At 38.7% G+C, this 110,033-nt stretch overlaps 2 protein-coding genes across 2 annotated transcripts; one reads left to right on the top strand and one right to left on the bottom strand.

Moving 5' to 3' along the window:
- Window positions 1-2,586: 2,586 nt before the first annotated feature.
- ASTE1 (asteroid structure-specific endonuclease 1) lies at window positions 2,587-7,896 on the bottom strand. The gene is made up of 4 exons (XM_086468116.1): window positions 6,589-7,896; window positions 4,430-4,640; window positions 3,301-3,496; window positions 2,587-3,013 (listed from the first exon to the last, which is right to left on the bottom strand). The coding sequence occupies exons 1-4, from the start codon at window positions 7,894-7,896 to the stop codon at window positions 2,719-2,721; spliced, it is 2,010 nt and encodes a 669-aa protein (XP_086324242.1). The 3' UTR covers window positions 2,587-2,718.
- Window positions 7,897-12,145: 4,249 nt separating this feature from the next.
- On the top strand, window positions 12,146-100,375 carry NEK11 (NIMA related kinase 11). Its single transcript, XM_086468534.1, has 16 exons — window positions 12,146-12,162; window positions 12,346-12,519; window positions 30,770-30,935; window positions 36,031-36,149; window positions 42,368-42,432; window positions 42,927-43,053; window positions 50,869-51,018; window positions 51,101-51,179; window positions 51,847-51,932; window positions 55,497-55,616; window positions 57,720-57,813; window positions 58,662-58,797; window positions 75,419-75,543; window positions 81,267-81,327; window positions 86,075-86,171; window positions 100,129-100,375. Exons 1-16 carry the CDS (start codon window positions 12,146-12,148, stop codon window positions 100,373-100,375), a joined length of 1,863 nt encoding a protein of 620 aa, XP_086324660.1.
- Window positions 100,376-110,033: the final 9,658 nt, after the last annotated feature.

Here is a 110,033-nt window from a genome sequence, read left to right on the forward strand (position 1 = left end):
CTGACTGTGAATGTTTCCAGGTATGGGGCTTCTACCACCTCTCTGGGCAGCCTGTGCTAGTGTTTCACCACCCTCATTGTAAAAAATATTTCTTCCGTGGGATTTGACTGCTTTGTGCTCTGCACTTGGTCATGAAGTCCCAGAAATCAGGTAAGTACAGAAGTGCAGGTGAACGCAAATCTGTTGTCTTAGCTTGGAAGTGTTACTGCCTAGTCCTTAAACAAATTTGAAGTACTCCTTTCCCACCAAAAGTCTCACTTGCTGTACAAGGTATGGCAGTCTAGACAAGAAATAAAATGTCAGTCTCTTTAGAACAATTTTGCTGTCTTACAGGGTCAACTCAGTTGAATGCAGTTCACTTTAAATATGTCAAACTAAGTTCTGTGTTTTCCAGTGGAAGATGAAACAGTAACAAGTAATGCATCTACCTCAGTCTCGTTATGTATAAAAAGTGCATGGACTAAATTCCATTGCCATGTTTTTGGCTCCACTCTTGATGATTACCACTATCAAGCAGCAATTTTGAGAGATTTTTCTCCAGAGCAATTGAATCAATAGTGAGATCTTTCAAAAGGGAAAAAAAGAGGCGGCATTTCACATGGGGTGAAAATAGACAGCAACCAAGGAATTCAATTGCTCTGCTAAAGCATGGAACGAAGAACTTTTCAGTTTTAGTAAGTAAAGGCCCTTCATTTCTTATTTTTTCTACAAAGAAGATTGTAAACCTATAATGACTCAAAAAGGCAAATGGGAGTGCATAGTAACCCTAGAATCAGTAATTATTTTCTTCAGCATACAGGATTGGTGTTTGCAATGAGGTGTGTTTCATTATATCAGCAACAAAGGGCAGCTGAATTCTGCATTGAGAATGCAGTTCCAGTAGAGTAATTCTTAATGGAGCCAGCACTTCCAAAGGTGTTCTCAAAATGCCATGTGATCATAGCAGTGTTTTTATCAGAAAGTAGAATATTTGAGTTTATGCCAGTCTTCCAAACTATCTAATTGAAGCTCAGCAAGTCTCAAGAATTTCTGTTTTCCAGCAGTTTTCCAATGTGAGATTCAGAGTAAAGTAAGATCTCTCACAGCACTAACAAGGTGGAATCAAACAGGCCTGTATCTTTATATTTAAGAGTTATTTTAAATGTGACTGTTTCTGGTTATTAAAAACTCAGACTTGATAAAATGAAACACATGGGATCATAACGGATCAGATGATTTGGATGATTAAGGATTTAAGTTGTAGTTACTAAAATCAGGAACTTTAACCACTTTCAACTTTAAATAAAGCTGCCTCATGGAAATGTGACTTTGTAGACTGCTGCAAATAAAAGTATTTAGAAATGGGTTGTGAAGTTCTAGTCACTTGCTGTATGGTTGAGCATAGGTGCCATTGCTGGTAGTTTAATAAGTAGCAGGTTTTGCACTGGAAAAAATGTTAAATACTACCCCAGACTGCATCTCAAAAATAGTTTTCTCATGAATGTAATAGATGTTATAAATCTGTTCTTTTCTCATTGAATATATTATGGCAGTATCAAGACACAAGCTGTGTATTGGAGATCCTTCCTGTAAGTCCCAAGATCTAGTGTGTTACTTCCATGTGGATAGCTGTCAGATAGGAGACAGGACTGGAAACTGAGCACACAATGTGGGAATCAAGCTTGAATTCTGGTAAGTAATGGGCAAAATTTAATGATTAAAGGTGGAAATCATTACTTTCCTAAATGTAATAAAAGGTATATGGATTCTTGAGGAGAAAAACCAGAAATGTAGTAATTTGATTTCTCATGGGGAAGACATGGGAAAACCAACAGTTTTCTAAGAAAAGCATTTATGTAAATTGACTAATTTTGCTGGAAAGTTAGCTAATACAAAGCACTGAGAAACACTGATGATGTAGGAGTTTTTTAAAGTACAAATTGTTTTTCATTACCATGTTGATAGGGTTTGTCAAGTAACTTAGTGTCCACAGGTTTGTAAGTTTAGCTATTAGAGGAAAGTTAACTTGAGTGACAACAGTTTAATGGCAGAAGGTTGCACACAACTACTCTGCATTAGCAAACTTGTGAAACTTGGTACCTTGTGATAGCTTTGTGTGTGCATGCAGGCATTTAGCTCTTACTTCAAACAGCGTGGGGGGCGCAGAAGCTGAAGTTTCTCCTGGAGTATATTTCAATACTATAATACTGCAAGGACAGCTTACTTGTCACTGAGTAAAGCTAGCTCTCCGCAAAAGTACTGATACTCCACCTGTAAAGCCTGATTCTACAATATTTTTAGACTTGTCAATTTCCATTTTAATCTGATCTGTGAGACTGCAATCACTGTGTTCCTCTAACATAAACTTAAAAATCAGATTTTTTTTTTTTTTAATTAGAACTGTTCAAGGAGATGGAGGGATAGCCAACTGTAAATGTTCAGGAAAAGAATTCCTCTAGAACAGTCCAGTTCTGAAATGCTGAATGACTTTGCTCTCACTTTCAATTAGACTGAAAACCTTTAAAGAAAAACAGAACACAAGTTTTATACAGCACCTCTTTATAAAAAGTATTAATTACAAAAAAAGTAAATAAAAGATTCCCCAAAGCAAGAATTGCTGGTAAAGGTAGAATCAGGAACTTGTGTGAAAACAGCTGAGCAAATTCCAATACAGTCACATATTTTAACGTAGCTTCTTCCATCTGTATGGCATTAAAAGCTATTCCAGGAATAATGCTTTCAGTCATCCACCCCAAGTGATGCAAACCGATTAACACTGCATAAATGCTGAGTTTCTGATATAGCACACCTGATGGGTTTTTTTCTCTTATTAGATGCTTTCTTCTTTTTGCAGGACTCTGATGAGGTCTTGGTCATCTTCTGAAAGAAATCTGGAGATACAGTCGACTCCACTGTATTTAACAAAACCTGACAGAGCTGAGTCATTTTTGGAGATAAACTAAACAGATTTTCCACTGAAGGTGTTGATTTAAGCTCTTGATATAGTCTGTGCACAAGGGTCCCACTGTAAAGCCTGCTCAAAGGAAGGAGAGAATCCTCATTTAGAATCACACCTCAGCAGGACAGGTACAGAAACATGCTGCTTCATGAAAAACCACATCTTAACTACATACAGTATTGAGCAGTGGGCTCCTAAGGGATACCTATTCTACTCAGTATTTTTCTTCATATTAATGTCTTTAAAGAAAGGAGTTCAAATGCAGTAAAACTGGCCAAAGGAGTTTGACACAGAAAATAAAAACATGTGAACACATTGCATCAGGGGCTTGTGTGGAAAGGAGACATCTGAAACATACTTACCTGCTTAGGTCTGGCTCAGAGAGAGGAGTGCAAAGTAGCTGGTTGAGATACAATCCCATCTGAAGACAGCACTGCCACTGGCAAAAACTGTGTGCAGCATCTAAATCAAAGTCTTTATTTTGCAATTTCTTTTCCTTCCATTTTAGAAATTCGTTATATGCGATACTGTCATCTTCAGCATGTAAAATTGTGGGATCTAGGTTACAAATAAAAAAGGCATGCAAATAAATGTTCTGCTGTGAACAGCACAAAAGGTATCTGCAATGTACAGGATCTTCAAACCTCCAGTTCTATTTCAGGAAACATTAATAATGTTTTCAAATGTCTCAAACTGAACTTTAAGACATAAAATTGAGTAAAAATTCAAGTATGAATATCCATGAGAATCTGAAATTGTGAAATCGGGAATTCTATTTGCTAGGCGATCTGCTATGCTGCTCTGTGAGTGGGCTGATTACAAACAAGACTTCAGTCTCACTCCCACCCACCTGGGACACAGATGGCAACCATGTCAGTCTTATGTATAGAATATATACACTAGAACCCAAAACTGTATAACCCTGGCATGCGAAATTTTTGCCATCGAATGAAGGACTCTAGAGGAAATGCTGCCATAACTCTAATCAGTATAGATATTACTGAAACAATTTCTGTGATCATTTAGTGTTTTCACATTTTCACAATGCACAGGCAGGTAAAGGGTGCCTATGCAACTCGGCATTTTTAAGTACAGATGATTTTTCTCTCTTGAGTTTTTCTAAAAAAAAACCCGCAATCTGAATGCATCAACAGTAGTTATTCTCTTGTGATGCATGAGTATGTTACACTTACTGTTTTCTAACTGTTATAGCTAAATTAATCTTAATCTTAAAGAAAGCATTTATAAATGCAATTTAATGTTTTAAAAGATGGCAAAGTACTGTTTTACCTATGTAAAATGTTAAATTGATGGCTAGCACTGTTTCTCTGCTCTGTATCAATGCAAAGATTATGATACCTGAGGATATAGTTTAAGTCAATGCTAATTCACCTGAATTTAGACTACTCGCCATGAATGAGGAAAAATGAATTACGGTATAGATTCTTCATAGCATACAATACAAAAAAATTGTATTCTTTGGAGACATACCTGGATCATGTGTTATCCTGTGCAGTTCTCCAGATATTATCATTAGAAGTAAAGCCTTTAGTTGATGCAACTTAACTTTTGGTTCTGAACAACGTACCCAGTAACACGTTACAGCAACAGGGAGTTGTAAGTGACTGGGGATAGGTTCTAGGAAACTCATTTTCACTCCTAGAGTCTCCAGCAAAATCATCTGACGGCATGACATGGGCACCTGAAAATAAATTTAAAAATTGGAGTGGAAAAATAAAGGTAAGAGATTTTATTTGCTGTGAAAAATTTCCAAAAGGCAAATAAGGTTGTGTTTAAACTAGCTAGTACTTCATGGTTTTGATAAATAATTTTCAGAGATATTCTGAACAGGTCATTATTTTTTTTAAGTACTACTTAAGCTTTAAAAACTACACAGTTAAATGTTACGTAGAAGGATAAAAGTAGTTTTTTACGACTGCCTGAGGTTAGATTTTTTTTTTAAGAGGTTTGAGTCTTCTTCAAATGAGGTTACTTAATATAAACTCCTGTGTAAAAAAAAAAAAACCAAAACAAAACAAAAAAAAAACCAACCAAAAAACCCAAAAACCACAAAAAACCACCACGAACAAAAAAACCAAACCACACCTTCATTTTGTGCCTCTTAAAAGTTACCCTTGCTTTGTGAGATGTAATGGTGATGTCTGTTCTTGATACGTTGAAAACATGCTTACCACAATGAAACCTTAAGTGTGAAGCTTGCATTTTTTACTTGCAACATATTAATTCCTAGCACATTCTCTCTTTGTGCTATTTAACTTCTAAAAGCTGGTGTTATAACCTTTGTCCATAATTTCATGCATGCAGCAGAATCACAGCAGGCTGTTCAACTGTAATTCAAGTGCCTTGTGAACCTTGATAAGGATGGTTTTGCCTGTTCCTAGGCACATGTGCGCACAGTGGAAGACAAACTGAAATCAGTTTTGCCTAGAGTACTTTAAATGCAGAATGACCTTTCTTCTTCTTTCTGTTGAGTCGGTAATTCCCACAAGGCCAGTTGTTACAATAGTGGAAGCTCAAATTCATTAAAGAGCATACATACCAAGACTAAATTAAGGTGTCATTAATGTTTCTTAAAATCCCCAAACATGATTTTTCAAACTCTTTTCAGTGTTTGCATACTGCTTGTTTAAAAGGCCTGTAACAATAACCTGTCTTGTAGGCCTTTGGATCCATAGCTATCTGTAGCATTTAATGGTCATAGTAGGGATAGACTTGGTTCTTACATGAAATAGCCACCAAGTGATAAAAACATACAGCACAGCCCACACCTGGAGATGTGTCAACAGTTGAAAATGCCAAAAGGGACAGAGCATGTGGCTTAAATATGCAGCATTAAAAGGCACAGATTGTATTTCCAGATGTTTCAGAAATTACTGCACACAAAACCTCGGTTATGCAGCTTTAGGAATGGGAGATGACTTCCCATTCACAGCAAGAGTTACCGTCTTAATCTTTAGAATTTAAATGTACAGAATTGCTAATGGTGACTGGAACTAACCTAGTACAACTTTCCTTTGTTTACAAGCTGTTTTTCAGGTGCTGTTCTGTCTGGCAAGCAGCAGGGGTCCATGTTAGCAGGACACATACTTGCGGCAGGTAAAATTGCTGGGCAGCTGCAAGATTCACACATGAAATGATGGTGATTTTTAGTAGAAAAGCATGGGTCAGATTTTTTTCAGAACATTGCTCTGAAACATCCATAGCTTGATCAAATATAAATTAAATTTTGTAGTATTAAACTGCATTTTTCTAAACTTCATGAAACTGAGTTCCTTCCTGTAATTACAGAAGCAAGTATTAGTGTAACAGAATACACAGGATGAAAGAGGGGCTTAGAATGTAAAATGTAGGCAAGACTACATAGACACTCAACCAACTGTTCATGTAATTTGTCTTGGTACGCTTGTGGGGTGGCGGAAAGGGAAGATGACAAAGGCAATCTATGTAGCTTCTCCGGTATCACAGGCCAAGCTCAGAGCCCTGTAAGTACCTCTGTATTAAGTAGTTACTTACTGAAGTGGCTTAGTTCAGGCATCACATTTAGCGACCAGTTGGCAAACACAAGTCCCAACTATTTTTTGTCACTCGTGAAACACTGTTAACTGTGCTCTGTTGTGACAACCATTTACCTCCGCTAACTTGTCCAAAGGAAAATGATCATCACAAAAATCTGTGGGTAGGCTTGCTGCTTCAACAAATGTTTTTTTAAGTGTCTTTTGGAGTCTGTCAAATTCACATACAACTGGCAGCTTGCTGGTCTGCTTGCCTGGAGAAGCAGCTTCTGTGTTTTGCGATCCTTTCAGCAGCAGTCCATAGATAACTTGTCGAATGGGCAAAGCTGTGCTATGTGCGCTGGGTCTCTGCATATTCTCTACCTGAACATGGAGGAAGGTACTTCTCAGCATCAGGGCGTCGCTGATGAATGGAGCCAGCTTACCTTTTGCCAAAGCATCGAGTACCCACTGCGGTAAGCTTGCTTTCCTGGCAGCCTCACATTCATACTTTCCCTTCTGAAAAAAGTCCTCAAGATTCACATCAGACGGAGCATAATCCTCCACTGAAGTGCACAGAAGCTCCTTGATTTCTTCTCTCTGGTGTTTCTTAAGGTATTTCAGCACATTGTCGACAGCCTCGGTGGGCTCAGCAAACTGCGACAGCCACTTCAGAAGCCCCTGAAGGCGGACGTGCTTCCCCCGCTTCCCCCCTGCGCACCCCCTCGGCAAGCGCACCTTGCTGAAGAACACCTCGAGGGCGGCCAGGTCGATGTAGTCGTTCCCGCTCATGACGGCAAAGAGGGGGAGCAGCCTCGTGTTCGGGTGACCGAAGTACCTGCAGAATTTCTCAGCGGAAAAGCAGCGAGCGGGGACGTAGCAGCCCCGCGCCCCCGCGCCCAGGCTCTGCCACTGGAAGTGGGTCAGCGGGCAGTAGCCGCCCGCCAGGTCGAAGACGAAGAAGTCGCTGTCGAGGGAGAGGACGGGGCAGCCCCAGCGGTTGGCCAGGCCGGCGATCTCCCGGTCGGCCTCGGCGAAGCACTGCACGAAGGGCACGCCGAGCCGGCCCAGCGCCTGCACGAAGGCCTCACGGGTCAGCAGCGGCACCAGGCAGCCGCCGTCACCGCGGGAGAGGCCGTGGGCCGCCCGCAGCCGCTCGGCGGCGCGGCCCCGCAGCGTCGGCAGCTTCCTGTCCTCGGCGCCGCGCCCGCCGTCCAGAACCACGAAGGGGGCGACGCAGCAGGCCCGCAGGCTGCCGAAAAAGTCGCGCACGGCCGCCGCGAAGGGGCCGTAGTCACCGCCGCGGCGGAAGTCGACGGCGGAGGCGAAGCACAGCCGGTGGTAGAGGCTGCTCCCGTCGATGACCAGCTTGGTGTCCCTCACCCGCAGCTCGGTGAAGAACGCCCCGCGCTCCTCCACGAAGCCCGTCAGCCCCTGGATGCCCATAGCGGCAGCTGCCGCCCCCTCTTCCCCGGGAACGGCGCCACGCCGCCGGAAGTGGCACTAGAGTGACAGCCGAACTCCTCCAGTGAGGGCTCCGTTTCCTCTTCCCGCCTGCCGGCTCTCGGTGCGCGTGCGCGGCGTCTCCTAGCGACGGAGCCGCGGGCGCAGCGGGCGGGCGGGCAGCCCCCGGCGCGGCTCCCGAGGCCGGGCGAGGTAGGACGCTGTGGCCGCTCCCTCCTTCGCCTGGGGCTGGTAGCGCCTTGCCTCAGGCTGTCCGAGGGGCCCCGGAGGGCCCTGAGTGACGGTGATCCCCGCCGTCAGACGGCCCTCTCGCCCTGGTGGCCCTATGGGGTCGGGCGCTGGAGGGGGAGAAGCCCGTGGGGAGATGGCGCACCGCGAAGCATACCGGCCAGGGGCGTCCTCGGCAGCACCGCCTTCTCCGGGGAGGTGGGGAAGGGGGCCTGAGTGGAGGCACGCTGCCCTCGCCCCTCTGTGTGAGGGGAGCTGGGCGGGGAAGCGGGGACGCTTCATACGTGTGTGTGTGCCCCCAGGCCCTCGGAGCGTGAATTTTGAGTCTTACACAGTCTGTTAAGAAGGTGGTGACATCTCTGAGGTTATCCTGGGGGATCTCGGCTTCCTGAACGTGCGTCAGGGAGATATTAGTTGGCCGGTTTGATAGTCGAGTACATTTGACCCTGGTTTACTATCACCTGCAAGCTCCTTTGCTGCCGACGCTACTAATAAAATCTCGGTTATCCTTTCTCTGGGAGCAGTAAAAAGCTGAGCCAACTGAGATCGTGTTACTTTAGACTTGGCTAGGTTTATAAAAATGTTGCAGAAAATAACAATGGAGCCAGTGTTCAGGAGGTTGTGTGGGGTTTTTTGTTTGTTTGTTTGTTTTTTAATGAAGGAAAGAAAACCAGGAATACTTAATTTTTTTATTTTCAAAAAGTTTAAAGGAGCATGCCAGTGGAGTCATTGGCGGGAAAAAAAAAATCAAGGTAGTAAATACTGAGTTTAAATATAAAACCTGGAATTTGTAAGGGGTAGGGAGGGGCAAATGTTGGTGTAGCATAGAGGTTCTTAAGGGATGGAAAGAAAACCTGATAGAATTGGAAAATGATCTTAATCGGCAAAGAAGGGTTTCTCTTGGAGGCAGAAAGTGTCAGAGTACGTTAGCTGTCGCTAAAGAAACCTGAAGGTTACATAAAGGAACTGAAAAACAGTGTCTTATGTAAGCAAAGGAAGGTCAGGGGAAGAAGTAGAGGTGCTGTGCACTTAGCATGTGTAGATGGAACTATGAAACTCTAAACAACAACTTTGCTTTAGCTTACAACAAAAAAGAGGAAGGAGATTTAACTCTAGCCAAGGAAGAAGGAAAAATAAAAAAAGTGATCCAGGCAATGTAATTGCAGTGGTTTGGCATCAGCAGTCAGCCAGGCTCTGGAACAGGGCGAGGGGAGAAAATTAAGAACATTTTAAATTAAAAATTAAGAATGTGTTTACCAGAGTGTTACTGGATAGGGTATACTGGGATTTTGAGGAAAACGGGGCTGGAGAGTTGATTTCATTGAGTTATCTCTAGTTGTTCTGAACTTAAATGAAGCGATTGACATACTGCTGCTTGGGAAATACCTGCTCAGTGGGAGAATACGGATGCTGGTGAAAAATACAAGGAAGGTCGGGCTAGAAGTTTGAGTGAGGTGGGAAAGGCTGCCAGTTTGTACACTTCTCGAAGAATCCGTCAGTCTTATGACTTGATTGACTTTTACAGAGTATTTCTTTTAAAAGCAGTGGCTCAGCAATTCGTCTCTTCTGCGCTATCAAAATGTGCCTGTGACACCACAATGGCAGTCACTGGCCCCCGCCTTATGACACTGTTCAGCAGTGGATATCAAAGCATTTGACAAAGTTATATGATAGTTATTACTATTATTATAGGGAGAAGGAAATTGAAGCATAGAGAGTAGTAGGTAAGAGACAGGGTTGGAAATAAAGCACAACAATTAGACTCAATGGGCTACTTAAGATATTCCTAGGGCCCAAGTAAGTATGAAAATTTGAAGGTGAGCTGTGTTAAGTGACTCTTCTCCAGAAAAAAAAGGGAACAGATAGCAGGTTTTGTAAGTGTAGTTATTTCTAAAGGTTACGTATTTGAAAGCTATTCTATTTGGAATTTATGAAGGCATCCATAAACCAGCACCTTCCTAGGAGAATAGAATAGTAAATGAAAAATATGTGAACTTTCCAGAACTGGCAATGTAATATTTTATGGAGTTCATCTTCATAAATTGACATGATCCATTTGTGCTTCTTCAGACAGATTTGGAGTTACAGAAGTAATTTTCTAGTGTCTGACATTCTTTGCTTAGCATTTGCATTTCAAAATTGTTGTCGCTGTTGCTATCTGAAAGAGAATACAGAAACAATCTCAGGAGTGTTTTTGTTTAAAAAACATAAAGGATTTGTATTATTGTTAGGATGGCTTGCAGTAATTAAAATCTGTCTGTGTTTTATAATATAGTGACACTGCAATGTCAGGCTCTTTGGTACAGTGTGGCAGCAGCTCAGCAGATGGGTATGAAAACAGGGTCGTGCACAGGCACTCACACACACGCTGTTGTTGTCAGATACAAATTTGTAATCTTCATTTAGGCTCGGCGTTTGTTAGGAAGCAAAGACAGTGACCTGGAAACAGCACATATACAGCTTTTAAAGTTAAGCAGTTTGTCTTTTCCAAAACAAAAAGCATTTTGATGAGCTTGCACTGGTGTTAAAATGCCATGGTGAATAAACCCAGTGTGGGCACGCTGCACTGCGGCAGGCAGTGCTGATAGACAGCAGTATTGGTTGCAGCAGTTGTAGAATCTTGCAACATCTTTATTTGTTCCAAAGGATCCTCAGGCATGAATGATGCAGGTAGCGTTATATAAAGGCAAGGTAATGAAAGCAGTTGTGGTTTGTTTTGTGCAGTGAAACACGCCTACCCTTTATCATTTGGAATGAGGAAGGTCAAGTGTGATAAATAATTTTGTCCCAAACCAGGTTTTTAAACAAAGTTTCCAATTTATTAAGTGAATAGAGATAAGCAAACAGCGCTGGATGCACCGGGAGTCTCTGCTCTACCAGGATGCACACCGAGTTCTAAAGGCAGCGTCTTTTATATTCTTACACCAGCGTCTTGACCAATCCCCTTTTCTGTTGGGTCTTTTGAAAGTCTCGAGGTCTTTGTTTCTTGGTGCACTTTTCTCCTATTGGATCCTTTGAAAGTCTCATGGTCCCATCTTTTGGCGGGCTTTTCTAAGCAGCTCATCAGCTCTAAGCGGGGGTTTTTAAGAAGCGGTTACATTGTTCCAAGCGAGAAGCACACTTGTCTATATTTTACTCTTACAAATTCTCAATTTGATTCAAACATTCATCACAATTATGATATAGGTTATAGTGATTACAAATTACTTCAGATCCACACAGGGTACAACAATTACATTTATCACACCATATTCTATTTTGACACGAATCATGCCTATATTTTCCACATCGAGTAAACAAAGTTATTCTAAACTCATGTTCAGTTACTGAAAACTGTAGAAGCACTAGAGGTTTGCCTTTTCAGTCCCTATGTTTGCAGAATTAGGACCTCAATTAGATAAGAATTCTGTATCAAAGCTAACTGTTAGAAAGGTGGATCAAGAAAGAATTGTTACGGCAAAGGAGAAATAAAGACCTTTTGGAAGAATTGAGTTTTATTGAAAGTCTTGTAGACTTATGGGTAGCCATGACGCTCTAATTTGCAGATGATATTAGCAGTGAATCGCACAGAGTCTGTGAGGTCAGCACTGAAATAGATGGTGAAATCTGAGGGGCAAATGAAAGAGCAGAGAAGACAGTTTTGTAGTTATTGATGGGAGCGAACTCAAATTACGGATAGAGATTGTGCTTTGGTATATACAAAAATCATGAAACTTGTATCCTGAAATGTAAATTTTGGTGTCATGTACCATGGTGGCCTAAAGACAAGTGGCGAGGAAGAGTGCTCTCTCTAGGGGAACTGTCAGGTGAAATACAAGTGTTGTCCTTGCAAAAAGCACTTGAACTTTTAAATGAATTAATGTATAAGGACCTGTGTTTTATTTTTCCTGTGTTATCAGCTCAGTGAATCCATTTAAGATGACATAGTCAGCCTTCCTCTAAATCAACATCTACATTATCTGGAGTTTCTTTATCAAGTCTGCTGCCCACAGCTTAGCAACTAATGATTCCACTTAATTTGTGTTAGCTGCAAGCTAAGCACTATAAACACTGCTATAGAATTAAATTAAGATTTTAATAAGAATAATACATTGCCAAGTCACACTTTTGTCTGCTTCAGGTGTTTCCTGTGAACATCCATGGAGGAGTAAAAGGATTTGAAAGCTACATTCTAGAGGAATTTGTGTAGTTTCTGTTACACAGAGAAATGCTGAAATTTCGAGAAACTGCTAAGCATGTCACTGTTGCCAGATTTAATTCTGCTTGCTCAGATGCTATGATCGCAAGAAGATACACTATTCAGAGGAAACTTGGGAACGGAAGCTTTGGAAGTGTGTATCTGGTTTCTGACAGAAAAGCAAAACATGGAGAAGAATTGTAAGTAAACCCATCACCTACTTTAAATAAAAATGTTTGGAACATATTTCTTGCATTGTAGATGTTTTCTCTGTATTTTGTGTCTCATCTCTCAATTTTGGTGTTACGTTGCAGCCTTAACTGTGTAACTTTAGTGAGGACATAAGATAGGAGCAGACTTTGTGCTGACTCGGCATTCCAACTGAGCTGTTTTTGTTTCAAACGCTTTATCTGATGCGTCTAACTTATTGTGCTTTTATCTAAGTCCTTTTTAATTTACTTGTGCAAGACAGTGGAAGTAGATAGAAAGTCTCAGACCCTCATCTCCATAGTGATGTACACCTCTGAATCTTTGTAACAAATAATGAAAATAGTAAAAATATAAATAGCTTACCTATTTGCCAGTGTCATACCTTGGACAAGTTGCTAATGTAAGGGAGGTGCTGTGGAAAAGACCCTTGTATTTACTCAGAAGGGAGGTAAATTTTGGCATTGTCCTGACAAGAAGCAGGGCAAGCTATTTGCCAGATTTCACAAATTTGCTCCTCTTCTTTGTAATAAAATTGTTTGTTGAAAGCTTAAAGCTTTATAATTTATAAGCTATCATTCCATAAGTATATCAGTATATAATGTGTGTGTACAATATAATTGTATAGTTTATTTTTGAGGTCTTTGTATTTTATAAATAAACTCACTTCTTGGGTTTCTTTCTTCAGGACACTTATTAAAGTGCTGGGCATTTGCCTTCCATTCCATGCTTATCCATCTTCATGAGCATGATGTTTTCGTTTTAGAAAATGTGGAAAAAGAGAATCCTTAGTTTAATTGGGTGCAGCTACTGCAATATCTATATTGTTTCATTCAGTTACACATGCCCATTAAAGCATGGAACATTTAAAGGGAGCATGAAAATGTCAGAATTTCTGAATGTATTTTAATGGACTTCCCTCTACATTTCTGATGATTTCTTATTTATTTACTGTAGGTAAATCTTTTGATAACACTTAATTGGATGCTTTCAGGAAGTGCTTCTGTGTCATTGTAAGGACTCAGATTTTTGGAGGGATCTCAAAAGAAACTGTACTATATTGATGTCCTGGGTTTTTATAATTGAGTTGTCTAAATGAAACCTAAAGTTCAGAAATTCCAGTAAACACCTTTCCATTTGCTGTGTGGCTAACAGATAGTGCTTTTTAAAAAGTGCCAGCAGATCTTAAATTTTTTTTTTTTTTTACCTACCTGAATTTGGACGGGTCTCATCAGTTTGCCTTTCCTTTAGGATTCTGAAGCCACAAAGAGAAAAGAACATTTTCAGAGTGTTGTCATTTCTGTATGTGAGTTTGAAGTTGAGTGCCTGGATAATGCATTACTGGCTGGACTTCCTGTTGTGTAGAGCTGTGTTTGTCTATCAGTTTGATACTTAGACAATGTGATATTTAACTGTGAGTATTTTCAGGTTTATCCAATAAAATTTCTAAGGCTTTTTGTTTAAAGTCTGAGACATCTAATCAATGTGCTTTTCAGCCAGAAATACATTCTTTAAATAGGGAGGTCTATTGGTCATTATTGATGGACCTATTAATGAGCAACTATATGATAAAAGAGCTTTTTCTGATTCATTTGTGCCCCACTTTTGCTATTTATGACAATGCATTCTTGGCAATTTTACTTTAATAAACATGCAGTCAAGACATAATTCTTTCACTTGTTTTCCTTCTACATCAGTTTACAGCTTCTCAGATCCTTGGATTAGGGTTAGAGGCTACTAAACTCCTAGGTTTTTTTAGCTGGCTTACAAGAATTTTGGTTCACGCTTAGCCTTAGCTATGGTTTTCTACAAAATGTTCTTTAATGAAAACTTTAATTAAAAACAATAGAAAGTGTTTTTTGTGTTTTTTTTTTTTTCTGTTAAAATAATTCATCATGCAAATAGGGTGACAGGAACTACCTGAGCTTATAAGATCCTTCAGAATTCATCTATTACTGAATCCATTCTTAGAATATTGACAGTGTAGTGAAATGTGTGTCTTCACACATTTGCTGCTGTAGCACAAGCTGTCAAACCAAGAAATATGCTTTGCCTTTAAGTAGTTATTATCTGGGTGTTTTTTTTTTTTTTTTTTTCCTTAGGAATATTTATTTGAAAACTTTGATTCTGGGTGACTGTGTTTTTGAACAAGCATTCACTGCCTGCAGCATTTCATGCCTGTGTTTTGTTAGGGATGAGGCTGAGTGTGTCCTCTGCCATCTTCAGGACAGAAGCCGAGTGTCAAATGGCATATTCTTTTTTGTTTTATCGGTCTCTTTTTGTGACTGCAACAATATTTAAACAAGCCAAAGTGCTAATGTAATACTGTAGTTCATCCTTTCATCACTAGGGGGTACTTGTGTATCACAGTTATTCATTCATTTTGGGCCTCAAATGTAGGTTGACATTCAGATTCCCCCGACTTTCTATCACTTATGTGCTAATGGATGACAAAAGTACCGGCCCCTGTGAACGCGAAAGCTCAGGTAGCATAATGAGATAAAGTGTAGACACTTTCTTCTATTTAAAAACACTGGTTTCTTAAGGTGGTAAAGTAGAAGTCACATTCTCAACACTACTTTCAAATCAGAAAATAATCTCTTATGCAACTGTACTGGTTACTGCTTCTGTTATATTTTCCATTGGGAAGTATATATATGCCTTTAAATGAAAATGTAAGGTGTTTATGATTCTTTTTAACGAGAATAATCTTGATACAGCTCTGAAAGTACTTTGGCAGAAAAAAAAAGCAACTGAGATATTTAGGTCCCATATCATCTCAGCAGAATTAAAGTCTATTTTTATTGTTTCAGAGATGATCTAGAACATGCTGACAAATGTTATATACAGTGGGAACTCAGCCACAGATAGTTTCCTGAAAATTGCTATAGTCTAAAGCACTGTGAAAGAGCATAGGAAAAAATCGTAAGAATACAAATTCCCAAGAAGAGTGACATCTTGGATTTTGGTACAGAAGCCATTCAGGGATATCTTTTTCAATTTTCCATTAGTGCAATGTCTCCAGAATGGGTTCGTGCAGAGACTAACAATGGTTATCGTGTAATTTCGTATATGCTCAGTGAAGATTTTGAATTATTTTAGAAATAGGTTTGGGGCGTGTATTGTACTTTGTTACCCCTCAGGGATCTTAGCTGTGGTGAGTGAAGTGTTATGCACAGAGTTGCTTCAGCTGGGAGAGAGAGAAGGCTGATTATTTGGGTCATGTCTAAAGTTAATGGACTTGCTTCATGTAAAACTCTCCATATAGAGCCGCTGAGGCCGGTAATGCCTACCACTCTTAGAAGTACAGGCTAGCTTCATGCTGATCTCCGGTTCTGTGGATGGGGTCAGGATTACTGACTTTCTGAGATCATACTAGATCAGAGACATCCCGTGTGATATGGTTGTGTACTCTGTAATTAATCAGGTTATGAAGCTCTACAAGTATAGTAGCATATGTAGGTCTCTTACTATATGTTCCTCTTAAGTGTTGCATTGTACAACACATTCCTTGCCTGTTGCTTTAACTTCCTAATTTGTATTTTTTGTAAATTGTATTTTCTGATTTTTTTTATATTCATGTTCCTGTGTGAGTTCTGTAATTTAGTCTTTTTTATCAGATGACTCTGAAAATATTTTTCATTTTAATTTTACATTCCACCCTGTCTCAATTAGAAATTTATGTGCTACTGTAAACAGCTGTCAGTTACAGACATAGCTAAACATCTGAGCCAGTAAAATCCCTAGTCATACAACACGTCGCCTTGTGTCGATGAACTGTTTTCCTTTAGAAAATAATAGTTATAAGTCATTGTACATTTTTAAATATGCTTTCATAGGTTCTGTTCACATTTAAGTTTACTGAGCAATAGCTTCTCTACTTGTATTGCTTGTGTTTTATGTTTTTCCAAGGTATGTTATTCACAGTGGAGAGGGAGAAAACCAAACCAGTCATTAGTATTCTGGAGTGAAATGGTGCCACCATGGGGTTATTTCAAACTGGCTGTTAGACTTAAGGATCACACTTACCTCATTCTGAGATTTCTGCTTTGTGCAGACATGTGTTGAATAACTTCTCTGAGTTTCATAATGATTTCCCAAAAAAAAAATAGTGCAAGTTCTTAGTTCTAGATTTATGACTAGGCAAGGTGACTTTTGTCTTCCCTGTGGAAGTTACTCCATCCACTGTACATCTTCTACAAGAGCTTTTGATCCTGTTGGATGATTCTTGACAAGTATGACAGAGGGTTAAACATCTCAAAGATACACATTCCTGCAACTTATGTGAAAACAGACAACAGAGTAGAGAACAAAATGAATGCTTTCATAAAAAGAAAGGCCAGAACCTGTGAGACTTTTCATGATGAAAGAAGTTTATGTCCTAAACAATCCACACAGGAGAGAGATCATGAATTTCCCCTGGGTTGGGAAGAAACTATGATCGGAATTTGTATCATCTTAGACCCTAAAGTCAGTTAGACACAAGAGACATACTTGTACGAAAACAAGCTTCTTAGTCCCAGTTTACACAGGATGGCTTTATTTGTGTATTATTTGATATTTTCCCTGTTAGATGTTTGAAAATCTTCTTGTTTTGAGCCAGGTACTGTACATTCACTAAAAATGCACTTTTTCCGTTCTGGGGCCTGAAAGTACTTTTTGGAGCTGTGAAGTATTTTTATCCAGTTTGCAAATGGGCCATAAACAGGGAGGTTAAACAGTTTGCCTATGTTCATGGTGCAAGGCAGTGGAAAATAACTGGGCCACTACTTGAGAAATCATCCCTTGATATCTTGCTAATTATTAGCAGAATGTCTAGTTACACTGTAGATGCTTGATCCTCATTTAGAGGCTGATGTCATGGAGGTCAGTCCTACAGTTTGGAAACATGCTGTTTTGTGCGTGACAGGAAAGAAGCCTAGTTTGCTGTAGAGTTGCATCCTCTGTTCCCTTAACCTACCACAAAAGGCCCTGCTTTATCACCACACATGTTATGACAACATTCCTTTTTCTGGAATGTCCCCTGTTCTTTTACTTCCTCTAATTGTAGCTCCAGCCTCTCCCTTCTGTCTTGTATCCCTCCAATATTTGTATTTTCTTTCTGTATTCCCTAATTAGTAGTTGGAAAAGAGACAAGTCAAGTCATGGTGGGCCCCAAGCATACGCATAGGTGAGATAATTGGTATATGTACATGGGCCATTTGGTAGCTCAAACAATGTATAACTTCTGGGATCCAAGGCTCTTGCTACTTTAAATAAGATCATCTTAAGATCCTTGAAATTGCTGCCCTTCTGCAAGATTTAGTTGCAACTGGATGATAACTCCCTATGTTGAGTAGTGATTGCTAGGCAGACTGTTTTTTCCTTGGTAGACAAGGCTACTAAACTTAGGACAGTTGGAAGAATTTGGAAATGCTGGTGGGACAATTATGTGATGAATTCTTCTGCAACTTTCCAGTGTACTTAATATTTACTTTCAGTTCTTTGCCCACATATAATATATAAATGTTTTGAAGCTTATTAGATCTTCTTTGATAGGAAATTCAAGTCACACCAATATGTGAATACAATGCCACTTCCGTTGTCAAAGTATCAGCATCTCAGTAGTTATCAAGCCAGTACTGTCTTATAAAGCTACCATCTTGATCTGCTCAAATGCAATCTCTAATGACAAAGGAAAGCATTTCAATGTTGTGTCTAGGAAACAGTTGATATGAATTTTTTTTGTCATGGGTTGAGGCTGGGCGGGCCACTAATGAATGACAGACGCTCCCTATTAACGCCTCTCCCCTCCCAAAAGGGAAAAGGAGAGAGAACAAGGGAGAGAGACTTTACGGTATGGAAAAGAAAACTAAAACAGCTTTAATGGGATAGTAACAATAAAAGAAAAGATAAGAATAAGGAACTAATGAAATATATACAATATGTACAAATATATACAAAACCAACACCTAACCCAACTCCCCCACCCTCATGACGATACGTCACCACCACACTGCAGGGCTGGCACTGGGGCAGCCCCAGGCTGGACTCGGCAGCAGACAGGGACAGGATGCAGGAGCTGGACTCAGGCACTGGATTCAGGGATGGATGGATCAGGATCAACGACAGAAGAACAGACAGAGTCCTCCTTAGATGTCGGCCATCGAAAAAGAGAGAGAGACCCTCGTGATCTCTCAGCTTTATACTGGATATGACGTCTATGGGATGGAATACTCTGTTGGTCAGGTTTGGGTCACCTGTCCAGTTCGCTCCTCCCTGTAGGTGTGACCCTTTCACTCCTGGCACCCCAACTCGGAGTACAAGATTTAGCAGTGACCTTGGTCGCTATAAGAACAAGTATAAGCAAAGGCCTCTCTGCATCCCATTCCTTGGTACGAACTATAAACATCAGGCCTTATCACTGCTAGAGGCAGTCACTGTCTGGAAAAACACGCTGCTGTTTCAGAAAGTGCCGTTAGTTAGAGGAGACTTAACTGAAAAGTTAAAGCACTAAACAAGAGTTAGTTCTGGTTTAGCCCAAACCAGGACATTTGTAAATGAAGTGTCAGTATAGATTCTAATTTACTGGTACATTCAGAGAAAATTTACTTAAATTTACAAATCATCTTCAAAATGCAGGACATCTGCAGGTGTTTGTTTTTGGTTTTTTTTTTTTTCCAGATTATTGACTCACATATGATTTTGCAAAAGTCTGCCTCAATTTTTGAGGAGTTTGCTTTTGGTTCTGGATGTCATGGACCTAGACCTACCCAAAATAATTACATAACTCGGGTTTTATAAAGAGAGTAGCAGGATTGTACCAGCATTTTTACAGCAAATCTTAATATCCCTGCAGTTGCTTCTACCCCAGTCCCCCTGAGCAGATTATCAGTTAATTATAGCAGGTAATTATGGTTAAAGACAAAGTCTTTTATGGCAGAGATTTACGTTCAGTAGTAGTCTTGAAGGACAGTGCTATCACTTATAGATAATGAATGTCCTAATCAACTGTGCCAAGTCCAGCTCTGGGTTAAGTTTCGCTAATTCATACCCATGCATGGGCAAGCAGCTGAAGTACACAGTAGGCAATAGGGACTTCCAGCTCATAAATATTCACAAGGTACTTATATGTCCCCGTGGTGGAAAGCACACGCTGGGAAGCGCCAGACTCCTTGGACTGCTCCTGTGTGTGATAATTGTGGCATGTCGGCTCAACTGCGACTGACTTGCATTATACCATTAATCCAGACTCATGCTATGATTCCTTGGAAACTGTGCGCTTAGCTGAATAATTTATCACATGACTTTCAATTATTTATGACTTCTTATAACAAATGAAATAAAATCTAAAGGTGGAAGAGTTTTGTAACTTACAAATATCCAAAGACAGTCAGCAGACTGCTGTGTTGTTAAATCCCTGTGTTTGCCTATCTGAAAGTATTCCAAGGGAATGGTCATTTGACACTGGATTGATAAAACAGGAACAAATGACTCCTTGCCTTGCGAGTTGTCGTGTCTGTGTTCATCTAATCATGAGTTTTCCTTTTTTTTCCTCCCCTATTTAATAATAAAAACTAGAAATGAAAACTAGAATCCATCAGTGTCACGGAGGCACCCACACAATGGACAGAGCAGTCACTCAGAAGACAAACCGCAGACCTGGATGCCAGGCAGAGGCACTCACAAAACAGACAGAGCAGCTACTCACAATGGTTATTTATTCCAACCAAACCAAAGCAAAGTTTGGATGTCGGTTGGGAATATACCACTACACAGCTGACTTAAGAATTCCTAAGATTTTTTAAGATTTTTTAAACAGGCCTCTCAGAAAAATGATCCAAAATGTGCACTCATCCACTAAAGGAGGGAAAAAATCTCTCACCTAAGGGTACCCGAAACTATAATCACTCATCCCTCAAGGATATATCCAGAATTATTCACTCACCAAAGGTGGTGGGTGAGAGCACTCAACCCCAGGGAATTTCCTCAGGTGGGTCCTGACCCCAGGAGAGCCCTGCTGCTCCGAGGAGGACTGGCTCAAATCGGGTCCCTGGTGGGGCCCCATTTATACCTGAGTTGAGTCTGACCCATGGTCATTTCTAATAGTTGGTGCCAGCAGGAGAAGACAGGGTAAATACAGTGCCCGGGTTTTCGATGGCTGGACAGCCCCGTCTTTGTGTGCTTTGTTCGGTCTCCTGAAGGACCTGATCTTCATCGTGTCTTTAGCAAGACCTGCTTGTTTTCAGGTCCAGGCAGGTGCACCTGCCACAATCAGGTCATTTTAGATTTGTGCACAGGTACGCACGATCTTCTTGGAAACTCTACAAAGGTGCATTTCATGTGGGACCTTCCTCGTTGCTGCTTGTTTTCAAATAAGCTTTTCTTAGTGAACAATCTTTTGTTTGGTTCAGTCAGGTGTGCTCCTGCTTCTTCATGTAAGGCTCAGTTTACTGTGTATTAGTTGAGATGCTGTTGCTACTAAGGTGTACAGTCATCCTTGGCCCTAAATTAGAGATAATAAGAACATTGACAGAAGGGTCTTGCTGATTTAGCTAGAGCAGTTTAAGAAGTTAGCCTTCATGTGTTTCCCCTGAGTGGCTGAGTGTGAGCTTCATATTCTGTGAACAAAGCTACGGAAGTTAAGATATAGCAAAGCGTTGAAGTCCTTGCTGAAACCTCTGTAACAGTGGCTGATGCTCTTGTGCCTTAGTAAATGTTTATTTTCAGTGTTGGTAGGCAGTTGCAGCTGTGGCCACAATTGTTTCAGATCATTTCTGGTGCAGGCCAATACTAGTTCAAAGACCAGTTTGATAACCCTGGACTCATTCAAAGCAGTTCTCACTGGAGACAATGTGGGAGGATGCTCTAGTCTCTACCTGCTGCATCCCTGTCAGTGCCCAGCTTTTCCTGCAGCCCAGCATGGCACTGTAGGGCTCCTCCTGGCTTTCGGCACATGGAGTTAAGGACCTGCAGACCTCCCTTGCAGAGGGAACGTGACAGTGCCAAAGTACAACATGGGTACAGAAGACAGCCGCTGCCGTTAAAGCCTGCTGCAGCTCTGTATTCCTCTCTTGAGTAAAGCTATGCTTTTACGCAGCTACCACAGAGCTATGGGAACAGATGCACACATGTATCTTCACAGAGGGATGCTCTGATAAAATTGGTAGAACAACAGAATTGATTGTTGCGATACCCAGGAATCCAAGAAATGAACCATCTTGCACTAAAACAATTTATTTAGAGTCAGTGTAAGGAAGCTTGGAAAGTCCCTGTGCTGGATAAATCCCTAGTGGGGGCTGCAGGACAGCTTGGCATTGGAGCACAGATGTGAGATTTTATACTCACCATCACATTGGTGATGGATTTGGCAATTTAAAGCCACAGCCATGCTACAGGCCTTTGCACAAGCAATTTCTTTGTTAAATTTCTAGTTCCCTCATTTTCTGAAAGTATATAACCTGGTATTCTGTCATCTTTGAGATCAAAGGGTGAGTACTCAGAATATGTTTGGAATCTACATTCAGCTTGTGTAACACAGGTCCCTGTAAAAATCCTCTGCAGCAATGTCTGATACAACTTTCATACCTGCTCAGTCATCTTTGTGAGCTTTAGTGGTATTATTACTGCGGGTTTTTTGTGGGGCTTTTTATTTGTTTGTTTTTGTTTTTGTTTTTGTTTTTTTGGTTGGGTTTTTTTGGGTTTTTTTTATGCCAATCCTTTTGGTGTATCTTTCTTTGACTAAGTAGCCTATTTCTTTGTTTTTAGTGGGATTTGCCCATTTGACTGGGTTGCATTCTAACTATTTAGAATTTATGTGAATGAGAGACGTAGTTCCTTAAAATATTAATTGGGTTTACTCTAAATATCATCCCCCACAGAGCTGAGCTCCCGGGAGCTCAGAGCTGCAGCATTTGCCACGTTCTGAACTTGTGTGCAGGCAGTAAGTGGTACTGATGGTTGAGTTCATTGTTTTTCAGATTGTTTACAAGTAGCATTGTTGGTGAATTACTGGTTCTTTGAGGTACATGGCAGAGAATTTAATGATTTTGTAATTAAGGAAATACCTCAACATCACTTCTGTCTCATTCATTTTCTTGAAACTGATGTTTGGCTTTTGTGTATTTACAAGCCAGCCTTAGTAAGCAAATGGAGGTGTACAGAATTATTACTTTAGGTTGAACTGTGACCACTTGCCTCAAAGATACAATATGTTTTTGCAATATTTGAATATGCTCATCTAATGTATCTTGTGGCACTTTACCCTTGTTGGCAAGGTGTTTTCTCTTAAGTCTACATCAAGGATGTTATAATTTCTTCCATGCAGAAAGAGTCTCCATCTCTAACTCCACTCATTCAGTAAGTTGTAATGAGAAAACTGCTGCAGTGAGTGGAATAAATTCTGGATTTGCTAGACAGTCAGTGTATTTTTCCTTCTTTTTTTCTGTTGGGTTTTTTTTTCCTTTGGTTGTGCTTATGGGACACATTAGTAAACGTAATTCCTAGTTCACTGTTTCTCTTACGTGCATGATGTGCCCTCCATGTGTTCTAAAATAACTTTTCGATGTTGCTGGGTAGTTACTTCATTTTTGAATTGGACGTGTTTCACTGATTTCTAAGACCACAGTGTCACGCTCGGAAGGACTAGAAAGTATTAAAAGATTTTTATCTAACAATAGATATTATACACAATTTGTTTCCTCAGCATTGCTTGATTCCCTTTGCCTTTGATTTTAGACTATGTAGTAATATGCTTTTGTAAAGCTGTAAACTGTGCTTTTATCTCTTTCTCCTCTCCCCTGCTTTTTTTTGTGTACCATAGATAATTCAATGCATATCAGAAATAAACATTGAAGGAGATGCCTGCTGGAAAGAGACATGCAGGAACAGTGAGTTTTCTCATTAAAGTTGCAGCAATTAGTATTTAAATTACTTAAGGGAATTAGTTCCACTGAAGGGACAATACTGTTGATATAAATATCCTCGCAACATTGAAAGGAACATAATTCTGCTTACAAATAGATTTACATTCAGGAAAGAATCAATTAAGTTTTACATTAGGAAATGTTTTAGTTGGATTTCTAAGGAATGCATTCTTATAGCGATTATTAGTGTGTCTGATTTCCTTTCACAAATACTGTTCTTCAAAATTGTCTGTTTTCTGTACACTGATGCATATAGATCAGGTGATCTGAGGGTCTTCAGAGTTTCTTATGGAGGTTAATTTCAAAATTCGAACTAATTCTTATACAAGGAAAATTCTTTTTGGCAGATGCTGTAGCACAATGCTGCAAGTTGAAGAAATGCAACATGGCAACTGTGAGATGTTTAATCATATTATAATGCTTGAAAACAAAATACTGCATCCAAGCTTTAGTTCTGTTAGTAGTGTCTCCTTTTTCTGAAAGGGAACGTTATTTAGCAGAGAGCAGTTAATAGTGAAATGTATCAAGTATGTGTAATGAAATTGCAATGGAGAAATGTCTGGTTTAGATGATTTGATGTTCAACGGAATGAAGTCTTCAAAGATACAGAGAATAAACAAATTATTTAGTCCTTGTCACATTTCTCTCTAAATTTCCATTTGGGTTAGTGGCAGCATGGTATTTAATTACATTCTTAAATAAGACCAGGCTGTAGAAAAAAGGATGAATGAACAGTAGATGGTGATAATGCAACATGTAGAGATAAAGCATTGCTAAAAAAAAAAAGTACATTTAGAGGTATGTAGTCTGCACTCCATAATAATTTATTATTATTAATGATTTTCCTGAGTAGACACCAATTTCCTCAGTTCAATCACAGTCTTCTAGTATTTGATTTAGAGATGAAATGTATGAATAGAATATAAATGTAATTACATTTTATTTTTTCATTTTGAAATGTGGTTTCAAAAATGTGACTTTAAAGGAAAAATCTTCCTTTATTAATCGATGTCCTCTTTTGTTTTGCAATTTTTAATCGTGAGAACACCAAATGTCCCAAAGAATTATTCAAAATAAATACATTCTTATATCTAAATAAATAATGTTAATGGATGCTTTTGTGCATTAGTAATATGGCTTGTTCAGTTCTGTGGAGGATAACACAAGTACTCTGCTTTGCTTTCTAATAATTGAATTTTTTCCAATGTTGGCACATATGGTTGATCAAAAATAATTTGAAGTATGCCCTTTTGTATATATGAGATTTTACTCAGTGCAGAAGAAAATGATATAAGCTGTATTCCTTGAAGCTAACTTATTTCAACAGTGTTCTCTTTCATGTTCCATAAAATATATTCTACGTTTCTTTGGGATACTAATTAGGAGTTGTTAATTTTCAAATAACCGTAAACTGTTACATCATGAGCTGAACTGTTCAGTGTTAATTCATATATTAGAAAATTAGGCATCTCGAAAAATGTTTGTAGGTGCTATAATTGTGACTTGCTGATGGAAGTGAAAAGTGAATCATCCATTTCACTTGTAAATTTGTGAAATCTCACCACCGTTCAAAGATAGTTAAGCATGGTTAAATTCTTTAAGATGCTTATTCGGAAAGTAAAATTATATTTAAGCCATCGACAGATATTACAGTGCTCATACAGTGATTGAATTCTTAGTGGTTAACTCCGGGATTAGTTCTCGACATTTATGAATGTTCGTGAACAGCATGAATAGGCTATTTTGGAGGACAGCAAAAGACAGTCATTGATGACTGTTATGGCTAAAACTCAGCCCTAAATCAATAGCATTCATGGGGATGACAAAAGAAGCTCAGCATTTGATTTAAGGAGTTGTGCAGCGATACTTAGCGTTGAAATGGGTTTACAGCTTGACTAATAAATCAGTAATGGCCATGGGAATGACAAAAGGAACCCAAGATTTGATTTAAGAAGTTGTGTAGTAATACTTAGGCTTGAAATGTTTTGGTTAATGAGCAAACATACATGTGTAAGTAGCAATAGCAAACGGCACTTGTTTGTTTTTCATTGGAAGTGTGGTAATCTTTTTGATTTTCCCACAGAAATCAAGTGCTCTTAATTTACTGTGAGTGTTTCTTCCCTTAACTAAACCTAAGTATTTGTTCTAGGTAGGACTGATCGGTGTATGCTGACTTTTTGCATTTCGTGGTTTCACCAGCTCCTTCTTTCCCGAACAGATAGGTGAATGTCTTTAAATTATCTGAGCACACAGACACTGATCCTCCAAATATAATGGGTAAAATATAAAGAATGATTATTTGAATTTTTGTTACTAAGCTGTAAACTGCAGGACAGCCAGGCACTGACACCAGGCAGAGAAATCTGGTAAGATTAGTAACAGGATAGCTGTATGTATGATGGGTAAGGATTAGAGGAAAATTACAATAGAACTAGAAGACCAGCCTAAGTGAGGGAAGTATATTCCAGGCAATGGGGTGCAACATAAAATCAGTAAAGTATCTTAATTGCAAATAAAAGCTGGTTGTGCAAAAGTGCAAACATGAGAGGTTTGAAAGGAAACCTAAGGAAGCTGTAACACCTGACAGCGGGCAAGTTACTTTACATGAGAACCTCATGTGCACAGTGGAATGTCAAATCAAAGGGATCCTGTAACATCCAGATGTAAACTGTACAGAAAGGACAGCTTAAGTTGGGGAAAGGCAGGACTATGTGTCAAAAATTAGATTCCAATAATATAATATTTTCAGTGTGAAAGTTAACAGAAATCTAAAATTACGATTTTGGAACTACGCTGTAGGCTGTAACATGCAAATTTTGTCAACTGTGCAGTATTCTAGAAAGCAACTGACTGTGAGAATCACAGAATGTTAAGGGCTGGAAGGGACCTCAAAAGATCATCTAGTCCAAGCAGTAATGATGGGTGACTTCATCTTGTCTGTATGCACATGGTGTCCCGGCACTGAATTTCCTACAGTTTTAATACCATGGAAGGTGTCGTGCAGACAAGACTTGTGCATGAGGGTTGTCACCTCTTCTTCATTTTGATCCCCTTTTGTAGTACTATGCCCTCTCTGTTTGCTGTTTGGTAAATAGAATTTAAGACATCATTAGTTTGACAGGCATTCCTTAATTTTATTGATTATGACCAATTTCAGATCCAATTACAGAGCCAGTACGAGGTTATATGTTTTTACAGAATTGCCTCTAGTCCTTGTACTGAGGAGTTACTAGGTGAAGAGGTAGCCCTACAAAGATCAGAGTGAATAGAAATACAATGCACAGTTATGGGTTATGCCACAACTCTCCGTATGTTCTACTCGGGCATATAAACTAAATGGAATGAGTTCCCAGCTTTGCACACTGATTACCTGCTAGCAGGTCTTGCTAAGCTCAGGCTGCAATTAACTGAACAACTACGTGTGTAAAATAAAGTTTCTGTTTAAATAAAAACTTCAAATTTTGATCATGTGTTCCTAGAGCATGCCTTCTCTATAGTATTTTATTAGACCTAGTTATTCTTGACATTGAAACAGTTATATTTCTTTTACTTCATTATCAGCAAGCAAATATACCTAGTCAATAATTCATGTTGCACTTTACTCAATAAACAGTGTGTTTTGAGAAAGGCTGTCTTCTTTTAAGAATTGCATCTGATCCAATAAATCAAATTATATAATAATAAAGTATGTCGTCGATGTAAACAAATACCAGATGGGTTGTAAAACATTTGATTTTTAGATCAGTGCAAATAGACTGAGATGAACACTGCTGTGGCATGTTGTCAGTTGCTAGTAAATCACAGAGCTCAAAAAGGGATTCCCACTGTGTGTCCCTATCTTGGAGGATTCCACCTTTGTGCTGGTTTTCTCTTGTTTTAAGTTTAGCTCCATTTATCCTCATTTGCTCTACGCTATTGTGCTTTTGGACCTGGTGTACTGGCCTGGCTACATTTCAAAGCGTGACAAAGCAAGCCAGCAAGGTTTTGCTGATGAAAGCCCGAAGGTGTTCCCAGGAAAGATCTGTGAGCCTGCTGAGGTGCAGGCACTGCAGAGGCAGGGCAACTGCTTTCTGTATTTTGGGGAGTGGGCCTATCTCTCATGTTATTTTCCCACCCTGAAGGGATGGATGCTGTTACCTGTACCAGACCCAGCTTCCTCCGGGATGGGTGTAAATAGTGACAGCCAGTGCTTTTTACTCTTGTACTCACTACGAGACTCAGTTGTGGTCAGTTCAAGATCAAGTTCAAAGTGTCTTTGCACTATTAAATGGCAAGGCTAGGAGTTTTTTTCTGCACAGTTAAAATCCGGAGGCTTAAGCCATCTGCTAGCACGTCTGTAACAAAGTTTTCTAGTTGTATCCACTGACGTTATATCTTATCTCTAGCTACACGGTTTAGTGGTGCACTTGGCAGTGTTAGGTTTGCAGTTGGAGTCGATGATTTTAAAGGTCTTTTCCAGCCTAAAAGATTTTGTGATTCTATGATCTGCTTATGTGTCTGTATTCTAAATTAAGTTGAATTTATAATAATAAATAAATTTCAAATAGTACATCTCTTTTAGCATTATAACAAAAGGGGTAGTTTTAAGTATTATATTTGGAGGGCATCCACATTTTAGTCGTTTTACCTGTTCTTCCATATGTGTCACCTAAATCTATGATTTCTCAGTTGATGTAACAAATCTATGATTTCTTAGTTAATGCAAATAGTCTTGGACCTTTTAAATCCTGCTTAATACTTGAGACTAAGTAGCAGAAAATATAGGGGCAGGTTTTGTGGAAAAACTTGACTTTCAGATGGACCTGTATACTCCAGATGGAGTCTCGACAAAATCTTAACGGGAGAGTCTGTTATTCCCAATATCCATTATAAACATTCATGTCACATACTTCAAAAGGCTTGTTTAAAATACTTTGTGTTACCTAACTATGTTTCTAAACTGTTCCATGAATGCAGATTTTCAGCAGATGATACACAAGTACTATGCCTGAATTACGAGCAACAATAACTTACTCTTTATTGTAAGGCAAACTTAAAATGCAGGTTGGATCATACAAATAAAAGCACCTTGTCTCCTTTAAAAGTGTAGATCTAGCTGGATTCTCTTGGTAAAGGGGAAATGCAGTCAGGATTGTTTAGTTAAGAAAAGTTTGTTGTTTTCTTATGATTACTAACCTTTTTTTTTTTTTTTTTGATGGACAGAAAGACTATCAGCCTCTTTGACATCACCAGGGATGCCAAATTTGACTTAGGAGTACAGTGCCAAATTTAGCTGCCTGTTTGGGTAGAAGTTTCTTGTGTAAATACTGAAATGGGGTAGAGTGAATTTAAGCACTCTTGTTTAAGTGTTTTATGTATTGAAAATTATAGTTAATTTATATAGATGAATTTCTGACTGAAGAGTTTTAGCTTCGTTGGTTTTCTTCTGAAGTTATCAGAAAAGAGCCACTTTAAATCTGGAGACTTTTCATTTTCTCTATGAGTCTTCTGAGAGTCTGACATAACTTCTTTGCCAATACTTAATCAATATAGAGTTTTGTAAGTATGCATTTCAAATTTTTAAGTGTATTTACTAAAGTAGATATCAAAAGCTTTGCGGAAAGCATGTAGTCTAGTTATATTCTTTGTATTAAACGCAGTAAAAGCGAACCTTATCTACATGCGGAAACAGCGCACGCATATAGCAGCAGCATGCAGATATGCTCAATCTTGATTGCATGACAAAAGTTTTCTTTCTAGATGCAAATGACTTCCAACTCTGGATATGAATTAACATTGTGTAGCAGAAAACCAATACCTTATTTACAAAAAGTACGTTTTCCTGATTTCTTCTTATGGGAATTAATTTAAATAAGAAAAACACCTGTCTTCTTGTCTGACAACTTATGACAGCGTCAAAATAGCTGAATGACTAAGATGACAAGCTATCCCTACACATCAACACATCAGGCTTTTATTGCTGTCTTGGATATACAAGAAACTTGTATTACGTGGTGTTTAACAAGGACTCATTCTGTTTGTCAGTTCTGTGACATGATCTATGCGAAGGAAGGAGTAATGTCCCCATGTCAACTGAAGATGAGAAGATTGCAGTAGGTCTTACCTGTCTGCGAATATGAAGCTTGTCTGTAGAGATGCAGACGAATCAAATGACATGTTTTTTTCATCAAACAACCAGATGGGGATTAGGCAAGTTTATGTAAAAATTCATACATTGTTAGTCAGAAACTGATGGTTGAGGTTTAGGAATAACTTTTCTTATGAAGAAATAGAGCTTTTTTTCCTTATATCAAGTGAATTACTGTAGTTTTATCACTGTCATGTTTAATTTCTGTGACTTTACAACCATGCAGTATTGAACGGGGAAATTACTAAAAGCGCTGTGAAGACATCCCTTAAGAGTGGAACTTACCTTCCATGTATTCAAAAGTTATTGGAAATTCATCACTTTGTTTCAGTAAAATACCATGGTGTTCTGTAGTAGTCTCAGATGGCTCCTTCAGAGACCAATGATCCGTTCTTCAGCAGCTACTAAAGTAGATGGAAATGGTATGCCTTTGTGTGATGTATGCCTTTTTTAAGATCTCAGCAAAATATGCTTCCTTGTAGTGCCCTACAATAAGTTTTTTTTTCTCCAGGGCAAGTTGACAGAAGAATATGAAAAATCCCTTTATTTTTTCAGACTTTTTCAGGGGATTTAGGGCCTCCTGAAACAAATGTTAAACACTGAAAATTTAGAGTTCATTGAAACAGTAAAACTAGGTTTCAACCACAAATCTAGGTGTGCACTTTTCACTTAGGTATTCAGGTGAAGGGCAGGCTGATCTTCAGAAAAATAATCATCATCCTGAGTTTATCACCAGAAAAACAGTCACGGAAATACTGTCTTCTGTGTGATTTTTCTCATGCCTCCATGGAGAGACTTTGGCAGAAGCAGCAAAACCAGTTTCTTGCCACTCTTTATTTCTTATATGAATCTTGAGCATATGCTCTGAGTGGGTTTGAAATCACTTAGATTTGATTTTTTATTTATGTTTATTATTATGCACTAATCCATAGCACTGAAAACATGTCATAAAGAAAACAGTGCAGTAGGGAATTAGTGGGAAAAATACTTCAAAATAGTATTTTTTAAATGTTGCTTAATCACTGTGGTGACTAGCATATTTATTTGCATTTTAATGTATTCTGTTTGTTTATCCGTATTTGCGTCATCATTTCTTGTTGCCATATACTTGGTTAATGTTACTATTTTGCATTTTAAGAAATGATGATGGGGTTTTGAGCAGTATATGATTTTTATATTTTTATTAATATAAAGACTTCTTTTATCCTCTAGAAAGGTTCTAAAGGACATCTCTGTTGGAGACCTAAAGCCTAATGAAACAGTTGAAGCAAATCTGGAAGCACAACTACTCTCCAAATTAGACCATCCAGCCATTGTCAAATTTTATGCAAGCTTTGTGGAGCGAGATAGTTTCTGCATTATCACTGAATACTGTGAGGTGAGACTTGTAGATTGTTTTGACAGAATGTGTGCATTAAAACAGGGTCTTAAAAGAAGCCTAGTCCATTTTAAAAAATATTTTAGTTTGAATTTTACTCTTTATTTGTTACCTGTGGTATTACCTCCTACTTGTTAGGTGTATTTCAAATAAGCAATGTTACCTGCTTATATGAGACTCATAGCTCATAGACAAACAAACCAGAGGAAAGAAAATAGGTAATTTTAAAGGAAAGTTAATTTTGTTCACTATAATCAGTATTACAAAAAAGACTTAAATGCAGACACATTACCAGATCTGGGTGAACTCAGAAAGGTTGTATCACATATGTACTACTGACAGGTAAGAGGATGAGATTGGATGTGCAGGGGCACGGTATGAAATCTGATACAAGTGAGGAAGTGAAAACTCACTTGCGATTTAGAGGTGATTACAAGAAGATTAAGCCTGGTCATATGGATGATAAGTTTGGTAGCAGTATTGGCTTTACTAAGTGAAAAACAGTGTGAGTCAAAGACCAGAGTGTAGTGGGTTCAACAAATATTAAAGTGGCATATACTACAGTATGTTACCAGGCTTTTTTGTCTCCAGCATTTGATTTAAAAATATATTGCAGAAATCTCTCTCGAGGCTTTAAAATAAGAATTTAAACATATTTAAGCCAGTCTTTTAGGAGTTTTTATAAAACAAGTACCTACTTTTTATTAAATATAAATATACTCTTTTAAAAAATAGTTTGTTGTACATACAGTGGTCTTTTTTTGAAACTGTGAAGCAGACTTTTCAGTTGTGCTCTGCTAGACATTTGAAATGCTGTGGAAGCTAATGACCTTGGACTACTGGGTTGCCTGACCACAAATCAGGCTTGTGTTAACTAATCACATTTCTTCAAGGATTTGGCTTTGGTGTGAATAATTAAAGAAGTACCATTCCTGCCAGTCATTGCTTCCTCAGAAGCTTTCTTTGATGAGAGTTAAGTGCCTGTTTATTGCTGGGATTTTTAAAAATTAAATCTGAAAAGTTCAATTCTGTTGTACAATGTGAATATTTATTCACGTGCTATTTTAACACCCGTGCAGAAGCTGTTTATGTCATTCCCTAGATGTCTGACAGCTAGGGCATGATGGAAATTCAGTATTGCCAACTTCGGTGGAAATCCAGAGCTCATAACTGAAGGATTATTCTAACTGCCCAGATATTCCCATACGCTAAGATTCATATTCTACTAGTGGTAGAAAGTGGCCCAACACCAGATCAGTTAAACCTATGGGAAAAAAGGAGCCTCTTTCAGCAGCGTTATAGAGCTGGACTAGTGGCTTTGGTCCACTGTTTTTTTCTCTCTCTTTTTTTTTTTTTCCTTCCCCCCTTTAATCTGGAATAAAATTATAGGTGAATAAAAAAGAACATGATAGCAACCACCAGAGTAATCACAAGCTGCTATAGCACCCTTCAGAAATTTTTTTATTCAGGCAATGTAAACTACCCTGTATGAAAACACTTCAGTGCAGAGTTATCTTAGGATCTGGGAGTCTTGTACTCAAACTCATGAGAACATATTAGAGGAAGGCAAATGAAAGAGGAGGAAATGGATGTGTTGGCTATGCAGTGAATCTTTTCCGTTTTGAGTCTGCTAGGTCAGGCCAGAATGACAGTTGGTCCACTAGGATGTGCTTCTGATTTTTTCTGAAAGGACACACTATGTAGTGTCATTGCATTTAAGCAATTACAATGTATTTAATCAAATGTTCAGACAAGGAAAGTACAAAGCAAGGTTTCACATAGTGCTGTAAAGTTTCTTTTCTACTTTGGTGGGATTGCTTCCTGAAGGTATACTTTTGTATTTAGTTATGTATAACCCGCCTTTGTATGTGGTGGGTTTTGGATCTTTTTACCGAAGAGATACCTGCTTAAATAGTGCAAAAATTGACAAAAATGTATTGCTACCTGATCCATATTTGGAAGTCTAGTACATTCGGTTTCTCATGCATAGAATAATTACCAGATTGGCAGTAATTGGTACTCTTGAGCAGACTCAAAACAAAGAATAAACATTAAGTTGGCATGGAAACAGAACTACCTTCTGAGCCTTATTCTGTTTTCTCCAAAGTGCTGTGACTTATTCATTAGCCACAGTACTTTGTTCATTCTTGCATAAGTAGCATTGAGTGAGCCTCCAATGCAGCTGTGCCGTGCTATACTTGTCCTGTGAACAAAAAAGAACATTGGCCTCCATTGCTCAGCTTGATGTCTTTCATTATAACTGAATTCACTCAAAATTATAGAAAAGAAGTATATGTGTTTTGTTTTGATCTTGTTGAGCTGCTTTGGCAGTTTTCCTGAATCAAAATCTTACAGGTAATATAAACACTGTCAGATAAGCCGAATGTCAAACAAAAATGCCTTCATGAACCTTGGATTTCACTTTGTAACATAAATTAGACTTCAATGAAATACAGCTTTTACAAAGTAGTTACTTTAAAAGTTGCATCGTTTTAGTGCATCATAACCAGGGCTAGTTGTACTTTCCCTCAGTTATTTCTGTCTCTTCAGTGTAGTCTCAGCTGTGATGTGAGTATACATACACTAAGGAAGTCTGAGCAAAAGGAATAACTAAAGCAGTCAGTGCTGTTCACATTATCAGCACTAGATGCTAAGCTATTTTAAATAAGTTACTAATGTGTTTGATACTCTTGATATTTAAACAGAAACTGCAGCTTGGAAACTCCCTGGGTACTTAATTTGTTAAATTTCCTGTGAACTTAATTACACTGACCTTCTAAAAAGAAAAGCGGGTGAACAAACTTCTTCAGGGTTTCATGGCAGCCATATTTCAGCAAATCTTTTATGATGTGTTTTTGGTTTCCTTTTTTAGACACAAAATCAAGGTTAAATTAATTGTAGGACATTGAGACCAGTCTTCTCTGCTTGGAGGAAAAAAGCCAGAGTTAATTGAGGGCACATGTAGTACTTTATTCGACTGCTTTTGTTCTCCTTAGACGTTTTGAAGGAAATGTCCCTCAACTTAAAAGAGTATTCACTAGCCTAACTCTGTAGGTCCTACACTTCTTTTCTTTGCATTTTTCGTGGCAGTGTGTGATTGTGAGAGGGGACACATTGGGACAGGGAGAAACAGTGACTGGAGCCTGCTGCACTTCATGTATCCTCACCTGGATAGTACATAGTCCCTTGAGGCCAGTAGCCAGCTGACACGTGTTTGAGCAGCCCCTGAGTCTTGGGCTATTGCTACAGCTGGCTCTGGATGGTCTGGGGCAGCTGTCTGGAATAGGTGAGGCATTATTTTGAAGGTGTGTGAGTAGGCTCAGACACAGCCCATCTGGTTGCCATGCAGCACTGTACCCAGCAACACTTTTTCTTTCCTTCCTCTGCTCTGCTGCAAGCAACCAGGGGGAAGCTGTTGAACATTTGGAGTTGCAAAGGGGAAGCAGCTGCTGAGAGCTCCAAGTTCCCAGAAGAGCTTCTCTCTGGACTGCAGCAGGGAGGCAGATGGAAAGCAGAAGCCATGTTCTCTTCCCTAGTGAATGAGATGATTCAGGCATTTCAATTTAAAAATTGCAGGCCATTGTCGGGGAACACGTTTTTGATATAAGACAAAACATATTTTTTTTTAACACACTTACTCTTGAATGGTGTAACTTAGAACCTCACAGACCACAGAAGTTACTGTAAATTCATGTCAGTGGAGCAGGACAGAAATGTATGGAACTGCAAGGACAGAACCTGCTTATTTCCTAGCAGCAGTATGAAGTCTGTGGTGTTGAGAACAGAAAAGAAATGCTGAAGAGATCATGAAATGTTGAGAGTCAACAGTGCAGAGGAGGGAAGGATTGATGATAGGAAGTGGTGGTACAGGTACACTTTATACAGGTTAAACTATTTTTTTATATATGGCACAATTTCTGATTTTATGCAGAATATGTAATGTAAAAGTAATGATTTATGAAGAATAAGTCTGTCCTGATGTAAGGTAATTAGTCACTAAAGTACAATGAGACTCACAGTCCCTTCGCTCAACACAGTGCTTGCCACTAATGTGCATTCTTATAGACAAAATCCATTTATTTTATAAACTGAATAAACAACCAGCTGACACCCATCTGTCTATTTTTTAGCAAAAGGAACACTTTTCATATGTCTCCTCAAAACCCTCTTTCGTCATGCTGCTGTTCAACTGATTTTTCCAAATGTCTGACTTACAGTTTTCAAGTAGTCTTTTCCTGTATGTATTTTCTGATTTATTTTCACTGCCTACTGTGTGTCATATTGCTCCATTTCTAGTGTTAACTTCAAGATCAATTGTAGTTTTAATGAAGTACTTACAATAACACAAGCTACAGATTCTTGAAGCTTTAATTCTGCTTTGTTCCTGGCAAAAGTGAATTTGGAAGAGGGACAAAGTACCACAGTTAAAGAGACTGTATTTTAATTCTTAAGAGAACAGCATGGCTGCTTTGAAGCTGACATGATTATTTCAGTATAATAAATGAGAGTATCTCTTGACTGTGCAATGTTTGACTTCAGTGGAAATGCTTTTCCCAAATTTATAAACTTATTTGGACCGATCAGGGCAGATTTATTTTACTTGATTTAGGTGTCTACATATTAGCCAGTCAATGTAGGCCCTCATCATAAAACTTTGCAGAGAAACAGCATTTCTACAACATGATCCATCCCTTCCTAAGGTAGACAGCTAGATGGCAGAGATAATTGCGCTATACAGGTGCCTGTTCCTTTGTGTTAACTGTAGAGGGAGCTTGAGGTGACCGGCTCAGGCGCATCTGTCTGAAGTTGGGTGACATGAAGTAAGAACAGTTGAAAACTTTGATGATACTCTGTAACACTAAGAGAAAACTTACCTGCTTTCCCTTTGCAGACAGACTGCTTGATCTCATTTTGATCCTCACTTGCATATGCTTTTGGTGCTGGGAGAGTTCAGAATTGATGCGCAAGCATTAATTTCACAGACTATGTGGTAGGGAGCCTGAAGGTCTAAGAAAGTGGAGTCTTGTGCTTTGATGAGGAGAAGACATTTTAAAAACTTATTTTAAATGTACAAATATGTTATGATATTTTTCAGGGTGGAGACCTAGACTTTAAAATTCAAGATTACAAAGAATCTGGGAAGATATTCACTCAAAGACAAATAATAGCCTGGTTTATACAGTTGTTACTCGGAGTCGACTATATGCATGAAAGGTACAATCATTTAATATGAGACCGTTTAGTTTGAGCGGGGAGGGAGTAGTCTTCCTGACTTGTTGGAGTTACTCAAACAGAAATTAAACCCTATGGATGGTCTTGTATTGGTATAAAGTCCTATTCACCAAACTGCTGTAGTATGTTGTATACCTAAAGTGTAATTAATTACCTATTCTGCAAGAACATTATGTGTTATATCTTTTAGCAGTGCAGTGGTAGATGTCTTTCAGTATTAGACACACTTTTTCTAAGAGCCAAATGAAAAATTTAGCACAACAGAAATAGTTCAATATTGTTAGAAAAAAATGGATTAAAAGGTTAAAACAAAGTCGGCCTTTTCAACTGGAGTTAACAAGGATCCCTGGCAGATATTTAATGTGAAGAATCACATTGTGCCTGATGTACTCCCACTAAAATCAGTAGAGTTACATAGATACATTCTTTGAAAACAGATATCACTTTTAAGAGCACATCAAAGATTAACCTAAAAAATTACTGCAGACAGCAATTACACACATCCAGATAGTGATGTATGGAGATCACACTTGGTTTGAGCAGGGGTAGATACAGATGAATACCTATCTGATCATCTCCATGGGTGTAGTTCTTGCCTGCAGTGTGATTTAGGCAGGCTGACTTCAATGATTTAAACAGTTCCTTCGTTGCCAGTGTACTGGATATATGATGAGCCCTGTCTGGTCCTCTTTCTGCATCATCTAGTGCTGTCACCTTTGAGGTACGTGGGACTATTTAGCATGGTATGAAGGAGACTGAGTGCTGTGCTGAGCCAGGAGCAGAAGGCCCGGCGTGCTGCCACTCGCATTGAGAGCCAGAGAAGTGGCCAAGCGAGTGGGAATACCAGGCTCCTTTCCCAGCAGCTCTTCAGAAACAGTGAGCTGGTTGAAGTTGACCAGGCTTTCAGCATCTTCTCCTTTCCTCTGTCTCCTCCCTGTTGCTTTTGCCTATTGGCAGCTCTGAAATGTCATGTTAATGAACAAGACAGAATCCTTTCTAAAGAGCATTGTAGCCCAGAAGTCCAAGATTTTTCATCCTGCCAAACTGAACTATTTGGACTATTACTCCTATTGAACTTTTAGAAATGAGAATGTCATGCTGCAAGGACTGTCTTAGCAGAGGCTAAGGGTGTTTGTCTGTAATCACCTGCATTTTTGGGCTTATGAGCTAATCTGCCTAAAATAATGTCCTAAATTACTAACACAGTGAGGGGGAGAGGATGTTTGTTTGAAGCATTGGTTACACCCACAATCTGGAGATGAGAATTCAGGTTTTTTCAAGCTGAATGTAAACTAGAATCCATAGTCTTCTATCCTGTGTGACTACTCAAGAAACAAGATTTTGGTGAAAACACCAAATCAATGTAGCTGTTTCAAATATTTTTCACAGCAGGGCTTGGGCCAGATTTGGTTGCCTGAATGTGAGTTGCAACAGAGCAGTAGGTAAAGTAACCTGTCACCAAGAAACACCATTTCTGGGTTGAGCTGAAGTTAAGTATGTGGGACAAATTTGACCTAAACTGATAGATGCCTGATGAGTTTTTGCACCTGCAGTGTCAGACTGTAGGGGGAAAAGGGCAGAGTGAATTGCTGTCCAGCATGCAAGAGAATTTTGCTTCCTAAATGCCAGTTTATCTGGGGCTTCTACATGAAGTGTTGCCCCCCGATTGCAGTGGTGGGAGCATAGCGAAGAGAGCTGTCTTGGGATGCTGTGCTCTTCAGCATTCACTTCAGGCCAAAAGGACAGAGGGAAATGGAACTAAAATCCTGACCATTTAACTAAACTAGCAGTATGGATTGTTTTTTTTTTTCCCCTTCTAGAACTCCAATTCAACAGTTTATCATTAAAAGTTTTGGTAATCTGGAAAGTCCACTTTTGGTGAAATCCTTTCTTTAATGTATGTGTTTAGAGGAAGCATTGTACAGACTAATGCATAATAATAATAATAACGCGTTTGGACTAGATAGTCATTGTAGGTCCCCTTCAATGGAGCTACTCTATTCTATTGTATAAGTTATTCTTTTTGTCTTTTATTTTCTGCATTTTCTCATGCCTCTCTTATCTCTTGTTTTCCTGTATGTCCCTTTTGTCTACTCTTCTTTCTATTTTTCTCATCTTCTACTTGTTCTCAAATAAATCTTTAAAAAAAAATCTTATAAATAAACTTTCTTTGGTAAATATGTATATCAAATTACTGGGTTTCCTGAAAAGTCATTTAATTGTCCAATGAAAGCAGCAATTTGATTTTCCAAACAGCATTTTGTTTTCTGTCCTTGAATCATAGCTATTTAATAACACTTTTCCAGTCACATACAAATGACTTGACAGTTTTATTTTTATTTGCATTTCCTGTTTTGTATTATGTGTTATTTGACAGTATGTACATTAGAAAATCTAATCTTTATCTTATTAGACCCAAACAGTAGCTTAAATGGAAAAGGTTAGGCTTAAAAGAATTTAAAACTACTTACAGAAATTAATTCGAATTACCGAAACAGAGTCCTCTATGTATAGAGGAGTCATACATGATTTCTTCTCTACTGATATGGAAAAAAGCTGTAATATATGTTTGAACTATGTTCTAATGCAAAGAAAAATTTTCCCTGGGATTAGAAGCTTGAAGTGTTCATTACCTGTGGGTTGGACTTCCTTGTGCTGTTCCTTAGTAAATCCAGCTGCTGTGGATGGATGTTCTTTTTCCAGAACAGCAAAAATTATAATTTTAGTTTTAGACACAGACTATTCACATCATTGTCCTTCTTGCACAGCTTTATTTGAACTTCTGCACTTCTTGAAATCTGTTATGCTGGAATCTTATTTTATAACAGGACTTTTTTGATGACTCAGGTTGTTTTTCTTTTCCGGTGACAATAAAGATTATATAGATTAAACTTCCTGTCTTTTACTTATGCTTTTTAAATCCCAAAGGGCACAAATATCTTGTGGTCATTATGCTGTCTACTGGTTATTTTGCATAATTGGAAGGATTTTTTAATTTTAAACTTGAAAGCTAAATTAGCTAGAATTAATTAGATTCAATCCTAATCTGTCATTGATATAACCAGAGAGAGAAGTAAAGGAGAGGGAACATAGTTCAGTGGTCTTATCTAGATGGAGACAGAATGAAATGATCATCTAGTCTCTCTGGCATACTTGTAGCCTATTGCACATCAGTGCACAAAATTGATCCCACAGCAATCAGGCGCTAAGGCAATTGATTCATTTAACCTCAGTTTGAATGAAGCTGACCCGCTACATTATTCATCACTTTGCTAATCTTTATGAACAATATGCCAACACAGGGATTTTTGTAAGGCTACTGTTTATGCGAACAAATCTGTTGCTTTTGATCTACAGGATAGCACATTAACATAAGGAAAAACTGTTTCACTGTGAGGGTGACAGAGCACTGGAACAGGCTGTCCAGAGAGGTTGTGGAGTCTCCTTCTCTGGAGACATTCAAAACCCACCTGGGCGCGTTCCTGTGTGATCTACTCTAGGTGGTCCTGCTCTGGCAGGGGGGTTGGACTAGATGATCTTCTGAGGTCCCTTCCAACCCCTGACATTCTGTGATAGCAAGCTTTGCCCAAGTACTTGGTCTGGATTTCACATTGTCTTCCCTAGTACAGGATTCAGACTTACCCAGAACCTCTTATTTCTCTTTGGATAGAGCAAAGAGAAATTAATTGCTGAATATTTCACAGCAGTAAACTACTTCAGCTTCAATCAGCTTCACTTGGAGGTATGTTGCAGAGGAAGCTTTATTCAAGGAGGCTGCCCACTGCTCAGTGCTCTGTGCTGCTTTTTTATGAATATGAAACAACAAGCAGGTACTCTATAGAACATAGGTATGGGTATATTTATAGCCCAATTTTCAAACTATCCTTAAACGTTAATTTCTACCTAAAATATCAGTAACCACTTCACTAGCTGTCAAGTTCGGTTAAGTTTTGCTGGAGCTCAGCTAATTCATGTTACCTTTATAAGTCTGTCTGTTGCTAAAACAAAAAGTCACACTTTCTTAAACTGGATTTACAGTGCAGGCTCAATATTTATTTCTTACTAGAATTAAAGTAGTTGTTTCAATTAAGGTTTCAGCTTCTAATTTGTTTATCTTCTGGCATATCCTGACAGAATAAGGTGGCTTGCATGGAGAGACATCATCATGGGAAGCTCCAGAGAATCACCCCAAGTATCTCTTAGTCATATTAATCTATAAAAGCTTCTTCTAATTATTGGTAATGCAAATAATGTGCAGAACATTTTCATCAATATGTTGCGAGCTTATATTTGCATTACATTCTAATTCAAACTAATGTGACCCAAACATATTCTCTTCATCTTTTCAAATAATATGCTACTGAAAGCTTTCTGGGTAGTTTTTATAAATCAAGATACCTGTTATTCAAATCATAGATATTCAGGAAACTTTTAGGTTCAAAGAGTCTGTGGTTATCTTTCTACAAAGTAATAATAATTTAAAAACGTTAAAACCCACCAATGCTCGACAACAATGAATGAGAAAAATGTATCAGGGAAGTCAAGTTCTTTTAAGGGCTCTGTGTGATGAATGATAAGGAAAGACTTCATGAATCTAAATTAACAGAGCAAGATTTATGTAAAACTGTGTATATATAGGCTTATGAAACAATAATGACTATTACTTTAGCTTAATTTCCTTACTGATGTAATGTATGATGAGTGTACATGTATTGCGCAAGAAAGTTGCCAAATAGAGAATAAAGTATTTATAAATGCTAGTGGAGGCATGCTGAATAAAACTTTTTTTTTTTTTCAATGTGCAAACCTTTCTCTACTAGCATTACTTTCAGGACAAAAGCTGGAAAGATGGCCATAAGAAACATAAAGAACTCTTCTTTATGTGCCATGAAAATAGAAATGTTTCCTTTTCATGCTCAGTCTCTGTGAATATTACGATGTCTTCTAGTAGTTATTTTTTGCATTTTTTTCCTCATTTGTGACCTGAGTATATTAAATTTAGTAACTTTTTTTCTCTTCTTGTGAAAATTATGTTCAAATGAGTTGTGGACTAAATTGCTTATTTAAATTGTGCTGTAGAATATGTATTTTCTAGTCTTAATATGGAAACTGTTTTGGAAATCATTTCAGTATCTCAATGTGTAAGACTTTAATAACTTGATAAAATTTGAGGTAATACTTGAGGATTGCTCAAGAACAATTAAAACCTATTACTGTATTTCGTTTTTCTGCCCATCTCAAGAATCTTAGTGTGTCAGTTGCTTTCTTTACCTGTTCTAAATGACTGTAGAACTACTACATTAGCAAATACAGTTTCTGTAGCCAGTATGTACCAAATGCTATTCTAACCTCTTCCTGAGCAGAGGTGATAACTAATAGTGTGTGTTATCAAGCTGTTTAAAAATTGATTAGTTCTAGTTTAGTTGAGGTTGTACGGAACCCTTTTGGAAACGTTGTTAACAAGAATCAATTGAGAACATATTTTGTATACTGTAGAGATATTTTATTTTGCTGAGGGGCTAGAGGATTGCACATTAAGATTTCAAGAAATTGAGAAGATGCTGTTTGACGCCACGTGGTGCGTAGCTTATGATGTTGTTTCAGTCTTTGATAGAAAAATAAGTCTGTAAAAGCTAGTTGTTCTTTTTCTTTTCCTTTTGATCTCTTTCCTTGTAAAGTTCTTTTATCTTCCACATCATTACCGTAAAAATTTGAAGTACTAGCTTAGTCTATATACATATTTGTCTTTCAAGTAATACATTTTCTTCAAAGAAGAGCTCCCTAAGCTTTGAGAATCTCTTATTGCTATTTTTCTCATTCCTTATTCTATTGTGAGATATCTCATTCTCCTGGAAGAAAATAAGATGTGATGCCTTTAAGAAGAGTCAGATAAGAAGATTTGCCTTTCTCCCTTCCTCTGCAGCTCATCTTAAGCCTATTCTCAAACTGGAATCCCTGGGCACATTTCTATTAGCCTGGCTGCTTAGGCTCTCATCCTGCTTGGGGGTGTCTGTGAATGCACCTCTGTGTTTCTGTGAAGCCCCTTAATTCCATAGTCTGCATTGTCACTTACAGGGTTAGACTGTAGCAGTGGTGGGCTGGCCTTCCTAACAAGGTATGAAGTTAAATACCTGAGATACTTGATACCTGACTGTGCATGCTTCAAGTTGGGTGAGGTTGAATTTCCTTTTATATTCCAGGCGGATACTTCACAGAGATTTGAAAACCAAGAATATATTTTTGAAAAATAATCTTCTTAAAATTGGTGAGATTTCCATAATTTTAAAATATGCATTTTGGTATGATAGAACAGTCCAGCAGACACTTTGTCAATAAGGAGATTTAAATAAAGTCATATCTGATATAGCATTTTGATTTGTGGTCAAACATTTGTTTGACAGTCAGACACAGGAACAGGGGCCTGGGGAGGCAGTGAAATCTTTTGCGTTGAGGGTGTTCCAAGCTTGGCTGGACCTGGACCAGAGCAGCCTCATGTAACTTCGAAGCTGGCCTTGCTTTGAGTGAGGGGTTTGAACCAGGTGACCTTGTGAGGCCTCTTCAAACCTACATCATTCTATAGTTCTGTGATTTTGTGGTGTTTTGTTGTTGAAGAATTAGAGAAAATTTTCTTCCATATTTTAAAATACTGGCTTTTTTTGGACGTACTGTCATTGTATCATGTCTAACAATAAACACAGAGTTTATATGAATAGATACAGATTTACATGAGTAGATTATTGTTTCTACTGTTACTTTTAGGGGACTTTGGAGTTTCTCGTCTTTTGATGGGTTCATGTGATCTGGCAACTACGTTTACTGGGACACCATACTACATGAGTCCAGAAGCACTGAAGCACCAGGGATATAACACAAAATCTGACATTTGGTGAGTAGTCAGCATGCTATTTCTGTTGGATTAGGCATTTGTTTTCTAGGTCAGCATTTGATGGGTTTTTTTTTGTTTTTTGTTTTTTGTTTTTTTTTTTTAAATGATGCTGTCAGTAGAGTGCTCACACTACTCTACTAAAACTGTTTCAGGACATTTGTATCCTGTGTTGCAATTTGAAGGTTTACTCTTTGTGTTAAGAAGAACGTAGTTTGCTGCTATTCTGAGTCATGTGGGACTTCAAAGGAAAGTAAGATTCAGGTCCAGTCTCTGCCATGACGTGGGATGATTGTGGACCAAGTTCAGGTTTTGCTAGGATAGGGGAAATCTTTTCCTTTCTCATATTGAGATAGATGAATGGAAAGAAGCAGCTTTCTGTGAAACTTACATGTGGATGAGGAAAGAGTGATTCCTGGATGAGAGGGGAGCAGAAGGACCTTCCTAGGAACTGAATTGAAAAACATTGGCAAATGCAAAAGGAAGAAGCTACTTGGAAAAGGAGCTGAAAATAACTGAAGAGTTAGGACAGAAGCAAAAAGGCACTCTGTTTTAGAAAATGCTCAAAGGTAGAAAGAAAAGTGTCAGTTCTGCACTTAGATGGCACAAATTCTTGAGATCAAGACTTCTGAGGTGACAGTTAAGAGAACCAAATTGAAAAACTGAGATCTGTTGAAAGACTTTAGGAAACCTTTAGGTGTGCATGTATTCTTGCAAGCTAAGATGAAGAATAATTTTTTGAAATGGGGAAAATACTGGCTTGTTTATAGGTGTGTCCTAAATCATCTTGTGTTCTAAGATGATAGTTAAAACCATTGCATTTTTGAATTCTGTCATAGTATTTTTGTATAAAATGGGCTTTTTTTTTTTTTTTTTCTTAAGAGGTGGGGTTTTTTCTGTAGGTATGCGTATCTGAAGGTTCCTTTTTTATAAATATTTCAAATCAGGAAATTTCCTTCATAAAATGTTTGGCCACGGGAATGTAGCTTGTTTACTTGATAATTTATTCTAGCTTCTGCTCCTTTCTGCCTTTTCAAAATATACTTGTGACTGCAGGATATAATTCTCAAAGTTGAGAGCAGTCATCTGTACTTTCAACTGGTAGCAACCGTTTTTCAGAGTTGACATGTTCATTCCAGTGAATGGATGTGTCAGGAATGTCCTTTCATGGTCTGTGTTGTTGAAATGAGATGTATTTGATGTCAGATTCTCTCTTGTTCATCTGTGTCAGAACAAATACCAGTTAATACATGTAGTCAATAAAAATATATTGAGAGAAGATTTCTGAAGATGTCAAAACAAGTGAATAGACAGGGAAACCTGCCTTTTGTGCTTTCTTACTGTAAAGAATAATTTATTGTGTTGCACTTTGAATGGAATGTAAGTTCTATTTGTGATTAGAAGTGTCAGTCCATATAAGTCATTGAAGTTGTACAGAGTAAAAAAAGCAGAGTTTGGTCCAATATTTTTATAGGTGATGTGTTGGTCACCCTTTTAAAATTTACAATGTAGCAGAAAAAAGCTCCCCCACCCCCAACTCGCTAGCTATTAGCTTTCTGCTATACTTTATGTGTTTTCTAATCTTTCCAAAGCAGTACCAAGGGCTTCATCTGAGGGAGGAACTGCATTCAGTACAAGCTTCTTGGCCTTCACTGTAGAGGCACTAAAGAGGAGGTGTGCCCTGACTCACTAGACCCCCAGCCCACAACCCTCCCCTCTTTCTGAGCCAAGAAAATCTCTTTTGATCAAGACTTATCAACTACTGTGACTCATACATTTGCTTGATACTTTCATCATTTAATCTCTTCATTTAATCTTTTAATAATGATTCTGTAAATTTTTTTTTTTGCTTTTGCCCCATTTAATGGGCCAAAAGACAAGAGATCCCTGAGCACCCTGGGGAACCCACCCTGGAGGCTCCAGGTGAAATTAAATCCTTGTGCTGCTTTGCAGGGTGTTCAGTAGTCATGAAGAAGTTGCCCAAGTCTTTTATGCATACCTCAAGTGACGTTCTCTCTTCAGACTTGTCCTTCTGATCTCTTGTAGGACTCAAAATATTACATACAAAAATTCAGAATTACGTGTTCCCATGTTAAATGTAAAATATCTTCTAAAAAGGGCAGTTATTGCTCCCTCACTACGTTAACATGGTCCTCTAACTGTTCAGTCCATTTAATGATTCGTCATTGGAAAGACTTTAACTTACGCTGAATTAATGATGTGCTCTAAAGAGATATTGAGCTTTTCAGGTTCACTGAAATGCTCTGGCTCTTCAGAACTGACTCAAATATTTGCAGTGCAGCAGCTGGTGCAAGGAGCATTGTCATTTGTAACACAAGGTCAGTAGATGTAAAAAGCTTTATATTTTACAGGTTTTACATACAGAAGAAGTTCTGTAATTAGGCTCAGAGAAGCTGCAGCATTTATGTTTGTCCTCAGTTAAAATTTCAGGGCTGGAGTTCTTTGCTATTCCATGCTTTATGCCAACTCTTAATTCATAGGAGGCAAATTGAAACTGGCGCACACGCTTTCCTTAGCATCCCTGAGCCTGGACTGGCCAGGCAGTCAGTGAAAGCCTTTGCAGATGACAGTCTGGGGTTTCCTCCTTCCCAGGCGAGGAGCTTCCTCGGGGAGGTGGTCTCAGTTCAGCAGTTCACCAGCCCCTCTGCCCGTCGGTGCTTCCCCTTAATGAGCCGGCAGACAGAGAAGAGTCAGTGCAGCCGAGCTGAGACAGTGGTGAGTTCGAGAGGCCAGGACAGGTCGGGGATTAGCCAGTGATGTGTGTGCATATGTTTGGCCGTTGGGGCTCCATGACCCAGAGGCACTGCTGTGCCGGGGTCCCGGTGACCCTTCCTGGCCACACGCACTGTGTGATGGGACCAGCACTGGTGCTGAGGGTCGGCTGGCGTTCCCCCACTGCTGGCACTCTGGCACTGCATTCGCATGTCAAGCAAACTGAAGACTGTATGTGTCATTTTAAGGCATTTCTTAGGGTGAGGAGAGGTGAAGTCATGTGGTGGGACGTGGTTGCAATCTGTTTCTCTGGGACAGTGAGTATTTTATAATTTATAGAAAACAGAACGCAGAGGGAGCTGTGTGAAACAGCCAGCAGCCTGGTGGCTAAGATGGTCGCCAGTGGTGTGAAGGACTAAAGTCAGCATTTTTGGTCTGAATCAGACAGAGTGGAGACTTTGGTCTGAACCTCTGATGTCCAGGAGGAGCAGCTGGGTTATTTTCAAACCCTTTCAGGTAAAAGTTTCATCAAACCCCTGTGACTGACAAAGCCTCCAGACTTCTTGTTTAACCTAAGTTCTTGTTCCAATTGACACACTCTTTCTCTGGAAAATGCCTGACTGTCTCCATACTTATAGGGACACAATAAGTAGGACACACCCCCTGGGTTAAACCACATGTGCCAGGTGTATATATTGGATCCTTTGGCCTTAGGCTCATTTAACTTATTAGTTCTTTTATTTTACAAGGCATGTGTGGTTTTTATTTTGTTGTTTGGGAGGGTTGTTTTTTTTTAAATATTGTTGGTAGGAACTAGTGGGTCAGAGTCTACCCAGATTATGTCAGTGTCATCCAGCTGAGACTGTTGAAGAATCATGGCAGATCAGTTCTCCCAGCACGAACAAATACAGATGGAGACCCATCAGCAATGTTATTAAGAAAACCATCAGAGATCTAGAGAGATTAAATAAAAGTCTACCAACAAAGTAACAATTTTAATCAGCTTTTATTTCAGTCCATGTAGTGACTAAAAAGCATCAGTCCAGCCTAAACTGACTTGGGCTTTGTGACATTAGGCTGAGAAGAATCAGCATCCTCTAACTCCCAGAACTATTCAAGCAAAAGGAAAACATTTCTTTCCAGGGAAAAGTAAACTAAAAGCAGTTTTGATTACTCACTAATGCATTGGGTGTGCGCTAACTTTTTATCTGAGGTTTTCCGAACAATAGGGGTTCCTTTGTACCTTCCACTATCTTTATGCAAGCTAAAAAGCCCGCACTTACTAAATGGGTCAATGACAACCCCAGCAAATGATCCTGAAGCTAAAGGGTGCTGTGTATCTTCCCCAGAGATCTCTTTTGTTCCAGTAAACTGGAATTCCCTTGGCACAAGGGCTCCAAACACGTTTAGGTCCTGCTTTTTTCATACTGGGGATTGAGCATCACTCTCTCCCATCCTAGCAGAATCTATTTCCCCATTCAGCTCCTGAATATCGTTACCACAATTTGCCTGCCACTAGAAGTTAGCCTGCATTGCACCCACAGTTTTTTGCAGGTTTTCTAACTGTGAGAGCTTGGGGTTGCTCAGATGAGACTCTGAAACCTGTACTGGCTGGGAGCCTGCCCAGCATCAGTGTAGGTCCTCAAGTGCAGATATTAAGTACTCATCTGCATGGTGGCTATTCTAACTATATTGTATTTAGTTTCTGAGTGTATGAGAGAAACTATATGCAAGTAGCTATCAACAATCGTATTTCTGTCTTCTTTTAAAAGCTATGAGCATGTCAGATAAACTCCATCAAGGAAATTTTCAAAGGATTTGTGCATAGTATATGTTACAACTTATCTCAGAAGCAGAAATGATAACAGAAATAGTTTAGTTGAGAAACAAATGCTTTTTTTCACTCAGAGACTTAGCAAATTTTCTATGAGAGGTATAAATAACTTCCTTTTTGTCTTCCAGAGAGAAAGGACAGTCACATGTACATCCATTGTACTCTATGTCTTCCGTCAAGTACTGTCAGATTTTGACAGATGATTTGTCTGTAGCGTTTGGGTAAATTGGGCTTCCTACACCACAGATTTTGGGACTTTCATTTTAATTGTTCTTGCTCATCTGTGCTTTTCCCCAAGTTTGTCTTTTTCTTTAATACTAACAATTCAAAATCGAATTTTTTTTTTTTTACTGCCAAATTTTATGTAGAGTAGTTACCAGAAACAGCAGTAACAGCAGTGAAGATCTGAAAAGCAGTGGCTGAAAGAGCACGATGGTGTGTGTGTACATGTACATATTCCTTATAGACTCTAGAGTCAGCAAATTCTTAAGACCTTCTGGTATGATCAGACTGAGAGATACAAGCTACAAAGTTATATGTATTTATATTATCTGGCTTTTGGAGTTTAATTGAAAAGCTAACTTGGATCTTACAGCCTTGGAAGAACTATGACATAGTTTGGACAGATCTACAAAAGATCAAAAGATGTTAAAAGGATGGCAATGCTTATATAAACAATTAACACCAGGAACCACAGGGTCATTTCTCCTGCAAAGGAGCAGTTAGAGGTCTGTCAGTTGATATTGTAGAGAATAACTGAAACCTGTCTGGATACTCCATTGATGTATTTGAGCATAAGTGGCTACAATGTGAAATGGTCATACATCAATTTTGCTGAAATTAAGTGCTGTTTAGGACCTTTGGCAAACCTGTTCATGAATATAGGGAGCCGTGAAACCAAATGCACTGGCTGGATTGTTTAATGACCATTTTAGAATTTTGTAACATGGGCAGTTATGCAAGCTAAGATTATAAAAGTAAATAAATTATATGTTTTGGTCACGTGAAGATTGCTTATGGGAACTATGAAGCAATTTTCTCTTGCTCCTTATAAGATGCTTAGACCTGAACTGTGGAAACAGAACTGAGAAATGCAGTCTTGAGGCAAGAGCTTGGTGGTAACTCCTTCTGGCAATTGCAGCTCAGCACTTCTCCTGGGAAGAAATAGCCTTGCTGTGGGACCCAGAGCAGTATTTCTTAGCTTAGGAGGTATTTTTTTTCATTTCAAAGGATTGTATCCTACAGTAAAAAGTTTTTTTCCCCTCATTTTTCTTTTTTTTTTTTCCCTTTTATTTTTCTTTTGTGGGACAGATGGGGTTTTCCCTGGGTAGCCTGTTCATGGCCCTGACTGCAGCAGAATGCCCCGGGTGTTCTTTTCATCTTTCTCCAAAGCCTCAGGTGTAGTCAGAGCACTAAACTGGATGAATAAATGGGCTTCTCTGATGTGGCAAATCCTGTGCTTTTAATGGCTCATTAAACAATTCCTAGCTGCCAGAATCAAGCAGCCTCCAAAACAGATTGATTCTGCAAAAAGCGGTTATAGTACAGTCTGTCAGGTTGGGATTTTCCTTCCTTTTTTGTTCCCTCTGGCTGGTTTCCATTTTTGTTTGATGCTTTCAGATGCCATGTGTGCAGGGTTTTTTTGTTGTTCTTTTTGTTTTTAAATATTTTCTCATGTAGTAATTGTCTTGTTTCAGAGTTTGAACTTACATCATAAATGTAGATCATCATCTGTGTATTACTGTTTACTGATTTTAGAAGTTTGAAAGCCGGTTGACAGCTAAGTCTTCAAAAAACTAGGCAATTATTTATGTGTGTCAGTAGTGGGTCTTTATGCCGTTGTTAACAAAAATGGTCTGCTAATAGTTTTCACATACTGGTTGAAAAGTACCAGTGAGCGAGCCCCCTTATTCTCTCTCCTCTTCCTTATTTGCATGGTATGTAGAGCCTGGATTCTTTGCTCTTCTTCTTTTATTGCCAGACGGACTGAATAAATTCCTTTTCTTTAACTGAAATGAATAACTGAAACTTTATTCATTATTTTCTTTTCAAAGATATCATTTATATGCTTTTCATCAAAGCCATTCACATGTAGGTACTTCTACTTATTATCACTTTGCTTTATTTTCATACTGCTTCTGTAAATTATAAATACCACAATCACATGCTACTTTAAGACTAAAGTTGCTCTGATATTTAAGTTAGTTACTTAGATGAGTCTGATCCTATGGCTGGTTCTCACCAGCATTTTCTATGACCTCGCTCAGTTCTCCTGTCTGCAAACTGGAGGTAACGCGGAGCATACGTCAAAGCCTGGAAAGCTCAACTCCCCTATTTTTAAAAAAACATTTGACAGACAGAACCCAGCTGAAGTGCAAACTGTTACGAATAGTCATTATATAAATTACTATGAAAGTGTTTATGTTAAAATGTTCGACTTGGTGATCTTTTATGATCTCCATTAGGACTGGTGAATGAGAGCCTGGTGAATAAGGTGATGGTAAACTAGAGACCCATTTAAAATTGTTTGTCATCATTCCTCCTGGCTTTTAATCATTTAAGGCTGACACTGGTTCCTAGCTGTCTCCAGACCTACATGTTTAGATTTCTTCTCTTCTTCTCCAAATAAAATATTGAGCAAATTTACTTTCAAATATTGCAGTATGATTCTCTCATCTAAAATTTGATATTTCTTTGAGTAGAAACTGATTTCATAATCTGTTTTAAGTATGTGGCCAAATGAGTGAAATCACACTGGAAGACACTTCTGTTACTTGAAACTGGCATTATTTAATTTGAACTTGAATTTTAGCCTCAGTTTGTTGTCAGAAATTAATTTGCAAAACCAATTTAAACAAACCTGTGTCCAAACACTACTAAACTGTTTTCTCTGTCAGTCATTAATTAAAAAGAGTCATTCTTAATTTAATGAGTAACCACTTCAGGTAATTCATATAATAGGCTTTAACTTTATTTTTACATATAAATATATAGGAATATGTGTATTTATATACAGAATTTAAGTTTGTGCCTGCAATTATGGAAATAGAATGATGATTTCTCCTGTTTATAAAGTTACTAATTTGTGATCTAAATAAAAAAATTTCAGAAGAAAAGCGTAACATGATAATGAAATATCCTGTTCCCAGGAGAAAAGGGCATACCATTGTGGTTTTGCTTACTGTAATGTCACTGTGCATGCTACTTTCAAAAACACTGTTTATACTGTTCCTATTATCTTATTCTTCAAGGTCTCTGGGATGCATTTTATATGAGATGTGCTGCATGAACCGTGCATTTACTGGACACGGTTTTTTGTCTGTTGTGTTAAAAATTGTGGAAGGTGATACACCTTCACTTCCTGATAGATATCCAAGCAAACTCAATGCTGTACTGTGCAGGTATGTTATTTTCTTGTTTAGCAGCTTTTTAAGTTAATTTGGAAAATCGCTTAATTATGACTTTTGTTTTTTAATGTTTCAGCATGTTAAATAAGAATCCTTCATTGAGACCAGCAGCAGGAGAGATACTAAAAATCCCTTATATTGATGAACAACTACAGGTACATAGGAAAAAGTGATAGCTGTACACTTCCTGGTTTATTATGTATTTTGCAAAAGCAGAATGGAGGCAGATAAAATGTGTTGAGAAAAAATAATTAGATAGCAGTTTGTGGAAATATTAATCTGGAGGGCTTTCAGCGTTAAGTTACAAATATGACTGAGGTAGCAAGGCAGTGAGAAATTAAGCCCTTGTCACTTCACGTGCTGAATGTATCCCCTTTTAAATGTTATGAGCAATAAGGAGAATGGGCATTTATTTATGTGTAACAAGTGCAAATCATTCGGGCCTGGATACATATAATCTCTAGACTGTTCTGGTTAGTCACAGTTTTAATGAAGAACAATGCATCTTGTTCTTTTGGTCTCTGCTTCAGTGTATATATTATTTGGCTTTCTAAGAATCATAGAATCATTCAGGTTAGAAAAGACCTTTGAGATCATCAAGTCCAACCATCAACTCTACTCTGCCAAGTACATCCCTAAACCATATCTCCGAGCACCACATCTAAATGAACTTTAAACATGTTAAGGGATGTTGACTCAACCACTTCCCTGGGTGGGGAAGGAAAACTGCACAGTCATTAGGACTGTATTGGGTCATAGCTGAAGAGTCTGGATCGCTTTAGCCTCAAGTGTTGATACCACTTCTATTCTATTTCCTTGCAGAATATACAGTACAAGTTCACAAACACAACTGTGAAAGACAAGGCACTTAACTGGCAGAAAGAAGCTGCTCCCATTTTTGATGCTGTGTAAGTATTTTTAAGTGTTTTATGGACAGCAGTGTATGAAATCACAGTGTTGCCAAATAATATAATGTTGTAAACACTTGTGTTAATCTCATAGCTCTTTATGTTTAGAGGGACCCATTCCCCAGAAATACAGAAGAGCAACTACATTAGTGACATACATAATTAAGATTTAGGGGGAAAAAAAGGATTTGCAGATCAAATATTTTTATTATATAACCGTGTAAATTGCGCATGCGTGTGTAGTATACGCATATGTTAATTTAGTACAAAATAGTACCAATTGCTATGTAAATTATGAGCTTTGTCTTTACATTTGGAGGTTTAGATCACCATTTTAGTTATGTCATGATCATTTATAGTGCTGCTGTTTGTGTACCTACTAATTATTGAATGTGAAAACTATGTTTCCTAAAGGACAACAAACTAAAATCGTATACATTGAATATTAAACTAATATTCAGCTAATACATCCATAGGATACTATTATATTTGTCTTGTAATTATAGTGAGAAATTAAAGCTAACGGTGTTTCTTGGCTCTTACATAAGTAGTGCCTTTGCACATGATCTCTCTTTTAGGCACTGAATATATATTCAATTAATTAATTACAACGCTGCAATGATTAAAGCAAATGTCAGCATGGGCAACTTCATTTTTTGCCTTTGTAAATTAGCTCTGCAGTTTCAATGGCAGCTGGCCCTCCTCTTTGCTTGCTGTCCCTGAGATTTCTGTACATGATTTTGCTCTGTTAGGAGCTAGCACACTCAAAATTGAGAGTTTGTGATCCCATGAGGATGCAACGGACATCCCTGTTTCTTGTTTCCTCTAAATAACTGTCAAGACTGTCTGAAATATCTTTTGAATTATTGGGTAACAGCAATAAAGCCCATGCTCCAATCCAGAATTAGCAGTGCCTTTGAGGCAATGGGCCTTCCCCCTCTGCTCTTGGAGAGGACCCACAGTTTTGCAGCTGTGGTCACTTTGCAGATGCAGCCAATTCTGCTGCTTGCAAGCATCCCTTTGGGAGAGATGACCAGCTTCAGCTTTTCCAAAGAAAGTGTTATTTAGTAACAGTGGTAGGAAGAAAGCAGAGCAAAGACAGTGGAATTCAACACAGGAAAATCTTCTGTACATCTTTTTAACCAGTTTAACTACTACGTGTGTATCTGTAAAGCTCTCTTCTCTAGAAATTGGGGTTTGGGTTTCCACTCTGTCACTTCTGTGCTCTCTCTCATTGACAGATGAGTATTGAGACCAAAGTTCTCTGTTTTGGTATAAATAGGTACCTTTAGTATAAATAGGTTGGTGAACTCTGCAAGCATAAATGTAAAATGCAACAATAAATCATACCTGTATTGGCTAGTAACAACTCTCTAATAAATGACAGCAAATGGAGCCAGCTGAGACTGCTGTCAAGTTTTTGACCTTACTATTCTGCATGATTGCTTCTGCTAGAAATGACTCATTGCTAGTATACTGGAAATACAAGAGTCAGACAGGTAGATATGCAATAGCTGGGAAGTGTTAGAGGTATCTTTTCACAGAATCACAGAATGTTTTGTCTGTGGCTGCTGTATTCAAGTTCATTCAATTAACTTTGAGTGGATTCCTGCCTCTTTAAGTTAAATGTAGTTAACTGCAGAGAGGTTCCTTAGCGATATACCTTAAATAGTTTTAGGGCACTGAACTCTTGCCCAAATATTATGCCAAGTCTGGATGAATTATATTGAGTATTTAATGCTTACTGAGACATAAATTAATAGAGTCTTCAAGAAACTTTTAATTCATGCCTTTATTTTGTGGGTACAAGATTTCAAAATATCTATACGCACCAAAAGATTATAGATGCAGCTGGTTTTGTCTGAGCATGGAAATTTACCTTGAGGTTCTCAAATTCAAGGCAACAATTTCAGAAAACTATCCAAGGAGAAGCTTCACCATAAATTATCTTCAAATGTGCTGCAGTCTATTTTTGGCTAAATGTTTCAAATATGCATAAAGTCATTATCTTATTATGACTTTTATTGTGTTTATGAGAATATTAGCTGTCTATATTGCTACTGGTAAGCAAAATATCGAATAATTTCTGCAATCCCAGATCTAAAGAGGTAGGTAAGATGAAATAAAAATACCTGGAAAATGGTAGAGCGCAGAAAAGTGGATGAGAAATAATTTAAACATAGTTAATTTCCCACATCTGTTGTAACGAAGCAATACTGTAATCTAAGTGAGTGTACAAGGAGCTGTTTGTTATGGTGTCCTCCTCAATCACTGCTACTTTGTATTTATGATTTTTTTTTCTCAACAGGGATTATTTTTGCCATGTACAGTAGAGTTTAGTTTCTTCTAGTAAAGGCCTCTAATGGCTTACTTTATTCTAGTGCCATGCAAGTCATAAGTTTTAAATATTTAAGTAAGCATGAAGCTGTACAAGTTCAGTTTCGACTTGGATGAAAAATGGGTTTTTTTGCCCAAGAGATTCTTATAATTTAAATTGGAGTTTTTTACAGAGGACAAGAAATATGGCATACTTATTATTCATACTTGAAGAGTTAGTTCCATTCTTATGAATAACTGAACTTGCCTTTGTCCTTAGTCTTTCATATTTCACATTATCTTTCATATCTTTGCATTATTTCCCTCTATAGTCAACATTTGAAAAGCATAATGAAAACTACTAATTTATTAAAATCCTGTTTTCAAAATGAGAGTCCAGAAGGAGTGTTACAATTTGTATCGTTACAAAACTGGGCTTTTAGATGATCAGAAGTGAATTTATCTCATAAGAGCAAAAATAGTAATTCAAAATGAATACTTCATATCATAAATGTATGGCATAATAAATATACATTGGTGTAAGTGAAACATGAGTGCTAAGGCATTTCAAACTATGATTTAATTTTTGTAATTACTGTAGTATGTGAGATAAAAATCTGAGATTAATATTCTTTTTCCGATACAGTAGTAATATTGCGCTCCCATGTTGATAAATACAGCTGGGATACATGTGCCAATAATTCATGCTCAGCTTTCAGAGATGGTCTATGGAGACCATTTTACCAGTGCATTGTTATTATTGATTAGGACCAGAAATTCAAGAGGACAACATGATAATTATAGTTGTCATTAAAGACACATTAATATTCTCTTTTATTCTAGACAGCTTGTAACAATAAATGCAAAATATATGGGTAATAATACTTTTTTCTGTGGTTCTCATTTAAAGACTGCCTTTGTACTTGGAATATGCTTAATAATTAAGCCTGGCAGGGTAAATATTTCACTATGCTTCAACGTTTATTCTTTTAAGGAGCTGAGTTTACCTTTTTCATTCTCACCTGAAATGCCTGAAATGATTCAAGTTCTTCATGAACCTAAGTCTAAGTTTAAATATTTCAATTTAAAAAAGACGTTTGCTTTTCAAACTAAAGCCTGTTTATTCTGTTATAGTACCTGTGACTTCCTAATTATTCCATTTGAAATGTCACTATGTTTCAATATCGAATCAAAATACTGATATTTACATTTTTATATGAAGATGGGTTTGCATGCATTCACTTTCAGGCAGAGGAAAGTTCACTTGCAAACTTTGCAGGAACTGTCTGAAGTACAGAAAATGACACCGCGGGAACGAATGAGACTGAGGAAGTTAAATGCTGCAGATGAGAAAACAAAGAAGTTGAAGTAAGTAGAGCATGATGTTAGTGTTTTGCCTTCACCATCCAGTTTTCCCCATCCAGCAGTCCAACAAGAGAGTTAGAACTGTCAAGGTAAAATTAAAAATAGAAAGGGTCTTTAGCTACTCAAAGTGAATGGGGATTTTGAATGAGTTAAATCACAATAATTATTTATGTAGAATGAAAAGTCAGAACATTAGCCCAAAACTGGTGTTTTGAGCACTGTGTTTCTGGTTAAATATATGAGAGGTTTTCAGATGTGTTACAATAGGAGACTTTTTTTAATGACTTATTGTTTTAAGGATTGCACAGCCTGAGGAGTTGGACATTTAGTTGCAGTCCAGCTTTTGTCACTTGTTTTGGCCTAAGAGATTTGCCAATAAGTCAGAGAACAGTTGTACCAAATGATCAAATGAGGGTAATGGGCATGTTATAAAGGATTTATGATTTATGGGGTTTTTATTGAGTGAGACATAATAAAAGGGGGGATTTGAAGGAGAATAAGTACCATTTCTGAGTGAAATGTGAGAAACAGCTGGAAGGCTATCTGTCTATGCATGGATTCCTTTTTAAATAAAAAGAAAAATATACTGTTTTGGTGACACACTTGAGTTTTTCCCAGTTAAAAATATTCAATATTTTATTTGGTATGAATGGAAATTGGAAAAGCATCACATTAATTTTTAATTAATTTTTAATGTTTTCTTCAAAAGCATTTTGCAAAGTGCAGTATAAATTAACAAATGTTTACTCAGTCATCTATAGAGAGTAATAGAGGGAATAATTATTTTTGATCATGAGAATCGGCATCTTAACCCTGTTGTGCCAAAGTCGGTTAGCAATTCAGTAAAGCAATGATGTCCTAGTACAGGAAAATACTGTGAAGTGACATCAAGTCTGAATTTATGGCCTCGGTAACTCTGCAGCTACGTATACCTGCAAAATCAATAGTAATTGCAGTTGAGCAAAAATGCTCCGTAAAATCACATCCTGGTGTTTGTTGTGCCAACTTGCAGTGCCCATACCCAAAAGCTACAAACAAAAAACCTAAAGACCTTAATTTCCTTTTGGAAAATATGTCTGGTGAGCACTTATGTCTGTCTGACAGTTACCATTGCATTTGATACTAGAGATGGTATGTAAATTTATTCTCATTTTAAAAAAACCTCCTTGAATTGAAACCGCTGTATAAAAGTTATAAAACTTAACACTTCTTCTGCATGGTGTTTTCAATAATATGGTAGGCCAATTTTTGTCGTTAAATGGAATGTATATAGGAATAAATAGGAAGTCTATCTCTCACTTTTTTAAAATGGATGGAGATTAGGAAATAATACTAGTTGCAGGATAGTTCTAGTTTGCTTTTCATTTTCTTTACTTTCTTGAATTTTAGTGTTTTCTATTTAGATTTTCATGGATTTTTTTCCCCAGCAACAGAATTAAATATATTTACTTTGCAATATAAAGGCAACGTATTAATCTTCAAACCTTCTTCTCAGTCATGAATCTTTAAAATGGATCTAAATTCAGCTCTGGGTTATTGCCAGTTGACTCTGGCTGAAAGTATTTGAAACAGTGGAAAAACGGCACCTTCTCAGACCGGAGATGTGCTTGCAGCAGTGCAAATCTAGAGATGGATGGGAAGGGAGTATAGTAATGGAAACTGGAAGAGCTGCTTAAAATAGCACCTGGCTTAGGTAGTCCCATATAGAAAAACGAAGTTACCAACTCCCCCTCAGGTGAAGTGTTCCTAACACGCAAATGGTGCATGCCTGTCTTCAGCTGAAAGGTCCCTGCGCTACATGGTGGAATAAGGTCCAAAGTATTTAAGATCTTTGGAAGAAACAAACAAAAAAAAAGACTGTGACTAATAATTTACTATTTCTCAATTGTTATGCAAGTTGTGAAAGAAAAATAAAATAGTGTTTGAAATAAGGCCTGAAATCTCTTTGTGAGTTCACTAAAACTTACCACATCTTGAGTAGATGCCATGAACATTTGGTGCCATGGGAGTCTAATTATGGAATTTGTTTTTCTACATCTTCTTTTAGAAGAACCCTTTGTAAGCTCCTTGATATCACATCCTAAACACAAGTATTCTTATTTACAGACAGCTGGCAGAAGAAAAATATCAAGAAAATATCAAAAGAATGCAAGAATTCAGGTTCCATAATTTTCAGCAGCTGAATGTCAATGTTCTACATGTAAGTATGGGTGATTGTTTTGGAGGCCTCATTTATGAACATTCGGTGTATAACACTTTTTTGTTTCCCACGTGGTTTTTTAGCATTAGAGGCAAAGTCCTGTTCTGAGATTAATAATTTGGAAATGCATTAAAGTCTGGACTGCTTAGCTGAACCTGTGGATCTGTGATGAGGGAAAGTACATTTAGTTATTCAGATATAGTTTGACAAACTCTATTAATTGCACAATTTTCTTTTATTAAGTCACCTTTAAATCTAAATCTGCTCTCTGAAATATACTTACTGACAGTCTGTGTGACATCAGAGTTCAAAATACACTAATTTTCAAGATAAGATTAGAATTGTAATCCTTTAAGCACTCTAATTTGGCATGGCTGTGAGTTCTTTTAATTTGATTAGTTAAGAATATTAACATTTCAAATGGCTTTTTAGTAAGAATGAAGTTTTAGAATGACTCCCAGTGTAAGCTGTCCTTTGCTTTTAAGCTGCCTGCAACAGATGATAGGCCTGTTCAGCTCTAGCACTACGTCTTATCATAGAGAGAACAGTGTCAGTTTAGAAATAGTCAGTGAAAGCATCACAGAAATAATGAGGTTTTATGTGCTTTGGCATCTACCTTTTCTTTTGCATGCAGTCTAGTTTCTAATTCCTGGAGAAAAAAGAAAAGTTAAATCTGTCTGCTTATGGCTGAGTCACTACTGACCATTTACAAAAAAGTTAGGATTTTTTTTTTTTTTAGTATTTGCCTAATACAAGTCCCAGTAGTTGTGTAGATCAGGGCAACCATTGTATTGTGATCCTACTGAAAGCTCTAACTGTACCTGTTTCTCCATGCTGCTTCAACTAAGGAATCTGATGAGCAGACTTCAGAAGCCCTAATTCATTCTCAGCCAGTCATTACATGCGACTGCGTATCCACAGGACAAGATGGACCATGTGGAAATGAGACAAGTCAACTCTGCATGTCCGAACTTGCAGACCATGGTAAGAATTCAAAATTTGATGTTGAAATGAAACTTCCTATCAAGAAAGCGAAATTTGATTTTGTCCCAGCAATCACATCCTGGGCGACATCAAAAGAACTGTAACTAGCAGGTCAAGGGAGGTGATTCTCCCCTTCTGCACCAATCTGGTGAGACACCACTGGGAGTCCAGCTCTGGGGCCCTCAGCACAAGAAAAATATGGACCTGCTTGAGCAGGTCCAGAGGAGGGCCACGAAGGTGACCAGGGGGCTGGAGCACCTCCCCTGTGAGGACAGGCTGAGAGAGTTGGGGTTGTTCAGCCTGGAGAAGAGAAGGCTCCGGGGAGACCTTATAGCGGCCTTCCAGTACTTAAAGGGGGCCTGCAGGAACGGTGGGGAGGGACTCTTGGTCAGGGAGGGTAGTGACAGGATGAGAGGTAACGGTTTCAAACTGAAAGAGGGGAGATTTAGATTAGATATTAGGAAAAAATTCTTTCCTGTGAGGGTGGTGAGACACTGGCACAGGTTTCCCAGAGAAGCTGTGGCTGCCCCCTCCCTGGCAGTGTTCAAGGCCAGGCTGGATGGGGCTTTGAGCAACCTGGTCTAGTGGAAGGTGTCCCTGCTCATGGCAGTGGCGTTGGAACTAGATGGTCCCTTCCAACCCAAACCTTTCTATAATTCTATGATACCCATATGAAATGACTGGTGTTAGAAAAGAATTTCATAGATATTTCTCCAGTGCAAAAATGAGTACAAGAATTCAGAGCGGTTGCACACATTGGTACATGTTGATGCTATTTTCTTTATGAGAGAAGCAGGTGGGAACTCTTTCAACTGTGCTTACCTATACTGTCCTCAAATACTTAGCTATTGTCTAAAGAATATGAAGTACTATATAACATGTACTTTTCTGTAGATAGATGAACAAATAGTCAAGCTTTTCAAAAAGGGTCAGACTGTGGAAATGTGCTTAATGAGGAAGGTATTTTTAAGAGCACATTTATATGTATTGGTTCTACAATGTTCTGGAATAGTGTCATACTCTTAAAAATTTAAGAATCATTGTGTAATCACTTACGGTGAAAGATTTTTAATCAGAATCTTGCATGTATGCATTAATATACTTTTAAGTATGAAAACCACTTTAATAGCTCTGCCTTTTAGCATTGGTTTATGTACATCTGTGAAGGTATACGCCATTAGATTAAAGGCATCAAAATCAGTTCATTTGTGGTGGAGGTGGGTTTTTTAATAAAAAAAGGTTTTTTTCTTTCATTGTAGCCTCGTTTATGTCTATGTGGTTGGCTTGCTCTTTCATAGTATGAGAAGGGATGACCTGTGTAGGAGAGAACCCAGCTGCTAGAAATACATCGTGGGGGTAGGGTGGGTAAGCTTGCAAATGGAGGACTGAGAGAAAGCAGTAAATGTGGGTGGGAGATGTACTGGGGTAAGCATACAAAGATACCTAAACAGAAACAGAACAACATACATGAAAGGAAAGAAACTGATGTTTCTGCCTTTAGAGGTCATTAAGCTATTAAACTATCATGACAGAAATTAGGTGCATTTATATCTCTGATGCAAAAGTTGGGTCAATCCATTGTACAAAACTGAATGCATGTTTAATTAGTTTTGCCAAAGTCTCTGACATTGAAATGGTGGGTTCATGAGGAAAAGGAGTTACGGATAGGCAAGAGAAATTACAAGGTTTATCTTCTTTCTTTGTGAATACTTTGTTATTTCTGAAGGTGATGTCAAAGCTGTTACTTACTCTACTCAGTATTCATACTCTTCTTTAAATATTTCAGTGCCACTATGCATGTCCTACATGTCAAATTATTAAGTTATTAACGGCACCTTTGTGTTTGAAAATGTAAAAACAGTTCCAGCTATTGATTTTTCAATAGAATTTTGTTCTTGATCAATGGACTATACAATAGGAAAACAAGAAATCTAGAAGCAAGGCTGTAAAATGGTTTTATAAAGTTTTATTACATGTTAATAAATCTTGCTAACACATAGTAGGTTAGCAGAAGTCTAACAAGCTTCCTCGTTATAACTGGTAACTAAAAACTGTTGAGGAAGGAGAGAAAAGGCAGGAGGGTGTCCATGAATGCCAAGGAACCTCAGCAGCAGCATTTAAATTACTTCAAGGCAGATCTAAAAAATCCTCCCAGGAATGGGAAAAGCTGGTGGAGAACAGCTAGGGATAGGACCCCAAACTAACAGGTAGGGAGGAAAGTTCAAGCTGTCTTTGGCTCATGTCCTGCAGTCCTTACAAACATTTGCAACATGAGCAGGTCTTGGAGGACTGAAAGACCAGGCTCTTAAAAGGTTAGGGAGAGGCATAGAGAATAAAACACCTTACAGTTTGCTTTCACTGAAAATTATCTAAAGCATTATGAAACACAGCTGTATGTCATTGGGGAAGGTGTCAAATACAAAACTCAAGGTTTAGCTTTAGTAAGTAGATTTAAAAACCATAGCATCTTGCTCCAATTATAGCAGTGGTAGTTACACTTCCTGAAAGTTGGGAAAAACAAGGCAGTGTAGTTAGATAAATAAGAATTGCTACGACAGTTTGGGGTTTTGGACTTCACGGTGGATGAGTTTCATCAATGTCAAAAAGATTAACTGCTGTAGACTTCCCTGGGAAGTTTAAGCTTCTCTCTGTGTTTGTCTTGTATAATCAGCAATGATCTTCTGAATGTTTTTTATTCTAATTAGCAGCCCTGGGCACTTGAGAGACATTTAAAAGTTCTCAGAAATCACAAATACCTGACCAATTTGTTAGTCTTCAAGCAGGTTTTATTTTTTTGAATATGAAAGAGATCTCAGTGGACCCTGTGCTTTTGATGTTCAGAGGAACTCGATCTACTACAGATTGTTCACAGTTGGTACAAGTTCTTCAGAAACTTAAAGAAATAATCTGATTCTTATTCTTACAGAGAAATGCTGCAGGCAACGTAAATACTATTTTTAAACAACAAAATTAAGTTAGGTTTTAAACATCATATTCCTTACTGTGCCATCCAGCCACACTGTGTGGATTTTTTTTTCTCTCAGAAAGACTAGGAATGCTGCTGAGTCATGCTGGGACTGATCGAGAGAGTGTTATTTAATGACTGTTCAGTTGTCATTTGCTAAGCCAGACGAGCTTGCAATGGCTGGTGCACCTTGGCAAGCTGTTGCCTTTCTCCCTGTTCACTTCTGGGATTCCAGCAGAATCCAGATTCTCAACAGAAAATAAAGAATTTGGGAGGCAGGGTGGAGAGCAAAGAAACATGAGCATTTGTAGACAGAAATTGCTTTGAAATTCTTCTGTGCTTTTGTTACTTCAGCGCAAGAAGAAAGGAATCCGCTTTTAACCGGGGAGTGTGCAGCAGTGAAAAATTATGTGAATAGCAAGTTATGCTATTTTTGTTTTAATGACCCAAGAGAGAAAGCTGTGCATTAAACACACTATTCCAAAGATATTATCTTGGCTCCTGTTGGTGCTCTGCTAGAGAGGAAACACTGTCCCCCAATCCCACCACTTTCTCACCATTTGCTTCTGTTCCATGGAAAGAGTACAAGCTTCAATTTGACCACCAAGTCCAGACTGTGGCTACCGTAGGCATCTACTCATACTGTCCCTTTCCTGAAGGATTTGTCCTGTTTTATACACTGTGGAAAGTTCACCCTCCCTCTTTGTGTAGAAAGCTGTTCCTGGGCCAAAATATTGCTGTGCTTGTGAACCTTCTTCTTTCTGGCTTAGATTTACTTTTAGCTGTTTCATGCCAATATTTTTAAGATGTATTGCCTTACTGCTTTGCAGCTTAAGTAGTTCTCTTCATTCCTTTGCTTATTCTCCTCATGTGTTTCTAGACAGCAGTAATACCCTTCTGTGTAAAACCTCTATGTAATACTGTATTATTCATCTGTTCTAACACTGGTCACTTTTAGCATACCTGAACCTTCCTTCCTTATTCTTTCCTTAAGATGCTTCCAAGCTCTTAGCTCCCAATTTACAACAGATTATTTTGGCTTTAATGCTTAAACTTGTGACTCTGTTCTTTGAATTTTCTCCTTTTCCATTATTCCAGGTCTCAGGGTAACCCAGTGTTTGCTGATATCCATTCTGCTGATGTACTCTCCTGGTCCTGCTTTGTATCGGTGGTACACTCCAGCTTAGCTTCTGGAAAGCAGTGCTGTGCATGCTACCTCCGGCAGAGCAGACCTCTGCCTGGCTGTGTAGTGCTGCTCTTGGTTACCCAGCGTCGTGTTTCTTCTGCACCCTTTCCACCCTTTTCGTGGTCAGCACACTTGTAGCAATGGGAAATGTTTGAAAAGCTGCTCTGCAGTGCTGGCTGAGCTTGCAGGGAAGTCGTGTCCTTTCCTAAAACATCAGTCTATATGGTTAGGAGAACTCATAACCACACAAGCGTGGGACATCCTCTTGGCGTGCGGTGGCAGCAGGATAAGTAGGCAGGCACACTGAGTTATTGAGGAGTACCTCTGTAAATCTTCAGGTTCTGGGACTTTGTCTGTCCTGTTCCTTGATTTAGCTGAATTTTGTATGCATGCTAGAGCAAAGGATTCTTTTGGTTTGGCTGTTACTTTTCTCAACACTGCAGATTTTCAGAGTCCTGGCAGATGGGTAGGTAACAGTCCTTGCAATAGTGAAGGTTTAAAAATGTGCTTTAAATGTCTGTTTCTCTTAAGTTACTGTAATAAGTTTCTTAAGAGTTTTGCATCTTTACTAATACAACCTAGAGTAAAAAGGAATCCCTTTATACGTAAAAAGACAGGCAACAGAGCTGCTAAGAGTCAGCTAGAAAAAATTACTTTTATAATTATTATTATTAACCATATTAAGTAAATGACTGAAGTATCATTAGAACAGGATATACTCTTATTGTACTGTTTCAGCTAATTAGACCACTAATGTGTTCCTTGACAATTTAAACCTTTCTAAATAAATACCAATGAAAAATGGCTTTACTCATTTACAACTATTTTATGTAATAGTTTTAATCAGCATTAAATTTTTTATATTGGTTAATTGGAAACAAAACTGAAAAGAAATTACATTTTGATAATGAGATATTTATGGAAAGATATTTTGTTGTTGTGTTTAATATTAATTGAAAAATGTTGATGTCTTCATCTTATGTGTCCAGGAATTTATGAAATTGTCATCATAAAAATAGTTTAAAACTAGGATGGATAGAGCAGTTCAGAATGTGTTGTACTACTGGGAAGAGTTTTGCTTTGCTGTAGATATCTTTGTGTCTTTTCCATCTCCAGTTTCTCAAGTACAAGCAAGAGACAAAAGAGCTGAAAAAAGTTTTGTGTTGGGATTGTATTCAGAGACACTGAGCCACTGTCGGTGTTAAATACGAATATTTGTGTATCAAAAGTATGCATGTGGGCTACGACACACTGGGGTAGGTAGGATGGAAAATTGCTGCTCTGTCACTACATCACGTTAATTATTTGAGTGCAGGTCCTTTTGCTTTGGTTACAGTGTCTTATAATGAAGCCAGATTTCACAACGTATTTCCTCTCAACTCTGCGTATGACTTGATTCCTCTTGCCTGGGTCTAAGTTTGCAGAGGTATTTAATAAATAGGAAACACTAGTTATGGGAACTTGTAAAGAATCCAGATAAATCTTTATCAGAGCATGCATTGTACTTACCCGTGTGGGAAATTAGTGTGGAATATCTGAAATTTCTTAGTTTACTACGTAGAAAACCCTCTAGATAGACAAGCTCAGTCTTTGCAGTTGAAAAAAGCATGAAGAGCAAGGCATAATCCCGTTATACAACTGTAATAGCTAAGTGTTCAAGGCTTCTGATTCAATTTCTACAGTAGAACTTGCCTTGAAATTGGCTACAAAATCATAAACTGTATCTAAAGTGCTTCCAGATAGCACTGCAATTACAGATGCGACAAAACCTACCATTTCCTTACCATCATCTTTGATCCTTCTGATTCGGATCAGTTTTTCCAGTTGAAAAATACTGTCTTGAAAGCTATCTGCATTACCAAAACCCCCTACGTTTTACAGGAGCCATAAGGAGTGTTAAATTCAACAAGCTACAGTCTAACAGCCATGAAAACTTAAAGCCTCGCACTGGAATTCGTGGGTAAAAGTGCCACTTTATATTCATATCAATTTCACAGCTGATGAGACATGGTAAACAAGAGTGGGTAAGATTTTTTTAGGTTTTTTTGAAGTGTTCAAGAAATTATATATGCAAATGCATCCATATTTCTAAGGGCTTGTCCTCATTGCAGTGCCTGGAATGAAAAGGACAATGCAGTAAACCAACACTGGACGCAGAGTCCACCAATAAGATGTTGTGTCTTGCAATTTTAGATTGCCTGTACGTTACTAGTTGGAGCTTCCCTGCATTCACATCCATTTTTGTAAGAGCCCCAGGTTTGCATAAACTATTGCTCTGCTCTTAACAGACATGTTTGTGTGTGGGAAGGGGTCAAGTTAAAGGAGCAAAATAGCTTAAGCTAACTACTCATGGCATTTAAATTCTTTGTACAGAAAAAGAATGTAAAAAATCAAAGGCATATATATTAAAGGGACATACTATATGATCTCTCTGATCTGTATTATATCCCTTTTTTATCTGTATACTGCAAAGATTACAGCATGGTAAATTCCTTAGCTTAATATGTTGCAGTACATTACACCTGGCAAACCCCTGATTTCATTACAATTCCAAAATAGCTAACTACATGGCAGTAATTGCATCTATTATTTCTATATTTCCATTGCTAATTGTAAGTTATGGATGTATGGCTTTGAATTTCAAGTGGCAGAGTTCAGTTGCCTTTCAAATAGGAAATGTTCATTCATTATAAAATATAGTGGGGTTTTTCCTATTCTGTTATTTTTACTAGTTGTTTGAAGGATTTTCAAGGGTTTTTTTAAATCTTGGAGGGTATAAAGCCTATAATCTTTCTGAGCACACCTTTAAGCATCTGTGCACATGTGCATTTTGTTTAGTGCCTGTAAAACGGCACTTATGCATACTGTTTGGGTAACTGAGTAGCACTCCAAAATATGATCATACAAGCAATCACACTGCTCAAAGGCTTTTAAGAAAGTCATGTCTTGTTTTGTTTTTCAGTCTGGCAAGTGAAAATAGAACAAAATAATATTTATAATAAGTAGCATTAAGGATTTCTGCATTCTTATTATAGTACCCTTTGTAACTAGAAAGACTTCTCAGTTAAGAAAATAGTGTTGCAGTGACTTCTACTGTGGGTTACACATTAGCATCCTCTTTCGTGTGGTTACCCTACTTCCAGGATCATAAGGCATACTCCCTGACTTGTTACTTGCTGAAATGATACTCTGGGAGGCTTGTAGAGAGAAACCTGCCTGTTTAGTTCTGGCGTTAGCAGTTACCAGTCCTTCACTTTTCCTTGGCACATGGTAACAGAACTCCTGAGACTCTCGCAGGTTCTGAGGAAGTAGGCACACTGGGAGCGTGCCCCTCTGACCTGCTCATCTGTCTCGTGTTTTCATTGCTCAGTTTCACACTGAGATCCCACCTTGTCCCAAATTCAATTAAAAGAATAGTAAATCTGATTTATTGTAGCAAAAGCAAGGTTTAACAAAGTTTGAAAGTTTTAGCCACATAGAAGAAAATGAATCAATAACTGTTGTTCTTCTTGTTTAAGGAGTTCTTTGCTGGAAGTATTGCCTTTAGAGAGTTGATTTCTTGCTTTGGTTATAGCTCCCTTTTTAAACCCTTCTTCCGTGAGAGCAACCATAGTATTAAAGAGATATTCTTGGAAATTTTATGACATTTAGAAATCTAGTGTTTACAGTAATTTAGAAACTTCTGTGTAGAGGTTTCTAAATTTCTAAACCTCTGTGTAGAGGTTTCTATGCATTGTCTGTTATCTTCAAGTTTTCACTCAAATACTTCAGCTTATTTGAGGGCCACCAGGAACTGAACTCTACTCATAACCTCCTCAGGAAACTTTTTGCAAAGCTATGTGCTGTTCAGTATGCCTAGCTACTTAAATCTTTTCATAGCTTCACAAAAATTCACAGCTTACTTCTTACAAGAAGTCTTTCTTTTACAGCTTCACAGAGGCAAGCTTGCAGAATGAAGTCTTTACATAGCAGTTATGTAAAAAAAACCCAAACACTTTGAAAGTGTGAGGAGAGCAAATTATGTTACTCTGTAGCCCCTACTTTTTTCTGACCTATTTATCATACTGATTTAGTTTGGCATTGATTAATAAAGCCTACCTCAAAATTCGCCTTGATCAATGACTACAGTTAAAATTATTCTGGCCAAGTTTTTTAAAACCTACGTAGCAATTCCCTTAACTCCTTCCAAAGCATTATGTTGAAAAACATTTACAAGCACTGTGTGAATTTAGGAAGCAATTAGAAACAAATGCACAAAGATTGTATATGTACAAAAAATACTACATACTAGATTTTATAGCAGATACGTTCAGATAATTTCAGTGTTTTAAATCTTTCTTAGAAAGATACTAGTTTTTATTCCAAGTTGTCCTACTTTACAGGGCAATATAACTTTATGCTGCACTTTAGACTCAAGGTTAAATCAATGTAAATAAAGATGCACCAGGCATTTACGTGCAAAAAAAGTATCTGTAAACAGAATGGTGTTGAAAAACATTCAATAAGGAATCCCAGTCCACCCTGCAGTCAGAGTTTTCTGGCTCACTTATCGAGCTAAACAGCATTTCTGGGGAGCTGGGCGAAATTACATGGTGACGTAAGAAGTTGGAGCTAATTCCAAGTGAGGGAGAATTTGCTTGGAAAGTAGCTGTAAGTGGTGAATTAGTTTGCAGTTTCTACCAGTTTAGCTTTCAGTGCATGTGGCTGTCAGACAGCTAGCTGGAGGAAACGAGAAGGTGACAGCAATGAAGCTCTTGGTTTACATTCTCCTGCTATTTTTTCTGCTCCACATAGCAAAGTGTACCCCTGCAATCTAGTAAATGTGTTGACTTTCACCAGTTAATTTAATCTAGATGTTTAAGGTCTCAATACTTTCTTCCTAGATTTGCTTGGTTGCAATAATTTACTTGTCTCTCTACTTGTTCAACATACAACTTACATTACTATTTATATCCAAATTAAATGTATTTGACATCTTTGCTACATCCAGACTCTGATGTGCACAACTGTTTACACCAAGTTTGAAATGGAATGCTTCCCATTTGTTTTCTACTCTTTCAGTAACTTCTGCTTCTGAAAATATCCCATATTTATGTCTTAAAAATGGCATTCTTGAACTAAATATCGGGGAGAAGGGACTATCTTAAGGGGCAGCTTTTGGTATTAGCACGTGGACTCTTTCCTTCCCAACAGTGTTGTCAGACTGAAAGGGAAAGTGTCAGGCAGTCTCTGTCATATTCAGGAGGAAAACTGAGTTTTTATTTGAAAGTATGCTTTGATTGATCAAAAAAGTTTAAAATAACTCAAGGACTTGGATAGTTTTAAATTGATGTCATAAGGTAGCTTTGTGGTCATTTTTCCTTTAATTTACAGCTCTTGCTCTGTTCGTGCTGAAAACTGTGCAAATAATAGGGCAACCTTTGCAGTCATACATCCTCCTTGTGCATAAAGGGAATTTCCAAGACTCACTAATTTCTCCCTGTTATTGATGATATTGCTATATTGCTCTTTCTCTTCATTCATCCATTGGTACTAAAAGGATTTCTAAATATCTGGAAAATTTTTAGATTTGCTGAACTTTAAACAGTGCTTGAAAGGCAGCATGGCTTCATCTTCATTGTCACTGTCTACCAGAGCTCCCATTTCTGTATATGTGACAATTAGAAAATCAGAAGGGGGGAAAAAAAACCCCAAAAGTCAAAAAATTTGGGAAAAATATGTGACAAAAGTGTTCCTTCTTGCTGTTCATTTTTGTTAACAGCTCCTTTTAGCAACTCCTTTCTTCCTCTCATGCTTTGTCTCTGTACATACTGATGAAATGCTAGGAGGTGGAAGGTTTGAGGAAAAGAACTGTGTCCTTCAAATAAAACATTTTTCTTGGAAATTTCTTTTTGGTTAAAAAAAGTAATTTTTCTGTAGAAAAACGTTTTGAAACTAGCTACTTTCTTTCTAACATCAAGCAGTAGAAAACCCCTGTAAGGCTACTCTGTCTGATTTACATCCTCTTTATCTCTATTTTTCCTAGATATTTCACAGTAGGTAAATTATCACCCAGTGAATTCCACAAGTGAATTGAAGCTTTTCTCCTTTTTAAAATGCTAAACAGAGAATTATAAAGTATTCATGTTTAACTTTGGTTATATTTCTAGCTCCTATTTAGAACAACCCATTTTACTTTACGTCTATGCTGTACCCAGCCATGTCAAAAGGTAATGCTTTTAATAACTTCAAATAAGTGCTTAGCCAAAAGGATCATACAAGACTTTCATGGGCACAAAAGTCCTGTTACATCCCTTAGTTCATTTCTTAAACACATTTTCTGAGAGTCTGTTTCAGCCTAGTTTAGACAAACCGGACAAAAGCTTCCACTGACTTCCTGAACAATGAAGCTTCAGAGCTTAATAATGCGTATCTCATCTATAGCTGACCAAAGGTTGGTGATTCTCTTTGATGGAAACTTTTAAAGTTGAATTGTTTTGACTTGCACTGGAGAAAAAAATAAAGCCTTAAACCAATCTGAGTGAGCTTAAATTATAATAATGGAGTTATCTTATTTTTCCTAATCGTATGAGTATTGACCTGAACTGCAGAGGGGCACCAGAGCCCTTGCTCTCCTTTGTGGTAAAATTTCTTATTCAGCATTATGTAGCTCAGGGAAATATAGCTTTATGTTTCAAACCTCTCTCCTAGTGACAGTGCTTCAGCTCTTTCTGTTTTCTCCTGTGAAGGGAGAAATCCCTTTTTGTTTTCTCCCTCTGTGATAACTGATGCACTGTTCTGAAGAGTACTGGACAGCCCTATTCACGATCTTCTTTTGCCGGTGATTTGTGAGAGTGCATACAGGTTGCAGGGGCATACAGAAACAGGCAAGTTTCTGCTTAGCTTGTGAGTATATTAAATATATGCACACTTACAAATAGATCTGGGATAGTTCTAAACAGTTTGTTTGTGGAGCATCATGTAACCCCAGAATCATAAAATAATTTAGGTTGGGAGGGACCTCTGGCAGTCTAGTCCAATCCCCTGCTCAAAGCAGGTCTGATCAGATCAGGTTGCTCAGGGCTGTGTCTGGTCGTCCTGAACACCTCCAAGGATTGGGCTCCTGCAGCTTCTTTAAGCACTGTTCCAGTATTTGATCACTCTCATTGTACATTTTTTTTCCTAATGTCAAACTGGAATTGATGATGTTCCAGATGATGCTCATTGCCTCTTGTCCTATCCCTGTCACCTCTGAGAAGAGTCTGGCTTCACCTTCCTTCTATAGTCTGAGTGGATAGTCATAGACAACAATAAAGTTTCCCCTTTACCTTCCCTTCTTAGGGCTGAACAGACCCCGGTCTCCCAGCCCCTCCTGGCATGCCAGGTGCTCCAGCCCAGCTTGGGGCCTGCTGTGATACTCATTTCAGTAGGTAACTCCTGTGGAGATAGCATCAAACTGGAATTTGCTGATGAGTTTCCACAGAAAGGAAGGACCAGGGGCACCTTTGTGTTGTTGATGAGATCCTGCCAGTGGCCTGTCTGGCAGCCCAGTGCAATGCAGAAACAGAAGGCAGAATAATCATTTGCTCTACTCTTGCCTCAGTCCCCAGCGTGGATCGTGTACAAAGCCTTGCTGGGGGAACAGTGCAAGCGTCTGTGTCCTGGCCCCTCCTCTTAATTTTTCAAGCTCTCTGTGGCAGTGTACGGCTGCAGAGTTAACATAACATTAAGAGTGCATTATATCTCATGACAGTATATGTTTGTCAGACCAGTCAAATGATTTGCTCCTCACTCTGCTCTCTGTAGTACTGCGCAGACCAAGGACTGTAGCTACATGGAACTATAACATTTTTTTCCTTAAGATGGGAGAGTGGCAGCTGAGAAAATCTGCCTTTTTCCAGAGATGCCATGAAGCCTTGGGATTAAAAAAGTACAATAGTCCTTAAGAGCCAAGTGTAACCTTCTGACTGTGAATACAAGTAGTGAAAATGAACATATGTTATACTGTTCTGTTTTCTTTTTTCTTCTGCACCTTTTTTTAAATAAAAGGGGCCTTACTTATTGTCTTCTGCGTGGACTGGAATGTGAGAATGCTGCATCAGTGAACTGATTATAAGTATGACTTCAAGGCAAGAGAAAATTAAAGATATTTATCAAAGTATTTTGATCTCTTTGGAGAAAGCTATTGTTGTTATCAAATTACCATGCTACTTAAAACAAGCTCTTGGTGGATTTAAGTAAAGTATTGCAAGTATCGCATTCCTTTATTTTCTGCATAGTTTGTCTTCTTGAGAAATAACCACGCTTTTATGAATTTTTTAGATAATGGGTTTTTACCCTTCCTTTCACTATTAGCGTCATGTTACTATACAGAAAGAAATCTAAAGAAGAATGTTATTATTCAGAGCTCCTTTTCTTTTGAATATCTAACAGCAAATATCAAGTGTCTCAATGCTATACCTAAACCATCTAGCAATATGAATGCAATAGCTGAGTTTGTTCTGAATGAAGTGCTTTGTAAGCAACTAAAAATACCTTGACTGGCCTTAGTGCAATACCCGCAGCTAGATAAAACACAATGTATTTTCAGAGGTCAGCTGACAGACCGGGGGGCATGAGGGGGCAGAAGCAGCTCTAGAGACCTTCCTTTGTGCTCCATGTGGAGCATATAAGTATGCTGTATCAGAGGGAGAACAGGCATCTGAGGGACAAGTGTGTTGCAGCAGTATTGTGGCCATCAGGCTGCACGTTTTACTAGCTGGCACAGTATTAGAAAACTTTGTATTGGATGTTACCATCACCTTTCTTTTTGCAAGGGTCTGCAAGGAAAGCAGTGTCCCTGCCTACCACGTGTATGCTGCACAGGGTGACACTGTTGTGTGCAGGGAATGGGGTGATTTGGACTTACTGTGCTTGGGCACGTGAGGAGTGCTGTGTGAGCAACGGGGTCCTATGGGCTACAAATGGCGTCAGGACTTTCCTAAATGTGATGCTGCTCTCCTCCCAGTCCAGCTGTTGAAACAAAGAGACAGAGTACCCTAGGTTCTGCAGCAGTGGTTTTGTTTCCTCTTTCAACATGATAGACTTGATATTTACCTCACTAGCACCACATTTGTGCCTAGAATGTACTTGGGTAAAAATAGGCTTAATTTCTAAATTCTGTCAGAACAAAGGACAGGTCAACGTCATGGCCTCAGAGTCCATGCTAGGCTTTGCAAAGGTGTGCAAACAAAAGTCAAACAGACCTAACCCAAAGAGCAACATTTTTATTAAAAACTACTTCTCTGAAAGTGCAAACCAAGGAGTTTTCATCTGTGCTATAATGCTAAGGTGTGCAACTGCACCAACAATATTCAGGGATGGTGGCATTAACCAGCCTTTTGCTACCTGGTTAGTGGAAATTGGAGGTATGTATGAAATATCCAGGATCATGGTAAAACTCAGGTAGCAAATATTCTGGAGGATGGACTGCAGACATGGAAATGGAAGCATATGGGGCCCAACCTCCCCTGACAGTCCTGCCCTGAACTGAAAATACCAACTCAAGTTATCTGCACTTAGACTTTACAAGGCCAGCACAGGTGCAGCTCACCCTGTTGAATTATGGTATCTGCTGTGCTAAAGCCATCTTATGTGTCCTTGAAATTCATCTGATCCTGGGTCTCAACTAAATAAGATGTTCTGTACTCAGATTAATTCTCCAGAGAACCAGAGATGTGTTTCTGCATCTGTAGCACATGGAGGACTGGGAGTTGGGTCTATCTAGTAGGACTCGGGGAACTATTATATGGAACCGGATAGCCTAAATGGATGTGTTGATGTTTTGAAGGTGCCTTCTTTAAAGATGTTGTCATAAACCCAAAAAGTTTTAAGGACTTGTACTAGCTAAATCCCAAGTTCCCATCCACTGGACATGCTGTCTTCTTTCAGAAATGTCACTTAGAATAGTTTCTGAATTGGGACCAGTAAACTTGTGTGCCCTGGAACATCTCTAGTGTCTGAACTAGCATTTGAAATTGTGCTACTGAGCTTGGATTAATGGACTGTATATGAACAGCTGTCAAAACAATTTCACAAATGGTGAAGTGAGCAATTCTGACAAGGATGCAAAAGCTGACATGGAAGTGGGATATGACCAGTGCCAGCCTCTCCATATAGTTTGGAGGCATCAGCAGTTTTGGATGGTCACTCTTGTGGCTACTCACAAGGTATAGACCTTTACTGTAGCCAAAGCAGACATTTTGAAGTTACTATTAAGAGTAAAAAGACTGATTTTGATATGTCATTTGCTTGGGAGGGGAAAGATTGCATTTTTAGCACAACACTAAACAAATGCAAAATTTGGGAAGGGAAGACAACTCAAAAAACACTAGCGTAGTTCAATGTTTGTATTATAATGTACTAAATTGACTGTTTCATATATATTTGAATGCATAAATACACAGATAGAATGCAGATTAACCTAATAATATTATACTAATGACAGGAATGACAGCCTCTCTGCAAGAAAGAAAATTTAATGTTCACTCCATCTGGAACAGGAGATGTGTCTTCATTTTGTAGTGTTCTTCCCATTTAAAAAGAATGATATTTAAGGTGTTGGGTTTTTTTAGTTAGGCTTCTATGTGAAGTGGCATTTTGTAGAACTCAAAACGATTAAACACAATAATAAATGCTTTGCTTTGTGGGAAAAAGTTTTTGGGTTGGGGGCATTCTTCTGCTAAGAAAGGTGAAAAATAGAAACAGGAAGGATTAGAAATTGTGGCAGTGGAGCATGGTGCTGTTGTGCAGCTTCCATAAATATCTTAAACCAGAGAAACCTGAGTGAAAATGTGTCATCATTTTGGAGGTAAATCAAGTTTGTAAAAAAAGGAAGTATTTTTAAAAATGCTCTGGACACAGTAGATAGTAGAGATCATATCTCAACAGGAGAGCTTCAAGCACCTAGTGCTGCAGATAAATACGTTTTCACTTTTTTCCTGAGTTCTCTTTTTTTACGACTTAAAGATCAGAATTATTCCTCCTGCTCAAACTCCAATATCTTTTGATGGATTTTAATTGTATTCCCCTGTTTAAATCCTTTTTTGTTTTTTTTTTTATGCATGTGAAACAAGTTAAAAAAAAAATCTATTAAGCATTTTTTATGTCATATTGTTAGAATTTAATTTCTTTCAATGAAGTAATATTTAAGATATTTCTTTAAAGTGATAGATTTAATTGGGGAGAATGGTGGAAATCAGCATTAGCTAAAGTTAGGACTATGGTGATTTATGACAACTGAATATTAAGCATTTTTTTGTCTTCAACTCACATTTCTTGTAATAATACCAGGCAAAGACAGATACCAAACATTTTCTTTTTGAAAACTGTTAGCATAAAAACATTGTTCCTGGGCTTGGATGTAACTTATCTTGATAAGTCAGTAAGGGACTGCCTAAAGTCAAAGCATGGGGGTTAGCTATCCTAGAGTATCTCTCTTCGTGAATGTCTAGGGCTACTGATGGGATAGACAGTGAGCCAGGCTTCCTTGTCTTCTGATCCCATCTCTTGCTGCCGAGCCATGTCTCCTGTGGGCAACTCTTTTCCTTGCAGCTTTCTGTCTAGAAAAGTGGGAATTCTGCTTTTTATTCAACTAATCACCACAGTCCTGCCTCTGCTTAAAATTCAACATGTGCTTAAGTGCTTCTGCTGAGAAGGGACAGCTCCCTGAAGCAGATGCAATCAGGCCTTGAGCCCTTTCACTGACTCCTTACTTATGGAGTCTGGTATGCTAAAGGATTTCACCCAGAGCAGAGTGGCTGGGGTGTCTTTCATGCTGTGATGAATATGTTGAGTTTTAATAGCAATTATTGTACTTCATAGGCTCTTTGGCTATATTAATATTGCACTCATTGCTATTATTAAAACTTGTGATAAAAATAAATCAAGAAAGCATGACGTCCAAATACGCATAGCTTGCCTTTACACCAATTTCTTTCATTTTGTTATACTTTTGCTTCAGGCAAGTTTGGGAAAAGATACAGATTTTATTTCTTATATCTTTTAAACATGTGCCTGGAATGTATTGTTTTCCATTATAGCTTAGCAGTTGTATTCACTACAGGTTATGTGTGTTAAGAGAAAATGAAACTGGGGCATAATTTCAGCTCACAAAAGTTGGATTCAATTCAATTCTGACCCTGCTTTGACTAGATGGTCCTATGAGGTCCTTTCCAGCCTGAATTATTCTATGGTTCAGTGATTTCAGCCTAAAATCAATATAGATCCTTTAAGGTCATTAATTTCCATATGATGAGGATCTGACCTTTTGCCAGAGACAGCTTTAACACTGCTTATCATGGCATCAAAGATGAATATTTTAATCTGAGAACCTATGCCTTTATTTCAATTACAGAATGCGTCGCTAGTGACATAACATAGGTGCTATGAAAACCATTTTAAGATCATACATTTTTTCTGCCTGTATGCTATAAACTCATAATTGCCTTTAGAGATCCCTGAAGACCCAGAAATTGCAGAAGAATATTATAATGATGAGTTTGAATCCTGTTCAGAAGGCAGTGAAGAGGAGGAGGACGCGGAAGCATCGCAGACTGTCTCTAAGACAAATCACCAGGTATATGTGACCTTTAGGAAAACAGTATACACTTGATGCTCCTTTGCCATGGGAAAATTAAACTCCTTCCAAGATTTTGTCCTACTGAGGTTACTAAAATTTGTTTCTGTTAGGAATGTGTGTGTATATCAATACCATTAATTATATATGTATGCATATGTAATTCTTCTGAGACATTGACAAGAAATGTTCTTGCATTCCTTCAAGATTAAGGACAACACTCCCATGAATGCCTTAAGGTGGATTGTTGTCAGTGAACTTCCTTGTGACTGTAAAACACTCAGAGTGGGATTCTCTCACGTGTTAGCTATGGATTAATTAACTTAAAGCTGGAACTATACTTCAAGCATAAGATCTAAGTTCCAGCTCTAATTCCTGGGCAAAGATAGGCACCTCTAGTTGCCAATTCTTCCTGACTGTATTAGACATGTTTTCTAGGACAGCATGATGAACTATGAGCCTAAACAACTGCAAGACATGACTAGCAAATGCGTAGACTTTCCCAGAAAGTGTTGGTGATGAGAAAACTTATTGAAAGCCTTAAAGTAGCTTTATCAGGTGAGGCTGCCACAAGAAAGTTGTAGGGATTGCAGTGTGAAGAAGGTTGAAGATTATTGGAAAAGGCACCTAATTTAGATCTGATCAGAATGAGCTGAGATGAATCTTGACTCCAGTGATCAAGTTACAGTGAAATCAATAAAATTAAATACTTAAGTCAGTTCTGAAAATGGATCTTCCTAAGGCATTCAGGGACAATTCATTTCTCCCCTGGGCCACTAGCTTAAAGGATTGCATACAGTGCCTCTGAACGATACTGTCTGGTTCTGCTTAGGATCATATATTTTATTCTGTGTTCATGTGCAAATTTTACAGAACAGAGTGTGATGGCTTCTGCATTTCAGGGAATGAACCAAGTATACTAGTACTCTTCACTAAATTATAAATAACTTGTACTGATTTTTGAAAAATTTGAACTAATAACTTCTTTAGTTTTTAAGGCAAAAATAAAATGTTTGTATGAGAAATCAGAACTCTACCTCTACCATGGTAACATGGAGTCCTGAAGTTATCCCACGAGTTAAACTTGAAGTTTACTCAGACACAGCTTCATTGAATCTAGAAATGTCCTCCTAGCTCTCAGACTAAACACACAGGACGTTTTAAAATTCAGGATTGGTTTATACAGTAGTGGTCTAAAGAAATTATTAGTCAATTGTAAATCGGTGGAATATCTAAGACAATGCTTTTTTTCTGTTTGCTGGGCCTCTGCTTACCCATGACACAGATATGCAAGCACTCTGTTGCCCGGAAAGTCTACCACAGGATACTTTTGAAAATAAATTATTGCTGACTTTCATCGGACTGAGATAATTTTTTTCTTTTTAGAACACCTTTTAAAATTTTCGTTCAGCTATCATTGATGGTTTCATTGAGTGTCAATCAGTAGTGTTTCTGAACAGGCAGACTGCTGCTTAGACTTAATGAAGGGCAGAAGATAAAAATAGATTTCTCAATAATGCAGAATAAATTATTTGTTGGCAATCAGATCTGAGCAGCGACATTCCCTCATCTTGCAGTGACTCAGAATTCGGCGATGTCAAGGACTGGTGCTGTGGGCTGGAAGAGCTGTCCCGCTGGCACCCCCTTGTCTGTATCCACCCCGGATGGCCTAGAGGCTTTGCTTTACCAGCAGTCGGTGTGCACACAGAGCACGAACACTCTGCGAACTGGCCTGCACAGACTGACTGGGAAGCACCCCTGCTGACCATTTGCCTTTTAGGATTTCCTCTATCAAACTAATTGTCTTTGTTTTTTCTCATGTTGACCCCAGCACTTAGATAAAGCAGAATTGTGTTTCTGGGGGTTGATGCAATCACCTTTTCTTTTTCTTGGGAAGTGAGCATAATTTTCAATTTTCCCGTTCTCAAGTGAAAAATTCTGCAAGTAAGTCCGAGGTCAAAGCAGACTGAACTTAGCTGTGCAAATCCAGGCACCTATGTCTGAACTAAATTAATGGAAAGTCTGTATAGCAAGGGGAAGTAAGCAAGCATTTTTAGGGAATAAGGTTATCTTGGTGTAAACATCTCACGTAAGTTAGATGGAATATGCTGAGAGGTCTCTCTCTCTGGTGATTCTAAAGGGATCTACATTATTAGCATGCATGGGACATCTTCATTCTGGATGTCAACAGTTATGTGAGATGAATCCCACTCAAAGGTAGGTGGGATCATGTTCAGTATTAATAATAAGCTTCAAATCCTACCAGAATAGATTGATCTTGCTAGTATATAGCAGGGGTTTGCTTCTGCAGTCATTTACTTAATACCAAAACTCCTACTCCTATTTCTATGATGGGGTTCATACTCTTAAACCCTTTCTTCAAAAATACCTTCATAAATTAAGCTTTTGGAGGTGTGTGATAATAAAGAAGTCATTCCACTGCAACACAGGATAAGGACTTTTAAGATATTTACCTTCCTAATCTGTGCAAATCTCTCAGTTTTCCAATGGCAAGATTGCTTTGCTTGTTACTTCTTTGCAAAGAGTGCAGAAATGCTGCATCTGGTGGTGCTCCCTGGTGACCCCATTACTTCAAACAATGATTAAAAAAAATTCTGATGTTCATGTGGTAGCATGGGGTCAGAAAAGTCATCTAATTGAACAACACATTGGAGTGTACAATGCAGAAAGAGATCTGAGCTATTTATTCAAGCTGTATTAGGCTTCCACAGATGTCAAGACAGACTGAGAAGTAGTGACCTTATGTGGGATGCAACACCTCTTCAGTTAAGAAGGTAGAGTTAGACACTGGAACGGTATAATTTTAAAGGTTTAGAATGGGAGCTGACAGCTATTTTTCCCCACGTTGGTGTCTTTCAATACAGCCTGTGTGTTTTCAGCTACCTTGTCCAGTTGCAGATGTAGACTTACCACCAGTTTCAGAACATAAACACATCTGGACCTCTCATCTTGGTTGTAGCATTGGAGTTTAGTGTCCTTTGTCCCTCTCTTTTGGAGCAGAAATGCTAATTGCCAAATTTCAAGCAGCAATTTGCCAGTTACTTTTCCAGACCTCTACCTCTTCAAGCCAATGGCTCTTTTCCACGTGTTTTTTCCTAGGAACACTGGTTTCTAATTAGGGGACAACATGAAAGATAATGAGAAACTGTTTCTAAAAAAATTAAGAAATATGAAGCTTAGAAGAAGTTTAATCTTGAGAAGTTAGTGCACAGTGAAGCTTTCATTGGCTTTGATTTAGTTGAGATGATAATGGGTGCTTTTTACTGCAGTTTGTCACCTTGTTCTTTGTGTTTTGTTTTAGTGACAATAGTAGCAAGTTCTTCATTATGACAAAGTCTACTAATGTGGTACATTAGCTTCCTATTTTCAATTTCCAGGTTGCTTTTGACATTGTCAAGCCAGATAATCAGCCGGCATAAATTATCATAGCTCCAGCAGCTGTGGGTGGTCTGTGTGCTGTCACCAGAAAATGCTCCACTGAATTCCTAACATGCACCTTGGCATGGCCTGTTGCTGTTAGAAAAGGCTCGTTTGTTCTGAATTTGAAATGTGCAAGCATTCATCCACCCTGTCTCTTACATGCAAGAGTGCCTCTCTTCTGCGCATCTGTCAGAGTCTCTTGCCTATTCTGTAGGGCTTTGTTTTCTCTGCAAAAAAGAGAAACATTAAAGAAATATATTAAATACATAAGCATATTAAATAAAACAGCTAAAATCTTCTTGGATTGCTAAACCCAAGTGGAGAAAAGGCAGAGGTTGTTTCTGCCTCAGTGTAAGTTGATTAACCATTTATTCAACTATCTACCATGGTGTGAAAACCATATTCTCTTCCTCATTAAAATTTTGTTTCAAGATAGCCAAGTAATTCCAGGTAGTTTCCTTGAAAACCAGTGGTGATGAAAGTGCTGGAAGTGTATGTTTTGCCTTACAATGTGATGAGAATAAATCAGCAATGTTATGATATTTGGAGTAAATATGATGTCCTGTTGTGACAGGTCAAAGGTTTGGGGATTACATTCTTTATCCCATTAAAAAAGAAAAAGAAAAAGGTTTTATTAAAGTGATTGTATTAGTATTATATATGGCCATTTACCATGTTTTTATCTGCCTGTCTATAGATTTGCAGTTAACTGTTAGTGATAGTGAAAAGAAAAATAATTACAAATTTATGTTAGCAGAAAATTAATACCAAATTTTAGTTTTGAATGAAAAACACTTAATAACTTTTTAATGAAGTCCTAAAGATTAATTTTATATATTTTTAAAAAATACAGATAAATTATATCTGTTATATTAAGTCTGTCTTAACTCAATATTCAATATATATTGCATATATAAATGTAATGCATTCTGTAACATTTCCTGGGCACTTTACTGCTAATTGGCAAAAGCCCCAGTTAGGCAGGTTCAGATTAATTTGGTCATCTGAGATAACTCAGGCACTTTGGATGGGCTGCGGAACTGGAAACTGGCGCTGAGTTTATCTAGCCAGGACCCCACAGGCTGCTCCAAAAGGGCAAAGAGGGTCCTTCAAACCTGCAAGCCTTTGTGTTATCTATTGAAATGGCCAGCCAAGAAGCTGATTCCCATCTTGCAAACCTCAGCTAAAATAGCAGAGCCTGTTTCAAATATAAGCCCGTGAAACAACTTAGGGCGATAAGAAGTTAGGTCATGTTTATCCATAACAGGTCTCACTTGGACCAAAAAGTCTCTATCCAGCTAACAGTCATTGCCCACAATTATTGTTATCCTGTTAAGGTATGCTGGCAGTTCCTCGGTTTGAGAAATTTAGAATGAGCGTTTTGAGTAAGGTCACAGAGAAGGATAAAGCAGATTGTCCATTGTAGCTGAGGTCAATATTGTTTCTTTTTATTCCACTGCTCAATATTTTTTAAAATATAGATTTTTGGCAGATTTTTCAGCAAGGTCAAGATTTTGACTTTCAGTTTTATATAGTCAAGAAATGCTATGTTGTCAACTGTGATATGGTAGCAGCTTCTGGAAACCCAGAGTCCAAATTTCTCTTGGACTTTAATAAAATTGTGACCTATTTCCTGGACCACAATCATTGCTTAATGGCCAGATCATTACATTTCATCTGTGTACACAAATAGCATTTCACATGAAAGATATCATGGCAAAACTGTTATTTGTCTGTCTGGTGACAGAATACTTGAAATAGAAAAGTGCTAAAATCTCTTCTTAATTAAATTTTTTTCAATTAGTCATTGTTACGAGATACGTAAGTAGATGCAATTACATGAAACGTAAGTGTTAATTTGCAGTGGACACCTATCATAAGCATTAGAATTTTTGGCATAGTTAAGAAGTACATACTTGCCTTTTTCAGCGTAATATTGTTCCAGATATTCCAAGACTAACCACTGCTAAAATGCTGGTGTATTTTCAGGGATTACACACCTCCACAGTAAACATATCTTCTGTAAACTCCATGCACAGTTGTTCTACATGGAATCTGATGTAAATAATTGTGTATAACATCACTCCCAAGCCTGGTATTTTGGGAGAAGAAAGTGTAGGAAAAGTCCTGAGAAATGTAGACTCTTTGTAGCGTGGTGTTGACACTCATTGGTATAAGTGATGTATATTCTTTATGTTTATGGGATCATACCTCTGGTACCTAGTGTTTATATTTAACTTTGTGCTCACACTGGTGCTATTCCCTATTTCATTTATCCACAGGACAGTGATGTCGAGGCTATGGTCAAGTATTTGGAGAGTGTCTTGAATGATAGCTCATTGGGTAAGATGATATCTCTTCTTTAAATGCAATAGCAGCAGTTATTAACAGTCTATATCCATCACAGTACAATTATTTCCGTTTTGCAACAAAATAACTCAAAAAATGTGATCTTCTTGAAAATTGGTTCCTTAACCTACTGCAGAGAAGTATAAATATGCCAAAACAAAAGGCATACACAGTTAAGTGCTGTTGTTGCAAATAATGGAGCCATGAAGCATGATGGTCAGAAGTGTGGAATGTTGTAATGAAGTTTTTAAAAACTTGGCTTCTGCCATCTTTTCTCCAGAGGAAAGTACTTAAGGATATGTAGGTTGTTTTATAGTTTCTAGTACTGGTAACAATAAAAGAAAATTAATTAAAATATTTTTAAACATTTTTTAAAATTATGATCTAAGTTTGAATAATATTTATTTTATTTTACAGTTTCTCATTACGGACACAGAAATTTAGAGAATTTAAGATTGCAATTTAATCCTAAAATCTCCTGCAAATTCTATCTATAAATTTAGAGTTTGAAAGACTGGTTTCTCTTGTTCTACTTAAAAGTTAAAAAGAAAACTTATATGAAAGAAGGCTATTTAGGGAGGCTGGCATAGTCACTGTCCTGGGAGACCACTGGGTTGAACTGAGCCAGCAGCAGCCTGCATGTGGGTTGCATGAAAGCCCAGCTGAGTTCCCAAAAGGATGCCACATGAACTGCAGGCTTGTTTAGTTGCCTCATTTACATCATTCAGTCAGGATAAACCTGACTCAGTATTATCTTGTGGCTTTGAAACTAGAATATAGGTGAAGCCTGCGAAGTCCTCATCGTAGGATTTTCTCTAGTGCTAAGGTCCTTTTCACCCCTGCACTGATGGGAAGAGAAAACCAAAGAAGGAAAAGGATGAAAGGAATCAAAGCTGTGACCATCTTGGTCTTGTAGCCACCGAATCATGTCTGGTCACCTTCTGGGTGCCATGTCAGGGACATCTTAGGACTGAAGGAAGGAACATTCACGTCCAGTTTGTCTTCACACTAGCAGAGTTCCCACAGTCTTCAAATTCTGCACTCATTTATGCATTTGCAGCACCATTGTCTGCAGTGAGCTTACAGAAGTGAAATAGGGACAAAATTTAGCTCAATAGTTTGTTATTTTAATGAAAGAGAGGAATTGCCTTGAGGGCTTCTGGAAATAACCCAGCGTATTATCCAAAGACAAACAGTGGTACTTTAAAACATCTTAGTATTAAAGAGACTCTTGTCTTCGTCTTTTTTTCTTTCAGTATTAAGAACAAGATGATGCCTTTTTAAATTGTGATAGTAAAGAATTAAATTGTACTTTAATTATTAAAAAATCTCTGACCAGTCTGTGCTGAAATGTAAAGCCCTTCTCTGAGCTGAGTTAGTAATTAGGTTTGTGTGTTCTGTTCCAAACAATATATGTGATGATAATAAAAGAGAAATCTGCTAGGGTCCCTTTTATCTTTGTATGCTCAGAGATGTCAGGAAAAGACACCAGATTCTAAGGAGCTTTTTAATCTGGTAGAAAAAGGCATTGTAAGATCTCATATGTAGCAGTGAAAGCTGAAGGAAGAAATCCAAAATCCAAATGGAAGTGTATGATTCAGTGCAAATAATAGCTTCACAACACATAGTGGCTTACCAAGAAGCAGTAGATGTCTACCACCAATTATTCAGTTCTTAGCAGAAATGTTGGTAGGAGTGCCTTTGGGCTATAGTGTATGAAATGTCCTGCCAGAAAATCATGATCACCCATTTTAAATTAAGTACCTGTGAATAAATGTCAGCCAGAGGATTTGTTTCCCTACAGATTCTTTCATCTTCCTTTCGACAGACAAGGAAGGATGCAGTGAGAACCTCAAACTGGTACACCATGACTTGAGAGAGCAAAGATCTTTTGCCCTTTTTCCCTATGTTCTCTGCACTACTGGGCTAGACTCTCAGAGAGTATTTGTCTCTGAAATACATTTAGAAAGCCACAACACCTGGTTTTGAAAAGTCAGTGCTCTTGTTTCACTTGATTTTGTTTAATGAATCAAGAATGATATATTGCATAGAAAAATGCAAATAGTTATCTGGCCACTTTTTGAAGAAGCATAGTTCCTTGTTCTGTGTTGATGTATAGGTAGGCAAAAATAATACATTTTGCACCTAGCTCGAAGCTGGGTGCAAAATGTATTATTAATCAAGTAACTGCCTCTAAGAAAATATCTCTGGTATAGAAGTTGGTGTGGGTTATGAAGCAGCACATGAAAATTTTTTTAGGCTTGTAGCAACAACGTGAAAAGCTTTTGGCAGTTTTCACTGAGAACTTGTTTTTTTTTACTAAGCAAACCTTTGCAGCATCCTACAAACTGTCGTCCTTGCAGCTGCCTCGTAGTACCCAGAAAATCATATTAAATGGAGAGGAAGATAGATACTAGTTTGTTTTTAGAGAATAAGTTTTGCTTGGCCAACTGCAAATGTGGAGAGTAGGCAAAGTACAAATTACTTAGCCTGGAATCCCAGAAAAAAACAAGAAGGATGTCTTTAATAATGAAATGTCAGTGGAGAAGGAGATATTGTAGCAATAAATAGGTTGAACCCACTAAGCAAAACGAGTATGCTGAGCTCTTACTACAGTGATATATCCTGTAATAATAGTAATAGCAGAATTTAACTGAGGCCTGTGGTTAAATGTGCTCTTTCTTAAGAGAACACAAAGATTGTATCTTCCTTAGACCATTGGTGCTCAGGGTGTCAATTTTTTATTGCTTTTGAAGCCCCAAAGCCCCACAACTGGACCTTAATTCTATACCAACTCAAAGAGGAGCATGCCACCCAGTAAGTCACAAACATTGCTTTGTACAGCTCTTGGGGTTTCCTCAGCCCCCCGGCCTTGAGGATAGCTGAATTTTCCAGTGCTGCTAAAGTGATTGAGTGCTTACAGACTCCATGTAGAAATGTATGGATATGCATGTGTAGTGTTACAGTAAATGATCAGGAAATGTTTTTTTGCATCAGTGGGTGAAATCACTTACTGGTTGCTAGTAAGAATGGAGCTTGTCATTTTTCATCCTTTAAAATGTGTTAACTATACCTCAGTTGGTGATACTTAGGCACCAGAAAACTGTTAGCCATTAGGTGTAAAGAGAAGTTAAGAAAGTGTTTTAAAAAGCCAAATAATTTGTCCATAGTCAGATAACAGAGTCAGGACTCCATTTCATCTGTGGTCTCTCTCCATGCCTGTTTCCTATCTTCTGAATACAGCAAAACTCTGAATCCAGCAGACACTTAGTTTGAGCAATTCAGTAGGATCCCTCACAATAGAAAGTTTTTATCTCAATATTCAGCCTTATGTGATGAGGATCTAGAATCATAGAAGCTTAACACTTGGGAAAGCCATAATTACGCACTCCAGGGAAGCATTCAGCACTCTCTGGGGGTTTCTATACAGCTCATAGCAGGAAGGTAGCTGCAAGCTCCTTCTGGCTGTATGTGATCAATGTTAACACAATCCAAACTAAATGCCAGCTGAGTCCAAGCTAAAAACTCCTGCTTAGGAGGGGAGTGCATGTTCATTTAGACAAGGCACTGTGTTAACGTGTTTGTATGACTTTTGGCTTGTTCATGTCCTATGCGGAGCCCTCCTATGTCTGTTCAGAACTTGGGTCCTATGTGCCACAGCCCACATGTTTACGCAGGGTGTAGTTCCACCATGATACGTATTCTCATCTTTTGGGAAGTGAAATCCTAATGTCAAATATTTTGCAAGAAGAAACTAAAATAGCTGCTTTGTTTAGCTGAGCAAATTGAAAGCTGAAATAGGATCTCTTTTTCCAATTATAAAGAAATAAAAGGAATATGTAAAAGGGAAGAGAAGGACAGAGTAGGCCACAGAAAAGGGCTGGCACAGGAGAAAAATGGGCATGAACTGACCAATAAAGAAGTTCTGTCAGGAAATTAGAGGAGATATTTTAGCCACCAGCTCATAATGAGGCTCTGGAATTGTCTTCCAATGGGAGCAGTCAGGGCAATAAATAAATAAATTTCTTTGGTAAAGCAGGGATTTGTGTGATGGAATGGCAACATGTAACTGCAGGATATTTGAGCTGACAACCCTGAGAGTCCTCTGTGATTCAGGACTTCTGTGTTCCTGTGGCTAAGTGGTCTGTGAGCATTAGGTCCTAAAACATTGCAACAGCCCATGAAGCCTGTAAACAGAAAATGTGTGCATGTGTGTATAGGCATATGTGTGTTTCTCATATATATATATACAAGTATGGGTTTTTTTTTATATATATATGCATATATACAAAGAGTACCTTCATCTGAAGGGGAAAGTGATGCCATAAGTTAAATACAGCTAAAGTAGAGAATTGCATGTTAGGATGAAGATTCTTGCTTTTATAAGTTCAAGAAAAATGGAGGAAAATACATATTGTCTAAGCAATTTTCATTTTGTTGAGTATTTTTCTGTCCCAGCACTTCCTCAAGTGACTGTTCTTTCTGTGGTAATGTAATTTCCTGTACGCTACACAGAAGGAAAATTGTTGTTACAATTCTAGTGCCTTTAAGCTATAAATCTACTTTTCCCTCAGAAAGGAGTTTCCCTTAATGTGCATTTAATAATCTAATTAATCTTTAATTAAAGTGGCATTACCTTGTGAGAAACAGGAATAGTCTTCCTTCTGATTGCCCTTGGCTCTGCAATAGAGCTCAGGGGATGAAGGTGAATAAGGTTATGTGTCTGTGCATTGATTCATAGGCTCGGGGACTGTCACCAGAGTGTCTCCAGGGCTGCCCCAGGGATTCAGAGCTCTCAACGGCACTATGGCTGAGACCAAACTGAAACGCATGAGGGAGTAAGTAGCATATTTATATGTTACGAATATTCGGACAAAGGGACTGTATTTGAAAAACTGTAGAACACGGCAAAGCAAACCACGTGTTGTTCCCCACCCCAAAAAATCCTTTCAACCAAAAGAAGTGGATGGTAAGGTGTTCTTTACAGGCTGGATGCCTACTTGTCTCCAAAGAGGATGAAGGTTGACTGTCACTTCTGATTGCTTTCTTGTAATCTGCACAATCGCTGTCATCCTTCCAGGATCTCATTTGTCTTCACTGCTATCAGTGTCATTCTGAACTTGCTTTCTTTATTAGCTCAGCACATGCCATAAATCACCTGCAGATATCCATGTTCCATCCATGTTTGCTCCCTCACACGCACTTCTTTCTTGCCTAGAATGAAAGACTAATGGATTTGTTTCCCATGATGGTATGAGGATTTAAACCAAACATGATTGCTGCTGTTGGCTGGAGTTTTCAAATGAGACAGAGGAATTTACATGTGCAGCTCCCTTGGAAACTCATTGTCTAATTGCTTTCAGCATCATTGAAACCTCAGCTTTGTTAATAAAGATTTCAGTGTCTTAATAGAACAAGGATCTGTGCTTCCTTGCTAGAATGTACTGGTTAATGTATCTTGAGCTTTTATCTTGATTCCGTAATTTCTGACCTTTCAAGAGTTATTCCACCCTAATTTAGGTACTGAACTGATAAATGTAATGCTTTTTATTATTTATGAACTCACATTTTCTTTGCAGTGTTGCAACATTCAACTGATTTCAGATAGTGAACTCTTTAAAAAAGGGCAGTTTTCTCTTCTGTGGGTGGACAGTGCCAACAATATGATGGATGTTGTTAGAATACAAATAAGTTCAAACAGTTAATACTATTTCCCTGTCAGATCAAATTGTTATAGCACCTATTCCTTTTTTTTTTTTTTTCTTTTTTTTTTCTTTTTTCCCCTGAGGTCCATACAGCTTGTCAAAGTCTTCTTTACAAGATGTCAGAAGCTTCAGCAGTACCCATTGCGTGAAAGATCGGCATTGTCCCTAAGGAAAGCCTTTAGAAGAGTCATTGGTAGCAAACACTAGCTTGTTTTCTGCCAGCTTCTGAAAAACAAGCTCAAATGCTTTCTTCAGGCTTGGCCTAACAGCACTGATAGCTTATAAGAGTCTAAAGAGGTCAAAATCTACATTAAAACAGACAGACCCAGCTTCTCTAGATCTCTAGCTGAAAAAGTATTTGTGCTTCTTTTCAGCTTACTGTATCTTATTATGAGGCCCTTCTTTCCAAATTTTTGACCACCTCAGCCATGATTTGACCGCAATGAAGGGCATGGCAGAAACCCATGAAAGTTCTTATGATGCATGCTTGACATCTCAAGTCTGTGCAGGGTTTCATGATCTAAAATGGAAAAGCAAAGGTGAGAAATAAGACAAGTGTGTGCAGGAATTTGTGGACAAGAACAAGCCTTATTAGAGGGGTTTTAGTGCAGTTTGCTGCACCTCTCTATATTATATAGTATTCCTATCCTAGGTGTTCAGGGAGTGAAGCCTTCCCCTGGAAGCCTCTTCAGCACTCTAAGTCAAAATTCATTTCTTGGGCTTTGTAAAATCAAGATTTGTGTTTTACAGAGAAAGGCTAATCTTTGAGTAATGGAATAGAATGTGTATCTTGTGTACTCTTTTTCTGAAAATGTAAAGAGAAATAAAAACGTAGGAAATGAAGAAGAAAAACTTTGTACAGAGTATTTTGTGCTCCTTTGTGGAGGTATCCATGGATATATACAATGAGTCATTCTAATAGCCATGAACTTCAATATGCAGCTTAGAATTCAAGAAAATGTAAAGGAAAAGACTTTTATGCCCCAAATTTTAAGTAAATTAAGATCCTTTAGCACAGCAGTAAGCACCTCTTAGTAAGTCCCTGAAGGCTTACACACAGCAGCATACCATGATCAGGCAAAAGACTTCATCATCACCTGCTGAGTGTAAGTAAAGCTGTCTTTCAGAAGTCGTGGAGAGAAGGCATTTGGTGATATTTTTATTCTGTTCCTGTGAATGCTCATAACACTATTGGTTTAGATTCGTGAGTGGTATGCATATGTGCTTCCTGTGCTTGTGACGTTGGCATCAAATATATAATTTATCTTAAAAATTCAGACAGAAAGGTCTTACTGAAGTTATTGAATAGACACTGGATATTCTTTAAGACAAGTAGTCCTGAAAATGCCTGAAGTATAGAAGACTTTTTGTACATTTGTTTCTGCACATTTTTTAACTATTACAGTAAAGAAACAGATTATTTGATTTAGTGTTTTATTAGATGTTGGGTGGACCTTCCTAAGGGCCAGCTCTGACCCTACTGAAACTGGTTTTGTTATTGACATTGGGGGCAGCTTTAGGTTAAGGCAAAAGCAACAGTTGTAGAAAAGCTAATTGGGTTTTTAGACTTCCATAAAAAAAATTATCAGTGACCTTTTAATTGCCATTGATTGTCATTTTGAAGGTGTCATGATGTAAACATGCATGAGGAATAAGATGTCTTCTCACAGACAAAAGACGTTCTTGGTAAAGAAGTTTATTGACACTCCCTGAGCTGTGACTTTTTTGCAGACAGAGGACAGTATTCTTGAAGGTATGCGTCCTGAAATGTTTTTGAGCATGAAATTTCCTCTCAGACACACCACAATTGTCCTGTTCAGTTGTCCATTTTCTGGTAATAATTTCTGTCTGGTGATCCCAAGACATCTTACAGCATAACTGTAGCTTTTTGCTTCTCATGGGCCAAGACAAAACATTACTTGCATATCCATCCTCTTTGTTGCAGTCTTTCTCAGACCTTATTTTTAAAGGACAGACTCCTCTTAATTGTTTAGGGCCAAATGAGCTCACTATGGAAACACATTAAACATCTTAGCCCATGAGTTTCTCTTTCTTTTGCCATTAATCTGTTTCAAGATAATTGCAGTTACCTTCCAGACCCAGATTTGAAGGTCTGACGTATTTTGGTTTTGCTGTTTGCTTTATAAGCAAGCGAAGTGAGAATACAGTAAAACCATCCAGGAACTCCCGGAGAGTTGAACCTGCCTTTATATGACCAAGCTGGGAACTTGGTTCTTGGCGCCTGCCAGGGAGAAGTGAGTGAATGCTCCCAGCTTGTGAGTCATTGTTTTCCCAAGGCAACAACTGGGAGAGAAAGTGGAAATGGGTGAATCCTGGGCTCTTCCTGCCTAAGAAGAAATGAAGATGAGTGAGGCAGTGACTACTGCCCATAAGCGTAGGAGCCCTCTGCAGCAGAAGCAATAGTCCTCCCTCAAGGCTGAAGCTGGAGCTGATGGTCTAATTCCCCAGGCATTTTCCATGGGTCTTCATTCAACTTTTTCCCATTGTCCATGCTGTTCCCCTTTCCACACTGAAAATGGGCTGCCTCTCTTGTGGTCTTGGCCCTCTGTCTCATATATTACTCCTCTCCATCCTGTGTCTAGGGATTATTTACATTTGTTATGCGCTTTGAAATGAGTAAAGAGAACAAAGTCATCGAGAGTGAGCAAATCTATTAGGGCACAATTAAACTTTGATGTATTTTCATGGGATGCTCATCCTGGTGCTCATTTTGCACATGACTTGAACCTTGGGTCCAACCCTTAAAACAAAGCATGAGATACTGTGAATTTACTTAGGTATGTAAAGAAAACTCAGACTTTTTCAGCTTCTCTACTGAGCTGTATGTCATAGATCCATGAACCATTCTGTTATCCTGAATTTATAAGGATTTGTTTTTTAAATGGACAGTAATGTCATAATTGCTTTAGCACTAGAGTTTTTATCCAGTTTGAAAACTGCATTCCAGTAGCAAAACACATAAAATTATAGACTCACTGATTTTTAAAATGCCAAGTAGCCCCAAACACTCAAAACATGAGGAGAATTAGACTAATACATCTTTTTGTTTTGCACAAAAAGCATGATTTTCCTAGTTTCTCATGCTGTGCATACATAATACATAGATTGAGCTGTTCGGTTTTCTAGTGCTTTGATTTTGTCAGTAGTTTGCAAATGTGAGAACGCTTTCATGCGGTATTAATTATATAGTCTGTTTTCAATACGGAACCACTTGAAGAATCTTGACAGTGTTTACTAGATGCAGCACTGCAACCTTGGGAGGTTTGCAGAGGTGCTTGGGAGAAATGTAGTAGGTAGGCAATACACAAAGGCATACACCAAACCCTTGCCAGGACTACTGATGTTAACTGTTTCCCAATTTTTCCCTAATTACTTTTACTTGGCTGTAAGAAAAATCAGTCCTTTTCCTTCACCACATTTTTTCTCCATCATCACATAGTGATTTCTTTCTTTTGTATAGGTAAGACATTAAGGTATACATCTCATATTGCTCGTGTGGAAGGAGGTGAGCAATGCAGAGTTGGTGTCATAAAAAGTAGCCCTTGGGGTGAAACACCAGAGACTGGGCAACATGCAAACTGTCTTGCATGACGGGGAGGTTAGCAGACTCAAAACACCACATTTGCCAATACTCTAAAGGGAGCAGCCGCCACTTCTGAGGGTGCAGCAGTATCTGGGGTGACTCTGTCACAGGTCTGTCTCCTTCTGCAGTGAACCTCCTTGCTGAGCAGCTTGTTTTCATGAGATGTTGGTCTTCAGAGTTTGGAGATACCAAAAAAACTGTACTGCATTTACACTAGTACAGTTACTGTTCGCATTAGCCAGACGTGGCCAAAGTTTGTGGCAAAACCAGAGATTACTAGTACTTATAAAGCCTAACCTTGCTCTTAGTTTTCAGGTAACACGTTAGACATGTATTCCCATTAACATTTTTCTGCAGGCAAATAAAAGGAGCTGAGTATTGGGAAAATACACTTTAGATTAATGGCAATTTTTCTGGTTCAGTCGTGTTTCAGAGTGACCTTGGGTTTTATCTTTCAAATGAGAATTTTATTTACAATTTAATATTTACAATTTATTTGGTATACTATGATTGTTATGTTTCTGTAAATGTTAATGGAAATATTCATTATTCTTTTATAAGCCAAATTTCTAGATATTTGATTTTCCAAGAGATTTGAGACAGAAGCATGACTAGGGTCCTATTTTGAAAAGTGTTCAGGTATTAAATGTTTACTTTTTAGGAAAATAGTACAAGGACTAGACCTCTATCTTCCTCTTTAAATGCCTGAATAGCTCTGTAAAACTTGTCTTGTTTTGATGAAAAGCCAGAAGAAACTGAATGCATAAGCCTTTCTAGGCCTTTCTGACAAACAGAGATCTACTGTCCATAGCTGGTAATTGCTTTTCTTTCTTGCTCTATAGTATGGTGTAGTCATGGAATTGTATGGCTCTGCCAAAATGTGAATTTGCCTTAGTCCTGTTTTGTGCTATGAGCTTTTCCCAGGGCTACAGATGTGGAAAGGGACCTGAAAGAAGTTGTGGACTTAATCCACTTACCTTCCACTCCTTTGAGTGAAAATAGATGTGAACTAAACCCAAATGGTTGATGTACAAAAACTTTACACAAACAGGTATTTGTGTGTATATGTTAGTATCTGGTTTTATATGTACATATATGCGTGCATGTGTACTTGTCATAACTGGGCATCTCAGGATCCACAGCAGTTCAGGTTTTTTAACTTTTAAAATGTCTTTTCGAACCTTGTCTTACAAGGCTTATGATAACCTGGTGTGGTTGTTTAGCATAGTTCAGTGCCTGAGTGCTGTTCCGTCTCCCTCTGTTGCTGTACGGTACACAACCCCAGCTGAAAGGTTTTTGTTAGTAAATTGCTATGGGGCTTGTGATGTTTCTGTCCAGAATTGTCCAGCTCCATACTAGCTGATTACATTAATCTCTTCATTGATGTACTTGACATGTTGACAGCCTTTTAATGAGACTGAGTTGTTGGTAAGTCAGGAGTGTGTTGTTTTACTTCCAATAGTAACATTTAATACAACACGGCTAAAGACAATGCTTGGATTGAGCAAAAATATATGTAGTAATATTTAATATTATGATTGTTTCACTGAAATGCATAATTCTGTATCTTTTCCTTTCTCTGATGGGCAGATTCTTATTTTTATAACTGTCATTTTGAGAGACCCTAAATTGAGAGAAAGCCCCCAAAATTCAAGCCGTGTGAAAAGAAATCAGCATTAACTCTGATTTACCACACAGCTGAATAAAAGAGATTGCGGTTATATTCTTAAACTCTTATGAGAACTGTATATCATTATTGACTTTTCAGAGATAACTACTGTAGCCTTGCATGCCCACATTCAAGAAGCAGCTGCATATTGTGCTGCTCTTCGGACGCATCTGTCTAAAACAAATGTGTTGATAAACAGAGTAAATGGCATCAGGTATGTGTTAAATGTGCCTTGAATTTTTGCTTGAACTTCATCAGTGATGCTGAATGAGTTAAACTGATGACTTTTCAAAGTTTCTTTGTATGCCATGACACTGTTAAAAACCAGGATGTTGTTTAAAATAATTTTAGCAAGGCTAGGAAATCTCAGAATGTGCATAAAGAGACTGCAGCCTGGGGAAGTATGTTTCAGGTAATTCTCCATGGGCAGATCATTTTCACCTGTCTTACCCCCTGAAGAATAGCTCTATATAATGAAACTTCTTTCCTCTCTCATTTTTAGTATTAGCAGTAAATTTGTTAATATAGGAAGACTTTAAAATTGCAATATTCAGGTTTGAATTAAATTACCGTGTTTTGTTGTGATTTTTTTTCTATGGGAAAAACAAAAGAAACCATTTCCCCTTATGACAAACTATATTCTAAATTCATAGCAGCTAGAATTCAGCTAGCAGCTCTAAATTCTAATTAACACTTCTTCCAAGAGCAGATGTCAGCTGCAATTCTTACTTTACAAATTCATTTATCTCAGAAAATAAGATGCACAGAGAATATTATTGTTGATATTTCTTCAGCTGTGTGTCTACAGCTTTTAATAATAAGCTGCTGCTTAGCTCATGGGAAAACATGTCCTAAATATGCTTTAGATTTTGCAGGTCTTTGAAGTAGGACATCAGAGAGTTTTGTTTGCAATCAAATTAAGGTGCTTTAATTCAGGAATTATGAAGTAATTATGGATGAATTATGAAAATTATCATTATGTCTTCAAGTGAAGAAATTTTCATTCAGCAGTAATATGATGAAAGTCAAAGTCCATTGGGGCTTGAAGGTGAAGGTAGGGGCTAATATTAGTAATTCAGATTTTCTTTTACTAGCTTTTACATAATAATTCTTTCCATTTCCTTTTTTTTTTTTTTTTAAAAAAAAAAAAGCAATTTTCTTAGGCTTTGCCATACTTTTTACATTCTCAAGATTGAATAACTGTCAGAACTAGAAAGGTATTGCCCAACCTTTAGAAATGAGTTCCTAAAACATAAATCTTGGCACTTATAATGCACTTCCCCTAGCAGATCTCAAATGGTTTTTATAGAGCAACAGGCAAGCTTTGCTGCAAATGCAGTTTTGAACCCAGAGCAGTTTCTTTCAAGTTTCAGAGAAGTTTTAATCATTCATAGTCAGTAATGCCAACATACTGAATGACAGGAATGAAGGAAAGGGACCTTTTGTATTGTAGCTGAGATAAACCTGTTTGTTACTGAACCGTGAGATGCTGTAGCAGATATCCCAAGATTTTCTGGTACAGTTAGAAAAGAGTATTTTGTATGAGATAGAAGATATGTGGTTTCCTGATTCTTTTGCAGAGTCATCTCAGAACATAAATGTACCAATCTTTTTCACAAAGATTCATGTTACTGCTGATTACCTGCAAAGTGGCACAATTGTACTCTGCTTTAAAAAGAAATGTAAGGTTAGTAAATTAATGCTTAGAAATAGCATGTTCAGGGACAAATCAGAGTTGGATGTATTGATGGGAATCCTAAGTAATACTGCTGGACCCCATGGGGATACACTTGAGTTAGGGAGAACAGAATTTAGTGACATCTGCTGAAATTATTCTTTCAAAGATCCCTGCACTTGCTTGCATGCCCTGTGAGCCCTAATCACAACAGATTTGCCTCCTACTTTACAATGTTTGTTGGTATCGGATGCAGATGGCCTGGCTGCATCCAAAAAGATAGATATATGCCCACTGAAATGACATTCCGTGTCCAGAAAGCTTCTTTTTTAAGGTTTACATTGAGAAAGCTGTGAGTAACATTAGTATTTTGAAATAACCGAATTGTCTGTGTTTGGCTTAGGAGCCATGTGTTTGTTGCATGCTATGACAGAGGTGAAATGTTATTGCTGATGCCTGATCCAGAGGGACTTCCTGTGGTGGTGTTCTGGTGTGCTCAATAGTGACTTATGCAGAGTGTGGTGACTCGGCAGCTGCAGAACCTCTCCTTGCTCCCGAGCATGAGCACGGACCACACCACAGCTCCCTGGGGGTACTAGTGAAAACTCTGTGTTTGCGAGCGAAATGTGCTGCTTCCCTTCGGGGGTGGATGAGGAAGAGCAGAATGGTTTTAAATGGTGGTCGCTATCATGCTGAATGACATTTGAAAGTGAGAAGCTGAAAACCCCCATAGCTGCTGATTTGTGTCATAGTTATCCTTCAAGGCAGGCAATGACAAGCTGTTGAGAGATATTAACCCAGCTGCTAACGCCCACGGAAGAGTGCAAACTTAAGCATTAATCTTGTTTTGTGGCTTTTGTCAGTGTTGCATAAAGGTAGGTGTATTGTAATTGATCTCCAGACCAGAAAGGAAATGTCAATATGTAGCTAGTAGCAGAATAGTCAAAATAAAGACCCACGGGGTAACAGAAAATTCTTTGTTCACCCAGGGAAAGATTTACAACTTCCTCATCCATTTGAGAACACAACATTATTATATTGTCGAATTTTAGTAATTTTGCACTGATGCGTAGGAAATCAACTGCAAATCATGATAAATTCATTTGGGCCCAGATCCACTGAATGACTTGGAACATTTTTAGACACCCTGAGTATAAAATTGCAGTTCTGAAGGCTCCTGTTTTGCTCCCCTCTAACGCTGACAGTGAGTTGAAGCAGGAAGTGCTGTGATTTTGCTGATATTTTACTGCTTCTCACATGCTTAGAAGCACCTTAGCCTTGATAGAACCAAGTCCCTGTCTCCTGGCCAAATCCCAGCATTATCCACAAATCAGGTATCTATCTGTCTCTATTGCCTTTGGGGCTCGTTCCAGTTAATTTTTTCTGGGCATGGATTGTGTGCTGCACAAAAGCTGGCAGCAAGAGGCATTTTATTTCAGATCACAGCCTCCATGATGGCATGGATGACTGGCAATATCTGCTGTCCAACCAGCAGGTTGGTGGACGCAGCATGCCTTCATGCTGTGGATGTCCCCAGCCCTGTCCCTTCTCTGCCTGGAGCATTGGGACTGCTTCCTGCAGCCAGAGGGAGTGAGGGAAGTTGGGCTCGCTGTTGAATCTCTTGCCATTTGCAGTGGGAAAGCACGCTGCCTGGGCAGGCACTTACACATGGTAACCTGTATTTCGGTCTCAAGGACTGCAGGACTCCAAGGACTGCTCATACTATTTTATCCAGGGACTGTTTCATGCAAATAACTTTTGCACACACATCCAGGGTTGTCCTTGGTCCCCAATCTATGCAGAGTTATCCTTCATCATCTCTTATTCTCTTCTAGCCCAATACGCCTGCTTTCATACAAATCGGAATGAAGGTGAAGGAGAGTCCTTCGTCCCCCAATCTGACTGATGATTATGGTACTGCTGTGGGAGGTGTGGATTTGAATCTCCTTCCACACCCAGGTTTCCAGTTCTCTGGGTGAATGCTTTAACCATGGACCCTGGGACAAAAGGGGACAGTTTGGTACCCATGTGGTCATGTTGAATTGCTGTGAGTCCTGGGTGGATGGAGGCGATTCCCAACTTTACCAAATCCAGACAGGTGTCAGATTTAGCATATGCCTTTCTTCAGTTGTGATGGGCTGTTGCTTTGGGTCAATGCCTTTCTGGGGCGCCTGCCTTATAAAGGGAGCTTAGAGCTGTGAATTTCATTGTATGAACAAGAGGCTTAAAAGTTAGGAAACACAGTGCTCAAATGCCAGCAACAAATCCCTCTGTATATCTAAGCCTTTGTAACAGTGCAACAGAAGAAAGAACAATCTGAGATATGACATTTAAGCACATTAGTGTATATCATCCTGGGCCAGACCCTTGGCTGGTAGACCCTGATGATGAAATCCTTTGATTTCAGCATAGAGAAAAGCAATTCAGGGTAGTGTGAGCTGGGGTTCTGTCCCACAAAGCTTGTCAGAGTAATGAAATCCCAGGTGTCAGGTATCCCCTTTGTTTGTGTAGTCTTGGCTGAGAAGATGGCTCAGTTCTGGGCGAAAACAGTGAGTTTGTAGGTGAGTGAGGTATAAGACAGCACAAAGAGGGTAACTTCCAGTAAATCAGAAAACATGTCCACATAGGAGTGCTGTGTACTTGTTTGGTGGTAAGGATTTTAACCATTTCAATACTGTAAATGCAGGTGTCCCATATTTCATCTAAAATAGAAGTTACTATAAAAAGAAAGGCAGTGCAGAATCCGTAATTATGCCTCTGTAGGACTTCACAGGAATGGAAAAATATCCCCTAGCACAGGATCGGGGCCATAATGGGCAACCCTCTCTTTCCAGGGCTTCCTTCCTCCCTCCATCAGGATGTTAGATTTACTCAGTAACATCTGTTTGACTTTTACTGTCTTAGACCCCATACTTCTGCCTCTGTGACAGAAAATGCATGATGTGGTAGCAAACTCGCATTAACACAGCTCTCAAGTCCAAACATAGCCTGATGACTTCTTTTGTAAAAGCAGGTTATAATTTTTGTTACCTACCCCTTAATTTTCAACCTGTGAACATTTTCCCCCTAATTCTATTGTATCAGCTATTATACAGATTAGCTCATTTGCATGCTCTGCCAAGCTTAACTGAAAAGATTCAAGGCTGCAGGTCACATTTATTAGCAGAAGCAATACTCCTGAGATACATGTTTGCTTAACTTTTCATCTTTAAATAGACAGGACTGCCAAAAAATTAAACATACTTGTCCAAGAGGGAGGGAGGAGTCAGTAAAGCATTGATGAAGTAGCAGTGGTTTCAAAATAGCTTCTCATGTATTGATTTGTAACCATTGGAGAGAAATATTATGGTATTTCTAATGAAGTTTTGTGAAGAAATGTGCATTATTTGCCAAACAAATCCTTACTTAGCTTTCTGTGGTAAAGTAATCCCTAGGTTTCCAGTGTCTGAGAATGAATCACTTCCAACAGTTTTAGTTTTACCCTAAACAACACTGTTGGTAGAAAAAAAAGAGAGCAGTTTCTAGTTATGGGAAGCAGGACTGAGTCAGGTCTGGGCCTGCAGAGATTCCAGCTTGGCCCTGTGGCTCCTGACCCTGCGTCTTGGCTTTCTCTGCCCTGAGTTCTTGATCCACTTCTGTGTCAGGAGCCAGCAGGAGGGGTAACGTGTAGCTGAAGTGGTGATCACAGCTGAGTGTGACCTGTGAGCTGCAGAAAAGCAGAGAGCAGGCAGGATGTGAAGAGAAGTGTTTCCTCCTTGTGAGGTCAGAGCAGTCATCTAGGATATCCTTCAGGCAAAAATACTGTATTAGTTGTATTGTCCGTTTTTACCAGCAGCAGGTCCTACTACGTGTAACAACAGGATTTTTCAGAAGTGTATCATATGCTTATAAAGTGCTTCTGTATTACTGAGGAAACTGTATGCTTTCATGTCAAATGAAGTTTGAGAAACAACAATGTAAAATTGTTTGGAACGGTTTTCTAAGAATGGAGGAATTTACATAATGTGGAAATTTTACCGGCTGCAATCTCACTCTAATGATGTTATTCCTCAGCAGTAGCAGGATGACCACAGATGAAAAGCAGCTACCCCTTTAGGTGAATTATGCTATCGGATTAAAACAGTTCACCTTGCCCTGGTGTTAGACACGTAACAAAATCAGTACAAAATCAGCAAAAGAAAGTACAACCGGAGTGTGTGCTGTTGTTGTTGGGGGGGGGCAGCGTGCAGGTTTAACCATTTAAAGTGCTTTTGGGAAGTCTTGTGTGCGCTTGCTCTGTACCCATGTGCAGAGTATTAGAGTGCTAAGCCTTAATGCTGGCACCAGGAGACAACTCTGATCCCTTTCTCTACTCCTGCACAGCTCAGACAAGGTGATCCTTGGCATGGCTGCAAGCCAAGCGTGTTCTAGCTCCCTGCTGCCATCCGCCCTGAGCGCTGGCTGTGGAGCCGACTGCGGGCAGCACGAGGCCGCGGCCACGGGCAGCTCGTCGCGGGCCATGGGCACTGCCCCGCCGACAGGAACGCGTGCTCTGCTCATGCCTGGAGACGTGCTCTGCTCATGCCTGCAAGCATTGTGTGCGCAGAAGTTGGGGAGCAGCTCAAAGCTCCCATCAGAGACATTATAGACAGTAATTACTGTAAAGGCATGCTAATCCTTTATAAATAATAGGCAGCTCATTGTTGGTGTGATAAATAAAGCAGTTGGCATCCTCAGATAACTCCAGGGGCCATCCTCTCAGTTTTCCAATTTATAGAAAGGAGTGTGTTCAGAGACTTGGTGGAAAGGGAACGTGAGTGCAGATATTGAGGCTGAAATTTTGAAATACTATACAATTCACTTCCTACTACCTCCTTTTTGTCTAAAAGAATTACCACTAAGCAAAGTGTTGACACATAGAACGTTTTAGCATGCTAGAGACACAGAATGTGTAATACTTGAGAAATATGTGTGAGCCTTAGAATCTCAGATACCATTTGTTTATTTTAGTATGGAAGAAAAATTTGTCAGAGAAAGTTTGTTCAGATATGCTGAGAATTTTTGTTGAAGAGGTCTTTGTGCCACGATGGATTTCCTGAAAAAAGAATGATTGTCCCACCTAAATACTCTTGAAATCCTAGCCAAATGCTAGCAGGAGGAAAGGCTGCTTACCACAGCTTTACCTAACCAAAATAAGACATTTTTTAATGCAAAATGCAGATGTTCCTGCAAGGTGATCCCAATTAATGTAACTCACTTTCTAACTAAGTAAAGAGCATCATCACCCCTAAAACGTGCAAGTCTGACACTAGAAGGCAATAAAATCTCAACTGCTCTAACATATAAGTGTTTAGTGAAAGAAAACAACACATATCCTGTGACAAACACATGCAGAGGGGGCAGATAGTTTCTGATAGGCTGGAGGGAAATTACTCTGATATTTTCACCAAAATATTATGAACCCATCACTGAGTGGAAAATTTTATGTTACCTGTGTCTTGTGATACATGAATTTTAAAATGTTTGCCTTTAGAAAAAGAAGTGCTGTTCATTGTCTTGCAGTTTGCAAATGCATCTTCTTTATAAATCAAAATTAAGATCCTGTGAATGTGTTCTTTGTCACCGAATCACAGATCTGTCTTCTGATAAAAGGAGAGTGCTGTAGGAAAAGAAAAAAGTGTCCGTTAGCTCATGCTGAGCTTGTACAATGGTTTCCTTGTCATTTGATAGAAGCTAAAATAAAGCAATGAATCCTGAAATGTGTTTGTTCACACAAAATGACAGTGGGATTGCTCCTTTTGGTTTTGATGAAGTCCAGAGGCAACAATACATGCATGTGTACCGGGCTTGCTGCAGATAAAATGGTATATCAGATTCGGCATGAAAAGGAATCTTGGTTTGCAACAACAATGGTGGCCATGCTTCCCATGACTTTACTATGGCCAGGTTTTTACTCCTGGGCTTTTTGTATGACAAACCATCACAGAAAAATTCCCCAGGAAACTTTAATTCCTCATACTGTCAGACAAATAAAGTGCGTCATTGTATCCTTTTAATCAAAGGTAGCTACAAAATTTAGAAAAAAGTAATACTAGTTATTGCTTGTATTAATATATAATGTGAATTAACTTTTACTTGACCTTCATGTAATATTTATCCCCAGATCTGCCATTGGGAAGCTGGGAGTGGAGGTGTTTGAAGCTGTGTACAGCTATCTCAAGCAAGTGAGACAGCAGGATGCCGATGAGGAGGAGATCAGGAGACATCTGGAGAAACTGGTTGCTAGAGCAAGTGATTGCTTTGAAGTGGATCAGCTTCTCTACTTCGAGGAGCAGCTACAGGCTTCAGAATCATGTCTTCACTGCAAAAGGTGTGCCAGTAACAGCACTGGAAATAGCAAGGAGGAGTGAAGGTGCTGAGCTGCCTCCTTCAGGCCAGCAAGCAAGTATGGGAGGTGTTTATTTGAAGGAAACTGCTGAAGGTAACATAGCACATAAGCAGTGGATAAACTCCATTTGAGAATCCAGAGCACAGGGAGAAGTGGGTACAGATTACAGGGACAGGAAGAAGAACAAATGTTTGTGACAGTGGAGGGGAGGATTCGCCGTTACAGAGTCCCGTTTTTTCACCACTTAGGGCATAAAGAAAGGTGTTCTCCTGGGCCTTGGCCAGGCATCAGTCCTGCATTCAGAGCATCACTGGCTAAGCTGCCTCTGATGGAAATGGTGCAGGATTAGGCTCCAGCTGCTGTTGATTCTTGCGCTAACTGGTTTTCATGACATTTAAGCCTATATTTTTTGTACTTCGGCAGGTTTACCCTTGAACATACATGTATATGTATGGCTACTCAGCCACTAGTTGTCTCGTCATTATTCATTGTTGAAAAGGACTGCATTTAATTTGTGTGACTTTCAAAGGAACTGTGAAAATACATACATATGTGTATATTTATATACACATATGCATGCTGTCGTACACAGAGATATGTATTTCCGTAGAGGCAGAAAGATGTCTGGCCACACACTGTACATGACAGAGACACGAAGCCTGAGCTATAGCTGACTATGCTGGATAGGAATCCTTACTGCAACTTCTGAGAGTTTTGGATCAAATTCATGCTACGCAAATGGAACAATAAACTAATTTTTTTTTTGCTTGCACATGGTTACTGTTAATGTTTTTTCTTAGTATTTATGCTCCCTTCTTCATATGCATCACACTTTTGCTGGTTTCAAATATATGTCATGCTCTGATTATATACCTGGTGTTTTCCTTCTTCCTCTTCCTTCTTTATTCTGCATTCTGATCTCCTTCATCCGTCTGTGTAAAATACTAAAGGATAACAAAGTGGTACAATCTATAAAGGAATCTCAAATGAATTGTGGACCAAATTAATTTTAGGCATTGAGCCGTTGTCATAAGCCTTATGTTTCTTGCTTTTGTGCCACTACTCTTAAAGGACTCAGGGACTGAATTAAATAAATTAAAATAAATTCATCATATGAATACTAAAAAACATTGGGTTTTGACCTGAGATGAGTTATTTACAGCTAAGGATACTGGTATTGGTAGTAAATGAAGCAGTACTACTGATCCATCTTTGTGACATGCTTTGACTCAAAGGGAAAGGTAAGTAGAGTCATCTTAACCTCTCTCAGCAGCAACACAAACAGAGGAAGCAAAGGACATCCCCAGCTACAGAAGTGTCATTGTACTTCCAACTCAAAGTAACAGGAGATTCTGGCATGTCTGACTTAGCTTTTATTGGGAATATACAGTGTTACAAACTGGAGGCTAAACTAAAATCCACTGTGACCTTCACTGAGGTAGGGAAACATTTTTTTTTCTTCTGTGTGGTGTTTCAGATCCCATAGGTGGAGACACAGTTTGAAGCACAGATTCTCAGTCAGGTTTCAGGCTCTTTCCTGTTATTTCTTCTTGTACTTACGCTCCGCATCCTTCTCAATGTTGTGTCTGTGTACCTGCGTCCATATCTTTTGCACATGACTTCATTTACAGAATCACAGAATGTCAGGGGTTGGAAGGGACCTTGAAAGATCGTCTAGTCCAACCCCCCTGCCAGAGCAGGACCACCCAGAGTAGATCACACAGAACACGTCCGGGCGGGTTTTGAATGTCTCCAGAGAAGGAGACTCCACAACCTCTCTGGGCAGCCTGTTCCAGTGCTCTGCCGCCCTCATGGTGAAACAGTTTTTCCTTATGTTAATGTGGAACCTAAGACCATTTGAAACCTAAGACCATCTAAGACCATTTGAAAACAGAAGTGCCAAAGTCCAAGATATAGGAGAATTGCTGGGATGCTGCACGGAGTAGAAAGTTCACAAAGCAAACAATAAGCAACTAACACATGGTGAGGATAATGTTAGAGGGAGATGATCTTGGCTACTGCACTTACCTGGCTGTGATTCAAAGTGATTTATCACAAAAACTTCAAAACCAGCCTCTGTTAGCAGCCAGTTCCTTTTATTAATCATAGAATCATAGAATTATTTCGGTTGGAAAAGACCTTTAAGATTGTCCTGGTTTGGGCTAAACCAGAACTAATTCTGGTTTAGTGCTTTAACTTTTCAGTTAAGTCTCCTCTAACTAACGGCATTTTCTGAAACAGCAGCGTGTTTTTCCAGACAGTGACTGCCTCTAGCAGTGATAAGGCCTGATGTTTATAATTCGTACCAAGGAATGGGATGCAGAGAGGCCTTTGCTTATACTTGTTCTTATAGCGACCAAGGTCACTGCTAAATCTTGTACTCCGTGTTGGGGTGCCAGGAGTGAAAAGGGTTGCACCTACAGGGAGGAGCGAACTGGACAGGTGACCCAAACCTGACCAACAGAGTATTCCATCCCATATATGTCATATTCAGTATAAAGCTGAGAGATCACAAAGGTCTCTCTTCTTCGATGGCCGACATCTGAGGAGGACTCTGTCTGTTCTTCTGTCGTCAATCCCGATCCGTGCATCCCTGAATCCAGTGCCTGAGTCCAGCTCCTGTATCCCATACCTGTCTGCTGCCGAGTCCAGCCTGGGACTGCCCCAGTGCCAGCCCTGCAGTGTGGTGGTGACGTATTGTCATCAGGGTGGGGGGAGTTGGGTTAGGTGTTGGTTTTGTATATATTTGTACATATTGTATATATTTCATTAGTTCCTTATTCTTATTATTATCTTTTCTTTTATTGTTACTGTTTCATTAAAGCTGTTTTAGTTTTCTTTTCCAAACCGCAAAGTGTCTCTCTCTTGTTCTCTTTCCTTTTCCCTTTTGGGAGGGGAGAGGGGTTAGTAGAGAGCGTCTGTCATACGTTATTGGCCGGCCCAGCCTCAAACCGTGACAAAGATCAGAATGTCAAACACTTCATCAGACCTTTTTCATGCAGCATGCATGGAAAAAGAGCTGCATAGGAACACGTTGGGCTCTCTAAGGCAGTAAAGCGCTAGGGAGATCATTAAAGTGCAACCCTTAAAGGTTATAAAACATGGTTTAGCCGTGCAAATTACCCTCAGGGAAATGGTTGCTCTCTGATGAGCAGTACTTTTACTTGTTGCACACGAAAAAAATCACAGCACCTTTTACTGTTACTTCAGTCACTTTCTTCTCTCTGCAGGATATGACCTTCAAGACATGTGAGGATCTGGAGGTTACTGCTTTACCAGTTATATGCTGCAAAATATGCTTTGTTTTTGTTTTTTTTTCTAGCACTCACACCACAGTTAGGCAATGTGGTATACATACTAAACCCAGCAGGAAACCTTTTGTCTTTGGACTGTAGTAAAAGCATAGAGATAAATCCCATGGATTTGACAGAAATTCTTACATCACTATTTCTTTTGAGGGCCAGTTCAGAAAGGTGTTATGTTACACTATATGTCTTTGTCTCTACTCTCATTTTCCAATAAAAACCTACCTTTTTCAGATCTCGTCTGTTCCAAAACTCTCAGCAAATTGTTGGGTTTGAAATTGCACCATCCAGATCAGGACTGGCTCTTATTTTAGAGATAATGAGGTCCATCCTCACCAGAACTCAATAAAACCCTATGACTTTCTCTTCTGTCATTCTGCCTTCCATTCCTTAGGGAAGGATATGCACCATGAGTTCTGTAGCTGGCTTTTGGTTTGTTTTTACTGATGTTTAAAGGCCTCAGAGTGTTCTACTGCATTTTTGCAGCTACATGGTAAATAGCCTTCAGTGGGAATTTTGTGTGCTATCAACAAGCTTGCAGAGATGGGCATGTGGGTATACAGGAAAAAGTTACAATGTCTTTTTCTAGGCAATTGCCATATTTTTTCTGTTTTCCAGCCTATAACAACTAAATATTCTCATCATGTTAGTATTGATAATATATAGACTACACCATTCTCGTTTTGTGTGATATTATCACAAACCTTGCAGAAACACACACACCTCTCCTATCAAGTTCTCTCTTGAGGTCACCACTGGCTAAAAATCCACTGATCCCGAATATTTCAGATTAAATCAATCAATGAAGACTTTATAAAACAATATATAGACACATGAATCCAAAATTTTGACAGAGAGCAGCTTAGACACCCTGGGTTAGAGAGGCTGGAGCCATAGTGCCATAGTGCCATATAGACTGTCTCTGCTGAGCTTAGGGAAGCTGCATTTGGTACAGTGGTATGAGTATTAAAGGCAACAGCATTTATTGAGATGCCATGCTGATAATCTCTGTTTATGGTTATCAGATTAATTATTTTTCTATAATCAAGTTTAGTATAAAAAGAGAGTAGTAAATTTGGAATTGAGAAATATGTATGGTACTGTTAGAGACCTAAAACAAAACAAAAAAGCCACCTCTTCTTAAAAGATCAAATCTTGTATAAGATACATTTTAGTTCTCAGTTGTAATCTGCTTGCTGAGGGAAAGGGCTTAAGATTCATGTGTGAAAACATAAAATATAAGCAAATTCTTTTCCAGCAAAATCCCATTGCTGGTGGTCATTAGTAGAAATCTAAAAGAAAGGAGGAAGATTGTTAGTATCATGGATCTTCAGTAATAAAAAAGCAACAGTGCTGCTGGAAGTAAATGTGAGGAAACAAATATAAAGACATTAGATTGCTGTGGATAGGGCTTCATGAAAGGTCCCATTTGACCTATGTATTTGTATGAAAAACTTCATAGGCATCAGGCAATCTTGCTGATTTTTATTGTCTCTCCTAAAAATGCTACAAGCTGTATTACTTGATGCAGAGGTATTGCAGACAAAGGAAGTGAGGTGAGTAATTACTGAATGCTTTAGGGCCTTGAGCCTGGTAAAAAGGTGGTTGAACTGTAAAGGGAAAAAGAACATTTGAGTTTTTTGATAAGAAGCAGAACTGTCAACATCTTGTCCACAGCTGGATTAGGAGGCAGGCCGACTATGTTTGTCACAAAAAGTGAGTCCTTTCTTAGAGGTGGTTGGCCTGTCAGATAATGCCTAGAATTGTATCCCTTCTATAGGATGAATTAGAGGTTTCCAGTGTCTGAAAATCCTGTCTGCAAGAAAGGACCATCCTTTCTATGGGACCTGGCTCTGTGGGTGCTGCCTTGTGATGACCAGCTCCGAGATGCTCCCAGGGCCAAACCACAAACATGCAGCTGGCACGGCCAGAGCTCACCCCCAACCACTGCTGGCTCTCCAAGTCCACATGTGACTGGGGTGATGGAGCATCAAACAGATACACAGGTGAAAAAAAAAAAGGAGGCAGCAAAGTAGTCTTACAGATAACTCTAAGAATGATCTTTCAGTGCACTAGAGACCAGTGTTATCTGAAGGAATTTACTGGGCAAGAGAAGAAAGGCTTGAACAGGAGATTGATTTGGAGACAGGAACAAGAGCTATGTAGGCATACTTGGTTTTGTATCATTTATTTCATGATATGTGTTCACAACACATCATAACCTGAAACCACTTTAGCCTGTCTCCTCTGAAAACCATGTTTTTCAGGAAAGAGAGAGATCCAGCAGAAAGTTTTCTGCATATGATTATTGGTAGTAAGTAGAAGTCTCATGAAAATACTGTCCCCAGCTGCTGATTTGGCTGTGATCATTACTGCTCAGGAGTATGACTGCCTTGATGATAACTCTACCCAGATGTGCTGGGTATATGGGCATAAGAAGAGCTGGGAACAGCAAAGGCAAATGTATTTATGTATGGACTTGTCAGGGACAGGGGATGGGGAAGGGACAGAATAGGAAGAAAAAGGTTGTAGGTTCCTCCCTCTTACACCTTCTCCTTATATACTTAATTTCTACACCCAGTCCTATTTGGTTTTGTCACTTTTTTATGGTTGGGGGAATGAAGGGAGAGTGAATGGTTTTCTGAAGGCTACTGAAGTATCTGGATTGAGACTAGGAATGAAATCCTAGCAGGAAACCTTGACCTGAAGTCCAGCAGTCAGAGCAAGAGAACACATGCAAACACTTCTGGTTTCATACAACTATGGGTCCAGTTTTCTTTTATCATCTGATTGTAATATGTCCATCATGGTTGGAAGGATACTTAGTGTTTACAGACAACTTGCCACGTTAGCTCTGCAGACAGATTTCAGTCTTGAGTTGTTCACGAATGTTTGGCTACAGCCACCTAATTTTCAGTATTCCCACACTGTGTAGTTGGTCACTACCCCATCAGGTCAGGAAACAGAAACCAGGTCATGGAAATAAACTTCCTGGCAGAAAAATCAGTTGAGGAAAACAGACCTTCAGTCAGATGGTTTAAAAGTACATCCCTTGGGTGAATATTTGTTTGTTTCACTTGATGACACCTGGCCAGGGATTTCCAGTGTTTTGCAACATGCCAGAAACACAGACACTACGACTAACATCCCACAGATAAAATGGGCTCAGTTTTGTTGTCATCTTCATTACACATGGCTAGCTGTTATCAAAGTACAAAGGCAGTAGTGTGTAAAAGAAAAGGAAAAAAAAGAAAAAGGCAAATGGAAGGGGAGAAGTTTATTCCTTTCTACAAAGTAACTGACCTGTGTATCGATATATTTTCACAGTTAGAATCTGCAGTCTGTCTGAGGGAGTCTGAGAACTCTGTTATACCTTGTGTATGTATCTATATCAAGAAAGGTATTGTGAATCTATCATGAATTATCTGTCTATCTAACTACCTATTATTTACCTCTACATCTACACATGCACACACACACACGTATACACATATTGGTACGTATATATCCTTATGCACAGCACGTCACCAAGCCTTCAAGGATACTTTTTCTCTCTTGATAAATAAAATGTCTGCCAACTGCTCAGAAAAATTCTTACAAGCAGGTAAGTGCATAGCTTAATGCACATTGAGGGGAAAAACCCCCCAAAAATCGTGATCAGCTACTGCACCAGACACTGTACAAAGCAGCCCCAAGGCAATCCCGACCTCAGAGCCCTCACAGCTGAAGTATCAAGGAGGAAGATGAGTGGAAGATGGCTCAGAGAAGTAGCCTGAGCATGCGTAGCAAAATGCAACAGGCAGACTACGAGGTGGAGAGCTCCTCTTGCTCCTTGCCTGACACCGTGCCAGGTGGTCAGCGGCAGCTTGTATGTACCGGGGGAAGGCAAGGCATAAAGAACAATGCAATGTTTAGTGAGAGGTGAAATGAGGTTTACTGCAGAAACCCGTTATTGCATGAAATATGAGTCCGTGGCTGTGCAAGCAAATACGCAGGTGATGGACTATCGATGAGGTGATTCTGTGCCAGACCTTTATGCCCCAGAGGTGACTGAGCGCTGGGAACAAGCTGGGAACGTGTGAATTGCTCTGCTCCCTCCATTGCTATCTGCTGGCCCCTCAGGGACTGCCGTATTGTACCATGGCATGTGGATATTCCCTTCGGACATATTATTTCCCCTCAGCATTTCCAATATGAATTCTATTTTAGGTTTCTTCATATCAAAGCCTTCTCTTTCTGGCAGAGGCCACTATATTGATCTGCATCTATAAAGGGGTCAGCAGTATGAGGGTAGTCTTAAATAATACATTGGAGTTTGCTCCCTCTGCTCTCACTGAGCTCCAGTGAAATGTTCCTTAGAACTTCTTTGGAGCCTTGCCAGCTTGAACTGTCTCAGTTGTCTTGTCTTGTCCTCTCTCCTCCTCACCTCCTCACAGACAGAAAGCAAAGCAAACTCAAGATGCTCAGAGTTTCTAGAACAGATACTGTTATTTATTGTCCAGAGTCAATCCTCACAATTGAGAGAGGCCACTTCTCTTGTTTTGCAAGACAATTTTTGAGTGTGAGCATTATTTTATCGATACCTTTAAGCATCTGACAATCAGTGGCATAATCTCTCTATTCTATCTCTGCCAGCGAGCTTTTCTTCCCACCTCAAAATGAAATACTTTCTTGTTTTGAATGCTCATTTGTCAGGAGCTTGGCTCCTGATGCAGACAGCAAATTCTCCTGACTACCTAGAGGCCTGATTTTGCCAATTACTCATGATGGGAAGTGTGTCCTTCTACAGCTGTCTTGGCAATTGGGGGCTGTGTTTCTAGGAGGGGGTGCTATTCAGGCCAGCTTAAGCAAAGGCATTGAAACGGTCCTTATATCACCTGAGGAGGAGAGGAATTGCTGCCAGGGTGCATCGGTCCCAGACAGGGAGTACAGCAGGACCAGGGGCATCTAAGGCAGCCCCAGGCCTGGGCATCTCCCCAGTGCTGCTGGAGGAGCCCCAGGGGTTTGCTGCATCCAAGGCGGTGGGTGTCCAGGAGACAGTGGAGCACTTGTGCCTGGGCTGGGAGGCTCACAGACCCTTCCGGATTTACATTGACACCGCACTTGCTGTCTCAAGCTAATGGTGTGGTGAGGAGACTTGCGGAGAGTGAGGAAACGAACTCTCGTGAAGACAATGAGTCTCCAGACTACCTAATGACTACTTAATGAGTGTCTAAGCACTGCACCATTATTGAATTTTAATTGCCTTCTTTCTGGCTTTGTGCTGTAAAATGAAAAAGGAGCAAACACTACATGTAATGAGGGTACATGATTAAAAAGTAATACCTAAGAGACACCCAGGCATTTGCGGAAAAGACCACAAGAATAATGTAACAAGAGAAAGCAACACTGCTCTATGCCTGCCACCTCTTTGGATAAAAAGTACATTTTTACATTTGTTAAAAATCGAAGTTGTTTTCAGCATGGTCTGGCAGAAAAATAAATTACTGTACATCAGTGAGGTAATTAAAGTTATACTGAATGAAATACTGGTTGATTACCAATGTATGGAAAATCCAATTCACATCACCAGGTCAGTGCAGATGGATTTTTCAGAGGTTGCTCTTTAGCATTGCGCCCTTTCTGATGTCTGCTTAGATTATTTTCCACCTTATTGAATGAACATGCATTACTTTGAGCAGCACACAGCAGAAAGGCCCAAATGAAAGGAGACAAAATGAGCCCTAAATCCATCGAGCATTTAAACATGTGCTTAGCTTTGAGTGCCAGCCCCACTGCTGCACAATTACCAGGGGAGCAGGCAACACTGGCCTATAGGACTGAGTAAAACACAGCACAGGGACTTCTTGCTCATAAAAGAGGTAGATCTTCAGAGGCTGAAGCCCCAGCTTCTCAGCAACAGGCATTCAGAGCTCTGAGATCTCCAGCCACTGGAGAGCTTGAGAGTGCCACAGCCAGGTGGTCCAATCAGTTGAAATAAATTAACACAGATTTATAAAATCAAAAGATAACTTAAATTTGAGTAAAATTTACAAAGATTAAATAGAGTCTTATAAACAGAGATTGACCTCCTCTTTTTCATTTGTTTTGTGCATTCATAATTTGACTGAGTATAAAATGCAGCCAGGCCCTGGAGAGCAGGCCACCCCTTTCAGGGGAGTTAGCTCCCTTTGACCGTCTCACCTGGCTGGGCTGCATGGCTGTGCACCGCAGGCTGATTTTTTTTTTTCCCCCCTCTACTCTAACAAGGTGCAGTGTTTGATGGTGTGACAGTGGGAACTCCCCAATGAGCAGCATTGGTGGGAGCAGATGTATCTGTAATTAGTCCATCTTAGAAAATTATCTAAAGCAGGACTTACCCATACATCAAAAGAA

Source organism: Leptosomus discolor, chromosome 7 (genome assembly GCF_034619465.1).
Source record: "Leptosomus discolor isolate bLepDis1 chromosome 7, bLepDis1.hap2, whole genome shotgun sequence".
Classification (NCBI taxonomy): domain Eukaryota; kingdom Metazoa; phylum Chordata; class Aves; order Leptosomiformes; family Leptosomidae; genus Leptosomus; species Leptosomus discolor.

Bases quoted from the DNA above. Each gene is read 5' to 3' on its own strand.
- ASTE1 (XM_086468116.1), bottom strand. From the start codon at position 7,896: ATGGGCATCCAGGGGCTGACGGGCTTCGTGGAGGAGCGCGGGGCGTTC. The intron at 4,641-6,588 runs GTAAATGGTTGT...ATTTATTTTCAG, and splicing joins CTTTGGACAAGTTAGCGGAG to GTGCCCATGTCATGCCGTCA. The intron at 3,014-3,300 runs GTAAGTATGTTT...TCCTTTGAGCAG, and splicing joins TCTGAGCCAGACCTAAGCAG to GCTTTACAGTGGGACCCTTG.
- NEK11 (XM_086468534.1), top strand. The intron at 30,936-36,030 runs GTGAGACTTGTA...GATATTTTTCAG, and splicing joins TTATCACTGAATACTGTGAG to GGTGGAGACCTAGACTTTAA. The intron at 51,180-51,846 runs GTACATAGGAAA...ATTTCCTTGCAG, and splicing joins ATATTGATGAACAACTACAG to AATATACAGTACAAGTTCAC.